Source organism: Syzygium oleosum, unplaced genomic scaffold (assembly GCF_021117445.2).
Source record: "Syzygium oleosum isolate NSW1041296 unplaced genomic scaffold, Sole_v2.1 Sole_v2.27, whole genome shotgun sequence".
NCBI classification, from domain to species: Eukaryota; Viridiplantae; Streptophyta; class Magnoliopsida; order Myrtales; family Myrtaceae; genus Syzygium; species Syzygium oleosum.
Genome location: NW_026607511.1, coordinates 3755577 through 3861795, shown reverse-complemented (window position 1 = coordinate 3861795; position 106219 = coordinate 3755577). Strand labels below are relative to the sequence as shown.

General features: G+C 41.2%; 1 protein-coding gene, 1 long non-coding RNA gene and 1 pseudogene across 8 annotated transcripts; 1 reads left to right on the top strand and 2 right to left on the bottom strand.

Moving 5' to 3' along the window:
• The first annotated feature begins 28103 nt into the window (after positions 1-28103).
• LOC115661787 (uncharacterized) lies at positions 28104-45794 on the top strand. Of its 7 annotated transcripts, XM_056303423.1 has the most exons (10): positions 28105-31152; positions 34538-35533; positions 35642-36358; positions 39881-40366; positions 41185-42034; positions 42146-42446; positions 43396-43516; positions 44260-44411; positions 44823-44939; positions 45133-45794. In XM_056303423.1, the coding sequence occupies exons 1-5, from the start codon at positions 28315-28317 to the stop codon at positions 42013-42015; spliced, it is 5868 nt and encodes a 1955-aa protein (XP_056159398.1). In that variant the 5' UTR covers positions 28105-28314; the 3' UTR covers positions 42016-42034; positions 42146-42446; positions 43396-43516; positions 44260-44411; positions 44823-44939; positions 45133-45794. The 7 variants fall into 7 exon arrangements, with proteins under 7 accessions (XP_056159396.1, XP_056159398.1, XP_056159399.1 ...); XM_056303424.1 differs by lacking the exon at positions 43396-43516; XM_056303421.1 differs by lacking the exons at positions 44260-44411; positions 44823-44939; positions 45133-45794 and adding an exon at positions 43955-44169 and having other exon boundaries at positions 28104-31152; positions 42156-42446.
• A 5976-nt stretch (positions 45795-51770) lies between these two features.
• On the bottom strand, positions 51771-53311 carry LOC130135103 (uncharacterized). Its single transcript, XR_008814592.1, has 2 exons — positions 52229-53311; positions 51771-52131 (listed from the first exon to the last, which is right to left on the bottom strand). It is a non-coding gene; the product is annotated as an uncharacterized LOC130135103 (long non-coding RNA).
• Positions 53312-59000: 5689 nt separating this feature from the next.
• LOC115661789 (bifunctional riboflavin biosynthesis protein RIBA 1, chloroplastic-like) lies at positions 59001-88135 on the bottom strand (annotated as a pseudogene).
• Positions 88136-106219: the final 18084 nt, after the last annotated feature.

The window sequence follows — 106219 nt, the reverse complement described above, 5'->3', positions numbered from 1 at the left end:
TAAAATTATCTTAACATGTTGGTAGTCTGTGCTCTATTTTTCCCTTTATGAATAATATATTCATTACGTGACAAGGCCAACTCTTTCGAGTGTTTGGTATGCCCTATTTATTCGTCTGTCCATTTTGCCGCATTATTTTTGTAGTCCCATTTTATAGCACTATCTATATATATTTAGCATTTGGAAGAGTATTGATGGATTGTCTTTACTTTATGCTATGTATTATCTGTTGAGGTACTCGTGTGAGCGTATTACAGATAAAGTTTCATATTTGGGCAATCGAAGAGGGATTGAATAGTTAATAAAGCCAGTTGACTAATAATTTATTATTTAACACTCTTAAATAAAAGTAATCAAATAACATGATTTGTTGATGGGTTCAGATTCTTGGAGATCTCCCTATCAGAAGGAATTCTTTGAAGGAAGGATATACCAGAGTTACTTTTTTTTTTTTTGGTCGGAATACCCGAGTTACTTGAAGGCTGGGGATTTGAAGCGTTCTAAGATTTTAGAGACGTCTCTTCTATCATGTTTCAACTCTCTTGGCTAATTATATTGCGGATATAATCATCGACAACCCAATGGATCTCCTATAATTCTAAAATCTTTGTCCTTTGAGAGAGACACACACATAGAACCTTAGACAAATAATTCTCATTTTGAAAATATTTTGTCCTTTGAGGGAGCCCCGGCCCACATACGTGATAGGGCCAATGTTCTGTGTATAGGAATTTTTTTAATTCTTTCTAATCATGAACAGGCCTACGCAAACATTTTTAGGCTCATCTTGCTCGTAGATCATGTCTGATCTCGAAATTCAAATTTGAGGAGCGATCGTCTACTGCAGATCTGTATGAATACATTATGATCGAAACATCATGAATGTTGAAGAAGGTAGCTAGCATCTGTCCGGGTGCAGCTATGCCATTCATACATGCTTTTGGACAAAGGTCCAAAATTCACAGTAGGGAATACTTCCCTTATTTTGAAAATAAGTAATTTTCGCATCTAATTGAAGTTGGATTTGAGTTCCGATGCTTTGGCCGCATTCTTTTTTGATTCGGTCCTTAGCAGAACTCATGCACGATGCGCAATCCGCATTTACCAATGCCCCGTCGCACATATTCCTCGTAGCTTTTGGCTTTGCTGTATTAATTATACCCGTTGTTCGCCGCGTTAGCGTTCAAGTCGTTCAGAACGTCGCCTCGCGCACTCGCGAATGAATCCCGTGGCATTTACTTATGGGGGTTGCAGATTTTGTTCTTCAAGGTTGTATCGGGAGCACCGACAACGGCATAGCAAAAACACGAGCCCTAGTACCAAGAATTTGGTGCTGTGTGTGGTCATCATACACAATCTTCTGGACAACACCAGCAGCGAGCATACCAAGGGTAACGGCCAGCAAGAGGTCTGGAGTTACTGGACCAATGTCGCTGTACTGGTCACGATGGGGATTGCTGGACTGAATTCACAAAACCTGCAAGACAACCGAAAGGTGTCGATTGAAAAGCTCAAAAAACTCATTGGCGTCGCTGTTGCTTCGCTGGTTCAGGTGGTCACAGCAGACTTCACGGAAGTGCTGCAAGAACGGCGAAATATCCCAGGAGTGGCGTCAAAGTTTGGTTGCTTCGCTGAAGATTCACCGAGAGACTGCGGATATGGATCGTGGAGGTGCTGAAGGCGATTGTTGGAGCGGCAGGGGTCGTGCGCGTGTTGGGTGGAGCGTCACCAAGGCCGTCTTGTCGTCCGACATGGCAAGGACTGGTCCGGTGCGGCAGTGTCGCTTGAATCGATGATTTACATGGACTCGTCCACTAGGCTGGAAACTCGTTGATTGTTCACCCGGAAACCTGCAAAAGAAACAGACCAAGAGCTCGAGGAGTTCGTTGCGACTACAGGGACCTTGCCGGACGTCAAGGGTGGCAGCGCCGGTGCCAGTCCAATGGAACTAGATAGGTTTAATTAAAATGCTCATAAAATCTATATGCAATTTAAATCTAATATTTTTGTTTAGACGCCGGAATCAATTCCTAATTTTACTATGTAATTAATGAATAAACGGTTGCCAAAATTGAAGTGTCGGCACATACGCCTTCATACACCAATTCAGTAAACCAATCTTGACATACTCAACCGCTTGTAAACTCTCATTGCCATGATTGCCAGCGTCCGATTCGAATCGCCAAACTCTAAGAAGAAGAGCCCCAAATCAAACTAATTGAAGGAGAGGAGGACTACAAGAGGCTTAACTTTTGTTACAAAAATACTCCCAAAGTAGTTTGGATCCTACAACTAAAATCTAGCTCTAATAGCATTGGCAAGTTCTATATATGTCTATTCTCCATGAATAGCCCATTCGCTCTCTTCGTGGAGTCATATCCGATGAATAATTGAATCTAAGATCCCACGCTTGTGACGTGACCTCCAATGTGATCGTGACGTCCATTAGGAATCGAACATAAGACTTCATGCTTTTTAAAATACAAAATCCCAATCGTTCTACCCTTTAAAAATCCTTCGAGATTTATCTACACATCTTACGTGGGGAAACTAAGTACAGGGGTCATCATCAAACATCCTATATTGACATTGGATACGTAATTGATGTTTAGGAGTTTACGCTTCTAATATTTCAGTTCCTCAACATCATCATTGATTCAATTAGTTACGCATGTATAATGGTCACGATTCACTGAGAAGAACAATCTTGTCATCGTATATATTCTTGATCTTATTACATATTAGACCCGATCTCTTACATGGAGGCAGCATTCCTTTATTTAGCAAAGAATAGCTCTCACACTTAGCATCATTCGGTGAAGGAATAGTCCTCATACCTAACTCTACAATCCTGGAGTTGAATTTGAGCACCGATAGCATGAGTGCACTGATAAAAGAGTTGCTCTCTCGCGGAGTTGATGCACAAGGTACAGTCCGGGGGCCCAAGAACGCCGTTGCATGCTCCGTGCGCCCAACACGGACCGGTGGAATCGAGAACCGCGCTATAGTAGTTGTACCCATGAGTCGCCGTGTTAGCACTCAAGCGGTTTAGGGCGGTGTTCACTGTTTCTGCGTATGGAGCCAAAGGGAAATATTGTTGTCCATTGCAGATTGTGTTCAGCATGGTCGTGTCTGGGGTGCCGCTCACCGTGGTGCACAGAGTAAGGAGCCCTATGGTGATGCCTACGATTCCTCGAAACATCAACCTGATGTTCATATACGTGATCTGAGTATTTTTAGGCTGGTACTTTAGTTGTGTCCTTAGTAAATGTTTCTCTGAAGCCTAGGGCCAGCAGTTTTGGCTATATAAGGGGATCAATTACATAGGTTGGGCCGCTACTCTTATGTCTCTATTCATCTGCGCAAATGTCGATGGAAATAGGTGACAACGTCCTCGGATTATTCCGTCGTCTTCTCTCTCGAATACTCTTAGCCAAGAGAAACGCGCGAATTGAGTTGGGCATAAAAAGGGCTCATTTCTTATTGGGTCCTCAGTCGTTGATTGATTAGGTTAAGAGTCTTTCTTAGGATCTTGATGGAATCTTCATTGGATCAGGAGGTTTTTGCTCCTCTGTTTAACCGGTGAATTTGGCATATATGTTATATGATACAGGTTCGAAGAAGTCATTGCAAACCATACTCCCTCATATCCTTGCATATTAAAATGAGAAATTATGTATAATAGCCAACTTGTGCTGGCAAGATATGATTCTTTGTCACGCTAGTCATGTTGGGAAAATTATTACCTACACCCATATATATATATATATATATATATATATATATATATATATATATATATATATATATATATATATATATATATATATATATATATATATTCTGTTCCTCTCACGACGAACATATGTGAAGACCTACTCGGAGTGAAACTAAGTCAAGCTCTCACGAGTTATCCGATCTTGGGTTGATGATTATTTGAGAAGGGCTCGATTGATTTCTAGTCAAGCTCTAGCACGAACTACTCGAGTATCTTGTGAATTTGAACTTGAGGTCGCTAATACTCAGCTCATCAAGCTTGTGAGCCTAATTCAAAAAATTTAATTGTTTTACCACACACACAAAGATAGATACATAAAGCACAATATGTTTTAACTAAAGTAGTATACTTTATTATGAGAAATTCTTCAAGACCTATCAAATCCATATAACGCTGAAACTCCTTGAAAAATAGAGAGCCGGAAAGAAGTCAGTCAAAGGAAGACTTCCCAATAAGATGGAATTCATCGAGAGGAAGATTCATCCAACAACTCACCATCAAATTTTTTTTTTTTAAATAAAACACCAAAACCCTTAAATTACATTTATTGTGACGCATTTACTCTGAAATCTTTTTTGTTGATATCAAAAAATCCAAAATTATAACCTATGATATATTTACTCTGAATTTTTTCTTTTATATCCGGGTAACACATTTATCCTATGATTTTCCAGCCAAAACGACGTTTTTATTTCACTTAAGCCACGTGGGCGCAATGTCAACACCGTTTGCCTTCCGTCGTCCACGTAGACAAATTTTTAAATATTGATTGAGGGTAAACGTGTCACACATATACAAGGTTAAGAAAAAAAAAAGAAAAGTTTAAAGTAGATATGCCACAGCGAGCATAGTTTGGGGTTTTTAGCGATCTTTTTCCTTCTTTTTTTTCCTCGACTCCATCAATAATCGGTCACAACTCACAATCAATAATACATCTATCTCTCTCACAGGATCAAATCCATCCGCTTGCCGTCTACTGGCCACCACCAAGCTCCCGTCGCCCTATCCTCCTAGATGTCCTTGGGGTGGAGCCTGATTTGAGGTAGTATTCCTAGTCCGAGATGGAGTAGAGTTACTTTTATCAATACATGATTGGATGAGATAATCGCGCTTGCTATGCCTTCTAATGTCATGCTTAGCCATTCCCATGCGATTAGTTCATGTTGAGTTTTTGCTTGTTGAGTCTCGGGTAGGACACTTAAAGATACGGAAGAGGGCATCCTTCTTGAATCATATTTTTTGTTTTGGAGAATCTTGAATCATATTGATAAGCGTCGATTATGTCGGTTGTTCCTGTCCCTATTACTGTTAGGAAGGCACTTTCATCTCTAGATCGCTCGCATGTTGAATTCGCGGCTTGAAATTCGTTGCTGTAAATCATGTACGTCTGTTGTCCGCTGGCCTATTCTCCCATGAATAAACATTGTTTCATTTGTGAAAGGAAAAATCCCTTTTTATTTCTCGCAACTTCAATTCCGAAGAAACATTTTAATTTCCTTAGGTCTTTCAATTTGAGATTTCTATTTAAATTTCCTCTAATTCGAAAGTTAACCCAATGCCAATTCCGGAAAATTGGCGGACAACGTCGAACGGCGTCGACGAGTGGCGACGTGCAACGAAGAATGGCATCGGAAATGATGGGAATGGGTTGTGGCTTTAGCATGTATGGTGGGGGGTAGAGGGGCTTCAGCATCTACAGCCTAATAATTGGTGGATAAAATGGGCTGGAGCCGACGGGCTGGATAGGCCTCGATGGACTTAAATCGAAATTATATCTTGTGGGAGCTATGTGAATTGGGCCACGCACCAGAAAAAGCCCCCTTTTAAACACCCATCATTTTCTAATTAGTTTATTATATATTTATTTATCCATTCTTTTTCGCTCTTTTTGCTGTTTTTGCTACTTCCTATTTTTGTACTTTTACAAGGACGAACGCTTGAATTGTCAACAAAAAATTCAGGTGTTGACAACGGGCATGATAATATTAAAGTTAGTGACATGGGAAGTTCGATACTTTCGTAAATTGATTGTTTAACAAGTGCATTCTGCATTGAATAACACATTCCATGGAAATGTTTTCCACAAAACCAAAAATAATAACGAGGACACAAAGAAAAGCTCCTCCCCTCCTAAAACTAGTCAAATTTTAGTGTATAAGAATCAAAATCACATTCTATATTGGCATTACCGACAAAATTTTGCTAAATTGGTACTTCCCCTACTCCTTGCGGACTCATCTCTAACTCTGATACACGTGAAGTAGTTTGAATATACACAATTCTCAATTTGGGACTCAACCTCTACCATTCTTTGAAAAGGAGGAGTACTAGATAAAGCTTCTCTTGTGAGTGTGACAGCGTGAGCAAAATCTTGAGATAGGGGCTTCACTGCTAAGCCAAAAGAGGGTTTGTGACCAAGTCCAAATTGAAGGTTGGTAGCGTGGGGACAATACTTTGACCCATTACAGTTTCAATATGGCGCTTTTTTCCGTCGACAAAGCCCTAAATCCAAAACGTTTGGGCATTTGAAGAGACTTCCTGACTATTGTGGGGAATTTGAAGAGATGAGACTTCCTGACTATTATTCTATGTGCGTTGTCTTGAATGATTAAGTACAAATAGACTCTCTGCTTTTTCTTCGACCAAATCTTCTCTTTCTAGTGGCGACGACTGAAGTTGTTAGTGAGGTTGGTTTTTAATGGGTTTGTTTTCGATGCGTATTGTAAATCCTGCTATCAGAATGAGCTTTTGATGCTTGATTGTGTATTGCTTCTAGCTGCGATCTACTGCAGAGATAAGTTAGTGTTTTATAGGAAGATAATTGTGGATTTATTCGAATGGTATGATCCTAACAATCCCATTCACAACAAAGAAGTTAGATCGATGTTGATAGCTCAAAAGGTGAAGTTGAAGTAGAATGTTCGACTGATAGAGGCTAGAGAGAAAGTGAATCTTGAGAGAAAAACGAATCTTGAAGAGAAGATTTGGAAGAACAAAATTTTGAAGAGCAAATATTTAGAGGGGGATGCCGCTTCTTATCGACCTAAATCAGGGGTGGAATGAATACGTGACTGGATTGAGTTGGAGATGTCAAATAGAGAAGCAAAGAAGAGAGGACTCATGTTGGAATGAAAGTTTTACTTGTAATGTTTATAATAACAATCCTAAGTATTAAAATAAAAATAAAAAGTTGTTTGACAATCAGTAAATATTTGAAATTTCTTTTCAAACGTAGAACTGCAATCGTAATTGATAGGTTGTAACTAGACCTGTTAAACGGGTGGGTCGGGTCGGGTTTGGGTCAGGTCATAAATGGTCCGACCCAAATTGACCCATTAACCTGTTTATGACCCATTTATTTATAGTGTAAATATCTCGACCCATACCCGACCCGATCCATACCCAACCCATACACGACCCGACCCATATTGCTAAAATACTTTTATATTTAACCTAATCTAGGAATACTTGTTTCTTATGATTTTTTTTTAAATTATACTGCTAAAACATTTTATGCAATACAAAGCTAGTGAAAAATTTTTATAATTTTTTTTAAAATTGAGGTTCTATTTATTTTACGAAAAATGCGACATTTCTAGAAAATATTTTCCATAAAGTCATTATCCAAGAAAATAAAAAAAAATTAATATTTTTTTATTTTTTAAATCGAATTTTTAATTATTTTTATTTTTATTTTTATTTTTATTTTTTCTTTTTCCTTTATTTTTGGCCGATCGCCGGCCGCCGTGGCCGGCGACCAACCACAGGCTCGGACGAGCTCGCCGGAGGCCGGCGAAGCTCGTTCTCGCCTGCCTCAAGCGAGGCTCTAGCCTCGCCGATCTGGCGAGACTCGAGCTCGCCGACCTCAGGCGAGCTCGACCTCGCCGGATCTAGCGAGGTGGAGCCTCACCCGAGGCCGGCGAAGCTCGAGCTCGCCAGCCTTGGGCGAGGCTCCACCTCGCCAGATCTGGCGAGGTCGAGCTCGCCGAAGGCCGGCGAGCTCGAGTCTCACCGGGATCGGGCGAGCCTCGAGGTCGTCGGGATCGGGCGAGCCTCAAGGTCGCTGGAATCGGGCGAGCTCGAGGCTCGCCGGGATCAGGCGAGCCTCGAGGTCGCCGGAATCGGGCGAGCTCAAGGCTCGCCCGATCGGCGAGGCTTGAGCCTCGCCCGAGGCCGGCGAGCTCGAGCCTCGCCCGAGGCCGGCGAGCTCGAGCTTCGCCGGCCTCCGGCGAGGTCGTCCCGCCCCGGTGGCCAGTCGCCGTGGCCGACCACCGGCCGGAATAAAAAGAAAAAGAAAAAGAAAGAAGAGAAAAGAAAAAATAAAAGAAAAAGAGAAAAAAAATAATTGAATTTCGATTTTTTTAAAATATTTTTGTAAAGAGGGAGAGAGTGTGTGGATGGGTCTAGTAGGTGGGTTGGACATGGGTTCCAAACTCAACCCATTTAGACTCATTTATCTTTGAGCTTTAAAATTTAAAACCCATTTAAGATTGACTCTTTAAAATTAAAGTGATCCATATATGACCCATTTAAAAATAAATGGGTCATATATGGGTTTGAGACCCATTTTGACACCTCTAGTTGTAACCATACAAATGGGAAATTCTAATTACCATGGATTGTTTGAATAAATTAAGTAACCCATTTTTTACGTATCAGATAAGCAAATTTCTAACTTAATTGAATATTTTAAATCAATGCTAATCAAGTGCACTAGGGCTATCAAGCAGATTGACTTGTCGAAAGTTTGGATACCACGCGTTCTTGAAAAGGGGGGAAAACACTACTTGGGACTGTGGGTTTTATAGAAGGTTTTGTGTTGATTGTTCACTGGTTAGGTGGTGTTTTACAGCTTTGCTCTAGGATTGGCAAATGGGCTGGCTCGGCTTGAGCACAACACGGCTAATGGCCATTGGTTGGCCCAGTATAATAAAAAATGGCCTGAAGGATCAGGCCCTTGGAGCAAAGATAAAATTTTAAAAATAAATGCTGGCATGAAATGAGCCCTTCAGAAGTCTGGATATGATCTGGCTAAAAGAGTCATGAATACTAGAAAAATGGAAAAGTCTAATCTAATGTACAGAAACTCTTATGTGTTCCTTTATTATCTTAGCTACTAAATAATTTATGAGCATTTTAAAATTTAGTTTTATAATAGCTATTACATAAAGTTATATTACATTGGACAAATCATAATATTCAGAAATTCACATAATTGAACGGTACAAATAGACTTAATCGCCAAAACTCATCCATGAAATGTTTTCTAACTCGACATAAATTTGAAAATGCTACATTTGCAAATCTAAATAATTGATATAGCATGAAAAAAAAAATTGTGATAACGCAGATGCATTAGGTTAATTAACTTTGTTTGGAAGCACATGAAATTTGTCAAATAGTTAGTCATATCAGTTACACCAAATGTTTCATAAGAAGCATATAATTTCATAATTTAATACTACATACTTTTTTTTTATGTCTTTAGCTCATCCAAGGAGAATCGACAAAGTAAATTGGACTATACATCTCCCGGATGAAAACCGGCCCAAGGTTCACCGTAAACCAACTTCCACGCCTCGCTTCGTGGTGGCCTATGTCTCTTCGCTCCTTTTTTCACTTCCCTTCGGTGTCTTATTGTCAAGCATCTTTGCCTCGGTCACTGCGCAATGTATTTGGCCTTTTTCAAACAGTAATGATATGAATATCTTCATAGGATTCCCAATCGATAGAGCTCTGTCATTGGAAAAAAGCTATGTACGTTGCTTCGGTCCACAAGATGCAATACTTTGACTAGACATTAGATAAATGGGGTGTCCCCACTCCCTCTCGAGGCTCAGGTCCACAAGATGCAATAATTTGACTAGACATAAGATAAATGGGGTGTCCACAAGATGCAATAATTTGACTAGACATAAGATAAATGGGGTGTCCCCACTCCCTCTCGAGTCCACATTTAGTAAAGATGTGGTTGGATCTACTATTACTTTTTCATTGGTAATTAGAGGCTTTAGCCGCTCAACCAAGCAACAACGCCATTTATCTAAGAACAAACAACGTTGTTTCATGTAATTTTTGTCTACGTCACACCTTCGCCCTTACACGTAGGACAATCAGCCATGATTAGGCTGATACGTCCAATAAATCAGGCGAAACTTAATCAAAAGGACTTGATTATACTTTTTCTCAAAGAAGTTAAGACTAAATTGATTTAATTGAAAAATTTATGACTCGATTACATTCTGTACAATACATTTAATATTGACTGTGCAATTTTCCCAGCAATACTAAAACACCAATACCTCGAACTTTGATGAAAATAAAAGATCCTTATGCATGTCTCCATATTGATCAAGATACAATATTAACCTTGTACATTTCATAATTTCTCAAGTAAATTGAAAATTTGCACCTGTCAATTTTGATCGTCTAATTTTATGTTCTCCCTTCATCGTGAATCTCTATTTCAACATGTTAAAAACTCCATGCTATTAAAACAATTAGATAGAGTGATATTTGGGAGATATTTGGGTTTCAATGCGTATCACTTGGGTCTCGAGTGAAAATCACGAAATATAAAAAGTGAGATCATTTGGGCTCAAGAAGACTGGGTTCATGCAATTAACAAACCATTTTTTTCCTTCAAAAATTTGGCTTTGACGGCAAGCCTTGCTTATAGTCAAGGTCAAGTTGATCTTTTCTATTTTTCTTATTTTTACAATTATTTGGGTCGAAAGAGCTTGTCTTTTTCGAGTAGTACTATTTTTTAAATTGTAATGTCTTCTCAATCTAGAGTTTAGAGTAAGTCTGTGTCTCGCCAGGCACCAATTAAGATAAATTTTTTTAATTCTTTTACACACATATCGTTTGAGTATTATCAAGAAAGAATAATACTACAACTATAAGAATTAATTTATAAAATTGATTTATAAAAGTGATGTGAATAAGTTGGTCGGACTATCACATGTTTGATCAATTATTTCCAAGTGTATTATTCTTGATAGGATTCAATTAGCCAACAAATTTGAATCGGAGTGTCCATTTTTCAAAGTGGTGGTGCGGACCGTGCGGCCATCTTATATGAAGATATTCATGGAAAGATTGAATTGTATTTTAGTTTGTTTTTAGCTCCAGTTTTCACTTTGTTTGCTTTATCCCTTATACCTGTGGCTAAGACTTGAGATTATATTATGTACCTGATGCATAGTCTAAGAGCACATGTGACATTCTGAATTTCGACTCATTTTTTTGGGATTTACAAAACGTGTATTTCGTCAGTGCGCTTATAACAAAATCTCACCCGGAACTGATCACTCCTGGGTTATTTTTTTTTAAATTAGAGATTTCGCTAGAATCGCACTCGATCGAATTTGGCCGTTATTTAGAGCCCAAACTTTGATGTCGAATTTCTGGGAGTTTCGGGACGAATTTAATTGGACGGTGTCGATATTATTGTGGCCAGTCTCGATATTGCCCGGGATATGCGAAAAGTGAAATTTGGACCAGGTGCGGATTTGGACTAGTAGACCTCCCTCGTAGTGTGCTTTAGTTATTATCTTTTGGACTTTTTCCTAATTTATAATTAGGGTATTTCGTGGGCCGTTGGATCATTTTCGGAATTGAACGAGGATCGTCGGATCGCACTCAAGTGCGTTTGACTTTCTCTCTCTCCTCTCCTCCTCCCCGGTTGAACCCCACGCCGTTGCTGACCTTTCTGATGACTCCCTCTGCTGCTGTCTTCTTCCACCCACTCCCATGATGATCTTCACGTTGCTCCTGTTTTGTTGACTGATGACCCCACGTTTCTGTTCTACTTTGTTTGCTGCTTCTGCTGACTTCTTCACGTGCTGCTGACTGCTGACTTCTGTTTTTGCTTGCTGCCCGCTGACTTCCTCTCTTCCTTCACGCCCGCTGACTCCCTCACGTTGTTTCTGCTCTCGCTGATGACTTCTTGCTGCATCTTCACGTGTTGCTTTGCTGACTGTTGACCCATGCTGCTGCCCATGATGCTTCACGTGGCTGCTGCTTCCTTCTGCTGCCTTCTTCTTCCTTCTCTTCTTTTCTTTGCTGTTTTGTTGCTGCTGCTGCTTGCTTCTTCGGCTTCTGCTTCCTCTGGCTTTTGCTGCTTCCCATTCCAGCCGACCATACCAGCTGCTCGTCAACCACCACAGCCTCGCCTTCCCAGCCGCTGGAGACATGCCGGAGCCGTAGACCGCAGCTGCTGCTCCTCGCGCCAAACACCCTACCGAGACGCTTTCTTCCCCTTTTTCCCTCTCGCCATCACCACCCCTCGGCCATCACCACCACCCACAATCACCCTCACACCATCACCGACCACCTGAGCTGCCATCCGCTGTCCGCCCTCGCCGTTGCTTCGCCGGAGTAGCCGTTGCCGTGCCAAGGCTCTTGTTTGCTCCCTTGCTAGGTTGTCTTGCTTAGGCTCTCTTGTAAGTGGCTTCCTAACCCTTGACTAGGCTAAGGGGTGACTAATGGACATGTTAGGGATGGTTTAAGGGCTGTGGATAGTTGGTTTAGTGGCTGGTTGTGCTTGGTTTGCTTGGTGGTGCTTGTTGGTTAATTTCCGGTAAGGTTGCTGCTGCGTGGCTGCATTTTGGTATTTTTACTGTGACTTGTGTGAGCCGAATTTGAGGAAGTGTTCTTCATGAAAGTTGTTCATAACATCTTGATGTTTGACATATATTAAATCTGGAATTTTTGGAGATCATTTAGTTCCATTCGTAAGTCCATTTTTGGACCGGATTCAGTCTGCCGGATTTACTGTTTATCCGACCATCTGGTCTCTCCGATTTTCTACAAATTTTTCCAGACCTCTTTTCAACAAACTTCCTTCACAAAAATTGTTAAGAACATTTGTTTCTATGACATATAAAATTTTGAAGGCTTTCCAAAATGATTTGGGTACTGGATGAAATGCATTTTGATGGTCAGGCGGCCTGACCGAACGGGTTGAATTTTGTTTGACTTCAAGTGACAAAAAGAGGTGTTTACAGTAGGAACTGGGTTTTGAGTTCTTCACAGAAAATGTTTATCAAGATGTTTTATACGACATATCCAAATTTCAGAATTTTTGGAGTTGATTTACTATTTATTTTGAAGGAAATTCGGTGACTATGTTACTGCCCAGTTTGGCCCCGATTCTGTGCATACTCGGTTTTTCTCTCTCTCGGGAACTGATCGGTGTTACCATGACATTTTGGTGGATTTAGTTGACATTGGGCTAATTTACAAAGATAAGAATTGGTAATGATTGTTGAGGTGTGTGCATGGTCACGACACGTTCCGTCTAAGCGAAAGTTCTAGACGATGCCCGGCGGGAGTTCGGATGCCGTCTAGGCGGGGGTTCTAGACGTTGCCGATCGCGGTAGAGGCCGGATCGATGCTCCTTTGTGGAATGCCGTCTGGGCGGGGGTTCCGGACGTTGCCGTCGCCGAAGTAGCGGGACGATGCCTGGTTACGCCAGAAGACCGGCGGGACTTCGGTGGCCCGATGGGTCGTTAATAATCTGGACTTAATGAGTGCGATTTGCATTGGGGAATGCTTTGCCTGAGTTAATTGATGAGCACGTCTGGATTATTAACCATGTTATGCTTGATCATGCCATGAATTGCTTTGCGTGTGCTTGATGGGCAATTGGCCATGTTATGGTGATATTCTAACGTGCAGGGCTTGTGTATACGCCAAGGCGAGGTAAGGACGCCTGTGATTGTTTATGGCACGTCGATTGTTTGAATCGCATGTTTAGAATTGTTCGGAAGTACGCTTTGGCCTAAGCGAGGCTTAGGTAGTTGCTTATTGAGAAGTGTTCTCATGGTTTTATAACCAAACCATTTCAGACCAGCGACCGTGATTGATCCGGAGACATTGCCAGGATACTACGGGGATTGAGGATAGGTCGAGTTACCCCGTCTTTTGAGTGCACCTTTTTGCAGAGGAGTTAAGCTTACCAACCACCCGATCCTTGTTGTTGTGCGTGGTTCGTAGATAGTGGCCTCGTAGAAGGCTTGCAAATGTATGTGTTGTAATCGACGTTATGTTTATAAAAGTGTATTGTTTATGTGTGTTCTTTGTCTTTCTACTATCCCATTGTTTATATGTTGTACGGAGAGTTCGAGGTTGCTTCCGCATGCATTACTCGTTAGTGTTTCGATTGGGTCGGCGACAAGTCCTGGGCTGTCGCGTACATTACGACCACAAAGGGATGATCGCACGCTCGTAGGGTTCGGGGCGTGACAGCACAAATTTTGATAGGCTAAGATAGATGACTTTCAGATTATGCACCCTATCATATAGTTAAAAGCTGCAGGTTATAACTTCTGAAACTAGCAAATAATGTCAAGTGCCGTGAATATACAAATTGCTATGTTCTCTCATTCTATGTGCTTATATTATGGTCTTTCATATTCATACTTTGCTTGTTCAAATATGCATACGGGCAGACAATTCTCTTTGTATTCTTCAAGGGAAATAGTGGGGGAAATAATTGAATCGCAACTCTGAGGCATTCAAACAAATCGTGCTCGACGAAACTGAAGATCCATTACATCTTGTCAAAAAGACGAGGACTAGATTACATTTGTCTTGCTCTCTACCAAGTCCGAACTGCAATCACAAGAGTTTGGTGATGTCGCTTGTAATTTTATAAGCCATGTTTTTTTTCGCACCGCAATCTTTTAATTGATGTTTAATTCAATCACATCTTTTACAAATGGCGGGTACTTGAAAATATGAGTTCTTGTTAATAATAAGCATTACATGGTGAATGATTTGATTATTAAAGTTATTATTTTCAAGAAGGCAGCCATGCATTATTACCACAATCCCATGATTGAACCATGCCTACAAAAGTGAGGTCCATATGTACTCTTTTGTCTGATAAACTCTTTGGTTGGAAAATAGCTTTGCACGTTCCTCAAACCTCATCGCTCCTTTTCTTACTTCATTTCAGTTATGCACAGTCAAGCATCTTTGCCTCGGTCACCGAGCAATCTATTGTCCTATTTTCAGACTTTTTCTTTGGTCGGATTCAGACTTTAATGATATGAATATCATCGTAGGATTCGTAATCGATTGTCCTGAACCACTCGTGATAAACATGGGGTGTACTATGCACATGATTCAGATTTCCACAACTTCTTTTCAACCATTATCTACTATTCTGAAAAGAAGAGTAGTTATACGGATACATAGATTTAACTGACAAAAATCGACGTAACAAAAATAATAAGTAGTAATGGGGTTGAAGTTATGTGCACGATCTCAGCCATCCAATAAAAGAAAATTAATGTCAACTGTTGGATTTGGCATGACCATTTTGTCCTGTCAAGCCCCACTATCCCATACCTCACGACAAAAAAAGTAAGCCATGCCATATCAATATTGCACCAAACAGTGCGTAAACTATATAGTTTGGATTCTCTATCTTTACACTTGTGAAATGAAGCAATTATCACTAAAATTGATTGCGCATCCATACTGAGGCACACTGCTTATGAAAAATGATCGTGCATCCGTGTTGCAGAATTTGAGACTTCCCAGTTTTCTTCCTTTTCTTTGTGCACTTCGGTTTGACTATGATGAGTTATTGTCATGGAATTGTAGCTTCAATTTTTTATAATAAATAATTAATTCCAAAGAGTTTCTAGAGAAGCTATGGAAATGCTCTCGAGCTCGATGCTTCTTAAAGTTCCGTCCTGTTTAAACTGAATTATAGAACTAGAAAAGCGATACAATGACATGGATTCGCAGTGGAAAGGGTGGCGAGACATCACGGAGCATTAGTCCATTGGTCATGTTCACCTCATGGTTTTCCAATATAGAGGGAGCTCCTCTTTTCGCCTAATATTATTCAACGAGAGTGTTTCGGAGATATTATGATGACATATAGTGGTACAAACATGCAATCACTAAAATAAACTAAGCATGCAATTCAGTGGACTTGTCAAAATGGACTCACATTTGATGAGCGAATCATTATATGAGTTAGTTATATTTAGTAAATGGGTTATAAATGGATTTAGAATCTCAAAACTCAAAAATATATGAGTGTTAAATGAATTTACAATTTTTTCAGACCCAACTCACATTTATAACTCTCTCTTCTTTCTCTATGAAAAATAAAGGACTCATTGGACTATTTCAAATTAAGAGGAAGTCTTGGTGGACTCTCAAGATAGGTGTGACTTCACGCTTATTTAAAATATCAAACCGGCTTCTAATTTCTCGTTGTTTTTTATTTTTATTAATCATGTAAGTTTTATATGGGATGATGCTAATTTTACATGATAAATTTCTTATATGCACTTATTCATCATAAACTAGATAGTTATTATGCAAAAAATCCTTATCAACTTAATTACAAAGAGATCGTCCCTCATGACTTTAATTAATCATAACATTTTTTTTTGTTAGAAATTAGTCCCAACATTTTCAAATAGTCATAATAGATGTACGGATCCAGGAGCAACTTCACATTCTAATCTAATAATTATGGTTGGCATAAAAATCAAACAACTTCAAGTTTATTTTGTGAATTGAAGTTCTTTTTTCACTTAAAGGGATGCCTTGAGAGGCTTTCTGCCAATAAATCTATGAAAGATAATACATGAAAAGTCAAGACTTATTTTCAATTACTCGTTAATAGTAATTAGATGCAAGGATCTACGTTAGCCCAAGTCTAATGTGTCAATAAGGACAACATTATCAAAAATTGTTATTCAATATATAATCTCTACAACGGCAAATCATCCGGAACACCCATCTCTTTAACTCTTAATGGGACATCACGTATCCCCATGCAACAAGGGTTAATTGAAGTGAAGGGAAAGCTTGTTCATTTGGGCCTCATCAAGAGAGTCGTCAGTTTTAGCTTAATAATTGGCGACTCTTTGCTTAATTGTTCATTGCCTCGAGAGGGGTGAAGTGGGAAAGCAGTGTTCCTCGACAGTAAAATCTATTTGTCCTTTTTCATACTGTACTACGAGAAAGATGTGAATATCTTCATAGGATTCGTAAACGATTGTCCAGTATTAAACATGATAAAGTATTCTATGCATGATGGTTCAGGTCTCCGAAACATCCTTTCAACCCTTATTTATTATTCTGAAAAGAGGAGTAGTTGCACGGATACATGGGTTTAACTGACAAAAATTAATGTAACAAAGTAATGGGCTCAAAGTTACAAGCACAATCTCAGCCATCGAATAAAAGAAAGTTGATGTCAACTGTTGGATCTAGCTTGATGATATTGTCTCGCCAAACCCCACTGTCCCATACCTCACGCCAAAAGTATTAAGCTGTGTGTTATATCATCATTGCACCAATCACTGTGTGAACCATAGTTTGGATTCTCTAGTTTTACACTTGCGAAATGAAGCAATTATCACTAAAATTCAATGCGCAGCGCACTGTTTATGGAAACTGATCTTGTATCCATGTTGCAGAATTTAGAACCTCTTACTTCTCTTCCTTTTCTTCCTGCACTTTCAGTTTGACTATGATGAGTTATTGTATAATAAAGAATTAACTCCAAAAGGTTTCTTGAAAAGCCGTGGAAATGATATCTCGATGCTTCTCAAGGCTCTGGCCGGTTCAAGCTGGACTATAGACTAGAAAAACAAAACACTAACATCTTCTTGTTGTGGAAAGGATGTCGGGGATTCACGAAGCATTACTCCATTGGTCATGTTAACCTCATAGTTTTCAAATATAAAGGAAACTCCTCTTTTCACGTAATATTATTCAAGGAGAGCTCTTCAGAGATATTATAATGACATACAATTGTACAACAACATAGTCACTAATTTAAACTAAGGATGCAATTCGGTGGAATTGTGAACATGCCAAAGGCTACTTAATAAGTGCATGAATTCAATCAAACATTGGCATGGCATTGGCAATTTATTAAATGAGATTAGCCTAGATTGATGTGTAGTTCCAAAATTATGGCACCCCATCATTCAATTTCACTCCCATGCAAAATCATATTAGTATATCAAAAAATAGCAATATGGATCAGTCGTACGGTGATATAAAAAAAATCAATAAAAATATAAGGAACGGAAAAGTGCCGTAACAATAAATATACAGGAATGTGGATAATTTTTCAAAAAGTCCAAGAAAGCAGCTATGTATTATTAACTCAATCCCATGATTGAATGATGCATGCAAAAGTGGGGTCCATACGTATTCTTTTGTCTTACAGCGCTCAGTCATTGGAAAGTAGCTTTGCACATTGCTTGTTAGGCCGAGAAGATACAACGATTTGACTAGACATTAAATAGGGGGAAGTCTCATTTCCCTCTCCCTCGAGTGAGTCCAAGATTGCTTTTTGAAAAAGCTAAATAGACGAAAGCAAAGCGCATCAAACACGAGAGATTTAGGCTACACTGGGGAAATAAATCAATATATTAATAATAAGCCAAGGCGGCTATAACGAGATCTTTGACAGCAAAATATGTAGACGAATAATGAAATTTCTATTGTTAGGTCCAAGCACGCCTCATGCACAGCAAGCAACCACTGAGACATTATCGAATTTTTTCCAGCAAAATGTTGTTGTGTTTTGATGCCGCCCTTCCTTCATTCTTTTTGGCACTCAGATCTCTTTGCCTTCTTCGTCTCTCTTCGTTCTTGCTCTATTTCGCTATTTCTTCATCTCGGCACAACCATTTTTCCTCCTCTTTCCTTCCTTTTCTTCAGCATCTGCTCCTCTTATTCATCATTCTCTCTCTATTGCTCTGTTTTTTTGTGTGGGGGGAGGGGGTGTCTCCTATCGTCCCGATGGCGCGGTAGACAAACAACACATAGGCATTTCTCAGTAGACGATCTAAATCCCATGCATATAGTCCACATCATTCTCAACTCCGTCTCCATGTTTGACAAAAAGGATTTGAAAGAATAAAAAAACATATATACGATGTACGGACGCATTTGGCAAAAAAAGAGTTCAAAAACCTACCGGCAATTTTCACAAAAAAATTTAATTACTGCGATGCCTAAATCCCTTATTAATTATCAAATCCCAGTCCAGAACTAGTTCGAGCCGTCATCTATTTGTTTGGAAAATGCAATGAATGAAAACCCTTTTTTTTTTATCAGTCTTTGCTAAGATATGCGTCACGATTCACAAGATATTACTGGGTATCATTTGAGATGCATACATTTTGATGACGAAGTGTCTAAAACATTTTTCTATTTTGTGGGCCAATGCCAACACACGTCCTTGCAAGCTCAGTTGATGTACCATCAAGTTTCCATCAGTCTCCACTGAAGAAAGATGCATTTTTCTGAGAATCCTCAAAAGGTGTGCTCGTCCGAGCGCATTGAGCATATTCAAAAGATCAATAATACGATTCTAGCGGACCCAAGAGGCAAGAAGAGGCTATTGAAGAGGGGGAAATGGAACAGCTCATCAAGTAATTTGAAGAGAAAATGACGGAAGAAGCTCTGAGTGCTCTCCAGTGGCCAGACTCGGTGTACTGTGTATGGCATATTGCACGATGCCCTAGAAGCCCTCTATTATTGGGTGTACTGTGTATGGCATCTTGCACGACGCATTATTGGCGCGAGGCTCGCTCTTTCCTTCTAAGGAGAAAAGTCAAAAAAAATTGTTGTATCGATGTTACCATTGGAGAATAACGGGAAAAATTACATTAAACTCGTATCAGTAAGTAACTTTAAAAAGCAATAACAGAGAGACATTAACAAAATTCCAGCCATATCATCGTATGGCAATTTTATGATAATTATTTCACATTCTAATCTAATAATTATGGTTGGCATAAAAATTAAATAACTTCAATTTTATTTCGTGAATTGACTTTTTATGGTTTTTCACTTAAAGGGATGCTTAGAGGGGGATTTCCGTCAATAAATTCGTGAAAGATAATACGTGAAAAGTCATGACTTATTTTCAACTAATGGTTAGTCCAAATCTAATGTGTCAATAAGGAGAACAATATCAAAAAATGCTATTCACCGAGATCACCCATATGTTTTATTTCTTAATGGGACATTGCATATCCTCACGCAACTAAAGGTTAATTAAAGTGAAGGGAAAGCTCGTTCGTTTGTGCCTCAGCAAGAGAGTCGTCAGTTTTAGCAAGTCTCCTCTCCCTCAACTACCCTCAATTAAAGCAATCTTACGTATACTTGGATAGTTGTCCATGAGCAGTGGAAGAAAGGACGGGGAGACTTGGACATTGGTGATGGTGACTGATCAAGGAAAAGTAAAATGCAAAAAAAATCATCCATTTCCATATTTATATTATTTCATGAGTCATCTATTTCTATCACTGAATTGTTTATAAGCCTATTATCTTTCTCATCTTAATGGAGGCGACCGACATATAGCGGCCATTTTGTTTAAAAGTCCCTTGTTCTTATCTTGATGGAGGCAACTCTCGTGTACAGAGGTCCTGGTGACGTGACAAGTTCACATAAAAATTCATATAATAAATATTACGAAAAATTTCAAATCGATATACATGTGATAAATTTACGGTATTAATTTAGAATTTTTTATGATATTAATCCTATAGATTTTCACTTGGAATATCATGTCATTTACATCAGTAAATTTAACAGTAAAATTTAATGAAAGCTAACAGATGATAAATTTATCACAAGTGTATCTGTTTATGATTGATAAAAAAATAATTTTGAATAAATTTATCAAAAATATATTAAATTTAAAATTTTTCATGATAATAATCATAACAAATAACAGATATTATTGGAGCTCATTTCAATAAATAAGGAGTTAGAACCCTTGGTGAAGGCTTGGTGTTCAAAGAAAAGTCATAATACTGTCTGGCTATTAATATTCACTGCAGAGGAAGAGGGTGAAGAAGACTTCAAGTCACCGCTAAGACAGCTGGCATCTGACACCAAGGGCCATGTTGTACTCACGTATCAGTGAGTCCATCTTCACTTACCATTACCGAACTTTTGACTCTGTAAAGAGACGATCCAAGAAAAGCAGCAATTCCCTCGTAGAGAGAGAGAGGGAGCTCGGGAGAGATAGATTGAAATTGTCAATAAACATGAAATCTACTTTTTATCTTGCAAAAAGGGCAATTGTCAAAGAAAATCACTTCATGCAAGTTCTGGAGAAGAGGCCTCGAAAGAGTGACAACACTATGTGGAGCTCGAAAGAGTAAATTGGACTGCATGTCTTCCGGATGAAAATTGGCCTAAAGACAAGTTGCACGGAGACACAGATTTAATTGACAAAAGTTGACGTAACAAAGTAATGGGCTCAAAGTTACGTGCAGCCATCAAATAAAAGAAAATTGATGTCAACCGTTGGATTTGGCATGACCATTTTGTCCTGCCAAACCCCACTGCCCCATACCTCATGCCAAAAATAATAAGCTGTGCCATATCAATATTGCACTAATCAGTGTGTAAAGTTGTAAAACTATAGTTTGGATTCTCTAAGCTTTACACTTGTGAAATGAAGCAATTATCACTAAAATTCAATGCCCACCCATACTAAAGCGCACTGCTTGTGGAAGCTGATCTTGCATCCAAGTAGGATGATGCTAACTTTATTTAGGATGATGCTAACTTTACATGATAATTTTATTATATGCACTCATTCATAATAAACTAGGTAGTTATTATGCAAAAGATCCTTATCGACTTAATTAAAAAGATAACATCCCTCGTGACTTTAATTAGTCATAATAGTTTTTTTTTGTTAGAAATTAGTCACAGCATTTTCAAATAGTCATAATACGAATCCAGGAGCAATTTCACATTCTAATTTAATAATTATGGTTCTCATAAAAATCAAACAACTTTAATTTTTATTTTGTGAACTGAATTTCTTTTTTCAATTAAAGGGACACCTTGAGGGGTTTTTTGTCAACAAATCTATGAAAGGTAATACATGAAAAGTCAAGACTTATTTTCAACTAATGGTTAATATTAATTAGATATAAGGGTCTAAGTTAGCCCAAGTCTAGTGTGTCAATTAAGAGAACATTATCAAAAATTGCTATTGCATATAACTCTCTACATTGGCAAATGATCGAGATCACCCATCTCTTTAACGCCATCTCTTACACTCTTAATCGGACATCAAGGGTTAATTGAAGTGAAGGGAAAGCTTCTTTCCAATTAGTTGTTATACATTTTTGGGAAAAATGACACAAACAGTTTTTGAACTTTGATTCAATATGCAATTTGGTTCCTAAGCTTTTAATTTATTCAATGTAGTCAAAAACTTTAATCCAATGTGTAATGTGGTCCCTTAACTTTTAATTTGTTCAATATCATCTCTGAACTTTTGGTACATATTCAATCGGTCCCTAAACTATATGAAAATGTTCAATGCAGTCCTACTTGAATTAATGGAACATTTTCATATAGTTCAGGGACTGATTGAATATGTACCAAAAGTTTAGGGATGATATTGAACAAAATAAATGTTCAACGACTACATTGAATATTTACCTAAAATTCAGGGATTATATTAAATAAATTAAAAATTTAGTGATCAAATTATATATTAAATTAAAATTCAAAAATTATTTATGCCGTTATCACAACATTTTTATAACGGTGCAGGAATAGGAAGTTGTCGCATTAAACGCCATCTCAGCGACCCAAAATTCTCATTTAATCTCTGTCTCTCGTCTCTCGCAACTACCCTAATCAAAGCAAGCTTACGTACACCGAGATGTTTGTCCAGTAGCGGTGGAGGAATGGAGATGGAGATAGACATTGGTGATGGTCACCACTGGTCAATTAAAGGAACAGTAAAATGCAGAAAAAGCCATCTTTCGTATACTTAGATGGCTAACCATGAGCAGTGAATGAAAGGACGTGGAGACTGGGACATTAGTGGTGGTGACAGATCAAAGAACAGTAAAATCCGAAAAAAAATCATCCATTCCCATAGACATATATATATTTTACGAGTCATCTATTTCTATCATTTGATTGTTTGCAAGTCTGTTATCGGAGGCGACCAACATAGAGCGGTCCCTTTTGTATTTTCATTTTTTGCCAGTGACGACGTGGGGCCAGTCTACTTGCCATTCAACTTCCCAAGTGTAGCTCCATCCGTATCCTATCTCCTCTTTCTTCCTCGGGGTCTGTGAGTCATTCTCAAATTTTTAAATAGCTGGATAGCTAGTATTAAAACTCAGCCGATTATTATAAACTTTTCCAGCAAAATGTTGCTGCTTTTCGACGCTTCCCCTGGCGACCTGCTAAAGCAAGAACGGAATCAAAATAAAAGAAGAGAAAGAAAAATAAATAAATAAATAAATCATTTAAAATTATTAAAATATTATTAAAAATTATTTCCGTTAACGCTAGCCGCGCCACGTAAGATGGCCAGTATCCATATTAGAGTCGACTGACCAAAATTGACCGGATGGATTAAATTAACACAAATGCAAAAGATTTAGGACTCAATTGGCCAAAAAAAAAGTTTAGGACTAAATTAGTACAATTACGACTTTTTTTTGGTAATTCTGTAACGTGCAATTTTATAAACAGGTTAAATAATGAACAGTGCAAATTGCTTGCAATATTTTTCAACGTTAAGAGATCTGACCTTGTGGTTAAGTTCTTGACGATTGAAGCCCCTCTTAAAATATAAATATAAATATAGTATAAATTATTGTGGATGAACTGACCAATCACGAAAGGATCTTGTTTTTTTTTTCTACATGCCATGAGAATATTAAATTTTACACGTGATACTTTGTTAGGGTCGTTCCAAATTTGTCTCTGTCATATTTCCTTGAGAGACCACAAGGACACAATGCTAGCCAACATTTTTAGCTTACCGTTAACTTTCTTTCGTCTCTTTTATGTGTCCGTTTTCAGCTACATTATCTCTGTGTATGGAAAGGGCTTTGACTTCGATCATGCTCGTCATTGTGTTTGTTGGGTGTTTATTTTTTAGAGAATTTATACTTTTTGATACAAAATTATGCAATAACTTCATGTACAAAATCAATGGGAGTATCAATATCTATATAATTATGTAATAATAGTCTCTTCTCTAAGCCCGGCCTCTAAGGTTGATACATAGCATTCTAGATAGCTAGAAAAGACTTCTCCTAATTTCAAGAATTGGATTTGCTACGTTCTCCATATAAAAAAAATTTGGCTCCACCTAAGCTAATATTTTGCACTACTGACTAGATAGACTATTAATATATCATAATGTACTTATATGCACTAATTCCTTATTAACAACATAAGTTCTACTCAATCTAATTACAAGGAAAATGTCTGTCGTGGCTTTAAATTTTTTCTAATTAGTCAAAATGTTTTTAGACGGTCATAATTCATATATGGAATTAGGGGTAAATCGACATTTCCAACATAACAATTTTTTATGGGCAAGTTTGTCAGGTGAAACTAATTAAGAGAGAATTTCAACCAGCTTAATTTTCAAAGTAGATCTGAGACCAATATTATGCCTCTCTATCATATGATACTATTATTTTAACGTTATACTTACTTAGCATCTCTATCTTTGCACTTATTAAATATTACTATACGATAATTTTATGTTAACTTTGTCATTTTCTCAAGGTGATGCAGAATAGAAAATACACTTACTCTTTACTATTAAAATTATGCTTACTTAACCCCAGAATTGGAGCAATTGGTTGGGTCGTTGGGGATTTCCAGCTTAGGAACTAGAGATTGCCTGTTCGAATCTCACAAACTACGTGCAAACTGCTCTGGGTTAGAGCTACCTACATAGGCCAAAGGTTTGAGTTTAACTGGTTCACGGGACCGACATAATATTTCATGGGCTTCTAGATAAATGGGTCTCCATGCTCATGCCCCTATATCATACATGTGCGCGTGCGCGCACACACACTTTAGGAGAATGCTAACTTTACATGGTACTTTTTTATGTGCACATATTCCTCATAAACTAGGCAGTCATTATGCAAAAGATCCTTGTCAACTTAATTGCAAAGAGAACATCCCTCGTAACTTTGGGGAATATTACCCAATTAATCATAAGCATATTGTATGGATACCAATTCAATCCTTAACTTTCTAATTTTGTTAATTTAGTGATAAACCTTTGCACGAAATTCTAATATAGTATTTTCAGCCAATTTCCGACGTTGACATGGCGGTGTGCCACTTAGGACGGTTGGTGATGACTGAAGTGCTACATTAGTAATTCGGACGAAAATTGATCGAAACAACTTTATTGGAATTTTTCGTAAAGGTATATAACTAAATTATAATTTAGGTCATGTCTAACCTAACAATCACAATTGACATTATAATGTTAACAATTAGCTTGATTATAATGCCCCTCCAACATTTTAATATGATTTCATGGACCAGCACAAGGAACGGGTTTATGACTAGTACCTAATCAATGTTTGTCCATTAGCCGTGGATGAAAGGACTTATACCTAATTTATGTTTATCTAATAACGGTTTGTCTATTAACGGTGGAGGAAATGATGGAGACTCAGGCATTGGTGACAGTGACTGGTCATGGAACAACAAAATGTAAAAAATCATCCATCTTAATATCCATACATATAAAGATGGTGACTTAGATATTAGCAGTACCGGATTAATGTTTATATTGCTCGATTGTTTACAAGTCCACATTATTGTCCTGATTGAGGCGACCGAAAGCGGTCTTTTTTTTTTTTACTTTTGACCAGCGACGACTTGGAGCAGTGTCCTACAAGTTTTCAGCTTCGTAATGAATTCACTGCAGAGGAAGAGTGGGAAAAAGACTTCAAGTCACCGCAAGTCCAACTGGTCTCCGACACCAAGGGCCAAGTTGTAGTGCATATCAGTGTGTCCCATCTTCACTTACCATTACTATGCTTTGTCCCTGTGAAAAAATGATTCAAGAAAAGGAGAGAGAGAGAGAGAGAGATTTTGAAACAGTCAATAAAAATGAATTCAACTTTTTATCTTCCAAAAAGGGCAGCTGTCAAAGAAATTCACCACATGCAAGTTTCGGCGAAAAGAGCTAGTGTACACTGCACAGCAATATGAAGAAAAAAGTTGTGAAGAGCTCGAAAGAGTAAATAGATATTGCTAATTAAACTGTAGTATATAATAGAGACAGAACTTGGGACATGTGGGTTCTAATCTAAAGTCAGATTTCTGACATCAAAGGCCATAGCTATTGTACGCGCCCTAGCTGGCATATGGATTTCAATAGTATTTTTCTTTTGAATTTTAATTGTAGAGAAATGGAATTTAACCACAACCTACCTTCATTGGTTTGTTTGACAATTAAAACTGCCCAAAATGTGTTTTTATTCTAAGTTGATGTATTTTATTAATCTTGTTTTTGGCTTTTCTTTTGGTTAACCATCATTTGATTCAGTTGAATGATTTTTGTTGATATTACACTGATGAAGAGGAAACATAACTAAAAAATAACACCTTTTTGCTATTAATGAGTGTTTTTACAAGATATGGAATATTTCGCCATATATGAAAATCATTTACCCTATAATAGATACATTTACCAAGTACAAGTAGTTTTTATTAAGAGTAATGTGCAATCTTTTCAATATGTTAAAAATTATTGGTACGGATTCCTTGTAATATTTTTTAAATGCTATGAGAAAATTAAATTTCTTATGTGATACTTTGTCAGGGCTGTTCCCAAATTTGTCCCTATGAATACTTCCTTTTTTTTTTTTTGCTAGAATACTCCCTACGAATACTTCCTTAAGAGAACAAAAAGGACGAAATGTTAATATACCCATTCTGATATGGTTAGCTTCCCACAATTCACATTTTTAGCTTATGGTTACTATTACTTTGCCTTTTTCGTTTTAGTTTTCTGTTTTCACCTACGGTATCTCTCTAGGTGGAAAGTCCTTGGAATTTGATTATGCCGGGTGTGAATTTTCTTTTTGAGAAATTAAACTCTTCGATAAAAATTTATGCATTAACTTCCCATATAAAATCAATGTGAGAATCGCTCTATAAAATTATGTAATTATTGCCTCTACCCAAAGGGCTGCCTTTAAGGATGACATGTAGCACTCTAGATAACTTGAAAGGACTTCTCCATGTTCCAAAATTGGATTTTATATGCTCTCCAAAAAAATCGTGGCCATCTAGGCTCCACATCAACTAATATTATGCACTACTAACTAGATAGATCCTTGGCATAATTGCACAATTAGCCTTAAACTTATTAGACGGAAATTAATTAAGTTTTAAATCATTTTTAATTGAATCAATATAATCATAAAACTTTGTGGGAAAATATAATCCAGTCATTTCGGTCAAGTCATACTTGATTTATTCGACATTGCAGTTCAGTCGTCACCGACAATCCTACGTGCAATGCCGAGATGTGACATGGATTATTTCAACGGAATAATGCCATTTTTTTCCAATTTTAATGATTTTTTCCACGTAATTACATTTTGGGCTTGAGCTAGTAATCAAAATGGGTTGAATACGAGTCGGTTACAAAACCCATAAAAGATTCGCGTGGAGTTGGACTTTCATGTTTTAAACTTATCTTGGGTTGGGTTTTAAAATTTGAAATAACTGTAGGACCCATATTGCTACTTCCAAACAGAATGACATCATGTCACGTGGGTGTGGCTTATCCTTGTCCGTCTGTTCACTTTATTTATTACATTTTGTTATATTGATGCTGACACTGTATAAAGTACTTATTACATAGGCGATGATTTAAGGCCGAGTCATTTTGTTATTTTGACAGCTTGTAATTATATGTTTTTGATTTTTATGAAGCTATACGATGCGCGTGCAATTTAAATTTTAGAAAAAGAAATCAAGCAAAGAGACCGTATGCAATTCTGTGGCTACGTGGGCTTGGCTCTCGTTACTTTTACAATTTTCTCCCAGCTAATTAATATTTGTGCATTAGCGGTGATGGGTCATCTAAATAGATAATAACTAATAGGTATGCAGTCCTATTGATAAAAGAATTAGAGGGGTGAAGATGCTAGTATCGCATGTATGGGGTTTGATTCTCGCGCTTTGCAGGAGGCATAGCAAATATCAGGTGAATAGAGTTAAAGATATGATATATTAAAAAAATTTAAATAAATAATAAAATGAAGAAAATAATCCATTTATGTTAGTCATCGTTTACAAGTCCGCCGTTCTATTCTTGTCTCGATTGAGCGACCGAGAGCGGTTTTATGTTTTTTTTTCTTTCAATTTTTGGCCAGTGATGACTTGGAGCAGTCTGCTGCCAAGTTTTTAACTTCCTAAGAAATTGACTGGTGTTTTGTTAAGGCTAACCAAGCTCTTCCATGCTTATATATTGATTCTTCTTTGACGTCCCCTTCGTCCTTTCTTGCCCTCAAATCATTTCGCCTCATTCGTCTCTCATCTTCTTGCTCTGTTTTGCTCTTTCGTCTCATCGGCACAACTTTTCTTCCTCCTCCTCCTCTTCTTCTTCTTCAGTATCTGCTTCTCTTTTTCATTGTTCTCTGTATTTGTCTCCTTGTTTTCTCGTTCTTTGTTTTTCGGACAAAAATCAAAAAAAAATGTCGATCGATTCTGCCATTTCTATTGCATGGGATGTTTTGAAGTACGTAGTTGCTCCCATCAAGCGTGGATTCGGATACGTCATGTCCTCCGAGAGCTACGCCAACAATCTTCGGGAGGAAGTCGAGAAGCTGGAGTACGAGGCTGAGAGGCTCCACAATGCCACGGAAGAGGCTAGAAACAATCTTCGGAATGTCTACAGCCGGGCCACAGAGTTGCAGGCAAGTTCTGAAAAAGCCTCGAAGGAGGCGCGAGACCTGTTGGGGGACTTCGAAAAGGCGACGAAGACTTGCTGCTATGGGACTCTTCCTGACCCCAATTGTCGCTATCAGTTCAGCAGGAACGCCAGGCACAAGATCGAAGACATTCAGCGACTCGCTGGAAATTGCAGGGAACTCCAAAACATCTCCTACAGCCGTCCACCTCCGGGGAATGCTGCTGCACCGACTCCGGCCAGGAAAGAAGGCAAAGATGTCATCCGGTCAACCACCCCGGCAGCCTCCGCATATTCTGCCTCAACTTCGATTAAGCTTAGGTTCGACTCCAGAGCATCTGTCATACAGGAGATCATGGATGCTCTTGCCAATAACAGCAACAGCGTGGTTGGGGTTCACGGGATGGGTGGGGTCGGCAAGTCCACCCTTTTGGCGGATGCCGAGAAGAGAATAAGGGAAAAAAATTCGTTCGATTGGGTCGCTAAGGCCGATGTGTCGCAAAATCCAGACATCAAGACGATTCAAGAAGAGATTGCGGACTGTTTGGGCCTTAGTGACATTAAGAAGGAAGAGAAAGTCAAATCGCGAGCGAAGCTTCTGCGCGAGAGGTTGGAAAATGAGGAGAGACAGAAAAAGAAGGTCCTCATAATATTGGACGACCTGTGGGAGCGGCTCGACTTGAAATTAGTCGGCATTCCTTGCGGACCTGACAACAAAGTTATAGGATGCAAGTTGTTGTTGACGGCGAGAGAACAACGTGTTTTGCGAAGGGAAATGCTCTGTGACATTGCCTTCCGCCTTGGTGGCCTGGAGGACGAAGAGGCAAAAAGATTGTTTGAGACAACGGTGGGAGGCAAAGTTCGAGTTGACTTAGAACCCTTGGTGGGGGAAGCACTCCGCATATGTGCAGGTTTGCCTTTCCTAATTCTCGCGATAGCGAGACTTTTTATAGACACTAGTTACTCTGAATGTGAAATTGCTTTGAAACAAATTTGGGACGAAGAAACCGGTGAGGTGATTGATAAGACATTACGAGTAAGTTATGATCGTATAAAATGCGAGGAGGCAAAGTCATTGTTACAACTTTGTGCTGTTTATGGTGTCTCTAAGCCCTCTCTTGAAAATTTGGTGAGGCACGGCGTGGGTTTGGGGTTATTTGGAGAAGATAATAGCATGAAATATGCTAGAAATAGGTTGAGCTCACTGATTGATACTCTTCAAGCCTCCTCCCTGTTGTTACACAGTGGAGAAGATGAAGGTTTCAAAATACATGACTTGGTTCGTCTGTTTGTTGCCTCGATCGTTTCAAGAGATCACCCTATTCTCGTGTTGAAAGATGAGTCAGTTGTAGAGTTGCCGAAGGACAAGCTCAAAAGTTGTGGGGCGATATGCTTTCCCTGCGTTGACTTGGAAGAACTTCCCGAAGAATTAGATTGCCCCGATTTGCGAATCTTTTTGTTGTTCACAAACAAGAATTCTCTTGAAGTCCCATATTCATATTTCAACTCTATGAAAAATCTCATGGTCTTAAATCTTACTGGGATACGTCTCAGTCGTTCGCCTTCGCCGTTTCAATTCTTGGAGAAGTTACACACTCTTTGTCTTGATCATTGTTCGTTAGAGGATGTGGCCATTCTTGGCGAGCTAAAACAGATACAAATTCTCAGCATTCGATACTCCAACATTGATCGATTGCCAAAAGAAATAGGGCAACTAACGAAGCTGAGGTTGTTAGACTTGAATTATTGTTCACAACTTGGGACAATCGAACCAGGTGTGCTTGGAAGCCTGATGAAGTTAGAGGAGTTGTATATGCAGAATAGCTTTCACCAATGGAATGCTGCGGACCAAACTCCACCGACTAATGCCAGTCTTATAGAGTTGAATAACATGAAAAATCTCTACACTCTACGTGTATCCATTCCCAATTCAAGTGCGCTCCCAGAGGATTTAAACGTCAAGAAATTAACCAGGTACAGAATCAAAATAGGTACTGTGTGGCGCTGGGAGTGCAAAGGATCGTGTACATTGGAGCTCCGCTTGGATCCATTAAGCGATGTTCTTCGGAAAGGATGCATACAAAGTATCTTAAGCAAGACTGACGATCTGTTTTTGGAGGAGTTGAACGGAAGTGAGCAAAGTATTTGCGCGTTATCCCCAAAAGGTTTTCCAGAATTAAAGCATCTACAGGTCAAGAATAGTTCCTCCGTCCATTACATCCTCCAATCGCCATCCCGTACAAATTTTAAGGCGTTGGAGTCGTTACTTATCAAGAATCTCATCAACTTGGAGAAGATATGCCACGGCCATATCTCCTTCAAGTCCTTCAGCACATTAAAAGTCGTACGAGTCGAAAGTTGTGACAAGATGGAAGTATTGTTTCCTCTTTCAGTGGTGAGCGAACTTCAAGAGCTAGAAGAGATCGAAGTTGTTGGTTGCAAGTTAATGCGCGGGATTGTAGAAGCTGATGATTTTGGCAAAGTGGAGTTGTCTAATTTGCGTGTATTGAAATTACGTACCTTGCCAAATATCAAGAACTTTTTCAACGCCGGGTCAGCTCCTTCGAGTAGTACATCAGACGACCAAGTTAGCACTCAAATCGCATTCTTCAATGGGCATCAGGTAACTATTTATTTACTTTTCGTTTCTTTGCTAATTAGATGTAACACAGATTATGATGCTTATATAATTTGTTATTTTCAGTTTATTTTCTTCCTTATTACCTTATCAATTCACGCCTTCTTTGTAATTAGATAAATCAATCTTCCGTTTCTCTTAATTGGGTAGATATCCAACTAATTATATGAAATCCATGTAAGTTTAGTTTGTGATATTTTTTGAGTTATTTCAACTTTTATGTTGCAAGTATATTAATAGGGTTTCATAAAGCAAAATTGAACGGAATTTTGGCATTAAAGTAATTTCTCATCTTTCACAGTGGATTCCATTGAAATAGTCATCAAACTTTGTTATTATCCACAAAATGTATAATATAGGTGACTCTCTTAAAAATCAATAAGAAGAATGGGAAGGAGGACTGGGTTTTTAAAAAAAAGCAACTATGACAATCTAATTGATGCACGTCTTTTTATGTATCATGTTTAACTAAGCATCTAGTCATTGCATAGGCCTCATAATAATAAGAGTAGAGAATTTTGTGCATATTCATGCACGCATATATTATGGATAGATGTATTTGGACGCACTTTTGGCATCACAAACACAAGTTTGTGTTTGATATCCTGTTAAATTGGTTATTGATAGTGATTTACTAACATTAAAGAGAAGTTAGTAAACTAAGCACAAACAATCGCCCAGCCCAGTTAAGGAAAGTGAACAGCTATTTTGTCCGGCAAAAGTTGCCATGGCTATTTCGTTGACTAGACAAGATTGTCCTTTTATAATGACGCGATTATCAGTGAAGTTGATGGTGGGGTCCAAGACTCTTGCAATATGTTAGTTTCCCCTGTCAATAAAGAGCCGTGGAAATTTAAGCAGTGGGTCCCACATGCCAATGAGTCTAAGTACGACTTTATCTTCTTCCTATGCTTTGAGCTTCCGTGGAGAGAGCTCGCTTTTAGAGATAATGGAACTAAGATCGAGGAAACTTTGCAAAGAGCCTTTGCTGCTTTGCTTTTTTTTTTTTCATCGTAATATAGCTGGGGATGACAATAGTCCAAGTGAATGAAACATAAAAAAATTAAAACTTGTTGTATGGATGGGAGTGATGGGTGATGGCGAGGTAGATGGGGACATTGCGAGCAGCTTTGCAGATAAAGGATATTCTAGAGTTATAACAATGAGCTTTTGGAAAAGACTAGTTACTCTTTACAAAAAAAAAGAAAAGAAAAGGAAAAACAGAAAAATAAAGCTTTCCATTGTAATTAGGGACACATGCAATGTCTTAGTTTCCCAGTCAGTCAAGGGTCGTGGACTATAAGTTGTGGGTCCCACGAGGTAGTGTGTTCGAGTACATCTATTCCTCTTCCCAGTTGTGTGGCAAAGATAATGGAACTAGATTGGGAAATTTTTGGAAAGAGCCGTTGGTGCTTCGCTTTTTCTTAATCGTCCTAGTCTTTGGGGCTTTTAACTTTAGCCGTAGTTCTCGTTAGACAGTGGCCTTGCATCATATTATTTGAACTTTTGGGGCCAAAAGTTAAGGTTGAAAGTATTGTTGGGTTTGCTGTATTATATGCAGAGAGAGAGATAAGTAATGCACCACTCGCTAACTCATTATTGAAGGAGAAAATCTTCGGATTGAATAAAATTGGTTCACTAATCAAATTAACCTCTACAATTCAAAGTTATTTGCCCAAGAAAAGACTGGATAAATATTTCGTATCTTTTTTTTAGTGATTACTTTAGATAATTTTCTGTCATTCTATGAAATACTCTAGCAAATTAGAAACGGTATTTAGTATGGAGATTTTTTTACTCCTTTTTTTACCTTTTGCGCAACTTAATAATTGCCATCTCTTCCCTTCGCAATCATCTATATTTACATCTTGGAAGTTCATGGATTTGAGATTTAACCGAATCACCAATTCCGTGAGCGAATTCCGTAGGTTGCCTTGCTGAGATCGGAGACATTAGCAATCATTTAGCCTAACTTTTTAATTGCTTTAGAGTGATATAATATTGATTTGAGGTCCTCGATAGTAGATAAAATCACACCTCCTTCTGTAGTGGACCATTTGACGGTTGATTGGGTTGCCTCTCTTTAACCTCAATCACTCCATCATTTTCTTTCTCTTAGCTGCACTTTTCTTAATCAATTTACTAGCTATTTGATTCTTGGGCTGGCAAAAAAAGCACAAAATGTGACTTGATTATTTTAGGAAATTAACTAAATTGAAGAGGGGGAGAGATTTTATTTACGTTTGCGAATAATGAGAGACTAATGTGATTATAGGATTGTTATTTGAGCATATCCAAATTATCATTTTGCCCATTGTCAACAGAATCAGGTCAGAATTCCTACTTTTTTACTGTCTCTAGTAATTCCAATAGCCTTCTCGTCCTAGAGTCATCGACATAAGTATGGAGATTTTATTTACTAAATTTTCCTATTTTATTCTTTTTTTTTTCCTTTTCTGCAACTTAAGACAAAAACACCAATTCCTTGGATTCATAATTTACATCTTGGCACTCATCAATATTTGCATCTTGGAAGTTCATGAATTCGTGATTTAATAGAATCACCAATTCTATGAAAGACTAAAATGAAACAATTTTCAGGCGAATGCTTGGAGCCCTTAGCAAAATCTCAACCCATAGTTAGAAGCATCATGCCAAGATGCAGTCAAGACTATAGTGTATGAAATGGCAATCTAGATACAATAGATCGTAACATTCATAACGTGAATAATTATTCATTTTGTACAATAAACCTTTGTCACCTCAAAATCCGACTTAGAGAAGAGTCTCAAGCACTATGTAATTGGAAAACTTTTGAATACAAAGTTGATAAATTAGATCATCACAACAACAATTAATGGCATTCAATTGAAATTGAGGGCGATTATTTATAGTATATTCAATTCTAGACTAGTAGGTGCAAACGTAGTTAACTGTCTAAGGGATTTAACTATTGCTACGTATGGGTAGCTATTTCATTCTTGGGCTAGCCAAAAAAGCAGAAAGGGAGAGATTTTATTTGAGTTTGGGATCTATGAGACACCAATGTGATTAGATGATTGGTATATGAGCATATCCAAATTACCATTTTGTCCCGTTCTCAACAGAATCCGGTCGGAATTCTTACTTTTATTTTGTCTTCAGTAATTCCAATAGCCTTCTCGTCTTGGAGTCATTGACAATAGTATGGAGATATTTTTTTACGAAATTTTTTCATTTTATTCTTTTTTCCCTATTGTGCAACTTAAGATAGAATCACCTATTCCGTGAATTCGTAATTTACATCTTGCCACTCATCGATATTTACATCTTGGAAGTTCATGAATTTGTAATTTAACTTAATCACCAATTCTGTGAGCAAATACCGCAGGTTGTTTTTCCTAGATTGGAGACATTACAGATCACTGGCTTGGATAACATCGTGATGATATGGGACGATCAAGTTGCCGCAGATTCTTTCCCCAAGCTAAAATCCGTTTGTGTGGGTGAATGCAATAGGCTTGTGCACGTTGTTACTTCTTCCATTCTAGGACGGATCTTGAGCTTGGAAAGCTTGGAGGCACGATCGTGTGGTTCGCTTAAAGTTATTTTCAAATTTCAGCCACGGGATTCTCTAGATGGGCATCCTGTTACTCGTTCTCCATTAAAAGAGCTGGAGTTATTTGATCTACCAGAGCTAAAATGTGTATGGGATAAGGAACTTCACCGTCAAGTTACATTCCAATGTCTACATTCTGTTAGCGTTGAAAAATGTGAGAGCCTCACCTCTCTGTTTCCAGCCTCAATAGCACGAGATCTAATGCAATTTGAGTTGAAGATCAAAATATGTGGCATTGTGGAACTCATCGAGAAGGAAGGACTGGAAGAGCCGAGCATCAATGTGGAAGCAATAGAAGGCGCAAGTCATGAGCTAAAAGTAATATTACCCTTTACAAGTTATTTTCAACATCTAAAAACTCTAAATGTGTCATGTTGTGATGGGTTATCAGATATGTTCTCACCGACAATGGCTACAAATTTGGTGGCACTCACAGAATTGAGGATAAGTAAATGTAGAATGTTTACTGAAGTCATTAGTGATGAGGGAGGTAGGGAGGGGCATGTAGTGGCTTTCCATCAATTGAAGTATATGGAGCTTAAGGGGTTGACAAGGTTGAGATGTTTCAGCTCTGGTGGATATACTTTGATGTTCCCTCTGCTGGAAGTTGTCATTGTGATCCGATGTCTCAACATGAATTTCTTCTCTAAAGGACGAATAGATGCGCCAAAGCTAAAGAGAGTACGGGTATCTAAAGATGATGCAGCAACAGAGTGGTTTTGGAAGGAAAACCTCAACATCACCATCCAAAATATGTTTGAAGAAATGGTATGCATCACTTACCAAATTCTGTGCAATTGGATGGTTTTGACCATGAATAGAATAATCGATTTTTGCTAACTATAAGTTTACGTTTAATGATGCAATTTTTGATAGGTTACGTTTGCTGGAGTAAACAAAATGCTACTATCTGAGCTCCCCGATCTGATTGGAAAATGGCATAGCGAACTTAATCCCATCAAGTCATCTTGGCAATTAGAATCATTGACGGTGGATAAATGTCCATCATTTATTAAAGCAATTCCATCCAAATTGATGCTTGTTTTAGACAATTTGCGCTTTTTGCAAGTGCGCGATTGCGAGTCACTAGAAGAAATATTCAATCAGGAAGGGCTAGAGGCTATGGAAAGCACTCGGGTGCTGCCTCGGCTAGATGAATTGAACTTGGTCAATCTACCAAAGTTGAGACGACTATGGAACAAAGATCTTCAAGAATCGTTGCGCTTCGATTCTCTAGGTGTTCTCATTCTTTATAGTTGCAGCAACTTGGGACATGCTTTCACTCCATCGATGGCTCGGTGCCTTGCCCATCTAAGGAAAATTGAAATAAAGGAGTGTGGTCAGATGGAAGGAGTGATCACAGACGAAGAAGGGCAGGGAAGCACCGTGGAGAAGATTACATTCCCAAATTTGGAATACTTGACGCTGGAATGCTTGCCCAATTTGACTAGTTTCCTCTTGGGAAAGAATCATACGCTGGATTGTCCCAAATTGGAAGAGTTGACCATTGCCCACTGCCCCAAGATGAAAAGTTTGACTTGGCAATCTTTGATGAGGATTGACCGCGGCACCCCTTCGCTTTTCACTCCACAGGTCAGTCTTTTCAAGCTAATGCATTTTTGGCATTTCGTATGCAACATATTCTCGTAGAATTGGACAAAAATGCTAGATATAAATGTTCGTAATACCAGTCATCAATGCTTTGCTCGAATTTAGTGGGGACTCGTGTTTCATACCTGAACAAAGATGTATAGAATATTTACCTCCCCACAGGAGTCCATGATCACATCCGTAAATTTTTAATGCAAAACAATTCAGACATTGGTACATATCTACGGATTCAAAATCATCTAATTATAAATAAATGTATAATAACTAGCAGCATTCCCGTGCTTTCTACGGATTTATGTACATAATTAATCTTTAAATCTTTAGTACAGAGATCAACAATTCTCTTATCCTCAGCAAATATAACTATTAATTGTACATCTCCATATCTTTTTAGAAGTGTTAGTCTTGTGTCGGCTCATAAAATCATATCATGCGCAATACTCTAGAATTAATTAACGAGGTTCTTAAAAAGTTATCACAATAAGCACATAAAAACATTTACGTTTTACAGTTTGAACTATAAAGCACTAAACATAGAATAGCATCTAAAAATGGCAAAAACAAGATGTCCGTATTGCCACTTCATATTTTCTTGCGCAAAAGCAAACTCGCGTCGTTCTATGGAACATGAAGAAAGGGGGAAAAGAAAGCTTCATAACTGGAAAAACCCAGTTTCACAAATTGCTTAGCTATTACTGATCATTGTACCATAATCATCTTCCCAAGCGATGAAATTGGAGGAATTAGAGAGAGTGGCTCTTTTTAATTGGAGTGCTCTAGACTTCGATAATGATCAATGCAATCAACTTTTTATTTCTTAATATTCACCCATGCTTGACCATGTCTTGATAAATAAAAAAAATAAAAATAAAAAAGGTCGATATGCATGAAGCGGTTCGTCTTTTACGTTCGTAAATCATACTTGAATCACTGTACTTGAATAGCCTATCAAATTACGAAACTGTGTTTTACAATAATTAGTAATTTTGGATTATTGTATTTAGTAATAATTAGTGTGATAATGCGGACAATCTATGTTTGGGAAGAGAAAAGGTAGATTACTTTTTCTGGAAAAGTAAAAAGGAAAAAACAAAAGAGAGAAAATGACAGCTGGATAATATTTAGTAGACATTCAGTGGGCGGTTGCCGACATTGCAAGTCATACTTCATAACTAGGTAACAATATTTGGTCAATGTCCTAGCTACATAAAAAAAAAAGGAATAAATTATCCAATCAACACTACCATTCCGTCTCACGAAGACTAAACGCAATAAATGATGACCCCTCAAGCACCTGAAATGCCTGATATTAACCTAAGTTAATAAGGATTGTTAATCGAGACACTTGTTAAATATATTGTATGATAATTTTTTTTATAAAATACAAACAAATACAATTTTAAAATCCTATGATTAATTTATCCATTCGACAAAATTGAGGAGAGGTTATTATCAAAGTAGAATAATAAGGAATATACAAGTAGCCACCATCGTCTTATTTTTCGAAGAATAAAAATCAATTTTCAAATTCATTTTGATTGATTAAGTGAATTACAAGCTTATATCTTTACCAAATTTATTTTAGTTTACAACACTTCTTAAAAAGGCAAATAACACAAACCAATTGATCAAGTGACCCCCCCCTCCCCCCGGCTTTTTGGACTTTTTCGTTACAGTTTCCTTACAAATTTCGATTATTGCTTTCTCTTTTGAAAATGCTTGTGTGTTTTTGTTATTCTAATGCTTTTGCGCAATTTTTTCTATTGTTACTTGCAAGTAGAATGTTCACACATTTTTTCTTCTTAATGGTAACAGTTGTCACTAATTATTTATTTTCTTCTAATGTCATCTATATGTATGAGCTGTCATGTAATAATAGGCATCCCCACATTCTGAGGATATTTCAATAAGGCACCATCACACTCAATCAAGAATACTAATGAATTTGGGAAAGTATGAAAATAGTTGTCTGATTTTTTGGTCGTCACAAGTTGTGATAGCGTTAATTTCGTTTTTGTGTCAAATATGAGCCGTCATGTAATAATAGACATCTCCCACATGGTTAGCTAATTTCAAAAACTCATCAAAATCCTCAATTAAGAATATTAATAGATTTAGGGAAGTGTGGAAAGTCATTCTGGTTTTTCGTTGTGACAAATTGTAACTGCGTTAATTTTATTGTAACCAAATGAAAAATATCAATACTTTCTTCTCAATGGACAATTCGTCGAGGCCATAAAACGGTAAAAAGAAGTACAGTTTTTTTTTGGGTCAGAAAAAAAGCACAGTTGGTTAATTCCAACCAAACATAATATGGTCATCCACTTTTGTTTTTTTATTTTCTTCTTCTGGTTTTGCCTCCACGCAAATTGGTTACCTATTACACACTTTTTGCCAGCGGTTGGATCACTGGCCCACCGCAAGATTCTGTTTTCACTTTTCCACCTCAAAAGTTAATAAATATTATTTCAAGCAAGTCATTAATTGTCCAACGTAGAACTAGTAAATTTGACCCAATTTGCTTTTCCTGAGATCTTAACATACATTATTTATTGAAGTCATTACGTTGCCCGTGCCTTTTACGAATTTATTTTCTTTCAATACAAAAAATACTGTACATAATGAAGAAAAAACTGGTAAACAATTGAAGTTAGTTTTCTTTTTTACTCTTGTTTGCCATCAATTTTTCATAACGCTTCTCATTAGTGAACTTACTCATTAGAAGATTTGTAAGTAATGTTTGCAATTAGTATTAGTGTTGAATAAGTAACGTGCTGATAGTAAATGGAGGAAATAATGTGGAGCCATGCTTCGGTTTCATTCATTCCTTCATCAGTATATATGCTGCTCAAACTCTCTGCACGCTCATGGCTCGTCATCACCATGCCCTTGCTTTTTCTCCATTTGTGATGCATTTCACCTTGAAGCAAATAAATCTAATAGATTCTTACCTTATCTAATGTTGCATTATCAAAAGATCAATTCAAGCAACTTTAATAATGACCACTGCAAACAAATCTGACAAATTGGATGTTCATCTAGGAGTGCTCTAAACTTTGATAATGATCTGTGCAAGCACCTTTCTATTTCTTAATATTCACCTAAGCACTCAAGTAAAATGGCCTTCTTCTATTTGTGATCAGCAAACATGAAAGTTCGAGAATCGGAGAAGTCATCATGACAACTTTCCGAGAATTAAAGGGATAACTGATAAGGCGTTGCTAGATTAAATGTCAATCAAGCCACTTAAAAGCTAATGCTCAATGTACTATTGATTATAAATGCATTTATCATTTCATGCTTGTTGCAATGCAATATACTTGGCCTTATTCATCAATCAACTGAATGAAATGAAAGCATCAATTAGCCCCTCCTTGTTTATATCACTAAGAAGCTCGTGCATTCTCATGATTTGTGAGAGCGAGGGAAGTTTTGAAAATTCCTTCTTTGAGGTCATAACTCGATGTAATCACATTCATTGTGTCATTTTTTTCAATATGGCAGGTACAATTTCCTCAACTTAAGTCGATGGTTCTCTCCCACATGGACAATTTAAGCAAAATATGGACCAACGGTCCTCAAGAAACTCTCACTTTTGACTATTTAGGGGAAGTGGAGGTTCAAAATTGTAAGAGCCTTGAAAATTTGTTTCCGCATTGGGTGGCTACAAGTCTTACCCAACTTAAGAAACTTCGAGTGGAGTGTTGTGGGATCGAGGAAATAGTCGCTAGTGGAGATGACACTCCACACTCCAATATTGCTCAAGTTCTTTTCCCGATACTAACCTCTCTAGTGTTACACGATATGTCACGGGTCAAGAGCTTTTGCCCTAATTTCCCCACTTTGAATTGGCCATTCATGGAGGAATTGCGAGTGACGCACTGTGACAAACTGAACACGTTGTCCTTTGCAACATCCATGACCAATTGGGCTCAAAGAGATGATCAACAGGACCTTTCATACCAAGAAGCAGAGTCTTCATTTGAGAGGGTATGTTTACAGCTGCTCTCCCTCAGTTTCTACTTTGTTCTTTAAATCGTTCACTAATCTTATATCCACTGCATAATCACGTCACGTTATAATGCTATAGAAAATATGATCTCCCTTGCTTATTAGTTTGTCGACAACATTAAGATATTATTAATATCTTAAGTATACTTTTCATTTGCGGACACCCATAAGATATTCCATTACCTAGAATTACAAAAATATTTAAAGATTTTTGTTGACACGTGTTTCTTCTCTAATTCATCTTCTACAAACTCTAAAAAATCAATTCAAACAAATTTTTCAAAACAAAAATAGCATTAGTACCTTAATGCCCTATTTTCTATTGTTTTTGTTAATTCCCCTGTCCACTGCATAGTCGTCATATTATAATACTATAGAAAACCTGAAACCCCTTACCTATGAGTTTGAAGACGACTTAAGATATGTCTTATATCTTAAGCACACTTTTAAGCCTGTGGACCCAAAACATTTTACTAACATTTTGAGTGCATCCCATTACATAAAATTCCAAAGATGACAAATTTTTGTTGACAAGATAAGATATTTCTAATAAAAGATAAATTTGGTCAGTTGAAGGGCTCTTGAATTTAGATTCACTCTACCAACATAACCATACCAACCTCTACTTGAGGCTTTTAAAAGCTTGAGATTGTATGTAGGGATCTTTTGATTTGATGAAATGTAAGAAGATGGCCACCTTCCATGTGAATCATCGAAGTAGGTTTACATCTTACAACAAATGATTTATGGCCCAACCTTTGCTGAATTTACTTCTCTCGTTGTATTCAATTTGACAGGACTTTCCCAACTCAAAGAGACTTTTATTAGTCGATAAAGATGTTCAAATGATACGAGATGGAAAATTTCCCGATGATATCTTTGGCAAGCCAAAAGCGCTAACATTGGCATGCTTTCATGATGAAAGTGCCATCTTTCCTTCCAGATTCCTCTTAGAGAGATTTCAGAATTTACAAAACCTTGAGATCTTTTGTTGCTCCTTTGAAGATATATTACTTGACGAAGGGCTTATTGATGAGGGAAAACATCCGGTGCTTGAAAATCTAAGAGAACTTAAGTTGAGCAAGCTGCATAACTTACAACGTGTGTGGAGCGAAGACTACTTAATGGCGAAAATTCTTCGCAGTATCGAAACATTTGAGGTTTGGGATTGTCCTTGTTTGACAACAATATTTCCAACTGTGATATCCTTCCAGAATTTGACGAAGTTAGTGGTGAAGAATTCCTCTGGATTGGTACATCTGGTAACAGTTTCGGCGATCACAAATTTGGTGCATCTCATCGATATGACTATAATAGGATGTGAAAAAATGAAAGAAGTAGTGGCGAACGATGAAAACGGAGAAGGAAATGTGATTTCTCTTGAGAAGTTAGGTAGGTTGACACTCCAAAATCTGCCGAGCCTAGAATGCTTCTCCTCCGCCACAAGTTGCAGCTTCAGGTTCCCATCCTTGGAGGAGATTGAAGTGGAAGAGTGCCCGAAAATGAAAATATTTTCTAAGGGTACGCTAAGCACGCCAGAACTATCTACTGCGTCACTATTCAGATACAAATGGCGTTATGACTGGGAGGGTGATCTCAATGCAACCATACAAAAGTTATCAGCATAGACAAATGCACATAAAATTAGTAAGATCCAATTAATGTCATTCTCCTCCGTCATCATTATTATTATTATTTTTGCAGCACCATAAGTTTTTACATTTTATTATCTTTTCAACTTTCTTGTCACTGATGAAGGGGAGGGCAGGTGGCGCAAATGGAGAGAGAGAGAGAGAGAAAGGTAAAATGGCAGCCACGTGTGATCAGCATCATCAGCCCCCATCGATCTCCCCTCCTCCATCACCGCACTGAAACATTTATCCCAAAAAAGAAACGATTTTTTTCTTGCGACAAAGCTCAACAGTGCGCCGCTCCCTCCCACCATTCCCTGAAGAAGATCATCATGGTTTCTCGTCGTCGTCGCCGCCGGAGAGAAGACGAAAGTGCGATGCCGGAGATCGCACCGCCGAGCCTGGACGAACTTGAATCCGGCAAGCTCGTAAGTTCACGCTTCTCCCTTCTCCCATCATTTCTCCGGTCTCCCAAAATTTCTTCCGACTTTCGGGTCTCAATCGTTGTCTTCTTCAGCTAGGGTTTCTGTCTTTCAAATTCGTTCCACATTTGAGTCTAAAAGCACGAGCATGTGGCGTTCTTCTTTGCCGGTTGGCAAGCATTTGTGATGGAAACACGTCTGCGTAGGAGATTTCTTGCGTGTTGGAGCTCATCGATGGAGATGATATCGTGTTCAAAGCATTTGTGACGGACATTGGGCGTCCCTCTTTGACAATGCTATTCAATGTCGTAGAAGTCGAATATATATGTAAATCGCACAAGGAGACTATATGTTGATATGGACAGGCAAATTGCAAAAAATGTTGCTGCCTCCGTATAACTAAAGAGAAAGGCCTAAAAGATAAGGGGGGTGGCTTGTTATGATTCTGAAATTTCATTGTAGATCTAATGACTGATAATTTTATTGTCAAATAAGAGATGCTGTTGCATTGTGTTATATTAATCGGATTTGGGGAAAACAAGGAGATAATTTTAGTTTTTCAAATTGAACCAATAGTTTGATAAAACCTTATTTGAGCAACACTTGAAAGAATCAAACTGCTTAAGTTTAAATTTTCGATTCTATCCATGTTCTGGTCGTTGGCGTATTTGCTTTTTCCCCTGCGCTTGTAGTCTGTGTGGCTGAAATTCATGTGTTTTAAATATATATAGGACATGGAAGGCTTCTTTTGAGTGTGTACCATATTGCACTCTAGGAGCATAGATTTTGACATTTGACTTGGATGGATGACTTTCATCATATGGTCTCCTGAAACTAGCAAGTAATGCCTTAAACTCATGCTGCGCATGATTTGATTCTCTCATTAGGGTATGCTTATTTATGTTTGGGTCTGTTTTTCACCATATGTTGGTTTTTCAACCATGTACAAGGGCAGTCTGCTTCTGTTCAATTCATCATGCAACATATTCGGGAAATCAAGCAAATTGCGGCTCTTAGGTAATCAGACAGGTCATGGACGGTGAAGCTAAGGAGCTATGGATGCGATATGTTTGGGGGTGGGTTTCTTTTCTGCTGGTTGGCCCACATTTGCAAGAGAAAGTCACGTCTGCATGTAGAAACTCATTGATAGGGATGTTGTGTTCAGAGTCTACATATTCAATTGTGCTGGTTAGGACTTGATTTACATTGATCAGGATGAACTCTGGAATTGTCACTCTGGCTGGTCCAAAATGAATTCAGTATTCCAAGTAATAACTCCTTTATAGTCTTGATGAATCAAGGAAGTGTACCTCTATGCCTACTGGCTTTATGAGGTTGATAATAATCCAGATGCACACTCATTAATGCCACATTCCAAATCTGAATGAACCGAAAGGGATGTGCTTCAACATGTCCTTTTTGGTTTATGCATTCTTGTTATGTTCTTCTTCATTTTTAATTTGAAATCAAGTCTCATAGGCTTATTGAGATTATGGGTTTTATTTTTCCCATAGGGAATACCAAAGAGGTTTATGAGAAAATATGGTGAGAATCTCTCAAAAACTTGCTTCTGAGAGGATGGTGCAATTATTTGGCCTGTGGAATTGGAAGAACGTGATGAAATGGTTTGGCTAACAAAGGGTTGGAATGAATTTGTAGAGCATTACTCTATCTGCGGGGGCCAATTGTTGGTCTTCAAATCTGAAGGGCACTCCATTTTCCATGTAATCATTGATTATTGCACATCTGAGATAGAATATCTGCCAACAAATGCTGATATGAGGAACCAGGCCTCGACAATTGTGGATTTGTCTCGCAGAAAGTGAATTGCATTCACCCAAGTGTCCTCAACTTTGTAAGGCAAGTAATCTCATCAGGTTTGCGAAGTTCATGGCCGTTATTGTGTATAATCATCAGCACGGGGTTTGGGGAGAGACGGAAGTTCGAACTGCTCATCATGAGATTTTCAAGGTGTGTATCTTAATCTACTAGCTAATTCTCCCCTTGATTGTGTTGTTCTCATGTTTGATTTGAATTTTGTACAGGAACTCTCCATGTCGTTAGACTAAGAGTGAATTTGTTAGAGCTAATTCCTCCTCGTGGTGTTTCTCTGTCTCTAGCTCTCCCATGTGTGCGTATGCATGTGCTGGAGGATCTCATAAATGTCAAGCCAATGGAAACAAGCCAAACCGGTCATATCAATTTTGATTGTGCTGAAAATGAATTTGGTGTGCAAATAGGCCTTGGAAGCTAGACCGTTAGAAAGACTCAGATCTATTGATCTAGCGTTGCTATGTTGGTAGGTATGAGTTTCACATGACAAGAATAGTATATTCCTAGAGAGCTAAAGCTTGCTTCATGTTCTGTTTGCGACTGCTGCAGGTAAAGCTGAAAGAGACGGGTTTGTGCAAAGCTCTCGAACCGGCCAGCACATTTAAACCTGAGTATCCTTTCTTCCAAATTGCGGTGAGGTGGATATATCTGAAGAAAAGCAATGTGGTAAGATCCTCATGACAATGACAACTCTTGAATTTAAATCACATATAGTTGCTGGACTATGCTAGCTGTAGGTTAATCATGCATTGTGTCAATAGTTTATGTTTTTATCCTTGACATGTACTGTCTTCCTCAGAAATCATTGGTTGTTTACTTTTTTCGGATGACAAAAATTGCGAAACATCTACTTGAGCAGAGAGTTCCTGGTTCATTTTCAAAGACGCACATCAAGAAAAGTCCGCAGACCATGGCTCTCATATTTCAAGACAAATCTTTGCCGATGAAGCTCATCAGCCATGAACATTGTGGAAAGTTATCTGCCAGTTGTGCCACATTCACGAGAGAAACTTCTCTGAACTGAAGGGGGGAAGATATACGTGTTCGAGCTCATTAGAAGGGACGATATCGTATTCGGAGAATCCATCTTCAGAACCACTGATACGACCTAGGTGAATAATACTATGCAGAAGGACATAGCAGAGGAAGCATCCTTTAGGTCACATTAGGGGAGAACATAACTTCAGAATTGCTAGGCTAAAGTGCACTTGTGACTCGGCAAATCGGATAAAAGCGTGGAGTTCTGTTCTAATGAATGGAATGGTTCTGAATGTGTATGATACCTTTCCTTGATCCTAGCGTTAGCGGGCGCTATGTGGGCAGGAGTCATGAGACGGACGAAGCTGATTGCTAACGTTGATGTAATGTGTAGTAACGTATGAATACACTTCCCTTAAGCCATATACCTGACTCAGAATTTCAAGGCGCAGCCCATGGTTTTACAAGCTCCGGTGAGCTTACATCAGATTCTTTTCGAGTTCTTGAAGATTTTACGATTTTAGTTTTTTCGCATGCAGGCGCAAATTGGAATTTATTAGTTTCTTCTCAAGGGAAGAGCATTCAGAATTTATTTTGTTGAATTAAATCATGATATGCATGGCAAAGCAATTTTCAATCTATGCTACATCTTTTCATGGTTAGTCAATTAAAGAAATTTTCCTCGACCAACAAAAAAATCAAAGAAATGTTTACACCAATGTCTACTAAACTCCTCATTGTTTAAATGGGGGAAAAAAGGATTTTTAGTCCCCGCCTTACCACTCGGGCCATGCCACTCTCACAGTCATCTCTTTCCCCGCAATGGCATTACTCTGTTAAGCGCGTCGCTGCTGCGCAACTCTTTCACGACCTCTCTCTCCACAACACAGCAGCATCCACGCCTCCTCCGGCGGTGGCTTTTCGTCTTAGGATCGACAACATCCCGCGCTCTCGATCTTGAACTTGCTCTCACCACAGGATAAAGCTCGCTTGATTCTCTCTCTCGATCTCGATCTCGAACGGGTGTTCTTTTGAAACAGAGCCCGGCTTCATCTTTCCATCGAACACCTTCCTTGCGGACTCGATTTCTGCTCCACAGTGCGCAACCGAAGGCTATGGAAATTTGGAAGCCAGCGAGAGAATGGGAGGACACAAAAGTGAATCAGAAATCAACAGACAGAGTTGGATTGAATCGAAAGTTCAATCGGCGATGAAACGTCCCGGTAAGTTCGACTGTTGAGTGTTGATTGACGAATCCCGTCATCGCCTGAATGTCACGAGGAACCAGCTGGGTGTGGAGATTTGTCTAGGCGCATCTTCCTCTGCCTGTTGTTTCAGAATCGTCTCGCTCTCAGTTTCTCTCTTGGGCAATTCACCGAACACCTGCTGCTCAGAGGTCAAGTTCGACTGTCGTGGTGGCTAAACAATGAATCACGATCCCTTTGAAGATAGGCAGTGCGATGGGAAGGAGATCTGCGATAGGCGACGGGTAGCGACGGGAAGTGCGGAGTAGCGCCAATTGAAGCTCTTCATCTCGTCACAGTGACGAGGCAAGCCACATCTTCGCACCGTTGCGAAGCGACAATCGTGAGAGAGAGTTCGATCTCCATGAATCGCTGGGTGGTGCTGCATTCGCGGTTGCAGTGAATCATCATCAGCTAGAGATCAATCCCCCTTCATTCAACCGGAGTCATCTCTCTCCATTCTCTCTCCGTCCATCTTCATTTTTTCAACAATGTCTTCCTCCATTATTATTTTCTCTCTCAAGCTCACCGTCTCCACCATCACTATCGTCAAGCTCTTTCTGATTCAAAGTCTTTCCCCTCTCCTTGTCCTTCGCACATGTCTGGACCAGATTCATCTGCCGCCGGGCCATCTCGAGCTCACGCCGCCCCATCGCTGCTGAACCGTCATCACGTCAGGTCGTTTCCATATCCGATTGACCTTTCGAGTTAATTTTCGATTCATTCCAAATACGTTGGTCGATTCTTGCCTTGTCCTGTTCTCTTCCACTCCATCCCCGTCTTTCGGATTCCATCGCCGCCGCCGCCGCTTGCGTCCTTCATTTCGCCGCCCCCGTCTCCGCCGCGCGCAAAGTGGGGAATGCGGGCTGGTGTGGACAAGAGCTTCATCCGATTGCCAAGGCTGAGGTGGGATGGGATCATCATCGGCATCAATCGACGGCGGCAGCCGAGGCCAATCTGAGAGTCGTCATCGTCGGAGACGAGAATAGGCGGAGGAGCGTGAAGAGGAAAACAAGGAGAGAATGAGGGTGCAAAGCGAGGCGGTGGAGTTTCATTCGGATTTTTGGGGTAGAACCGGTGGTTGTTGTTGGATGAGATGGAAGTAAAAGTGTTGAAATAAAATAAAATAAAATAAGAAATAGAAAAAAAAAAGACGCAAAAGAAAATAGAGAGCTCACAAGAAGTCGGTCAAAGGAAGACCTGCACAAAAGATGGCATTCGTTGAGAGGAAGATTCATCCACCAACTCCTCCTCATCATCAATTTTTTTTAAACTCATAAAAAAACTCCAAACTATATTCATTATGACATATTTACCTTAAATTTTTTTGTGACGTCCGAAATCCAAAATTATGTCCATTATGGCATATTTACTCTGAACTTTTTCTTTTTGACTTCGAGAATCCCAAAAAATGTACATGTGTGATCAATTTACTCTCCCGTCAAGATTCCATCAGATGATTTTTCAATTAAATCGATGTCGTTTTGATTTCATGTAAGCCACCGTTTGCCTTCCCTCGTCCATGTAGGTAGATTTTTAACGGTATTCATCAGCAGAATATTGACGGAGGGTAAATATATCACACATGTACAAGTTTGAGATTTTCGGTGTCCCGTTTTTCTTCCCTGTCCAATATTTTGTTCTTTTCCATGTAAAAGCAAACTCTCCAAATTGGAGGTCAATCATAAAAAAAAATTTAGGATAAATGTGTCACAGTGAGCATAGTTTGAGATTTTTAGTGATTTTTTTTCCTCGGCTCCATCGATAATCGATCACAACTCACAATCGAGAATACATCGATCTCTCTCGCGGAAACAAGTCTATCCGCTTGCCGTCTACCGGCCACAATCGACCCACCATTGGGCTCCTGTCGCCCCATCCCTCCTAGATGTCCTTGGCGTGGAGCTCGATTTGAGGTAGTATTCCTAGTAATTCTAGCAGTAGGATTACTTCTAATGATACATTATTGGATAAGATGATCGCTTTGCCGTGCCTTCTTATGTCATACTTAGCCAATCCCATGCTATTAGTTCATGTTGAGGTTTCGCTTTTTGAGTTTCAGGTAGGACACATAAGTATACAGGCGAGAGCATCCTTCTTGAATCCGACTCGATATCGATTCATTCGTCTCTTATTGTTGTTGCTCATATTGATTAGTGTTGATTATGTCGTTTGTTCCTGTCCATAGTACTTTTGGGAAGGCACTTCTGTCTTTAGATTGCTCGTTTGTTGAATTGACGGCTTTAAATTCACTTTTGTAAATCATGTGGGTTTGCTTGCTGTCTGCGGTGTGTTCTCGCTTCAATGAACAGTGTTTGATTTCATTTTTGAAAGGAAAATTCCACGTTTATTTCTCGCAACTTCATTTCCGTAGAAATATTTTAATTTTCCCTAGGTCTTTCGATTTGAGATTCCTATTTAAATTTCCTCTAATTAGAAAATTAACCCAACGTCATTTTTGGTTATCAAGATGTCATCGACAGAAATTAACATCATGATAAATGAATTTCCTCTTCTTAAAGCAAACATGGAGTAATCAACGATTAATTGCTTGAATCCTAATTTAGACAAGGTCTCAGATAAACGTGCTTTATACCTTTATATGTATATAAAGTATACAATAACACATTAAAGGATTATTTGCCTTAATCCTACGGATTTTGTTTTATGTTTGTTGACACATGACATGCGTACTCACCAGTCGCGTGGTCCTTCTATATCAAGGAAGGAAACAACTAATCAACTAGGCTTCATAAAAATATATGCTTTTGTCCAAGGCTCCGACTATTCTTCACAGGAAACACTCCCATCATTATGAGAATAAGTGTTTCTCGTGCCTAATTCTACAATCCCGAAGTTGGATATGGACCGCGGTGCCCTGTCCGCATTCGTTTTTTATTCGATCCCGCGCTTTGCTCATGCATGCAGTACCATCCGGATTGCTCAATGCCCCGTTGCACGCTTCGTGGCCATTAAATGACTCCTTGCCATCCTCGAATTTGCTGTAGTAACTGTATCCAGTTATTTGCCGTTTTGGCACTCAGTTCATTCGGGACGTTACGTCGGGCATTCGCGAAACCATCCCATGGCATGTACTCATCGTTATTGCAGATTTTGTTGGTCATGGTTGTATCTGGATCACCTCCAATGGCATAGCAAGTAGATAAGAAGCCTAGGACAAAGGCTTTGATACTCCGTGAAGTTAGTAATGAGAATATAGATTTCGTATCTCTGTCTTTCTTTCATTTATCTCTTGGACGCACATTCAACAACGTAAATTATGGAGTGTTTAGTGTCGTGGATTTATTCGCTAATCTCACGTCTATTGACGTTTGCTTGAAGATGCAAGTTTTTGTTTTGATCCTATTGAACCATTATTATTTTCGTTTCTTTTCACTCAAGGACTCCAAGAGACAAAAATCTCCACTTGAGGAAACCTCGGGACATAAGTTTTGCAATTCCTCAAATAACTTCAGTTTGTCTCTATATTTTCTGTGCTAAGCTAGTTTCACGTTCAATATGGAATCCATCTAGAATGAAAAAATCCCTCCTACTATATGTGGGAATATCTTAGAGTTGCATTGTACCTGATGGTCAATGTGGCTGATGGTATGAAAAGTGCTTGGTCTAAACAATCAGTCTACCAAATTGGTGTACAAATGAGATTTTTCCATGAGTTGGGTAAATTTCATATGTAGTCATTTTGTACAATTAAGTCACTAAATTTTGATTTCGATCGCCCAATGCACTAACATTATTTTGCAATCAATACATTATGAAGACTTTTTGAACAATTTTTGCATGTTATATCGATGCAGTGTCTTACATGTCTAATTGGAGATGTTATAACGATGATGTGACGCCAGCTAGGCACCATGTGACGCCAGCTAGACTTTTTGAACAATTTTAGTTCTCATGTTTCACTACAGGTGGGATCGAACATTCTACATGCAAGCACCACGTGACGCCAGCTAGACTTTTTGAACAATTTTAGTTCTCATGTTTCACTACAGGTGGGATCGAACATTCTACATGCAGAGGGAGCCATTCTACGCCGGATTTTCATGGTCCTACACTTTCAAGGCCTCTCACATCTCCTGAATTGGCCAGCGACATTGATTTGGAGCATCCCTTTCTCAACCTAGTGATCCCGTGATGTCATACCAATAGCCTGCTGAGATCGTGAGCTTAAATCATCACACATTTCTCATGTTCAATTTAACAATTTTCATGTATTGGCTGTTCAAAATATGTACACGTCCAGGGTGTTCTAGTTGGATTCGCCTAGCAACAGAAAACAAACAAATATCAACTCTTCGGTATTTGTACAAATTGTGGCCAGTGAAGCTCATTAGGAGCCATGGACAGGCCAGAGGGACGTCGCTTCTCTGCCAGTTGGCCGGCATTCGCGAGAGAAAGGCATCAGTCACAGCTTCTTGATAGACATCAATCACAAATAATATCTTTGATGGCTTATCACTTACTCGTGACTCCGATATCTCTACATAACCATGTGCTTTTTCCCCCCATGTAGCATAAAAAAATCCACAAAGATACTTCCTCACATCTCCATGATTTGTCTTTCCAGAGAGTCTTTATGCTAATTTGCCATCACAAGATACATGTATACAAGAGAAACAAATGCAGCAAATGGCCTAACAATCAATGACGACGTTGCCTAGGAGTGAGCTTTAGGAGCTCACCAATTTCCTACACTGTACTATAACAGAATGAAACAGCACATACTATTGATACCAATAACCATGAAGCAAAGCAGATCCACATAAAACTTTATTCAACTCCTGGAACACCAGAGCACATAATTAACAAATCAAATTCAACACGACTGAATCATCAACTAATTACCCTTGTTACCAAATGGAATAACAAATTTTGAGAACAGCGGTTAAGCTATGCAACAATAGGTCACTGATCAAAGTTTATGAGGGTAAAGAGTCATTGAATAGCAAAAGCAATTACTACTTTGAAACAAGAGGAGCATGTCCAGAATTTGCGAATGAATGCTTACCCTTTCAAACAAAAGAAGGCAGGAAAAGGACAAAGGAGACATGAAGCTTTCTGAGGCCATATCTTACCTTACCAAAAAAAAAAAAGGCTTTCTGAGGCTAAATACCAAACATTACAAGCTGAGTTAATCAGTAATAACAACGGTCCCATCCTGCACCAACGTTATTATATTGAGCATATGTGTCATGTATATCTCATTGTTCTGTGCTTGTGTTGATACCGTCATAGTAGCAACTGAAAACGAGACTTGAGCAAACACCAATTAAATTTGCGACCATGCAAACTATCAACTCCTCGACGATAAACGCATTCAATTAACGCGACTAACACACTGCATTAAAAAATTTGTGATAGCAAATCTGAAAAAGCAGAGGATGAGGAACAACTTTGGTCGGAGGAACATACTGGAGATGTTACACAGTTCATGAGCAACTCTTATTTTGTACGCCACGGACAATCCTCCAGGTGGGATGGCGACGTCTTCGCAGGGCTTGGGAATGTTGGGCACCAACTCCTGCTGCAGCTCCTCTTCAAACTATAGGGACTGATATATTGCAAGCCCACATGTAGTTCATCTTTGCAGCAGAATTTATAATGTGGTCAATTGCCTGCATTGCGAAATTGAATGTCATAAACTCCACTTCAACTCCAGTGAAACCAGCCTCTGTGATTGTAAGGCGATTTGGTATTCTCCGTCCTCCTCACCCATTAGAAAGAGACTAGGATCTGCAGACATTTCCTCATCGAGAGCAGCATTCAGAGCCTTTCTCACGGTCATCTCTTTCGGCGCCGCAGCATAACCCTGTAACGAACCGCGTCGCTGCGGCACAACTCTTCCACAACCTCTCTCCCAACAACACAGCATCCGAGCCCTCCGGCAGTGGCTTTTCATCTTAGAATCGACAACATCTTGCTCTCTCGAACTTGAACTTGCTCTCACCACCAGATAAAGCTCGCTGATTCTCTCTCTTGAACAGGTTTTCTTCAAAAGAGAGTCCAGCGTCGTCATCCCATCAAACACCTTCCTTGCAATTCCTCCGCTACAGTGCAACCGACGGCAATGGAATGTCGGAAGACGGCGAGAGGATGGGAGAAAACAAACCGAAACAGAAATCAACGGACAAATCTGGAATGAATCGAAAGTAATTCTAGAGTTCAATCGGAGATGGAAACGACCTGGCAAGTGCGAGTTTTGATTGATGGACTCCGTTATCGCTCGAATGTCGCGAGGAACCGGCTGTCTGTGGAGATTTCTCCAGGCACATCTTCCTCTGCTTGTTGTTTCAGAATCGCACCACTCTCTGTTTCTCTCTTGCGCAATTCATCGAACACCTTCTGCTCGGAAGACGCGGCACGTTCAACGACCGGGAAACTCCGTGGTCAAATTCGACCGTCGTGGTGGGCGGCTAAACAATGAACGACGATCCTTTCGAAGATAGTTCAAGTCGCAGCGACGCCATCCCGCCGTTACTAATTCCTCTCTAATTCAAAGTGTTTCCCCTCTCCTTGTCCTTCGTACACGTCTGGACCAGATTCATCTGTCGCCGGGCCATCTCGAGCTCACGGCGCCGTGGCTGCTGAACCATCATCAGGTCGTTCCAAACACGTTCGTCGATTTTTTGCTTTGTTCTGACCTCTTCCACTTCGTCGCTGCCTTTCGAATTCCATTTTGCCGTCGCTCTCGCTTGCGTCCTTCGTTTCGCCCGTCTCCGCCGCGCGCAGAGGGGATGGATGTCGCCTGGTATTTTACAAGAGCTTATCCGGTTGCCGAAGCTCAGGTTGAGATTATCTGGAAACACTACTATTTATATATATACATCCTTTTTTAATTGAAAAAAAAGAATGGTTATTTTTTATTATCTAAACAAAAAATTGAACCGAATCAAGATGCACAAAATTTTTTATTCGATTCAATTCGGTTCAGTTCGTATCTCGGTTTGATTTTTCAATTCAATTTTGACACCTCCAGCGTACAATGCCACAGCATACTCGTCTCAATCGTAGAACTGCTCTCCATTGCATACCTTGCCCAGAAAAGTCAAATCCCGGTCACTTCTTATGATATAAAGCCAGTGTGAAGGTACCATGAGCAGGACTGCGATTTTGTGCGTTGTGGACATGATTTGATGATAGTGTTCACTCACTGTCTTCCCCTCTATTTCTCTTTCGTTTAATGTAGAGAAACTCATAAATTGAGTTGGGTATAAAAAGGGCTCCTTTCTCATAGGATCCTCGGGCATTAATTCTTTTAGGTTTAAGAGCCTTTGTTATTTCCAAATGAAGTGACTTAGGATCTTGGTTGAATCTTCATTTAATCAGAAGGTTTTTGCTCCTCTGTTTAATTGGTGAATTTGGGCATATATATTATACAATTCGACCTTGTTGACGCCGTGGCAAACCACGCTCTCTCATATCCTTGTACATTAAAATGAGAATTTACGTATTATAGCCAGTTTGTGCTAGCACAAGATATGATCGCTTGTTATGCCAGTCGAGTTGGGGAAAATTTCTACCTACACCCGACGTATACCCTACTCCTTTCTCTACGAGCATATGTGAAGACCTACTAGGAGTGAAACTAAGTCAAGATCTCGCGAGTTGTTCAAGCTTGGGTTGACGATGGTTTGAGAACGTCTCAACTGATTTCTACTCAAGCTCTAGCTCAAACTACTCGCGCGTCGTGTCAAATTGAAACTCGAGCTTGTCAATACTCTAGCTCAACAAACTTTTGAACCTAATTAAAAAAAATAATATTATAAAATTAGGCATAGACATCCCTAGCCATACGCGTGCGCACTCGTGTGCACATATTTATATATAAAACTCAACTTTTTATTCGAGTCAAGCTCCGGTATGAAATTAATACATGATCGACGTAAATCGAGTTTTGAACACTAAGTATGGGGATTGAGTCTATCTCAACTTGGGCACCATTGCTGCTCGTTGGGACTCCTAGGCTCAAAAGTTTAATTGGAGCCAAAGTCTCCATTGAAGAGGATTCTCACATGCAAAACTCGAGTTCGAGGTTCTTAAGTCCCCTCTAACTTTTGTCCCCTATATTAAGCAACTAGCAAGATGCAAGGGTCTAAGATTATATCTGTTATATAACTCTAAATGTTGGTGCTGACATAAATTTTCGTGAGCCAAATAATAAACTGAAAATTATGACGACAAATATTCACATCGATCAAATTTTCACTAGACTTTGCGTGTAGTTTGCTTTAATAAAGTGGATTCAAACCGCATCACGTAGTTTCGAGATATAAAATTGCAATATATTTATCAAACATAATATAAGTGCATGCTCTGAATCCACAAGAAACCCGAAAGCACAAACAATTTAAATTCCTTTCTCTCGATAGCTTTCCTACACTCGTCAAATTCTTCGGATTATCAACTTGATACGGAAAAGGTGGGCAAGCTATTCATGCAGAATCTTCTTGAGAGCAAAATTAATAGTTTCTTTTCTTTCCTCAATTTACTGCTCTCTATTTCTAGTGAATATTAATCAGTCAATCCTAAACCTATTGTACGATTATCAATTTAGTCAGATTTCAATTTTGCCAATGTAGTACTAAATATTTGCATGAAATTCTTAATTTAGGCATATAAATGCTGACTGGGCATTTCGTCATTGCCGGCGGTCCTACGTGGCACCACCGGCATTTTTATTTTTATTTTTTTGGTCTGTAACACCACCGGCGTTTGACATGAACAAATTTATGGAAAACAACGTCGTTTTGCTTTTTTTTTTTTATGATTTCGTTTATGTTTTCCTTTTCTTCCTTTTCTTTCTTTTCTTTAGGCACTGTTCATTTTCCTCTTCCTTCCCCTCTTGCAATGCTCCTCTTCCTTGACTTCAACCTCTCTCTCCTCCGCGTAAACTCTCGGAAAACTCTCATCTGACATAATTACCTGCCTCTGATTCGAAATCGTCAAACGCTAAGAAGAGAGCCATAAATTAAACAGATTGAAGGAGAGGCCATTCACTAAATCTAATAGCATTGGCAAGTTCTTCGTGTGTTCTCCACGAAGTGACCATTCTCTTTATTCATGGATTCAGATTCGATGAATGATTGAATCTACGACATCCCAATCGTTTACCACTTAAAAATCCCTTAGAGTTATCTTCACATCCTACATGGGGAAATTAAGTATAGGGGTCATCCTCGAGTATTAGATACGTAATTGATATTGATGAGTTTATCGTTCTAATATTTCGGTTTCTCATCATCAAAATCATCTTCATCATTGTTGATTGAAATAGTTACACATGCATAATAGTCCCAAGTCGTTGAGAAGGACAATCTTGTCATCATATATATTTAGACCCGATCTCTTACATGGAGGCAACATTCCATTATTCAGCGAAAGATTAACCCTCACACTTAGTCTCATTCCATGGACGAATATTCCTTGTACCTAACTCTTACAATCCTTGAGTTGAATTTGAGCACTGATAGTCTAGCCACACTCGTGATAGAGTTGCTTTCTTGCGGAATCGATGCACGCTATACAGTATGGGTGTTCAAGCACACCATTGCCCGATGCATGCGCGCAACACGCACCGGTGGAATTTTTATACAAGCTGTAGTACTAGCACCATGAGTCCCCGTGTCAGCGCTCAAGTTATTAGGGACAATGTTCACTGTAGTTGCAATTGGACCCAAATGGAAATGCTGTTACCCGTTGCAGATTTTGTTGGTCATGTTCGCCGACTTACCGCAGTGCACCGAGAAGAGAGCCCTATAGTGATGCGTGCGATTCCTTGAAGTGTCCGCATGATATTCATATAGGTGGTTTGTGTATCTTTAGACTGCTACTTTAATTGTGTTCTTAGTAAATAGTTCTCTGAAGTTTGAGTTGGCCAGTTTTGGCTATATAAGGGGGTCAATTACATAGGTTGGGCTGCCACTTTTATGTCTCTATTCATTTGTGAGATGTCGATGAAATAGGTCAGAACGTCCTCGACTATTCCATCCTCTTCTCTGTTAAATATAGCCAAGAGATTTACAACGTCTTCGATTGACTAATGTCCTTGTCTATGCTTTTGTAGTATGTAGTTGGATAGGCATGAAATAAATTAGATGCTTTTTGTGATCGAGAATAATATGTTCCATCCTATATCATTATTATTATCTTGTGGATATGTCCAGGTCTTACAAAGTGGAGTTATTGCATGGATCGATGTGACCTAGTTAGTAAAACATAGTTAACATGAATGTTGGGTATAACCACGACGAGTTCGATATATGATAGCATTTTGCTTAGACATAATAGTATGGGTATTGGAATTTGACATGTCTATCATGTTGAACTGCGATGAGCATTTGGCATGGGTTCTAGTGAGAGTTTAGAAAGTTGGTATCGAAAGGGGTTAATGTTAGAAAGCCAGGGAGTGTCAAACTATTTGTCTCCCATCGAAGTATGAACTGATCCTTAGCTACAAGTCCTAAGTTACTCGGTGATATCGTATTCCTTGTATCCGATTAAGCAATCTTGAAGCTCAAGTTGCTCTCCGATCAACGTTTTGTGGGCAAGCTTTTGTTATTTGCTTCCGAACAAAATTCATGTGGCTGGTGCAATCCAATTGGGTCAGTGCTCTGCTGCACACTCCATGGCCAAAGCAGATGACGTTGCTAAACGTGGCTTTGCTGGGATAGTCAAACCTTGAGTTTGATGGTAAACCTCAGATCGATCAAGACATAATCCAAAACTTCCACATGAGCTGAGCTTTCGATTCGTGGTAGTTCTCTCCATCGCGACACTTCCAGGTCACTTGTTGTGATACTCAAACTACATAAAATCTCCATGAACCTAAGTATGCTTCCATGTGATGCAGACATCATCGCATGTAGTACTTTGATTTCAATTTTCTATAGAGAAACACATGATTGGATCTGGCTATAAAAAGAAGTCATTCCTGTAGGGCACTCCATCATTTATTATTTATATTCCAGAGTAAGTAGCCAATCTCTAGTCATTTATGACGTCAGATGAATGTTTTCTTTAATCAAACTCTGGAGCAATTTCAACTAATCATCAGGCCATTACTATGTTACAGGGAAAAACAACTTACGCAAACCTTAGCACATCAAATCTTATCAGACCCAAGCCCAAACCTTTTGAGATTGTTCTGTAGCCCATCAAATAAAAAGGGCCCATGCCCAATTTAGGCCCTTCAAACGAAAATTAAGCCCACAATAGCAAGGCCCCAGCCCGAAATTCCCCCTTTCCTTCTTCCCTTTTCTTGGTCACCGAGAGGAGACGCGGCGTGAGAGGCGCGCCCTTGCCCTGCCGCGCGACATCCATCGCCGCGTGAAGATGCGGAGGAAAGCCGGTGGTGTTCGGACCGCGGATGACGTTACGCTGATCCAGGTCTTGAAACTTCAGCTTCAGGACCATGCGACCGAGGTCGAGAAAGCGAGGGTCGAGTTTTGAGGAACAGATCGACTTTCGTCGTCAGCGAGATCCGTCGGCTCGAGGATCTGAGAGAAGAGGGCGTCCGTAAGATCGGAGAGGGAGTTCTTCTCCCCTGCTGTCAACTTCCGGGAGCCCAGCCAGATGGTCCTGGGGGATTTGGCTTGTGGTGTTTACGTGCAGGAGGCTGAGTGGGCCGGAGCTGTGCCCATTGCCTAAGAACGACCGAGGCATCAGCTTTGCCCTAGAGAAATATGGTTCCAGGGTTCGCGATTCCGTGATGTTGGGCTTCGCCAGGAGTCCCGAAGCATCGGAGCAGCTGCGGTCTTACCTCCGGAGGAAGGTTCTATGGTTCGAGGAAGAAGGCCCCGACTTGAAGCAGCAAAATTGATATATTCCGAGTTTGTTTCTCTGATTATGAACGCCTTGCCCTGGCTTTGATAATAACTGAAACTTTGGTTGTAATCTCGAGTTTGAAATGACAAGAATCTATTCTGCAATCAACCGCTCATCACATGTTCGATGAATTGTCTGGGTAGCAGCATCCAGGATTATTCGAGCATAAATCTGACCGAGATATGTTCTTATAAAGTGAACTTGGCTTAGGCTCCATTTCCTCTCGCTAGAATGAGTCCAGCCATGAATTTGGAGTTTGAGATGATTGAAATTTACTCCTCAATCGACCGACCATAAACCGTTGGACGATATGTCTCCGAGAGGAAGTTGTAAAGTAACTCTTGGTATTGGAATTGTTATATGGCTTGGACGTTGTAGGGCACTTAGCTAATCCTAACTCTTGGGTTGTTAACAGGGCGCACCGATCCTAACGCTCCATTGTTGTTCTTCCGGTTAAACTTCTCAATTTTTACTTTCGCTTCAGATATAATTGCAACATCAAGATTTACCAATTGATTTTCAATACCTTCACCCGAAAACATCGCCGAGAGGAGCCCAAGTTTAACTGCTCCAAACAACACTAATTTTTCGAAATGGGATTTTCTTTTAATACCACTTGCACATGCATCTCAATAATATCCCCCAAATAAATCATTAGAAGTTAAACTATCCTGCAACTCCTATGAGTCAGACAGAGCCGGATCAGGAAGAAACAGGACTGCCTGCCCTTTTTGCTGATGAGATTGCTAAAGCGGTCATTGACTAACGCTCCATAGATGCGCCCCATCTTGGAGCTTTTCGTATCCAAGTGTCATTTGTTCTCCTTTATTACCAGAGGGACTCTCCCAGCAATAGTCAAGTCATTAACTTTAAGCCTCACATACTTCGGCGGGTTGTTTGTCATTAGCTTCATTATTTCGACTCCCAGTATTAGCCAATATGTCAAGCACTAATACAAAGGCGTCAAATGCTATGAAAACTTGGATGATAGAGTGATTCTTTATCCTAATTAAATCTCGTCTTTTGAAGATAAGAATTTAAAGCCTTGGATTCAGTCACTAGCTTTCTCTAGTAGTCCTACAAACTATGTACAGTCTCTGAAACAGTCACTGAAATTCAACTGCCTCTAAATTCACGTTAACGACATTAGTTTATTTAATATTCTCGATTCCGTAAAGCATAATGACAGTGACCATGAATCAACCTCATTCAGAAGCTAAATTATGCAGGACCTCTCACATTAGTCTAGTTTCCGACTTGAGGAAGAAATACCTGAGCACCAATTCTGTGCTGTCTAGAGTCAACGAGCAATCCCAGCTCCGCATTTGCCTCCATGGTGTCACGCCCATCGTCCTGCAGGTTATAAGCAGATAGTCTGTGCCCCAACCCTATGCCTCTTCCTTCGTGCCCTCGGAGGTACACCAGCACGCCCCTACCAGCCGAAACTATATGCTGCATCGCAAGTGCAAGCCGGTTGCAAGCAGTTACATCTAGCAGATCCAAATATGTGTCCTGTGAGACATTCCGAAGGTACCCTCAGAAGGACATCTTGACCATCTCCAATGTCATGCTGTTCAGACGATAAATTATAAAGTATTGTTGACACCTAAATTTCGACCGACCATTTAATTAGAAAATTAGGGATTAAACTTTAACCCCTAAACAAAAATATTAGAATTGCATGGCATATAGATATTAGGAGTATTCCGTTAATAGTTAATTAGGCTCATATAATTTGCATATTTATCGGACCGACGGTGGATGGACTCAAGTGAACGGCTCTGAACTTAATGAAATTGAACTAAGCCTGCGGTGGCTAAAAATCACGTGCATCAAGTCAAGAAAATCTGATTATCAAGATTTAGCTATCCCATGGTAGATATAAAAATCAGGGACAATCTTTGGGGTATATGTGCGTACGTGGTGGATTTTGACAAAAATTCGGTCATCATGGGAGCAAGAAAATTGACCGGCAATAAAGAGGAAAGAATTGATGCATGATTCTCTGGCAATATTCACACAATGTTGGCAAAATAATAAAGAAAAGGAAAGGAGAAAAAGTGAATCTCACGTTATTGGGAAGGGATAAAAGAATATATTTCTTTTCCTTGTCCAAAGTTTGATATCCTCGCCTATATAAAAGAGAGTGAGGCCATGCAGCGAGGGGGGTTTTTCGGAGAATTTTCCAGAAGACAATTTTGAAGAAATCAAGAGCAATATACACGACCAGACCAGAGAAGTGACAACGACGAAGCAGCCTGGCTGGATCTCATCGCCAAGCTTCAAGCCGCAACGAGCTCCAGACTTGCTGCGACCCCGCGTTGCTGAGCCCCATCGACACTATTGACGTCGCTTCCTTGCTCGACCCAGTAGTTCCTTCTTGCCGTCGGTGACTGTGACCCTCCGCAAGCTTGTCTTCACTAAACCAATCGCTCGGACAAATTCCAACTGCGCGTGGCTGTGCCAGAGATCTTTGGACGTTGTGTCCACTGGAGGTTATTGGTAAAATAAAAAAGGAAAGAAATTTTTGCATGCGTGCAGGTGTGCTTCGTGACTGAAGTGGTGAAAAGTCCTGGAGGAGTGCACTTGGATCATTCACGAAGAAAAAGAACACAAGTGGTATAAATCCTGATGTGGTGATTTGGTGCAAAAGTGCTCGGTGGGTGCAGTTGAAGTCCTTAGAATTGAGAAAGTGTTCTGGCATTCATCTTCGTCCAAAATCGGCAACATCAATAAACTCCCAAGGCAACTCATCACCTCGCGTGTTCAATAGTTGCGACACACTCGATCAAGACTCATCCTCGAGCAGCCATTGGGAGGTTGATCCCCGCGTCTCGAGCGGTACCACCCTCGCTCCTTCTCGGCTGAGAGCATTGCGGGCCACATCGTGAGCCACCATCGGACATCACCGCCGGTCCACCCGCCATCGGCCATCCCGTGATCCGCAAGCCCGATCCGGCACCGAGTTCGAATTTGGAAGATATCCGCAAATTAGGTAAGGTCATTATCCAAATATTTTCCGAAATATTTCATTTCCTAAGTTTTCGGTGTTTGAATATTTCGAGGATATTCTTTGGTGGATTGTTGAATCTTAGGATAATATTTGCGATATCCGCAATATTTGAAACACTTAAAATTAGGAATTTTGCCTAATTTAGCAATGTATCTGGACGACTATCCGACCTCATCCCTAAGGCACGATACGCGGCGATACGGAAAATCGTATTCTTGTCCATAATTACTTGGACACGATAATAGATTTTATTTGCTTTCCAAATTTGATCAATCAACTTTCCGTCGATATCTATAACTCTATAGATATGACCGCTAGTTTGATTTCTTTGCCTCATTTAAATTTGATAAGAAAAATTTCGCGGATTGTGTGGATATTGATTTGATGGTGGTGTTTATCTTTTATTTGATTTGGTTTCTTTAAAAGAAAAGCCAAAAAGATTAGATGCAATTTGAATTGATTTCTTTGAAGATAATGTTGCATGTTTAGACTATATCTAGATAACATTTTTTTGAATAGAATAGGACAACCAAGATTTGCTAGAAAGATAAGATAATTTCTAATTTAAATTAGGAATTAGGGTAATTTGTTTCCTTGTTTAATTAGATATTATTCTAACCTTGATAGTTCATTTCGGGTTGATTTTAATTTCGAATTTCGACAAAAAAAAATACCAAAAAGAGAGTTCTAGAATAGGTTAATTTGCTTTCTTTAGTCTAAAATTGCACGCTTAGATAATTGGCATTTTTAATTCCGAATTTCATAAAAATACCAAAAATAAATCATTTGCCCGTCATTAGAAATAGGTCATATTGTCGCGTGTCATATAGTTTGCATGTTAGGCTGTATTAATCGCATGTTAATTTTTGCACGTCATTATATATAAGTTAGTTTTCATTTAAATAAGTGAAAATCCTAAAAAATATTGAGTGAACTGCTTGTTAATTAGAAATCATATTAGGATTGCTGATGTGATTTTTTAGCTAACAATACAGATGCTTACGTTACTTCGAGGTAAGTAATTCTCCCAATCTTGCAATTTATTTAATGTTTTGATTATTGGGTGTTACTTTGGTGGTTTGCGCACCCGCATGATCACCTCACATGCTAGTGACTAAGTTAAAATGGATTCAAACCGCATGCATAAACATTTTTTGAAAAGAAAAGGTACCGAAAGGGCGTTAGACTAGATCTAGCGTAATCAAGTCCCCGAGCTTAGAATCTCTGGTTCGTAGGAATAAAACATATCTCCCTATGTTTTATTTAGGTTTCTAATTGACCTACCACAAATAGATTAGTGGCGACTCCAAGCATGAAAACTTTTGCACGTTAAAAACTTAAACCCTAAGTTGCGAATTGGTAGGGCTTGGGAGGGCCCGAGTTAAGCTTAGTCTTGATAATCCATTAGCCTGAGCAAAATTTTAGGTCGCGACAGCTTGGCGACTCCGCTGGGGACTTGAGTTAAAACTCTTAGTGGACTTAGGCCAGTTTTTCTTTTCAAAAAATATCTTTTGCTTGGCAGCGAGGATCCCGGGTACGTCCCTAACATTTTAGGTGTTAAATGTTTTTGCAGAATGTGAGGTATAAGGGGAGGCATGATTGTTAACCCTTGTTTTGCAGGGAGGTGTTTGGATGTATGGTTTATTTTATGCACGGAGAGCTGTATGATATAACCTGCTGTGCATGCCTTGCATTTACACTACACCGCACACACTACCCGCTGCCGGACCTGGGCGGCATAGGTTTAGGATGGTACTAAGACAGCGGGCACCCCGACCACATCCGCCTGGTATGGGTTGCCCTCCTTGGTCCCGAAAGTTTTTTTCACGGTGTCATTGAGTTCCCACCACGGTTGCACCCTTTGCAACCCGGGTCGGCTCATTGACTAAGCCGGAGACAGGGGAACCTCGGCCTAACCACAACCATGACTGGTTTAGCTTGGTAATCCTCGCGTCTCCATTTTGCAAGCCAGAGTCTAGATAGAAATCGAACCTCACATTTCATGGGCATGTCTTTGTGATTGCCATGGTCCTATTGGGTAAAGTAAGTTTTCTGAACCTTTATCTCGCAATTTATTTATGTTTCGTATTTTCTTTGGTCGGTTCATGACATTAGGTCGGTCGTGAGTCTTGGTCCATATACTATGGGAGGGGCAGATATCCGGATTCTTGATGCTCCTAAGGACAAGCTCCGTGCCTGGTGGAACTTACTCAGTCCGACCAACCGTAAGCTGGTTGAAGGCCACATCGGAAGGCTACTCCCCTTATTGGAAGTCAAAGTCCGTACCGGCCTCGTTCGAGCATTAGCACACTTCTGGTGTCCCGAGACGTCTACCTTTATATTCGGTAAGCATGAGCTCACCCCGACTTTGGAAGAATATAGCGTGATCATTGGAAAACCTTTAGGGTCGGAATTAGTTACACCACCTCTAGGAATTGATTCCACCTTAATGTTGTCTGAATTTTTGGGTGTCGGAAAAGATGAATTGGGAAAAGTCTAAAAAGAAAATCGTGGGACATGTTCCTTTTCGTACCTTAGTCAGTGTTTTGATAAAGCCACATTTTTTCAAAAAGGCAGAATATTTTTGTTAGCATTTTTCGGGTTTGTGATTTTTCCCCACTGTAAGAATGCGTTTAGTTCGTCAATTGCATGGTTGGTCCAACAAGTCTGTCTTGGAAAGAATTTTGTCAACACCATTTTAGCCGAGACTTTCATTTCCCTCACTAAATTTAAGCAACATGTTGACAAAACGTTTCATGCCCCCCTCGAACTTTTGCAAATTTGGTTTTTGTCTCACATAAAAGGGTGCGGCGATTTACTCACAATATCTAAGCTTAGTGATTCTAGCCATCTAGTCTTGAGGTATAAAGAAAAACAAGGGGATGCACCCGATTATCATTACTCTGAATGGATCATTTTCATGAAAAACGCTAGACCCCAAGGTTTCCAATGGCATGCTAACTGGTTCCAAGTCGAGGAAGCTCGGCTTACGTGTAATGATATTGGACCGGTTCCACTCTTGGGTTTCACCAGTGCGATCGAATACTACCCCGCCAGAGTGTCTCGTCAGTACCAGATTCCCCAAGGACTCCCTCCAGCACTACAACCAGAACTCCTCCAAGTCGACTTCACCAATGGCGATGAAAACCACGAAGGGACCGTAGCTTAGCTCAAGAAGATGTGGAAGAAGTGTCGCCTCCTAAGGATAACCCGACCCCAAAAAGAGCTCAAGGGGGAACAAAAGTCCTACTTCTCGATGACCGAGTATATTCGACAGCACAAAGTCCCACAGGAACTACTACCGAAGATACCCAAGGTGCCTCTCAAGCCCGCCACTCGCTCAGAGAACAACCGTCTCAAAAGGAAGGCCGAAGAAGCTCAAGAGAAAGCATCCAAGATAGCTCGAGCTTATGAGCAATTGAAGAAGGAAGTCGCCGCCCATATGTCTATGGATCAAGTCAAATAGAATAGCTTGAATTTTTATTCTCTTTTCAGTTCTAGTTTTCAGTCTTGTTTAGGAATTGAGTTTTTTTTAAGAGATTTTAAGTCATTGTCGTTGTAAAAACACGAAAAAAAAATTTCATTTCAATAAAAAGGTCATTTTTAATTAAAGCGTTCAGACCAATGTCATGGATCGGCATGTGATTCTTCTTGACACTTATGTATGCCTGTTTTATCCGTGAATTAGGTAATTACGGACCGATCACGATCGCCTATTTGCACGCGGTCGAGAACTAGAATGGCCGATCAAACTGACTTACGAGATCGTGTCGTTGGCATTGAGGACCAAATGAAGCAACTCCTCGTCGCAATGCAACAGATGTCCGCTGAGATCAAAACCCTTCGGCTGACTCCCGTTCCTACATCCCCTGAGGCATCAGCCCCAAAGCATAAAGGTGGAAAAAATGTCGATAGTGAAGAAGATGACGACCTTCCCGATTTAGTAGATGACCCCGTCCAGATTATCATCAACAAGGACAAACCTGATGAACGGGTCAACAAACTTGAAGAGAGAGTGAAGCAGTTGGAAGGCTCACATGATTCACCCTCAATTGACTTGTCTCTGTACTCACAGATCAAAATCCCGAAGAAGTTCAAGATGCCAGACTTTGACAAGTACAATGGCACCTCCTGCCCAAAAGCCCACCTGCAGCTATATCACGTACAAATGACACCGTACGTTGATAATGAACTCCTGATGATTCATCCATTTCAGGCAAGTCTGATGGGTCTTGCCTTGAACTGGTATCTCATGAAGAAGATAAATGGCCTCAAAACCTGGAAGGAAGTTAGTGAAGCATTCCTAAAGCAGTACAGGTTCATAACGGACATCATTCCCACCCGCGATGACCTCGAGCGTGCTCAGATGAAGAAGAATGAGTCATTCAAGGATTATGCTATCAGATGGAGAAACATAGCCGCACAGATTATCCCAGAACCCATAGATAGTGAATTGAAGAGGATGTTCATTAAAACTCTTCCGTTCGAATACCGTAATCGGATGGTAGCCACTCCGGCTGACAACTTCAATCAACTCATCCCTATAGGCGAACAGATTGAGATACAGCTGAAAGATGGGTGGTTTGTGGAGCCGTCTTCCTCGACCAAAAGATTTGGTGCAAGAAAGGAGAAAGAGCCGGCAGCTGAAGTGAATGTGACTTATACCCAACCGAGCCGGCGGAATGCTAACCCTGTCCCAGCAATCCAAGTAGCAGAAGCTCAACAACAAAATACGGGTCGTCAACCCTTTCAGAAGAAGAACAACAAGAGGCAATTCACCCCCTTTCCCAGGTCGTTGTCTCAAGTATTGGCGGTCCTCCGAAAGAAAGGCTTGCTTACTACTGAGCCAAAGCGGCCCAATCCTGAGCAGTTCTATAACTACGATCCGTCTAAGAAATGCGATTATCATATGGGCGAGGTGGGGCACTCAACCGACGATTGTTTTACCCTCAAGCACCGAATCCAGAACCTCCTGGACACGAAGGCTTTCTCGTTTCAACCTGCTAAGCCGAATGTTCAGAGCAACCCGCTCCCTGATCACGCGGGTAATGTGAATGCTATATTTAGTTTCGATGCTGGTCGAATCAAGAATGTCAAGGTGTATACCACCGACGTCTACGATGAGTTAGTGAAAGCCGGTTATTACCCTAGTAATGAGGACCTTCCCCTGGCTGTCATGAGAGAAAGAATCTCAAGAATGATAGAAGCTGGGATGATCGTTTATGCTGACCACACTGGCATCGTTTCCACTATCTCCGAAGTAGTTATTAATTGGGAGGAGGAGTTTGCTACATTGAACACCCGGAAGGACAAGGGCGACCCTTTGCCTGAAGATATGCCTCCGCTCGAAGACGCGTCTGATGATGAAGAGATCATAGTAAGCACGCCTACAGCTGATGAAGGGATAGTGATCGAAATACCTCAACCGTATGAGTACAGTGATAATAAGGCTGTCCCTTGGTCCTACAGTCTCGATGTCGACTTGGTTACCAGATCTGGGCGTACCTATAACCAAGCTAATGCCCAACCTGCAAAACCTGTTACTGATAAAGAAGCCAAGGAATTTCTAGCTGTGATTAAGGCTAGCGAATACAACATAGTTGAACAATTGCGCAAGCTGCCCGCGCAAATCTCTCTACTTGAACTACTCCAGACATCTGTCAAGCATCAGAAGGCCTTAATGAAGGTGTTAAGTGAAGTCCACGTGCCAGAGACGATCGATCATGACAAATTGGAGGAATTTGTGGGTTCTATACTCCTCAAGGACCTTATAGCCTTTTCAGATGAAGAGTTCCCTCTCGAAGGGAGGGGGCATACCAAGGTACTTTACATTTCTGTCAAATACAAGACCTTGCATGTAGCCCGGGTACTCATTGACAACGGATCAGCCTTGAACATCTGTCCTTTGACGACTTTACACCGCCTCAAGATAGATCCTTCTATGATAAAATCTGCGAAGACCTCCGTGCGAGCCTTTGATGGAACCAAGAAAGAAGTGATGGGAGAAATTCACCTTGACATACAGATAGGACCAACAATATTCAACATCCTATTTCAAGTTATGGACATTCCCACTGCATTCAATTTTCTGTTGGGTCGTCCATGGATTCATACTGCCGGAGCTGTACCATCCGGTCTACATCAGAAGGTGAAGTTCGTTATGGAGAGAAAGTTAGTCACAGTCCACGGTGAAGAAGAGCACCCAATTTACCACGCAACGGCTATCCCCTATGTTGAGCCAGATTGCAAAATAGAATCGAGCTATCAGTCGCTCGAGCTCGTATCAACCATACATGCGTCTAGAGGATCATCACCGCCCATTCCTGAGGTGTCAAATGCTGCAGTCATGGTTGGAAGAGTAATGGTGTCCCATGGCTTTACTCTGGGTGAAGGCCTTGGTAGGAATGGTCAAGGTATCCGCCAATCGGTGGAAGTCTCTCGGAGGCCCCACACTACTGGGCTGGGATACCAGGGGTCAAGCGAGCCAAATAGTGGGGGACGTGGACATGGACGTGGACAAGGTCGAGGTCGAGGTCGAGGAGACGGGCAGAATAGACAGCGATCCGAAGAAGAGCCGAATGGTGAAGAACGTGGGCATGGAATTACCTAAAACAATGGAGAGGATGGGCATGGTAGGTTGCTTCGACACATTCGTACCACATTCCCAGGTCTTCCAAGAATGATGCATGAAGAGAAGGAGGTGATCGATACTTTGGGGCAACCGAGCGGCAAGTTCGATTACTATGTGAAATATTCGGCGCCCCCAAGCTTCTATGTTGACCCCTGTGACATTGTCCCATATGGATGGGGAGGCATGGATATTCCAATACCTCAAAGACAAGATCCTGATGATGCAATGGAGGGAATCACTGCCCTGTTCGATGATTTCTTCATTGGAGCTATTGAGGAAGGACCGTTGGAGGGGGCAATCATGTGACACGTGAGGGTATGGGAATGGTCCAATCTGATGAATTATGTGCTATCGAACCTAATCTCGAGGAAACTGACGAACTCGAAGATTCCTCGAACCTTCAGCGCGATCTAGAGCGTCATGAAAGACCTAAAGTCCTGACGACAGACCAAACTATCACCATTAACCTAAGTGATTCAGGGGAGCCTAAAGAGGTGAAGATAGGGGCAACCCTTCCCGAAAGTGAAGCGAAGCGCCTAGTGCAACTGCTGAAGGATTATCAGGATATCTTTGCCTGGTCATACGCCGATATGCCGGGTTTAGATCCTTCTATTGTAGAACATGGTCTGCCTACTAATCCGGGCGTGCCACCCAAGAAACAGAGGCTATGGAGAACCAACCCCGAGCTTTCGAAGAAAATAGAAGAGGAAGTCATGAAGCTCTTGAAAGTGGGATTCATTGAAGTCATCCAATATCCCAGCTGGGTGGCCAACATCGTGCCAGTCATGAAGAAGGATGGCCGAGTTCGGGTTTGAATTGATTATCGCGACCTGAATAAGGCCAGTCCTAAAGACGACTTCCCATTACCACACATAGACGTTCTGGTAGACAGTACCGCTGGATTCGAGCTATTTTCCTTCATGGATGGTTTCTCGGGTTATAATCAGATAAGGATGAAGGACGGCGATAAGGAGAAAACGGCATTCATTACCCCTTGGGGGACATTCCACTACAAGGTCATGCCCTTTAGCCTTAAAAATGCCGGCGCAACATATCAACGGGCAATGGTGACACTTTTCCATGATATGATTCATAAGGAGATCGAAGTCTATGTCGATGACATGATTGCCAAGTCTCGACCTGGGAAGAGTCACGTAGATACCTTGAAGAAATTATTTGAGAGACTTCGTGAGTTTAAGCTCCGTCTCAATCCAGCGAAGTGCATATTCGGAACAACCTCTGGCAAATTACTCGGGTTCATAGTAAGTAGTAAAGGCATCGAAGTCGATCCCTCCAAAGTGAAGGCTATATGTGAGTTACAACCCCCATCGACCGTAAAAGAAGTGCGAAGCCTCCTGGGTAGATTGAACTACATAGCCCGCTTTATTTCCCAACTCTCTGAAACTGCGAAACCATTCTTCAAACTTCTAAAGAAGAATGCTCAAGTGGAATGGGACGATGATTGTCGAGAAGCGTTTAATGAGCTAAAGCAGTACCTAATGAAACCACCAGTGCTAGTCCCACCAATATCGGGGCAGCCTTGATCCTTTGCCTTACAATTCATAGCTAGTCTCTGGGTGCGATGCTAGCCCAGAAACGGCCTGGAGATGGAAAAGAGCGAGCCATTTATTACTTAAGTAAGAAGTTCACCGTCTCGGAGTTGAATTATCCTGAAACCGAGAAGACTTGTGCTGCACTAGTGTGGGTGCTCCATAGGCTGCGACAATACACACTGCATCACCAGACTTTGCTTGTAACTGAGAACGATCCCATCAAGTATTTACTTGATCAACCAGCTTTGGTAGGGAAGTTAGCCAAGTGGCAGATTTTAATTTCAGAGTTTGATGTCCAGACGATGCCACAGAAGTCAGTTAAAGGCCGAGTAATTGCTGATGTGTTAACCGAAAATCCTGGAATCCCTGATGATGATAGATATTCTCCAGAAGATCGCATTTTGGTGATAAAGGAGGATACATGGACCATGTTTTTCGATGGAGCTGTAAATTTGGCTGGTTCAAGCACTGGGGCAGTTTTAATATCCCCAGATGGGCAACATTATCCAGTAGTAGCAAAGTTGATGTTCCCATGTACCAACAATATAGCCGAGTACGAAGCTTGCATCCTCGGACTCCAAGCTGCAGTGGAAATGGGGATAACCAAGTTGAAAATGTTTGGTGATTCTGCTCTGATTATTCTCCAAACTGTAGGAGAGTGGAAGACGAGAGACACCAAACTAGTGCCGTACCATGAATACCTCGAAGAAATTATGGAGGAATTCGAAGACATCTCCTTTGAGTACTTGTCGAGATCCCATAATCAGTTTGCTGATGTGCTAGCTACATTATCATCCATGCTGCAAGTGACTGGTGGAATAGAGGTAGAACCCTTGAAAATTGAAGTCCTGACAAAACCGACCTATTGTATGGTTGTGACCGAAGAACCTGACAAAAAGCCATGGTATTACGATATCATAAGTTACATTCAGAGACAAGAATTTCCTAAGGGAAGCACCCCGGCCGACAGGAAGTACATAATGAAAATGGCTTCAAGATTCTTTGTCGGTGGTGAAAAGCTATACAAAAGATCCTATAATTCGATCCTGCTGAGGTGTGTGGATGCGGCTGAAGCTACCAGAATCATGCAAGAAGTACACGAGGGGATATGTGGTCCACACATGAATGGCCATATGTTAGCTAAGAAGATTATGAGGTTGGGTTATTATTGGCTTAGCCTTGAAAGTGACTGCATCCAACATGTTCGAAGATGTCATCGTTGTCAGGTTCACGGGGATAAAATAAATGTTCCTCCGACGAAATTACATCAGTTGTCTGAGCCATGGCCCTTTTCAATGTGGGGTATCGATGTAATTGGCCCAATTAATCCCAAGGCGTCAAATGGACACAGATTTATCTTGGTCGCGATTGATTATTTCTCCAAGTGGATTGAGGCGGCATCTTATGCAAATGTCACTGCAAGGAATGTTGTAAGATTCGTCAGACGAGACATAGTCGCTCGTTATGGTGTCCCCGAAGCTATTGTCACCGATAATGGGACAAATTTGAACAACAAGTTCATAGATCAGTTGTTCAATGAGTTCAAGATCCAGCACCTGAATTCATCTCCCTATTGTCTACAGATGAACGGAGCAGTTGAAGCCGCCAACAAGAACATTAAGAAGATCCTGGCCAAAATGGCTGAAAACTATTGTGACTGGCATGAAAGGTTGCCATTTGCACTAATGGCGTATCGGACTTCGATCCGAACCTCCGTCGGGGCAACCCCTTTTTCCTTGGTGTATGGCATGGAAGCAGTCCTGCCTGTCGAAGTAGAGATCCCTTCCCTGCGAGTCTTGTCTCAGGTGGAGTTGTCTGAGACGGAATGGATGCGACAAAGACATGAGCAGCTAAACCTAATTGATGAGAAGCGATTAAAAGCCATTTGCCACGGTCAAACCTATCAGCAGAGGATAGCTAGATCCTTCAATCAAAAGGTGCGTCCAAGACACTTCGAGGTAAATGATCTAGTCCTAAGGAAGGTACTGCCAATCTTTCCTGTTCCTGGAGGTAAATTTGCCCCAAACTACATTGGTCCATATGTGGTCAAAAAGGTACTTCCCGGAGGTGCCCTGATTCTTGCAGAAATGGATGGTCGTGAGTTCTCCACTCCTGTTAATTCTGATGCTGTGAAAATGTATTACCCCTGATAAAATCTAACATTTTGCAGCAAAAGTTTTCAAATGTCTAGTTTTATATTCTGAATTGCAGACATTTCACTGATGAATAAATGGTTTCAATCAGTTTCAAGTTAAGATGTGTGCATTGGCTTTAATTTCTGCATGGTTATTTTGTTAGTCTGCATTATCGATTTCAAAAGGGGGAGTCTGTTTGGACAATCTGATAACTTATGTGGAACGAATTGAATGTGTTGAATGAGGTACATCGGGATGATGAAAGGCAAGCCATATCCTATACACAGTCCCATGCACTAATCCTCAATGAGTTGACTGGAAAAATTCCATGTCTGCAAGGTAAAGGGTTATCTCGCAAAAGGTATGACAACCGAAGTGACGAAAGGCGATTCATTTCTTTATCCCAAACACAACAATTTATCTATTGTTTCACCACTTTGAGCCTAAATGCTTGGAGAAATTCTTTCAAATTACCCCTGTCAAGAACCACCCCACATCAGGGCAAACTGGAGGTAAGTTAGCGTTATATGGTGAAAAATGAATAGAAATTGTCTTGCTCTCACTTGCATTAATCTTCGAGTGTTGCTTTTTCAGAAGAATTCACACGAAGTTCAAGTGCCTTAGGATGACGAAGAGCATTTCTTTCTCTATCCTATACACACTTTATCCTTTGCTAAGCCCAATTGAGCCTGCAAATTCGTTTCTTAAACCCAGTTGGTGATCATCCCCCACACTGGGGCAAGGTAAAAGCCATCACTGTCCACGTAGCATATTTGGAGCGCCGATAGAAGACGAAGACCCTGAAAATCCAAATATTAGTCATTCGGTCAAAACAAGCCAAAATGTGGCTGACCAATATGTGCATTGTAGACAGTGTGTGTCAAAAGTCAAAAAAAAAAAAAGAACTAAGGGGCATGAAAAAGCAGTGTGCCTGGTAAAAGCAAGGCCAATGCCCGAAAGAAAAAAAAAGAAGAAGAAAAGAAGAAGAAGAGAATGAAAGAAAAAATGAATGAAGAAGAAGGAGAGAATTTCGGAGTAGAAAATGTTGAGATGTGTCAAAGTCATCCACAGTCTTAAGGAGTCAAGTGATAAGCTCTCAAGGCCAATGGAACATCTACCGAGAAGACAATTCCCGAGGATGAAGAAGAAGACTGCTGACAATACCGAGATGATCACCAACTCTCACCCTATTTATAGACATTTTGAGCCTAATGATCCTTTCATTTCTCAACCCATGAGCCTAGCCTACGTTACGTCCTTTACAAAATCTCTTCAGATTATGACACTTGAACTAAAGTAGGATTCGGATGTTTATAAGCTTAGCTCGAAGAAGTACGAGCAAGTCCATTTCTATCTCATTTTGCAGGGTTCTTGACTTGTAAACCCGGAGATGATTACGGAGTATTTTCTTTCAATAGCCTTGACTCGAAGAGTCCCCTTTTGCTAAGCCATTGACCAAGCCCACATTACGATCCTAGCAAAGACCTCTCGGATTGGTAAGGTTGTACCGCTTGCGAGAATACTCGGACCCTTGTCGACATGAAGATGGTGAGATAGAGTGATTTTCATAAATTAGCCACTTTTCGATGAGGATGAGAGAAAGCCCTTTCGGACCGGAAGTCCCTCATTCGACATTTTCAAGATATCCACTTGTGAATCTGGATTGTCTTATCATGATTTTCCCAGGTTTGACAAAATCGTCAAGCATGAAAACCAGTTGAATTTATAGTACATGAATATATGTGTTCTTGATTGTCCATGAATGCATATTACATGTTGTCTAAAACCGTGTCCAGCACGAGACACGCCCTCAAGAGTCGGAGATATCACCAGGTAAGTATATCTCTATCCCTTAGATGTCTGTGACTATCCATGTATCCCTAACTTGTTCGAACAATTGTTAAGTCCCATATTTGATCATTTTGTTGCGATCTCTAGACGCCTTTGATGATATCTAGGCATCTATTGATCAAGCATTTTCAGGTACCTCTGATGATATCCAGGTATTTTGTCAAGGAACTCCTGAACATTCAGGCCAGCCCCTGGTTCAGCCAATTGTTAAGTACCTGCGACAATATCTAGGTATTTATCGATCGAGTCCTTTCAAATATCTTAGATGATAACTAGATACTTTGTTAGGCACACTTTTCACATAGTCTCAGAAGATATTCCCCCATGACATGCTTATGAGGAAAGGTGTAAGCGCAGCGGCCAAATCTTTACAAGTGCCTATGGCGATGTATAGGTATCTCGTAAAGGTCGGAATATTCTCACAATCTCAGAAGATTCCCCCGTGACACGCCTATGAGAAAAGGTATAGGCGCCGCGGCCAAATCTTTACAAGTGCCTATGGCGATGTATAGGTATCTCATAAAAGTCGGAATATTCTCACAATCTCAGAAGATTCCCCCGTGACACGCCTATGAGGAAAGGTATAGGAGCAGTGGCCAAATCTTTACAAGTGCCTATGGCGATGTATAGGTATCTTGTAAAGGTCGGAATGTTCTCCCAATCCTAGATGTTCCCCCATGACTCACTTATGAGGAAGGTATAGGTGAAGTGGCCAAATTTTTACGAATACCTATGGCGATATATAGGTATCTCGTAAAGGTCGGAATATCCTCCTGATCTCGGAAAGTTCCCCCCGTGTCGCACCTACGATGATAATTAGGTGCATCGGCCAAATCTTCACGAATACCTATGGCGATGTGTAGGTAGCTTGTAAAGGTCGGAACATGTTCCATTTTGCTAAATCTTTCTCTCGAGAACCCCAGATGATAACTGGATACGTCGAGCTTTCTTCGCGTGTCTTGACTGAATTGCAGGTCACCGGAGTTCATCAGGGTTCATCAGGCAATACCTTTGGGACAGAGCCCAACATTTGCCAAACAACCTACAAAATTGGAGTCATGCCTCGAATTACACTACCACTCCTGTCAGGTAAGTAACTCAAGGTATGTTTTATTCACGTCAGCATGCATCATTTCTTATTGCATTCCAAAACGGGATTAATACTCCCACAAAAAATAACATTCATTGCATTTTCATGGTCAAAATTTAGGCATCATTTAGTCTTTGAATGCAATCTCTTCGAGCTCACCTTCAAAGAGGGGCAGCTGTTGATACCTAAATTTCGACCGACCATTTAATTAGAAAATTAGGGATTAAACTTTAACCCCTAAACAAAAATATTAGAATTGCACGGCATATAGATATTAGGAGTATTCCATTAATAGTTAATTAGGCCCATATAATTTGCATATTTATCGGACCGACGGTGGATGGACTCAAGTGAACGGCTCTGAACTTAATGAAATTGAACTAAGTCTGCGGTGGCTAAAAATCACGTGCATCAAGTCAAGAAAATCTGATTATCAAGATTTAGCTATCCCATGGTAGATATAAAAATTAGGGATAATCTTTGGGGTATATGTGCGTACGTGGTGGATTTTGACAAAAATTCGGTCATCATGGGAGCAAGAAAATTGACCGGCAATAAAGAGGAAAGAATTGATGCATGATTCTCTGGCAATATTCACACAATGTTGGCAAAATAATAAAGAAAGGAAAGGAGAAAAAGTGAATCTCACGTTATTGGGAAGGGATAAAAGAATATATTTCTTTTCCTTGTCCAAAGTTTGATATCCTGGCCTATATAAAAGAGAGTGAGGCCATGCAGCGAGGGGGGTTTTTCGGAGAATTTTCCAGAAGACAATTTTGAAGAAATCAAGAGCAATATACACGACCAGACCAGAGAAGTGACAACGACGAAGTAGCCTGGCTGGATCTCATCGCCAAGCTTCAAGCCGCAACGAGCTCCAGACTTGCTGCGACCCCGCGTTGCTGAGCCCCATCGACACTATTGACGTCGCTTCCTTGCTCGACCCAGTAGTTCCTTCTTGCCGTCGGTGACTGTGACCCTCCGCAAGCTTGTCTTCACTAAACCAATCGCTCGGACAAATTCCAACTGCGCGTGGCTGTGCCAGAGATCTTTGGACGTTGTGTCCACTGGAGGTTATTGCTAAAATAAAAAAGGAAAGAAATTTTTGCATGCGTGCAGGTGTGCTTCGTGACTGAAGTGGTGAAAAGTCCTGGAGGAGTGCACTTGGATCATTCACGAAGAAAAAAAACACAAGTGGTATAAATCCTGATGTGGTGATTTGGTGCAAAAGTGCTCGGTGGGTGCAGTTGAAGTCCTTAGAATTGAGAAAGTGTTCTGGCATTCATCTTCGTCCAAAATCGGCAACATCAATAAACTCCCAAGGCAACTCATCACCTCGCGTGTTCAATAGTTGCGACACACTCGGTCAAGACTCATCCTTGAGCAGCCATTGGGAGGTTGATCCCCGCGTCTCGAGCGGTACCACCCTCGCTCCTTCTCGGCTGAGAGCATCGCGGGCCACATCGTGAGCCACCATCGGACATCACCGCCGGTCCACCCGCCATCGGCCATCCCGTGATCCACAAGCCCGATCCGGCACCGAGTTCGAATTTGGAAGATATCCGCAAATTAGGTAAGGTCATTATCCAAATATTTTCCGAAATATTTCATTTCCTAAGTTTTCGGTGTTTGAATATTTCGAGGATATTCTTTGGTGGATTGTTAAATCTTAGGATAATATTTGCGATATCTGCAATATTTGAAACACTTAAAATTAGGAATTTTGCCTAATTTAGCAATGTATCTGGACGACTATCCGACCTTATCCCTAAGGCACGATACGTGGCGATACGGAAAATCGTATTCTTGTCCATAATCACTTGGACACGATAATAGATTTTATTTGCTTTCCAAATTTGATCAATCAACTTTCCGTCGATATCTATAACTCTATAGATATGACCGCTAGTTTGATTTCTTTGCCTCATTTAAATTTGATAAGAAAAATTTCGCGGATTGTGTGGATATTGATTTGATGGTGGTGTTTATCTCTTATTTGATTTGGTTTCTTTAAAAGAAAAGCCAAAAAGATTAGATGCAATTTGAATTGATTTCTTTGAAGATAATGTTGCATGTTTAGAATATCTAGATAACATTTTTTTGAATAGAATAGGACAACCAAGATTTGCTAGAAAGATAAGATAATTTCTAATTTAAATTAGGAATTAGGGTAATTTGTTTCCTTGTTTAATTAGATATTATTCTAACCTTGATAGTTCATTTCGGGTTGATTTTAATTTCGAATTTCGATAAAAAAATACCAAAAAAGAGAGTTCTAGAATAGGTTAATTTGCTTTCTTTAGTCTAAAATTGCACGCTTAGATAATTGACATTTTTAATTCCGAATTTCATAAAAATACCAAAAATAAATCATTTGCCCGTCATTAGAAATAGGTCATATAGTCGCGTGTCATATAGTTTGCATGTTAGGCTGCATTAATCGCATGTTAATTTTTGCACGTCATTACATATAAGTTAGTTTTCATTTAAATAAGTGAAAATCCTAAAAAATATTGAGTGAACTGCTTGTTAATTAGAAATCATATTAGGATTGCTGATGTGATTTTTTAGCTAACAATGCAGATGCTTACGTTACTTCGAGGTAAGTAATTCTCCCAATCTTACAATTTATTTAATATTTTGATTATTGGGTGTTACTTTGGTGGTTTGCGCACCCGCATGATCACCTCACATGCTAGTGACTAAGTTAAAATGGATCCAAACCGCATGCATAAACATTTTTTGAAAAGAAAAGGTACCGAAAGGGCGTTAGACTAGATCTAGCGTAATCAAGTCCCCAAGCTTAGAATCTCTGGTTTGTAGGAATAAAACATATCTCCCTATGTTTTATTTAGGTTTCTAATCGACCTACCACAAATAGATTAGTGGCGACTCCAAGCGTGAAAACTTTTGCACGTTAAAAACTTAAACCCTAAGTTGCGAATTGATAGGGCTTGGGAGGGCCCGAGTTAAGCTTAGTCTTGATAATCCATTAGCCTGAGCAAAATTTTAGGTCGCGACAAGTATGAATCACATTAGGGGAAATATTGTTGTCTAAAAGGGAGGACATAAAATAAGAAATGCTAAGGATACTATCTTCGATCAAAATTACAGCATTCCTTTATCAATGGCAAAATGACATTATAAGTGCCATAAGTTGTGTACGGAGGTCACTTTGGTATCATAACTTTTTTTCGGATCAATTTGGTGCCAACTTTTTTTAAAAACGATCACTTTAGTGCCAATACTGATATATCATGCCGGAAATCTAACGTGGCTCTTTTTTATTAATATCCGATGCTGACGTGGCTGGTCGGAGAGTCCAGTCAGCCCTTATAGCGAAAACAATGCCGTTCAACCTTTCTCCCCCTAATATAAGAACCCTAAATCGGCTAATTGGACATATTCCCCAATTGCAAACCTAATTGGCCATATTATTTCCCTGTTTTCCTCGAAATTGACAGTTGAAAGTTGCAAATGGATGGCAGAAGCTTCACTAGCGGCTCAAATTCCTTTGAACAAAACGAAGAAGAAGGTCGGTTCTTCTGCTATTATGGGTTATCGAGTCCAAGAAGAACATCTTCAACTCGATTGAACCTTGGGAGAAGATTCCATGGATGCGCCAGGTATAGAGAAGGCTCAAAGTGCAAATTCTTCAAGTGGGTTGATGAGAAATTTTCAGATCAAGTAACGGAGGTGATAGTAAAGCTACTTGAAGGTCGACATCAACCTCCACCTACATTAATGGACGAGTTGGACGATGTCGACTCGTTGTAAGCTGAAATGAAGGCTTTAGCATCTCTGGCCAACTATTTGAAGAAGGAAGTTCCAAGGATGAAAATTGAAAGAAAGTGTTATCAATTGTTGATTATGTTATTGATATTTTTATAGCCTATTTTATGGTCAAATGTAATGTCGGTGATGAGCAAAAGTTTCTTAGTCCACCATAATTTAAGATAGGCTTGTATTATGTACTTGTATTCAGCAATTTGTAACTACGGTTGTGTTATTAGTTTGCTGCAATTTATGTATGTAACAAGAGGTTTGCTGCAATCTATGACAAATGGAATGTTGGAATTTATTGGTTCTCAATCTTAAGTTGCTTAGTATTTTATTGTTGCATATTTTTGCTCATTTGCTGCACTTCCTCACTTGCTACATATTTTTTGCTCATTTGCTGCACTTCCTCATTTGCTGCATATTCACTTGCTTATTTGTTGCATTTTTTCATCTGGTTAGATGGTTGCATATTATGGAGTAAGGCTTACTACTGGAAAATAAGGTGCTGCAACTCTGCGTAGCAGCAAATCATGAAGTCGTCACAGGTTCAGCAGTTGACATTTTAGTGCCAAATATTTATAATCGTGATCACTTAAGTACTGGTCATGGTTTAAAAGTAATCACTTAAGTGCCAATCGTGGTTCAAAAATGATCACTTAAATTCTAGTCGTGGTTTCAAAAGTGATCACTTAAGTGCCAATTGTGGCCGAAAGTGGATCACTTAAGTATCATGCCGTGTGTTTCTTTAAAAAGGGGAGACTTTGGTTCCAACAAACCAATCTTTAAACCAGATCATTCCAGGACCAAAGCAGTAATTGTACCAGCACTGCTCACTAGCACCAAACTGCCCCAAACCATACTCATAAACTGGTTCAAACAGCTCTCAAACCATATTCAATCACCAGCACGAAACAATCCCCAAACCATTTCAAAAAATTGATTCAAAATGCTTGCACCAGCACGTGCTGACGTGCTGGTCCAAGCACCATACTGCACTCCCAAACATGACAAAATCAGCAACTGCCATATTGCACTCCCAAATAGTACAAAATTAGCAGTTGGTGCAAACACCATACTGCACTCCCAAACAACACATAATCAACAACTTGTGCAAGCACTATACTGTACCTGAAAATAGCACAAAAAATCAACACTAACAGCACCAATTCCCACCCTTCCCACCAACTGCATTTCAGTGTCAAACAGCACATACTGAACCAGTTTCTTTGAATATTAATTTACTGGTGTAACTTACAAGCACCCCACTACACTAGTACTATACTAAAATAGAACAAATACGTATGCAAAAAGATGGAAATCACAACCACCTTAACCATGTTAAACATTGAATTTAGTCTTTATGCACAACATCCCATTAGTCAATAACATTCCAGGACCACAAAAAATCAACCTCTCATTAGTCAATATGGTAAACCTCCCTAATTTCCCAAAAACTAACAACCACCTCAACACCCTCCCATTAGTCAATAGTGACAAGTCCACCCTTTCCTTTTCCTTTTGACAGCTTCTTAAATTGGTTCATAATTCTTTGACTCTTTTGAACTAGAGGAGTTGCAGGTTGTTCTTTTGAAGATGCAGGTTCTTTAATAGCTGGAGCTGCTTCTTCTTGAACTGCTGGAGCTACATCTTCTTCAACAACAGGAGCTACTTCTTCTTGAACTGCTCTAGCTGTATCTTTTTCAACTGCCGGACCAGCAGGTTGTTCTACTGGCCTTTTTGCTCGAGATTTCTTTTTTGGTGCAGCAACTGTCTTCCTCTTACTGGTGTTGGTGGCTGTTTTGGAGCTATTAGCATGTGCTGGTTGATCAAGAACTAGTGTTGGGTTCTTTGTTGGTTGCCGTTTATGAACACTCTTCTCTACAGCCATCCTTCTTCTCTTCAGACTAACCGCTTGCGACGTTGGTTGGGTTCTTTTTGGTGTAGCCCTTGACTCTTGGCTTGGGTCAACTTGAGATACGAGAATCTCTGAACTCCTCCCAGGCTATAACAACATAATCATGGATGAGAAGACGCAATATTGTCATGAAAGTGAAAAACTCAAAAATGAAATGCATGAGATGTGCAAAATTTACATGCAAAATAGTCATTCCAGTATCAAAGTCCGTATAAACTCTATAACCATATTGCCTTAATCTTCTGCCGAGAATCCCTCTTGTTTGATATGGTGCCTCACTTTGAGGAACCTGAGTTGCTTGTTCAGTTAGTCTTCTTCTCACCTGATAAGGACAAAACAATATCAACTAAAGCCAAAGTCTACTCACCAAAGATTAATACAAATACATATACTGTATAACTTACTGGATATTTTCTCCTAGCCTATGCAACAGTCGAGGAGGAGATTGCCCTTGAACCTAGGCCTCTAGTTGGCTCTTCAGCTGGTTCTTGAACTTAGCCTTCAATAGGCATTTCAGCTAGACAATCAGCATGCCTATCAACTGGCCCTCCAGCAGACATTTCGGCAGCCCCTTCAGCTGGTTCTTATGCTAGTGCTGCACTTGATCCAATTTGAGTCCCTCCATTTGGCTATTGAAGCAACATCAGTTACTTCTTCAAATAACAACCACTTTTGTTGTGATCTTTCTCACGACAATATGAGAATCTCACCTTTGCACCTGAGCTGCTCATCTTCTTACTTCAAGGCTTTCCCTCTTGCTTTCTCCGTCTCCTTTTAGGCCTTCCTATTTGCTTCTTAAGTGGCAAAGGATGAGGGGCTTCATGATTTGTCGGCTCCTAGAATTTTGTACTTCTAATAAGCTATATCATGTACTAGTATGTAGCAAGATATGTGCTTTTGTGGTAACAACCATGTAGTATTCCTCGGGATTTTGGTACTTCTCTTGGATGGCACAAATGGCATGTGCGCAGGGAATTCCAGAAAGTTGCCAAGCTCAACATGAGCACTTTCTTTTGTCCAATTGGACAACATACTTGTCTGTCTTTTCCATGACCTCATAGCCATCATCTCAATTCCAGATAGGATGACAGAACGTACTACTCGCCAAGTTGTCATCCATTCTTTTAGCAATCCTAGGACCACACTGTCTAGTCCACTTCGCAGCCTCATCTCTCTGTTTTTGCAGCCTTATCATAACTATCACTTGAATATCCTCAAGCATGCAGATGATTAGTTTGCACCTCGCCTCTAAAATTCTGCCATTGAAGGTTTCACTCAGATTGTTATCGATGATATCACTCTTGAATTCTTCACTGAAGAAGGCCTTGCATCAATGCTTGAGTTCAGTTTGGAAAAGTGCTTCATAACCGTCCTTCGTCAAGTCAAGCAGCTGCTGTTTGTGAATTCTAAAATCAGCCATGCTAGTGCTCTTAGCTATCATCCAAAATTGCTTATGTAGTTTCTCCCCTTCGTAGATCTTTGCCCAGTTTGCATATATGTGCCTCACACACATTCCATGTTTAGCAAATGGCATCAACTCAGCTAGAGCAGGAAGAAGTCCCTATAAGAATTCATACATCAAGGCATTAATAAAGGCATGTGCAAGATAAAATATGTCATAAATATTATTTGTGCAGTTGCACCAGCATTACCTTTTGTTGGTCGCTCATGAATGCCCAACCTCCTCCATTAGTGATCTTAAGGTCCGCTGTCACGCCCCGGACCCCACCGAGCCCGCGACATCCCGGCCACGGTCGATCATTGAATGCGAAATCCCAGGCACGTCGCTGACCCAACCCAAACATCAGAGATTTGGCACACGCGGAAACAAATAAAAACAACCCAGACAATTAATAATGACAAGGGGATAGCACGAAACAATAAATGCATAACATCATAAAGTAGTCACTATTACAAAACGATAGCCCAGGCTACCAATTTCAAAAACCACAATTTTCAAAAGGGGGCGGTAGTTGACAAGCTTATCTTCTTACAAAAGGGTACTCAAAAGACAGGGTAATTTGATCTATCCTTCAATCCCTGTGATACTCTGGCGGCATCTCCGAATCGATCACGGTCGCGGATCTAAAAGTGGTTATATAATAACCGTGAGAACGAGTCTCAATAAGCAACACCCTAAACCCTACGTAGGCCAATGCGTACCCAGACAAGTTTTAACATGCAATCTAACCAATAACCTATATATAATTCACATCAATGGACTTACCTCGCCATCCAATCACATGCTCACACTGCACATTAGTCAATCATGATAATGAAATAATATCCCGATAATATAACACAATCATTCAAGCGCCATCCACACTCGCACCCAACCAATCCAACCATCTCACGACCTGCACCACTGCGTCTCAAGTCCATTCTCACACAATCAACCAGCCAATTCAATCACGCATTCAATCAGCCAATTCAATCACACTCAATTCGCATGCGTGGTCAAACATCTTTCTCACGACCCGTGCCACTGCACCTCAGGTCCATTCTCATTGCTCGCGCCACTGCGCCTCAGGCCCAATCTCACAACCCGCGCTACTGCGCCTCAGGCTCAGCCCTCAGATCAAGCTGGGCTCCGTCCCGCGTAACCACGCCTCAGGACATGTTTCCCCTTCCAATGACCCGCGTAACCTACACCTCAGGTCTAATCATGCCTTTCTTGCCACACCCGCGTAACCTAAGCCTCAGGTTGGCAGCCCTCCGATCAATCCGGGCTTTTCTCATGCACATGCACCACAACACAATTCGCCAATCAACACATCGTACAATTCAAACTCAATCATGCTCACCACATCATATTCTACTAATGTCACATTGACACGTCACCACACCCAATTCAACTCATACTCCTCATCTCGACCCACTGACCCGACATTCAAGTTGACACATTCAGTTAATCCAATTCAATCACAAGCGCCACGACAATTTAGTCATGTTATTCATTCTAATCAATCACTAAATTAGTCACACATTCACCACCACAATAATCCACAAATTGGGCACAATCAAATTAACTAATCCACTCATAATTTAATTCCTAAGCTGATACTAAATTACACCATAAATAAGTCTAAACATACCCATTAGACTAAGTAGGGCTTAGGAAGTCACTTACTAGGTTTTGGCCTGGAAAAAATCGACTCGAGCCTAAAATGGCCTGGGTGAACAGTGCGGCTCGGCACACACATGGGCACGAAGGTCAGCCACGGGCTAGGCACCTGGCACGGCACCCGGCAAGGCCCTCGGCCACGGGCGCGGCGCTTGGCCACGCACGGGCACGGTGGCCGGATGGTGTACCTGGCGCACGGGCGCGGTGGCCGTGCGGCGTGCACCTAGCTGGACGGGCAAGGCGCCAGGTGGTGGCCTAGGCGAGCTCGGCCACGGCCTAGGGGCTGGCCGGACAGCCAGGGCGGGCCCGGCCGGCCGGGGGCTAGCTAGCTAAGGGCCGGCGCTGGCCGGCCGGAGTGAGGGTGATGGCGGCGCTGGCGGATGAGCAGCGACGACGGGGGCCAGGCGGCGATGGCCGGGACTCGCCGGATGCGGCGGCCAGTTGGGCAAGCGAGGCGAGCTCGCGGCGCTCGGGGGAGGGGGAGGAAGGCAACGTCGGGCGGAGGCTGTCGGGCGCGCGGCGGCGCGATGACGGCGCGAGAAGGACGGCGGCGTTGGCGGCTGGTGGGGCGGCGTGGGGTGGAGGCGAAAGGGCGGTCGAACGGCGGGTGATGGTCGGGCGAAGGAAGAAGCAGAAGCCAAAGCAGAAGAAGCAGGGGTCGGGGGCAGAAGAGACGAAGAAGAAGAGGAAGAGAAGAGGAAGAAAAGAAAAAGAAAAGGAGAGAGAGAGAGAGAGAGAGAGAGAGAGAGAGAGAGAGAGAGAGAGAGAGAGAGGGAGGAGACGTGAGCGAGAAAGAGGGGAGGGGACGTGTGCACGGGGGTGGGTGAGCGCGGCAGAAGGAGAGAGAGAGAGAAAGTCAACGCACACTCGAGCGCGATCCAACGGTCCGATTTCAAATCCGAAAACGATCCTACGGTCCAAATTAATCCTAGAATATAATTAGGGACAAAGACCAAATTAATTAAGTCAAACTACCCCGAGGGAGGTCTACTAGTCCAAATTTGCACCCAGTCAAAATTTCACTTTTCCACTATTCCTGGCAATTTCAGGGCTAGCCACAATAATATCGATACCGTCCAATTTATTTCGTCCCGGAACTCTGATAAATTTGACACCAAAGTTTGGGCTCTAAATAACGGTCAAATTCGATCGAGTGCATTTCTAGCGAAATCTCTAATTCAAAAATTTAAAATAATCAAGAGTGATCAGTTCCCGAGCGAGATTTTACTATAATCACACTGACGAATTGCACGTTTTATAAATCCCAAAATGAATCGAAATTCGGAATGTCACATCCGCCATCAAATTTTTCAAGAACCACGACCAAGTGTCCTTGCTCTCTACCTTCACAATAGCCCAAGCAATTGAAAACATTTGATTATTACAATCCCTCCCAATGGTAGCCAATAATTCTCCCTTGCACACGCCCTTCAAGACACATCCATCTAACCCTACGACTCGTCTACAACCAGCAACAAATCCCCGCTTGCATACATCAAAGCAAATATAAATTCGGTCAAAGTTAGTCCCATGGTTAGGCAGTGGCTGCTCCATAACCTCAACATAAACTCGACTAGCCGGGTTTTGCAGCCTACATTCTCCAGCATATTCCCAAATTTGACCATATTCTTCCTTGTACCTCCCTAGAAGTTTTTTCATCGCTTTCTGCTTGGCTCTTTTGCACTGATTGAGTGACACATTATATCCTACATGCTCCCTCACCAATTGCTTCAGCTGAGGACACTTCACATCAGGCATCGCTTTGATGGTATTGAAGAAGTGCTTCGACAACCAAGCACTCGTTACCCTTTTGTTGTCAAACATGATGGAACAAGTATGTTCCTCCTGGAGTGACTTAATTTGGAATAACCCGTCCCTCTTTGAACGTGCACCATATATCTTCCACGAACACCTAGGTTGAGAACACTTTGCTCTAACATAGTCCTTCGTATTTCGAGTGAAGTGAAGACTCCTCTGTTCAGCTATTGAATACTTGATAATCCCTTCTTTGAACTGCTTGGCATAGAAAATCTCATACCTACAATCAACACAGAAGAAGAAGAGCCAAGATCATAGAACGGATACTTACGTTTCCTTCTATGCACAATGGGATCATCATCTTCATGCTAATTTTTAGAATTATTATTTTGTTCATCAGAGCCACTTTCTTCATAATCAGTGTCGTTACCTTCAGCTGGAGCTCCATCAGTGCTATGTCCTGATTCAGCTTCACGCAATCCTCCAAGTGCAACTACTGATTTTTTTTCCAAATTCACTTTGCTTTTGCCTTGACTGTGCAAGTTTCTCATTGTCATCATCACTTGGGAAATTTACATTTGCCACACCCTCATCATTTGATTCACTAGATGCAGCAACTTCCCACGACAATCCAGTGAACTCTTCGCTCATTGCATGGCTTGCCTCCCTCTCTTCCCTCTCTTGCCTCTCATGTCCAACTTCATCTATAATAGAACTAGCACCAACTTGAGTACTAGGTAAAGTAGCACCATCCCTTACGTCTCCTCCCTTAGCCCCTTCATCAGATTTATCATCACTATAGGACTTAACGTACATAACAGCTTCTTTTCCATGAAGATAATGGTAGATGATATCCTTAACACCATTATCATCATGAAAGTTTCTAATGCCGTTCTTTAAGCTGCTTCCAGGAACACAATAATGCAAACTTCCTATTTTGCATCTTAATTGTTAAACTATATCCCTCACGAGATTCATATATGCTGGCTTGCTTCTATTGAAATAAACAATACCTTCAAGTCCCCCAAAGTATTCCCACTCGTCAGTGCCAATGATAAATTCTCCTCCATAACAAATAATGATGCCGAGAATTGTGTCTTTATCCCCCATGTTGACCCTACATCGAAGGAAAAAAGCTAAAAAAGTCAATATTTTAACTTTCAAGACCACACCACATGGGAAAAAGAGCACAGCTTCACATGGAGGTCCCCCACATGGTCAACAAGATTGAAAAAGCCACCATCAGACCACATGGGTGACAATGACAAAGGTCCCCACATTGACCACAGTCTATAGCATATACTCAGCCCGGCACCACCACAACCGAATCCACTTCAAGCCCTAATATCCGAACAACTAGCCATAATTTATGAAGTTCAAGTTTTAATTTCAGAAGTTCGAGACCTAATTTCAAGTTCGAGCCCCAATTTCCCAAGTTCAAGCCCTAATTTCCGACTTCAAACCCTAATATCCCGAAGGCATCCCTAATCTACCAATTAATTGAGTGAAACATAGGACAATGAGGCACAATGTGTCGATCAATTTAGCAAAATAGAAATTAACAGCCCTTATTTGAAGACTAACCTTCGTAACTTGCCACGGAGACGGGACCGACGCCGATGGGATGAGTGATGCTCAGTCCATGAGATGAGGGAGAGACGCCGACCGACCACGGGGGGAAGGCAAGAGATGGTGATGGCGACAGGATGAGGGCGCCACGAGCGACGAGCGACAGGCAACGGCGACGGCGACGGGATGAAGGTGCCACAAGCGACAAGTGACGGGCGACAGTGACAGGACAAGGGAGACAAAGCAGAAGAGCGGGTGTGAGCGACGACGCGATGCTAAGACCTTTGATTGAGCGATGTCGTTTTGCTTGTCCACATGGAAATCAAATTTTGAACCAAATATCCACGTCACGCTCTTTTTTTAAATGAAAAATGCCAGGTCAGCCTTTTGGCTGAAATTTTAGTCGGAGTCACTAAAGTGATCTCTTTTTCTCCGACTTGGCACCAAAGTGATCCGAAAAAAAGTTATGGCGCCAAAGTGACCTCTGTGCAAAACTTATGGCACTTATGGTATCCTTTTGCCCTATATCAATTGCAGACACATACAGGGCCCCATTTTCAATTATATCATAAACTATAATAATTTCATAATTGTACTGCCATAAAAAAGATTCTCAAAGTTTAAAATTGATCCATTCAAAACTCTCTATTTATTAGTTTCTGAATTCTCGGAATAGTTTTAGCATTTAACTCATAATGTATCTCGCCTTGACCATTTGCAATGTGCTCAATTCCATCAAATGTCGATCTATAGCAATATGAATGGCCCCCACATTGTTGGTAATCTTGCAACGGTAGCATGTTCGACTAATTTATCTCTTTTCCAGCTGTACCGTAAATTTATGTATTTAATAAGTAAAGTGAAATCATTGCTTGATCACACAACATAAGAAGTTTCTCAATGTGCAAGTCGGAATACAACAGACAACTTAAGCACTTTGTTGTCAATCAAGATGTTCTATCCTCATTTCCCGGTGTTAAATTATAATACATACATGATAAGACTAAAGTTAGGGCAATCGGAAACTTTATACTTTCCTAAATTGGTTGTTTAACAAGTGAATTCTACATTGATTAACACATTTCTGGGAAATATTTTCCACAAAACCAAAAATAATAACGGGCTCTTCCCCTCCTAAAATTAGTCAAATTTTAGAGTATAAGAATCAACATTACATTCTATATTGGCATTACCGACAAGAATTTGTTAAATTGGCACTCTGCCTTTTCCTTGCGGATTCATCTCTTAACTCTGATACACGTGAATTAGTTTAAATTTAATAATTCTCATTTTGGGACTCAAGATCTACCATTCTTTGAAAAGGAGGAGTATCAAAGAAAGCTTCCCTTGCAAGCGCAAGAGCGTGAACAAAATCATGACATAGGGCTTCGCTTCTGAGCCAGAAGAGGGTCTGCAAGCAAGTCCAAATCGAAGATTGGTAGCTTGGGACACTTTGACCCATTAGAGTCTCGGATTTTGTGACATTCCGAATTTCGGCCCATAGTTGGGATTTATAAAACGTGTAATTCGTCAGTGTGCTTATAGTAAAATCTCGCCCGGGAACTGATCACTCTCGGTTATTGTTTTAAAATTGAGATTTCGCTAGAATCGCGCTCGATCGAATTTAGCCGTTATTTAGACCTCGAACTTGGCAGTCGATTTTCGGGAGTTTCAGGACGAAATAAATTGGACGGTGTCAATATTATCGTAGCCAGCGTTGAGATTGTCAGGAATAATGGGAAAATGGGAGTTTTTGACCGGGTGCGAATTTGGACTAGTAGACCTCCCTCGCTATAGTTTGATTTAATTAATTCGGCCTTTGTCCCTTTTTATATGCGAGGCTTATTTTGGACCGGTAGATCGCTTTCGGTTTTGAATTTGGGTCATCGGATCGCATTTAATATTTGAATCGTGACCGTTAAATCGATATTTAATTTGAACCGTGTCCGTTGGTTCTCGCTCGAGGATAAATATTAACTCTTTCTCTCTCCTCTCTCCTCTACCGTGCCGCCCGTCCCCTCCCCGCGCACGTTTCTCTCTCTCTCTCTCTCTCTCTCTCTCTCTCTCCTTTCTTTTCCTTCTGGCCGCACGTCCCCTCAGCCCACGCCCATGCAGACCCACCCCCTGACACACTCTCTCTCTCTCTCTCTCTCTCTCTCTCTCTCTCTCTCTCCTCTTTCCTTCTTTTCCTTTTCTTTCTTTCTTCTTCTTCTTCTTCTTCTTCTTCTTCTTCTTCTTCTTCTTCTTCCTTCGCCCGACTGGTCCTGCTCGTGCGTCTGCTCGCCCGACCTCCCCTCTGCCTCCGCTAGACGCCGTCCCACCAGACACCGACGCTGCCGTCCTCCTTGCGCCGCCGTGTCGCCCGGGAACGCCGCCCCGACGCTGCTTCCTTCTCCTCCCGAGCGCGCGAGCTCAGCTCGTCGTCGCGCCTGTCACGGTCCGGCGTTGCCCAGCCGGCTCGTCTCGTTCCGTTCCACCGCTTGTGGCGTCGCCGGCCCAGCTCGGCCCGCCGTCGCGCCGTTCGTCGGCCCGCCGCCCCGACCGGGCCTGTTCTCTCCCCCCTCCTCCGCGCGAGCTGCAGCTCGTTGCTGAGTCTGCTGCGACCGAACCCCGCCAGCCGCCGGCTAGGTCGTCCGGCCAGCTCCCCGCGCCGTCCCGACGCCTGAGCGTCGCTGTCGTCCCGCCGAGCGTCCCCCAGCCGCACCAAACGCCTCAGCCAACTTCTTCTTCTCCCCGTTGGCTTTCCGACGTTCGTCGCCGCCGCTCGCCGCCGCTCCAGCCGGCCAGCCTGACACCACCCGACCTCGCCACGAGGTCGCCGTGCCGCCTCGTCACCGCCGGTTCGCCCCTCTCCCTCAGTCCCGACCTCTTTCTCTCTCTCTCTCCCTCACCCTCACCCGGCTGACTTCTCCCCCTTTAGCTCGCCGCCGCCGCGTCCCGTCGCCGCCGCGTCCTCGCCCGCCGCCGCGTCACCGTCGCCGCCGCGTGCCTGCCGCCGCCGGTCGCCGCCTCGGCCGGCCCGGCCCGAGCCGTAGCTGGCTCGTCGCCCACGCGACCAAGCCGCGCGCCCGTCGCCGTGCCCGTGCTCGTGCCCGTTAACCTGCGCCCGTGCCCGTTCCCGCGCCCGTGCCCGCGCTCGTGCCCATGCTTGTGCCCGTGGCCGAGGGCTGTGTCCATGGCCGAGCACCGTGGCCGAGCCCCGCGCCCGTCGCGCCCTTGCCCGCGCCGAGTGAGACACTGTTCACTCGGGCCATTTTAGGCCCGAGCCAACTTTTACCGAGCCAAACTTAGGTAAGTGACTTCCTAAACCCTACCTAGTATTTTGGGTATTTTATTGACTTGTCTCGGGTTTAGAACGGCTGGGGCGTGTTTTAATTTAATTATATTATGTTACAATTACGCTATTTAAATTTGATTAAATAATATGCTCGATTGGATAATTGCGTGTGGCCGACTTGAACGTCGGGTTTGTGGATTGAGGTGGCGAATTGCGAATTGGACTGAGTTGTGATTATGGGCTGTTTGATGCAATTGGCGTGAAATTGATTTAATTGATTGGCGTGTGCTTGCCTGTCGATTTTAAGCCCGGATCGATCGGAGGGCTACGGACTTGGGACGTGTTGACGGCGGTCCGTGTGAAGGTTTGACTGGCCGGTGTGCCAAATGGAAAGACGGACTTGGGACGTGTTGACGGCGGTCCGTGTGAAGGCATGAATGGCCGATGTGCCAAATGGATGCGAGCTTGAGACGTGTTGACGGTGGCCCGTTAAAGGTGTGATTGGACCGGGACGTGTTTACGTCGGTCATGGGAATTGATTGAATAGTGTGGCTTGGGACGTGTTGACGGCGGCCACTGGAATTGATTGAATGATATGGCTTGGGACGTGTTGACGGCGGCCATTGGAATTGATCGAATTGTGAGGCTTGTGTGCCTGTGAGAATGAATTTGAGGCGCAGTGGCGCGAGTTGTGAGAAAGATGTTCGGACACGCATGTGATTTGAGTGTGATTGAATTGGCTGGTTGAGCGTGTAACTGAATTGGCTGGTTGAGCGTGTGACTGATTTGGCTGGTTGAGCGTGTGATTTAATTGACCAGTTGAACGTGTGGTTGCTTGGCTAGGCCGGTTGAATGCGAGTGAGATTGCGTGTGCCGGGTGACCGTGATATGATGATGAACTATTATTGCATTATCTTGTTTGGACTGATATGCAGGGTTGGCTCGTGATTCGAGGCGAGGTAAGCTGGTTGTATGAAATTGATTATGCTGTCTGGTGATCGCATGTTAGACTTGTCTGGGTACGCATTGGCCTACGTGGGGTATAGGGGGTTGCTTATTGAGACTCGTTCTCACGGTTATTATATAACCATTTCAGATTCGCGACCGTAAGTGATGGGAGACGCTACAAGGGTGTCTCGGAGATCGAGGACGGGTCGAGTGTCCCGTATTTTGAGTTTCCCCTTTTGTAGAGGAGTTAAGTTCGCGAACCATTGTCCCTTTTGATGAGCATTGTATGTATTTGCCAAGTGTAGGAATTACAGTTATTGTTTTGTGCTATTGTTACCCCTTGTCATTATTAATTGTCCGGGTTGTTTCTATTTGCTTCCGCGCGTGTCTAATCTCTGATGTTTGGGTTGGGTCGGCGACGCGTCCTGGGACGTCGCGTTCAATGATCGACCATCGCGGGATGATCGCGCGCTCGTAGGGTGTGGGGCGTGACAGATTTGGGGCTTTTTCTATCGACAAAGCCCTAAATCCGAAACATTCAGGCATTGCACTGTCAATTTGTGTAGGAAATTCGAAGAGATGAGGCTTCCGGACTATTCTATGCGCGTTGTTTCAACTAATTAAGTACAAATAGATTCTCCACTTTTTTTGCGAACAAAGATTGTTATCAATCTTCTCTTTCTGGTGGCGACAACTAAAGGTGTCAATGAGGTTGGTTTTCAATGGGTTTGGTTTTTATTGTATATTGCTTCCAGCAAAGACCTACTACAGAGATACTTAATGTTTTATAGGAAGATGATTGTGGATTTATTTGAGTGGGGTATGATCCTGAAAGTCCCATTCACAATAAAAAAAGTTAGATCGATGTTGATGGCTAAAAAGGTGAAGTTGAAGGAGAAGGTTCGACTGATGGAGGCTAAAGAGAAAGTGAAATCTTGAGAGAAATAACCAATCTCAAAAGAAGATTTAGAGGAATAAAATTCTGAAGAGAAAATATTTAAAGAGAGATCTCACTTCTTATCAACCTGAATTAGAGATGGAATGACTAGTGATTGGATCGAGTTGGAGATGTCAACTAGAGAAGCAAAGGAGAGGACTCATGTTGGAATGAAAGTTTGACTTGTGATGTTTATAATAACAATCCTAAGTGTTAAAATAAAAATAAAACTAAAAAGTTGTTTGAAAAATATTTAGATTTTCTTTCTAAACATAGAACTGTGACCATAATTGGTAGGCCATAACTATACGATTGGGAAATTCTAGTTGCCATCACTTGTTTGAATAAATTAAGTAAACCCTTTTTTAAGTATCATATAAGTAAATTTCTAACTTAATTGAATCTTCTAAGTCAATGCTAATTAAGTGCATGAGGGCTGTCAAGCAAGTTAACTAGTCGAAAGTTTGGATACCACACGTTTTGAAAAGGAGGGAATACACTATTTAGGCATGTGGGTTTTAAAGAAGGCTTTGTGTTGAGGGAAAATGACATAAATAATCATTGAACTTTAGCTCAATGTGCAGTGTAATCCTTGAACTTTTAATTTGTTCAATGTGATCTTTGAACTTTTAATTTATTCAATATAGTCCCCGAACTATTGGTACATGCTCAATTTCGTCTCTGGACTACATGAAAATATTCAATATATTCCCTGATCTTAAATTAATGGAAAAACTACATTGAACATTTTCATATAGTTCAGGAACTACATTGAATATGTATCAAAAGTCCAATGACCACATTTAACAAATTAAAAGTTCAAGGACCACATTGAATATTGAACCAAAGTTCAGGAATCATTTATGTCATTAGCCATTGTGTTGATTGTTTGGTGATTAGGTGGTGTTTTGCAATTTTGCTCTAGGATTGGCAAACGGGTTGGGTCGGCCTGAGTACAACACGGCAAATGACTATTCGTTGGCCCAGAATAATTAAAAATGGCCCGAAGGACCAGGCCCTTGGAGCAAAGAAAAAATTAAATAAAAATTCTGGCATGAAATGAGCCCTTTAGTTTAGTCATTTAGAAGTCCGGACATGAACCGGCCAAAAAAGTCATGGATACTCAGAAAAAATGGAAAAGTCTAATCGAATGCATAGGAACTCCTATGTATTCCTTTATTATCATAGCTACTAAATAATTTTTGAGCATTTAAAAAGATAGTTTGATAATAGCTATTGCATTAAGTTATATTGTATTGGACAAATCACAATATTCATGTAAACACAACTGTGTGCTACAAATAGAATTAATCGCCAGAACTTGTCCATAAAATGTATACTAACTCAACAAAAATTTGGATATACTACACTTGTGAATTTAAATAATTGATACATTGCTAAAAAAAGATCTGAAAAGAGCAAATGCACTAAACCACTTAACTTCGTTTAGGAGCACATGAGATTTGCCATATAGTTAGTCATATCAGTTACACCAAATGTTTCATAAGATCTATATAATTTCATTACTTAATACTACATACCTTTTCTTTTTATGTCTTTAGCTCATCCAATGAGAATCGACAAAGTGAATTGGACTATATATCACCTAGATGAAAACCGGTCTAAAGCTCTTCTTGAGGCAAATTCCACGCATCCCTTCATAGTGGCCTATGTTCCTAGAACCACTCGTCGCTCCCTTTTTTGCTTCCCTTCAGTGTGTTATTGTTAAGCATCTTAGCCTCGGTCACCGAGCAATCTATTTGTCGTTTTTCAGAATGTAATGACATGGATATCTTCACAGGATTTCCAATCGATAGAGCTCTATCATTGGAAAAAAAGCTATGCACATTGCTCAGGTCCACAAGATGCAACAATTTGACTAGACATTAGATAAATGGGGTATCCCCACTCCCTCTCGAGACCACTTTCAGCAAAGACATGGCTGGATCTACTCCTGCCTCGTTAATTGGTAATTTGAAGCTTTAGCTGCTCGACTGAGCAACGACGCCGTTTATCTAAGAATAAACAATGTCATTTCATATAATTTTAGTTCATGTCACACCATCACCCTTACATGTAGGACAATCAACCATGATTAGACCAACATGTTACACAAATCAAGCAAAACTTGATTGAGAGGACGTAATCACATTTTTCCTCAAAGAGTGAAAACTAAATTGTTCAATCGAAAGGTTTAAGACTCAATTACGTTATGTATAATACGTTTTGATGAAAATAGAAGTTTCTTGTGTATGTCTCCATACTGATCATGACACAATCTTAACCTCATACATTTCATAATTTATATATACAATGTACAGATGCAATTGGCAAAAAAAGAGTTCAAAGACCTACTGTAAGTTTTCGCAAAAAATTCAATTACTACGATGCCTATATCCCTTATTAATTATCAAATCCTGCTCTAGAGAACTAATTCGAGCCATCATCTATTTTTTGGGAAAATGTAATGAATGAAAACCGTTTTTTTATTATCAGTCTTTGCTAAAATATGTGTCGCAACTCATGAGATATTACTCAGTATCATTTGAGGTGCAGACATTTTGGTGATGAAGTGTCTAGAACAGCTTTGTTTCACATGTTGCCTTATTAACTCGTGCATGATGTACACAATCTGCAAACTATGTACCATCAAGTTTTCATCAGTCTCTGCCGAAGAAGATGCGTTTGTCCGAGAATTTTCAAAAGGTGCATCGAGCATATTCAAAAGATTAATGGTACGATTCTAGCGAACCCACCGGGACTGACTATTGAAAAGCGGGAAATGGAACAACTCGTGAAGAAATTCAAAAGAGAAAATGATGGAAGAAGCTCTGGCAGCTCATATGAGAAATTTGAGTGGACCCAAACACCATGGCATGACTGCCGCTAATTGCTGTTGACCACTAGTTTGTATTATCCTAGTTATGTCAAATAAGTGAGTGCTGTCGGCCTAGTGGACTGAATCGTACGTACTGCGTAAGGCATCTTGCAAGATGCCCCAGAAGTTTGTATTATGGAGTCCACCATGCATTATTGGTGGGATACTTGTTCTTTCTTTCTTAGAAGAAAAGTCAGAAAATTGTGGGATCCATGTTGCGGTTTGAGAATAATAGGAATAAAATTACATTAAACTCATATCAATAAGTAATTTTGTAAAAGAGAAAGAAGAGAGAGACATTAACAAAATTCCAACCATATCATCATATGGCAATTTTATGATAATTATTTCACATTCTAATCTAATAATTATGGTTGGCATAAAATATTAAACAACTTCAATTTTATTTAGTGAACCGAGTTTTTTCGTTTTTCACATAAAAGGGCGCCTAGACACGCTTTCTGTCAACACATTTGCTAAAGATAGTACATGAAAGTTCAAAACTTGTTTTCAGTTAATGGTTGTTATTAGTTAGACATAAGGGTCTAAGTTAGCCCAAATCAAATGTTTCAATAAGGAGAACATTATCAAAAACTGCTATTCAATATATAATCTCTACAATGGCAAATCATCAAGATTGCCCATCTCTTAAACTTTTAATGGAACATCTCAACTCCTCACTCAACTAAGGATTAATTGAAGTGAAGGGAAAGTTTGTTCATTTGGGTCTCATCAAGAGAGTTTGTCAGTTTTAGCTTGACAATTGGAGACTTTTTTACTTAATTGATCATTGCCTCGGGAGGGGTGAAGTGGGAAAGCACCCGGTCAATTGTCATACATTCATGACGATGCCTAAATGTTTGTCCAGTAGCAATGGACGAAAGGATGTAGATATAAACATTGGTGATGGTGACTGTCATGCCCCGAACCCTATGAGACCGCGATATCTCGTTATGGTCGTTATGATGTGACGTCGCAGGATACGTCGCCGACCCAATATTTTATCTTTTTGTTACGCATGCGAAAGCAACAACCACAATCACCCAAGCAACAATAATAAATAGGGATAAATAGGAAAACGATTCACAACAGTTAAACCAAAAACCATTTTAATAATCACTTGATTAACCCCTGGGAACATTTTTACAAACCCACTTCGAGCATTTTCCCAAAAGTCTACAAAAGATACCAGGCTGGGGTCAATCTACTTTATCAAAAGGTCAGTCCAAAAAAGTCAGATTCCAGGCACCCCGAACTAAACTAGGTGCATCAACATGCTAAGGGCCGGAAAAATATTAACAACAACAAATGAGACGAATGTCTCAATAAGTTAACGGCTTGAGCCTCACTTAGGAGGCCAACTCGCCTCGGGGTTCCTAGTCAGGCAACCATACATAGTACATAGATCAATCACATGCCGATAGCAATCACAAGCATCCTTACCTCGCTTTGGCACACTTGTCATGCATGACCTCAGTCAACAAATGTCACAACAATGCATCCAATATAACACGTACTCGGAACACATAAAGAGAATTCCCATACATCATGCATCCACACTCGCGCATGTTTTGATTATAAGGTAAAACCACTTGGGCACGTCCCATACCATGCCTAGCAGTATTCACCCCATAATCAAATACTATGCAACATACGTGTTCCATTTATCACGACTGCTCTGGGCCACTACTCATTAAGCGATAAGTAGTGAGATGGTAGTCTTCCGGCATGACCAGACATCGTTCCGCCCCGTCGAGCATGGCAACGTCAAATGATCTACAGAATGACGGCATTCCGATACGGCAACATCAAATGATCTATAAGATGGTATCCCGTAAGGAGCATCAAATCCGCCATTGGGCCGCGATTCGGCATCTGGAGTATCACCAATCTAGATAATCTCCAGGCATCTGATAAAATCGAGCGCGATCTACAGCAGATCTCGATAAATCAGGCATCGTCAAGCGATCTACAGCAAGATAGCTTCGACATGTGACCACACAAACATACAAGTATTCAAGCAAATTCTTATCTTTTCAATAAGCCAATGCAAATAGGAGCTGTGCTCGAATCAATGCAACATAACATTTTCACGTGATTACATATGCAAACAGTAGCTCAATTTTGTAAATCATCAATTCGAAACACGTTTTTCGTTCTCAAAGCCTCAAATTCTTTTCTCAAACATAATTATAAAATAATTTATTTTCAAAGATTCAAAATCTTTTCTCGAAACATAATCACTCAAATCATTTGGCTATATATGCCAACTTATACGGCGAAATCCAACATTGGCATCACAATTTGTGCATAAAACAATCACAATTCGATATTAAAAATTATTCAAAAATATTAATATTTAATTTTCGGAATTTGAATATTTTATTAATAAATATTTTTTTGAGAATAAAATATTATTATTTAATTCTGAAAATTATTTTATTTAATAAAATAATAGATAACTAACTTATCGTCAAAATAGCGATAACTTATCGCGAACACAACAATAGCCTATCACACAAATAATCATAGCTTATCGAACCATCACCGATAGCCCATCATGATATCACTAATAACCTATCGTCAATTTCACCGATAGCCTATCATCGATTTCCAACGATAACTTATCAATCCAACGATAACCTATCACCCATGGTTATCAAATAATTCGTCGATAACTTATCCACTAATTCTATTTAAACAACCATTAACTTAATATAAACCTAAATTAAACTACCCTAAGCAAGTTTAACACCCAAAACACAGGATTAGGGGTTAACTTACTCGTCTAACTACGGCGATTACGCGAGAACAATGGCGACAATGTAGCTATCCGTGATGGTTTTCGATTTAGGCTCGACGGACGGCAAACAACGACGAACGAGTGCGACAAAGGGAGCCGCTGCTGTAGGGCTATTCGGGGGCTACTCAGGGCTGTTCTCAATGAGAAAAGGGTTGGTCTGGCAAGTTGAAAATGAGTAGCAGAACGAGAAGCAGAAGTGAAGAAGAAAAGGAAGAAGAAAAAGAAGAGAAGAGAGAGAGAGGAGAGAGAGAAGAGAGGAAGTGGGGTCAATCATGATCCTACACAAATATCTTCCAATTTTTCTCATTTCCTTTGTAATTTTCTCCAAATTTTATCCCACAAATTACCACTTTGTCCTCGGCTCGAGTACCGATTGAAGGCCGACTAAACTTTATCGGGCCTTGATGGCTGGCCTTGCTCGGGCGCGAGGCCCAATGGCTTTGCTCGGCTCACTTCCATTTCTCGTGTCAAATTTCCGATTCTTCTATCCATTTTCGGAATTGGAATTTTCAATGACCATTTCGTAAAAATTACGATGCGACGTCTTATGGCTCGGTTGTGAAATCCTTAAGCATTCGACACTCAAAATCGGATCATAATTCGTGGTTGAAATTAATCAATTGCAACTATAGTTCATCTCGAACTAATGGGCGGCTGTTAGAAATAAATCCTTTGATAGCCTTTCCCCTTTGGTTAGTATTCCCTGAGTGATCAGATCAGGGCGAGAATTAACAAATAGAGCATCGAGGAAATCACTATTTCATAAATCACTAAATTTGATAGAATTTTCAGGATATCAAAGTGACAGGTCAAGTAAATGAACAGTAATGTGACATCCCGAATTTCGGCCCATTTTTGGGATTTATAAAACGCGTAATTTGTCAGTGTGCTTATAGTAAAATCTCGCCCGGGAACTGATCACTCCCGGTTATCATTTTAAATTAGAGATTTCGCTAGAATCGCACTCGATCAAATTTGGCCGTTATTTGGATCCCGAACTTGGCAGTCGATTTCCGGGAGTTTCGGGACAAAATAAATTGGACGGTGTCAATATTATGGTAGCCAACGTTGAGATTGTCAGGAATGATGGAAAAATGGGAGTTTTTGACCACGTGCGAATTTGGACTAGTAGACCTCCCTCGTTATGATTTGGTCTAATTAATTTGGCCTTTGTCCCTTTTTATGTGCGAGGCTTATTTTGGACCGGTAGACCACTTTCGATTTGTAATTTGGCCATCGGATTGCAAATAATATTTGAATGTTCAAATATTTTCTTTTATTTTTTTTCTCTCTCTCTCTCTCTCTCTCTCTCTCTCTCTCTCTCCTCCCTCTGCCGTGTCTGCGCACGTCTGCCCATGCCTCAGACACCCCCCTCCCCTACTTTTCGCTCACGTTTCCTTCTCTCTCTCTCTTCTTTTCTTTTCTTTCTTTCTTTTTCCTTTCTTCCTCTCGTTCTTCTTCTTCTTCCTCCTTCTTCGCCCGCGACCGGGTTCTCGCTTCTGTTACGCCTGATCGCCGTCCGCCGCTTCGGCCGCCCTCCACCTCCGCCCGACGCTGCTCCGCCAGTTGCCGCCGCCAGCAAGCCCGACCACCGTCGCGTTGACCCCCAGCCGCACCACCCGTCTCAGCCCACTTCTTCTCCTCCCCTGTTCTGGCCGAATCTTCGTCGCCCCAGCTCGCCGCTGCCGGTGCCACCGCCCCACGCCTCACCACCATCACCACTCCGTCTCCTTCCCTCTCCCTCTTGCCGTGTCTCTCCTCTTCCTGCTCTCTCTCTTTCTCGGCCGCTCTAGGGCTTCGCGGAGCCGCCGCTCGCTTTCTTGTTCCGGCGCGGATCCGCCGCTGTCCAGTGCCATTGCCACTTGCTCGGCCCTATTTGGAGCCTAGGAATCCAGGTGAGTACAACCCTAAACCCTAATTAGACTAATGTGTGTTTCTAGATGGGTTTTAGGGTTTAATTAGGTTAATTTGGGGGTTAAATTGTGGAGGTGATTAGGGGCTGTCATTGTGGCGGATTCGGTGAATTAGTGTGATGAATTATTGGAGGTTTAGTGGCCCGAGAGGCGCTGTACATTGGCTGGACAGGTTTGAATCGGAATGGCCCGAGTTCGGGAAAGTTCGGGTTTGAAATGGGGATTATAGTACGCACCTTATTCGATCTTGTGGTGGCTGACTAGAATGGTGTTTTGGGGAGTCTAATGGAGCATTTTGAGGATATTTAGTGGCCTAGAGTGACTGGTGTGGGGGCTGTCCATATCGGGTTTGAATCGGACAAGGCGCGATCAATTTGGGGGTTAGTTTGTGGAGGCTGTTAAGGGCTGATGTTGTGGCGCATTCGGTGGGTTAGCATGATGTTCTAATCGAGGTTTAGTGGTCTGTGGTGTGCTGGATAGTGGCTGAGCGTTGACGCCTTGGTTCGGGTACAAATTGTAAATTTGGCGGGTGTAAATTGAAGACCGAATAGCGGCTGTTTTCATGGCGGTTTTGGTGGTCTAACGGGATCATTTTAATGAGGTGTAATGACTTGGAATGTGCTGCATGAAGGCTGAACGTATTGGAATGATTCGGCCCGAGTTTGGGGTTAATTTCGGGTTCAAATGTGGATTATAGTGCGCGCCTCATTTGGTCCTCATGGTGGCTGATTTGAGTGATATTTTGGGGAGTCAAATGGAGTGTTTTGAGAACATTTGTTGGCCTAGGACGATTTGTTTGGTGGCTGTCCATACCGGGTTTGAATTGGTCTATGAGCGATCAATTTGGAGGTTAATTGTGTGATTATCGGGAATGTTTAGGTTGGCGGGCTAAGTGGCTGATTTGTACTGGGTTGTGATCAATTTTGTGGTGCCGTGTCACGTGCCTAGTGTGACTAAGAATGGAGTCTCTTGCTGGGCCTCGAGTGCGTGAATTGATGTTGACTCAATTGTGTGATTTGTATGCGTAAATTATGTGCCAAGTTTGTGCCATGGCTGGAATGGATGGTTGATTACTTGGGCTTATGATTTATTGAATTGAGCATATTATGTGGTGAATTGAATAAGCGGCGTTGTGCAATTGAATGCTCATTGTGAAAATCGTGAATGCCCGAGTGTGAGGTTTATGGCCATGAGTTTGCATCACGAGCATTGGCACGGCATGTGCATTTACAAGTGTGCTCGAGTGACATGTGCATTGTGATCACCTAAAATGCCCTGATGCGTTTAACGCGGGGTTCAGATGAAAATTGGTGCTTGTAAATGTGTGATCACAATAAACCCTGATGCGTTTTACGCGGGGTTGTGAACCCGTCCTGAGGCGTGTTACGCGGGACGATGCCCGGTCTACCGGAAGATGGCCAAACCTGATGCGTTTTACGCGGGTGTTGTGCCATGAGTCTGATGCGTTTTACGCGGGCTAGAGATCGATCTCGAAGTGATGGACCTGATGCGTTTTACGCGGGTCGGACCTGATGCGTTTAACGCGGGTCGAAGGAGAAATTGATAAATGGCAAGTGTGCTGAGTGCAAGCGTGCGAAAATGCATTGATGAGGCGTGAGCACGCGTATGAGCACGAGCATAAGCATGACATGCGTTGTGACCAAGTAATGTGCGCATGTGTTGCGTTTGGGTCCTATGTTTTATTCTTGAATTGTAAGTGCCTAACTTGCAGGGCAAGGTGAGTATTGGATTTGGGCCCGAGGGCCTAAGTCATTTATAGTTTGATTGGTGTGTTGATTAGTGCTCGTCAGGAGGTGCATGTTAGCCTAGCTTAGGTTTAGGGAACCTACTCGCTGAGATTTATTCTCACTGTTGTTGAAAACCAATTTTTCAGACCCCCGGCCTTGAGGATGGCAGGTGTACTGATACGCTTTGGGAGATGCCACGGTTAGATATAGCACTTGATCGCCGAGCCACGTACCCCCCCCTTTTTGACGTTGGTGGCTGTTGACCCGCTTTTGATTTTTTTGAGGTTCATGCTGTATATGAATACTGTAAAGGTTCTCCCTGGCAATGCAAGTATGTATTTGTTTATACTGATGGGGGTGTGGCTATCCTTGGTTATGTGAGTTATTGTTCGGGTGTTTGCTATTTTCGCTGTGCTTTAAATCTCTGTGTTGTGTGTTGGGTCGGCGACGCGTCCTGGGACGTCGCACACGAATCGACCTTTGCGAGGGATGTGGCGCGCCGAGAAGTGCGGGGCGTGACATCCCCATTTGATTTGGTATCAGAGCCAGGTTAGCTCGATCCATTTCGGTCGAAGCCTGGAGTGATAAGGGGCGATGACCTTGGGTAGCCAGTAGAGAGACCTTGCATGCTACGTGTACCTCCTGACTGTTTGTGTAGTGATTGACTGGTTGTAGAACTGACTATAAAGTGCAGGTGCGGCAGGACCCGAGGTAAGTACGCGAATCTCCTTGGTTGAGATGTTGTGTTGTTTGTGTAAGACCGCATCTTTGGTTGCTTGATTCTTCTTTGTATATACCGCCTAGGACCTTAGACCGGTTTAGCTTGGTTTAGGTCTCTAATTCCCGAATGGAATTATAGCGGGAAGGTGAGCGTGCGAGTTGGAAAGATGAGTAGCCAAGGAAGAGGCCGTGGTAGAGGCGGGGCCGAGGTCGTGAACGGGACCCCGTAGAACCGCAAGTAAGAGGCTGCGAGGATCCGAGGGTAGATGGAATTTTAAGAGCTCTCGAGGAAGCTGGAATTCTGGGAGGTAGACTAGCCCAAGAGAGAGATGCCACTATAGCTGCTGCTGTTGAGGCCGCCATGGCTGCTGCCAACGGGGCCAATGGGAATGATGGAAATAATGGGAATCAGGGGAATCAGGAGGATCCAATTCCAGCACCAGTGAATGTGGGCAGGCCGATGTCCAAGTTAGTAGAGCAGTTCCTGAAATTAAAGCCGCCGAAGTTCAATGGGAAAGGTGACCCTGAGGCCGCACCCCGTTGGGTTGAGGGGTTGGAGAAGGCTTTCGAAGTGCTAGGGTGTACCGAGGCCAAAAAGGTGACATTGGCGGTATATCAACTGCAGGACAACGCCGATGATTGGTGGAAGGCCACCAAAGGAAGGGTATTTCCCGAAGGGACCGCCCCGACTTGGACCGTATTTTCTGAGACTTTCCTGGGAAAGTTATTTTCTGAGAGCGCCAGGGAAAGGAAATTGGCAGAATTCATGAGGCTCCGCGGGGATTGATGACCGTAGATCGGTACGAGGCGGAATTTGCGAGGCCGTCGAGGTTCGCGCCGAGGATGGTGGAACACCACGAGGATAAGGCGCGAAGGTTTCGGGATGGGCGAAAGCCGACATTCGCGGCCAGTGATACTGTGAATTTAAAGACTTATGAGGACTTATATGAGAGAGCTCGGGCTATTGAGCGAGAGCAAGTAGATAGAGCGGCCGCATCTGGATCGCGGTTCACCCCGGTTAAGGACAACCGCCGTTTTGGGAAGAAACCAATGGCGGGAAACAGGAGATTCGTCCCACCGATCAGGAAGAACATTGGAAAGCCGAATCCCCAGCAGAACAGGTTTGGGGCTTGCTTCAAATGCGGGAGTATGAACCATCAAATCAGGAGTTGTCCCCAGCAGCGCCCCGCAGGACCCCTGATGCAACATCAACCCCGAATTGGGAATCAGGCTGGGAATCTACTGCCGGCTAATGTGAACAGGCCGCCGGCACAAGGACGGGTGTACGCCATGGCGCGAAGAGAAGTTGAGAATGCGCCGGGCGTGGTCACAGGTACGGTTTCTCTTTGCGGTCATGTCGCGTATGCATTATTTGATCCGGGAGCATCGCATTCATTTATATCTGCTCAGTTTGTTGAGTTGGCTGGATTAAACCCTGTTTTGTTAGAAGTGCAGTTGTGTGTGACTACGCCGTTAATGGATAAGATATGCATATCGTTAGGATGTCCGGATTGTGAGATAGTGATTGGTGGCGTAGAAAGCAGGATAGACCTAGCAGTTTTGCCAATGTATGATTTTGATTTAATTGTGGGCATGGACTGGTTAGTTAAGCAGAATGCCGTAATGGACTGCAGTAGTAAGGTGATTCGATTTAGCCCGGCTGGACACCCTAGATTCGAGTTCGTAGGGAGTCGAGGAGGAACCTCGATCCCTTGGGTTTCTTCGGTTGAGGTAACTAAATTGTTGGATGAGGGCTGCCAAGGTTATTTAGCAAGCGTAGTTGATTCGACGGTAGGAGAAGTGCGGCTAGAGGATATAGCAGTGGTGTGCAACTTTCCCGATGTCTTTCCTCAGGAATTGCCGGGATTGCCACCAGAAAGAGAAGTGGAATTCGTTATCGAGTTGGCATCCGGGACTGAGCCAATCTCGAAGCCGCCGTATAGGATGTCGTTGTCGGAATTGAAAGAACTTAAGGTTCAGATGCAAGAATTGCTAGACAAAGGTTTTATCCGACCAAGTGCGTCTCCATGGGGAGCACCAGTCCTATTCGTCAGGAAGAAGGATGGGTCGTTGAGGCTATGTATCGACTACCGTCAGCTGAATCAAGTGACGATTAAGAATAAGTATCCCCTCCCAAGGATAGACGACATGTTCGACCAGTTGCAGGGAGCCTCGGTATTTTCTAAGATCGACCTAAGGACAGGGTATCATCAGTTAAGGATCCAAAAGGAGGATATCCCAAAGACGGCATTCAGGACGAGGTACGGACACTATGAATTCACGGTGATGCCGTTTGGACTGACGAATGCCCATGCTGCTTTCATGGACTTAATGAACCGGGTATTCAAAGAGTTCTTGGACCAGTTCGTCATTGTCTTCATCGATGATATTCTAGTGTATTTAAAGAGCTCCGAGGAACATGAGGTACATCTGGAAAGAGTTTTACGGACGCTAAGAGAGCACGCATTGTATGCTAAGTTTAGCAAGTGCGAATTTTGGCTGAATCGAGTTGCATTTCTTGGGCATATAATTTCCGGAGAAGGAATCTCCGTGGATCCGGCAAAGATTGAAGCAGTAATGGATTGGCCGAGACCAACGACAGTTACTGAGGTTCGGAGTTTCTTAGGACTGGCGGGATATTATCGGCGATTTGTGGAAGGATTCTCGGCGATAGCCACTCCGTGACGAAGCCGCTTAAGAAGGAAACGAGATTTGAATGGACGGAAAAGTGCGAAGAGAGTTTTCGAGGAACCGAAGCGAGAGATTGACAACGGCGCCGGTGTTGACGATTCCTTCAGGATCGGGCGGGTATGAGATCTATAGCGATGCTTCGCTCAAAGGATTGGGATGTGTGCTAATGCAAAATGGAAGGGTGGTTGCTTATGCATCGAGACAGTTAAGGCCTCATGAGATGAACTACCCGACCCACGACTTGAACCGCGGCAATTATTTTCACACTCAAGATCCGGAGGCACTACTTATGTGGAGAAAGGTTTCGGATCTACACGGACCATCGAGCCTCAAGTATTTGTTTTCGCGAAAGAATTGAACATGAGACAGAGACGTTGGATGGAATTATTGAAGGACTATGACCGTGACATATTGTATCATCCCGGGAAGGCCAACCGGGTAGCGGATGCCTTGAGCGGAAATCGAGCATCGCGCATTCTGCTGGTCAAAGAGTGGATTTTATTGGAAGGAGCGCGGGACTCAGAATTTAAATTCGAGGTAGGACACCTCTCCAGTCTGATGGCGACGTTACGGATTGAACCGGAAGTGCAAGCCAAGATTAAGGCGTTGCAGTCTACGGACCCTGAGATTCAGAAGATCCTAGAGATGGATAGCACTAAGAGGAAACCGGACTTCCAAGTGTCCGAGGACGGAATTCTTAAATTTCGAGGACGGTTATGCATGCCCGATGATTTGGGACTTAAGGAAGAGATACTATCGGAAGCTCATAGGAGCAGTTATAGTATTCACCCGGGCAGCACAAAAATGTACCAGAATCTCCGACAACACTATTGGTGGAACGGAATGAAAGCGGATGTGGCTAAGTGCTTGACGTGCCAACAAGTGAAGGCACAGCATTGTAAGCCTGGTGGGATGTTGCAGCCGTTGGAAATCCCAGAATGGAAATGGGAGCACATTACAATGGATTTTGTAACGGGACTGCCAAGAAGCCAGAGGGGACACGACTCTATTTGGGTGATAGTGGACAGGTTGACCAAGTCAGTGCATTTCTTGGCGGTGCGAAAAGACTTCGAGCTAGAAAGGTTGGCAGAATTATATGTGCGTCAGATAGTTCGCCTTCATGGAGTACCGGTATCAATCACATTGGACCGTGATCTCCGGTTTACTGCGAATTTTTGGAAAAGTCTGCAAGTGGCCATGGGGACTAAGTTGCAATTCAGTACGGCCTATCATCCTCAGACGGACGGCCAGTCTGAAAGGACGATTCAGACATTGGAAGACATGCTGCGAGCATGTGTTTTGGATTTTAAGGGCGGTTGGGAGGAACAGCTGCATTTGGTCGAATTCGCCTACAACAATAGCTACCAGCAGAGTATCAGAATGGCACCATTCGAAGCACTATATGGCAGGGCTTGCAGAACACCGTTGTGTTGGGATGAGGTAGGAGAAAGAAGTATAACGGGTCCAGAGTTGATTCAGCAATCAGTGGAAATAGTAAAGACTATCCGGGAAAGGTTGAGAACAGCTCAGAGCCGTCAGAAAAGTT

Excerpts from the sequence above, each read along its gene's own strand:
- LOC115661787 (XM_056303424.1), top strand. The coding sequence starts at position 28,315 with ATGTCGATCGATTCTGCCATTTCTATTGCATGGGATGTTTTGAAGTAC. Across the intron at positions 31,153-34,537 it reads CATTCTTCAATGGGCATCAG|GTTGTTTTTCCTAGATTGGA; the intron begins GTAACTATTTAT and ends CAAATACCGCAG. Across the intron at positions 36,359-39,880 it reads CTTCGCTTTTCACTCCACAG|GTACAATTTCCTCAACTTAA; the intron begins GTCAGTCTTTTC and ends TCAATATGGCAG.